The sequence below is a fragment of the Eleutherodactylus coqui genome, chromosome 4, assembly GCF_035609145.1.
Source record: "Eleutherodactylus coqui strain aEleCoq1 chromosome 4, aEleCoq1.hap1, whole genome shotgun sequence".
Classification (NCBI taxonomy): Eukaryota; Metazoa; Chordata; class Amphibia; order Anura; family Eleutherodactylidae; genus Eleutherodactylus; species Eleutherodactylus coqui.
In genome coordinates, this window is record NC_089840.1 from 166,863,971 (window position 1) to 166,985,866 (window position 121,896).

Sequence of the window (121,896 nt, forward strand, 5' to 3'; positions counted from 1 at the left end):
TTGGCGCAAGCCTGCAGCCAAAATAGAATTTTTTCCCTTGTTTTTCAAAAGGACAAGCCACACTGCGTGTATTCAATGAATACTACTACGTTTAATAACTGTGTTGTGGCCCTGCAAATGTGTCAGAGAACTGCAGTGATGCAAAGTTATTCGCTACAGAAGATCAGGGATTTCCCATGCAGCAAAAAAATTGGCGCAAGCCTGCAGCCAAAATAGAATTTTTTCCCTTGTTTTTCAAAAGGACAAGCCACACTGCGTGTATTCAATGAATACTACTACGTTTAATAACTGTGTTGTGGCCCTGCAAATGTGTCAGAGAACTGCAGTGATGCAAAGTTATTCGCTACAGTAGATCAGGGATTTCCCATGCAGGAAAAAAATTGGCGCAAGCCTGCAGCCAAAATAGAATTTTTTCCCTTGTTTTTCAAAAGGACAAGCCACACTGCGTGTATTCAATGAATACTACTACGTTTAATAACTGTGTTGTGGCCCTGCAAATGTGTCAGAGAGCTGCAGTGATGCAAAGTTATTCGCTACAGTAGATCAGGGATTTCCCATGCAGGAAAAAAACTGGCGCAAGCCTGCAGCCAAAATAGAATTTTTTCCCTTGTTTTTCAAAAGGACAAGCCACACTGCGTGTATTCAATGAATACTACTACGTTTAATAACTGTGTTGTGGCCCTGCAAATGTGTCAGAGAACTGCAGTGATGCAAAGTTATTTGCTACAGAAGATCAGGGATTTCCCATGCAGCAAAAAAATTGGCGCAAGCCTGCAGCCAAAATAGAATTTTTTCCCTTGTTTTTCAAAAGGACAAGCCACACTGCGTGTATTCAATGAATACTACTACGTTTAATAACTGTGTTGTGGCCCTGCAAATGTGTCAGAGAACTGCAGTGATGCAAAGTTATTTGCTACAGAAGATCAGGGATTTCCCATGCAGCAAAAAAATTGGCGCAAGCCTGCAGCCAAAATAGAATTTTTTCCCTTGTTTTTCAAAAGGACAAGCCACACTGCGTGTATTCAATGAATACTACTACGTTTAATAACTGTGTTGTGGCCCTGCAAATGTGTCAGAGAACTGCAGTGATGCAAAGTTATTCGCTACAGTAGATCAGGGATTTCCCATGCAGGAAAAAAATTGGCGCAAGCCTGCAGCCAAAATAGAATTTTTTCCCTTGTTTTTCAAAAGGACAAGCCACACTGCGTGTATTCAATGAATACTACTACGTTTAATAACTGTGTTGTGGCCCTGCAAATGTGTCAGAGAACTGCAGTGATGCAAAGTTATTTGCTACAGATGATCAGGGATTTCCCATGCAGGAAAAAAATTGGCGCAAGCCTACAGTAAAACGTAGCTGGCTGCGTCTGATTTTTTTTAACGTTCTGCACGCAGCACACACGTACCCAGAGCCCTGAGGACTGTCAGAGGCAGGCGAAATAGAATTTTTTCCCTTGTTTTTCAAAGGACAAGCCACACTGCGTGTATTCAATGAATAATGTATGTCTTCTGGCCCTGCCTACACAATTCTATCCCTGTAGTATTAATGCCGGGTGCAATGGTCTGCACAGCCGGTTTTGAGAAAAAAAAAAAAATGCAACACTGCTAACAGCAGCCTGGACAGTACTGCACACGGATAGATGTGGCCCTAGAAAGGACCGTTGGGGTTCTTGAAGCCTACACTCACTGCTAACACTCTCCCTGCCTAACCACCACTTCTGTCCCTATTGCAGGGCGCAATGCTCTGCAGATCCAATTTTGAAAAATAAAAAAAAATTACAGTGCTAACACAGTACTGCACACTATTAGATGTGGCCCTGAGAAGGACCGTTGGGGTTCTTGAAGCCTACACTCACTACTAACACTCTCCCTACAGCAGCTCCGGCACCAGCACTTTCCCTCAGCTAACTGAGTCACAAGGCATCTGAGCCGAGCCGCGGGAGGGGCCGATTTTTATACTCGGGTGACATCTGATCGCCCCAGCCACTCACAGCAGGGGGGTGGTATAGGGCTTGAACGTCACAGGGGGAAGTTGTAATGCCTTCCCTGTCTTTCAATTGGCCAGAAAAGCGCGCTAACGTCTCAGAGAGGAAACTGAAAGTAATCGGAACACCGCGTGGTACTCGTTACGAGTAACGAGCATCCCGAACACCCTGATATTCGCACGAATATCAAGCTCGGACGAGTACGTTCGCTCATCTCTACTATCTATCCATTATCTATCTACCTATCTATCCATCTGCTGTCTATTAATATATCTATCTATCTATCCATCTGCTATCTATCTGTTATCTATGTATCTATCCATCCATCTCCTATCTATCTATCTATCTATTCATCTGCTACCTATGTATCTATCCATCCATCTCCTATCTATCATCTATCTATCATCTATCTATCCATCCTTCTGCTATCTATCTATCATCTATCCATCCATCTCCTATCTATCTATCTATCTATCTATCTATCCATCCATTATCTATCTACCTATCTATCCAGCCATCTGCTATTTATGTATCTATTTATCCATCTCCTGTCTAGCTATTTATCTATCTATCTATCTATCCATCCATCCATTTCCTATCTATCCATCCACTATCTATCTACCTATCTATCCAGCCATCTGCTATTTATGTATCTATTTATCCATCTCCTGTCTATCTATGTATCTATCTATCTCCTATCTATCCATCCAATATCTATCTATCTATTTATATGATATCTGTGTATCTATCTATCCATCTTCTGTCTATCTATCTATCCATCCATTTCCTATCTGTCTATCCTTCCATTATCTATCTATCTACTTACCTATCTATCCATCCATCTGCTATCTATCTATGTATCTATTCATCCATCTCCTATCTGTCTATCTATCTATCTATCTATTTATGCATCTGCTATCTATGTATGTATCCATCCATCTCCTATCTATCTATCTATCTATCCATCCATCTGCTATCTATCTATCCACCTATCTATCCATCTGCTATCTATCTATCTGCTATCTATGCATCTATCCATCCATCTCCTATCTATCTATCCATCTCCTATCTATCTATCCATTTCCAATCTATCTATCCATCTATCTATCCATCTGCTATCTATCTATGTATCTATCCATCCATCTCCTATCTATCTTTCTATCAATCTATCTCCTATCTATCCATCCATTATCTATCTATCTGTCCATCTGCTATCTATGTATCTATTCATCCATCTCCTATCTGTCTATCTATCTATCCATCCATCTGCTATCTATCTATCCCCCTATCTATCCATCTACTATCTATCTGCTATCTATGCATCTATCTCCTATCTATCTATCTCCTATCTTTCTATCTATCTATCTATCTATCTATCTATCTATCCATTTCATATCTATCTATCTATCTATCCATTATCTATCTATATATCTATCTATCCATCTGCTGTCTATGTATCTATCCATCCATCAGCTAACTATCTATCTATCTGTAGTTATCTATCTATTCATCCATCTCCTATCTATCTATCCATCTCCTATCTATCCATCTATCTATGTATCTATCCAACCATCTCCTATCTATCTATCTTTCTATGTATTCATCCATCCATCCACCTCCTATGTATATGTCCATCAATTATTTATCTATCTATCCATCTAATATCTATCTACCTACTTATCTATCCAGACATCTGCTATCCATATATCATCGATCAATCCATCTCCTATCTATCTATCTATCCATCCATCCATCTCCTGTCTATCCATCCATTATCTATCTACCTATCGATTCAGCCATCTGCTCTTTATGTGTCTATCCAACTCCTGTCTATCTATGTATCTATCTATCTATCTATTTATCTAAGTCCTATCTATCCATCCATTATCTATCTATCTATCTATTTATCTGATATCTATGTATCTATCCATCCATCTCCTGTCTATCTATCTATCTATCTATCTATCTATCTATCTATCTATCCATCCATTTCCTATCTTTCCATCCTTCCAATATCTATCTACTTATCTATCCATCCATCTGCTATCTATCTATGTATCTATCCATCCATATCCTATGTATCTATCTATTCATATCCTATCAATCCATCTATTATCTATCTATCCATCTGCTATCTATGTATCTATTAATCCATCTCCTATCTATCTATCTATCTATCTATCCATCCATCTCCTATCTATCTATCCATCTATCTATCCATCTGCTATCTATCTATCTGCTATCTATGTATATATCCATCCATCTCCTATCTATCTATCTATCTATCTATCTATCTATCTATCTATCTATCTATCTATCATTTATCTATCTATCCATCTGCTATCTATCTATCATCTATCTATCCATCTCCTATCTATCTATCCATGCCTTTCCTATCTATCCATCCATTATCTATCTACCCTTTTATCCAGCCATCTGCTATCTATGTATCTATTCATCCATCTCCTGTCTATCTATCTATCTATCTATCCATCCATTTCCTATCTATCTATCTATCTATCTATCTATCTATCAATCATCTATCTATCTATCCATCTGCTATCTATCTATCATCTATCTATCCATCTCCTATCTATCTATCTATCTATCTATCTATCTATCTATCCATGCCTTTCCTATCTATCCATCCATTATCTATCTACCCTTTTATCCAGCCATCTGCTATCTATGTATCTATTCATCCATCTCCTGTCTATCTATCTATCTATCTATCTATCTATCTATCTATCTATCTATCTATCTATCTATCCATCCATCTCCTATCTATCTATGTATCTATTTATCCATCTCCTATCTATCTATCTATCTATCTATTCAACTCCTGTCTATCCATCAATTATCTATCTATCTATCCATCTGCTATCTATGTATCTATCCATCCATCTCCTATCTATCTATCTATCTATCTATCTATCTACCTATTCATCTGCTACCTATGTATCTATCCATCCATCTCCTATCTACCTATCCATTATCTATCTACCTATCTATCCATCTGCTATCTATGTATCTATCCATCCATCTCTTGTCTATCTATCTATCCATCCATCTCCTATCTATCAATATATATATTTATCTATCCATCTGCTATCTTTCTATCTGCTATCTATGTATCTATCCATCCATCTCCTATCTATCTATCTATCTATCTAATCATCTGCTACCTATGTATCTATCCATCCATCTCCTATCTATCATCTATCTATCTGCTATCTATCTATCCATCTCCTATATATCCATCCGTTATCTATCTATCTATCCAACCATCTGCTATCTACCTATCTATTCAGCAATCTGCTATTTATGTATCTATTTATCTATCTCCTGTCTATCTATGTATCTATCTATCTCCTATCTATCCATCCATTACCTATCTATCTATCTATCTATCTATCTATTTATCTGATATCTATGTATCTATCCATCCATCTCCTGTCTCTCTATCTATCTATCTATCCATCCATTTCCTTTCTTTCTATCCTTCCAATATCTATCTATCTACTTATCCATCCATCCATCTACTATCTATCTATGTATCTAGCCATCCGTATCCTATCTATCTATCAATCTATCTATCTATCTATCTATCTATCTATCTATCTATCTACCTATTCATCTGCTACCTATGTATCTATCCATCCATCTCCTATCTATCTATCCATTATCTATCTACCTATCTATCCATCTGCTATCTATGTATTGATAAGGGCCAAGAGGGGCTGTAAAGAAATTAATATATGTCGCTAATCAAAAATGAGAATATATGCTTATCAATCCATTTTAGCGAAATGTATGTATTGCAATATATTGTATGTGGAGCAGAAGTCATGAGGGTTTTAAGGAAGTACGTCTGATCTAAGTGGAATCAGGAAGTTAAGAGCAGATGTTGATAAATTTAGCAAAGATGGCCTAACCGCAAAGAAGATTATCAGCAATTTCTTAAAGATGTGTTTGTCTGAGTCATATGAAATCAGCTATTTCTTAATGTCATATACCACGAGTTTTTGATGAATGATTATGTCATACGTTTATTGTCAGATATGTATGGAAATCATGAGGTTATTCCCTGTATTACCAGAGGTCGCGTCCCTGCGTGGGCGATCTTCTATAAAGACTGAGACTATGCCAATAAACACTCAGAGTTCATTACTTCACCATATACCGTGTGTAATGGTCAGTACTTTGACTCTCAAAGGAGCGCTCCTCCTGCTTAGGTCAATTTGGAACCGACAACATAACTGACCAGTCTGTTTGAACAAATTAACCCTCGACAGTTCTTGGCGCCCAACTAAGGGGGCGGGGCTTACCTTTACGGGACATCGCAACCAGTAGACTGAAACAAACTCCTGGCCCGTTGACGTGGATACTGGATTCGGAGACCCCAGACTAAAACACCGGTGTAGAGGTAAGAGCTTATCTTACTATTATACAGTCTGGATTCTTTTGATCTGTGTCTCTAACGGACTAGAGGTATGTTGTTGCCTGTTTCCTATATTTTCTGCCCCGTCCATATTTTAGAGTGAATAAGTTCATTTAACTGTCCTAGACGGAAGAACTCACTCATTGGGACTTAAAGAGTCATGTTGTCTGTATTGGAGATTGAAATAATTGTTATTGTTATAGTCTCATTTCTGGCAGTCATATTCTTACTCTGGATCTGTTATAATATTACTAAAAGTTCCCTAAAAGGCGAAGTCTGGTCTCCCCTGAATCCTAGTGTTTGAAGTTGACCACGTTTTAGTTCTGTAAATCTATTCCGGGACAGGGAACTGTGTGTTCCCAGATAGTCTCAGTGATTATCTTAGTTTACTGTGTGAAATATACATCCTGTATACTTAGTGAAGAATAGTTGGAAGTGGTCAAGATGGGGTCTGAACAATCTAAGATATATCAGACTCCTATTGAGATAATTAAAGATAGAGAAGGGGAGGACATTTGCAGACAAGCCTATAAAGTTTACAAACGTATAGGCCTTAAGAAGGCGGGAACATTCAATTATGAATTTTGGTCACAATATGAGGATAAGCATAGAAAGGAAATAAGAAATAAGGGTTTGGAAAAAGGCATGAAGGCTATTCTGGACTGCTCTAAAACAGCAGAAGACGAACACTGGGACTCCGAGTCCCGAGGCGAGGGCATTTTAGTTTATTGTCCTATGCCCCGGCCACCAATAGACGTTCCCATGGAAACCCCTACGGTTCCATTAGTCTCTCCTGTCGTCCCGGCCGTTCCACCAATGTCTCCAAATAATCCCTTTAATTCTCTGTATCCCAATTTGCCACCCTTGCCTCCTACGTATCCACAGGCTACTGCCCAGATGGATACACCTCCCTACAGCCCTCAATCAGGATCCCCGGGCCCTGAAGTAAATAGAGGTCCGGCTTGGGATTGTCCACGTTGTGGTCAACAGAATGCCTGTTTTAGAGAAATCTGTACAGTATGTGGGACTCCACGTCCCAGGGATCAGTGTAGACAACCGATTCCCTTATTCCCAGTTACAACCTCCACTACCCATTATAGAGAACCAAACAGACCGAGTCCACCATTGGGCACGGTCAGACAAGAGGACACTGACAGACCATCGTCTTCTAATGACAGACCCATGGACGCACATAGACCAACTCCCGGGTCTACAGTCACTACATGGCGACCCTGGAGCACCACAGACCAGATGGCACTGTGTCAGCAACTGCCCGATCCCCAGACAGAGCCAGCAGCTTTCCATAGAAAGTTGGAAGTCATACAGAAAAACTACTCTGCCACTTGGACAGATATGGAATGTCTTATGAATGTAAAATGTCCTCTGGGCCTTTACAATAGTATTGCTCAATTTTGTGGTCTTGAAGATCGCCCAGATGACCCCCAGACATTACTTAGTGGTACTCAATATGTTGACAAGGTTAAAGCCTGGTTTAAGGATAAAGCCCAAGAGAGACGTACAGCCCTAACCCAGTGTAGACAGAACAAGGGCGAGTCTATTGAATGTTACTTTGGCCGTTTAGAGGAAGTTGGCAGAGATCTGGGTTTATATGATTGTCCAAAAGCAATACGTAATGCTGCTTTTTGTGAAGCCTTTATGCAAGGAATAGATAAGCGCCTGTCCGAACGCGTTAAAGCATGTACCCCCGATTGGCGACAGGCCAGACCGCGTGATCTATATAAGAAAGCTGTAGGATTTGTCATGGATACAGAAGACCACACAAAGGGTGTTATGGTTAAACATTACACCATGGAGGGGGACACAGTCCGACTTAACGACCCCAGGCGGGAGACCCGTAAGTGTTATAACTGCGGGAAGACTGGACACTTGGCCCGTAATTGTAGAGCCCCTAAACGCCCTAGACAGAACACGTCAGACGAAAGAGGGCAACAGGGAAGTACGGCCACTACCACATCATCCCGCCCACAGGGAAATAACGGGTATACCAATTACCAATGAAGGTCTGGCACTCCTTCCCCCGTGTCCCTTATAGTTACTGACGCACGTGGGCCACAAATTTTTCAGCCTCTAAAAATCCAGGGGAAGGAGGTGCCCTTTTTAATTGACACAGGGGCTACTAAATCATGTGTCAGTACCTCACAAGTCAATGACCTTAGTATTCCCCTCTCAGACTCCATAGCCATAGCCGTTGGAGTATCCGGTGAACCAACACCCATGCGTGAGACCGAGCCTATAGAAGTCTCCTTTCAAGGGTCACGAGTCCTCACTCGCTTCCTGGTGTCACCCGCTGGGGATTGCATCATGGGAACCGATGTGATGGGACCCCTGGGGTGCTGTATTCAGCTCCATCCTTCCGGTGAGGCTCATGTCAGTACCTCTGCGGCCGACCACCAAGTATTCTGTCTCATGGCAGCAGACTTGGTCACTCCGCCTCCTTCTTGTACTGTATATGTGTTGACCCCAGAAGATACACAGGTTCTCTCAGCAGTGCCAGAGACCCTTTGGGCAAAAGGGAAGACAGACTTGGGCCATCTCCACGTACCCCCAGTCATGGTATATCTCAAAGATGGGGAAAAAGCCCCCATGATTCGCCAGTATCCCCTAGCCATGGCACAGGAAGACGCAATAGCCTCCACTATTACAGAGTTATGTGCCTTGAATGCTTTAAAACCTTGCGTCTCACCCGCTAACACGCCACTCTTCCCAGTTAAAAAGAAAGGGAAGAAAGGTGAACCTGATACCTACCGGATGGTTCACGATCTAAGAGAAATCAATAAGGTGACCATCCTAGAAACACCTCTGGTCCCCAACCCTTACACTCTGTTGTCCACCATACCTTCCGGAACCTGTTGGTACACCTTTGTCGATCTCGCCAATGCATTTATGTCCATCCCGCTCCACCCCGATTGCCAGTACCTGTTTGCCTTCACGTTCCGAGGAAAACAGTACTGCTGGACTGTCCTACCACAAGGGGCACAAAACAGCCCAAATCAATTCACCCGATGTATGAGGCTTGTACTTGATGCATGGATGGTCCCACCAGGTGTGGCCCTGCTTCAGTATGTTGATGATCTCCTACTCTGTGCACCGGACAGACCTACCTGCGTTGCGGCCTCACTCAGCCTCCTTTGTTTTCTTGCAGACAGTGGGTGTAAAGCCAGTAAAGACAAATTACAGTTTTGCAAATCTCATGTTGTGTTTCTTGGTCACTGCCTAGGTCCTGGTACAAAACACCTCACGCCAGAACGTACCAAGGTGGTGGAGGACATGCCACTCCCTACCTCCCATGCTCAGTTGCGGACATTTCTGGGGTTAGTTTCATATTGTCGGCCGTGGATTCGCTCTGCCTCCATGACCATGCAGCCTCTGTACGACTGCCTGAGTTCCAAGCCATTTGCTTTGTCTCCGGAAGCCGAGTCAGCTTTTCACCAGCTGAAAATACAGATTACCAGTGCTCCAGCACTGGGTCTGCCTGACTATGATAAACCCTTCCAGATGTTCGTGACTGAGATGGCGGGACATGCTACTGCCGTCCTCACACAAGAGCATGGTGACAAAAAGCGCCCTGTAGCATACTACAGTGCACATCTTGATGCAGTAGCCAGGGGTTCACCCTCCTGTGTAAGAGCAGTTCTGGCTGTACAAGCACTACTTGAGAAAGCTTCTGAGGTGGTCCTAGACTACCCTCTTGTGGTCCTCACGCCCCATGACGTACATGGAATTCTGACACAGGTGAGCCGTAGACATCTGTCTCTTGCTAGACAGGTCAAAATGGAACTTGCAGTACACTCTTCATCCAATGTCTCATTTCAACGTTGCACAACTTTGAATCCGGCCACCTTACTGCCATTAGGTGACACTGATTCAAAAGGGGGAGTAAGCACAGGGGATCAACTTTTTGTCAATTCCCTAGGCGAAGAGGAAGCTTTTGACACCGAGCACCAGCATGACTGTGCTGCTCTGATGGAGCAGGAGACAGCTGGATTTGCTCATGTCACAGACAAGCCTCTCCTGAACCCCCACCTTGAAATGTTTGTGGATGGATCACGATACCAGAATGAGATGGGCAGATTTGTGACAGGGTTTGCTGTAGTATCAATGAATGAAGTACTGATAGGCCGCGCCATGCCCCCACATATGTCAGCACAGGAAGCGGAGCTGTGCGCTCTGACCGAGGCCTGCAAGTTAGCCCGGGGAGTCACTGCTAATATCTACACGGACTCCAGGTACGCATTTGGCGTTGCGCATGACTATGGGCCGATTTGGCGCGCGCGGAGCTTCCTAACAGCTCAAGGCAGACCGATAAAGAATGGTGAGGCAGTAAGTAGTTTAATGTCAGCTATCATGCTCCCGAAGCAGGTAGCCATAATAAAGGTAAAGGCACACACCCAAGGGGACTCCTTGGAAAGCAGAGGCAACGAGAAGGCAGACGGAGCAGCTAAGGCTGCAGCCCTGCTGGACTGGAGGGCACCCGTGTGCAGAGTTCAGACCAGGTCCTGCCCAGCAGAGGAGGATCCTGATCCCCCTGCCAAGGACCAGACCCTCTCTGTCCCACCACAGAAGGAGGTGGACCTACTCCCCTCAGGGCAAGAGCAGGAGCGCTGGGCAAGCGCAGGGGCAGTAAAAGGAAATGAAGGTTGGATGATGGGTTCCCGTATTTACCTGCGGCTGCCTATCCTAGTATGGCCCTTTTGGCTCATGGAAAGGTGCACGCTTCTCGTAATGCCATGGTAGCCCTGGTGGAGAAAATGTGGTACGCTCCGGGATTTGACAGGATGGCAAAGGCATACGTCAAGGCTTGTGAAATCTGTGCACTACACAACCCCGGTCAAGTAGTAAAGACCCCTCGGAAGTGCACTCCGCGACCTTTGTACCCCTTCCAGAGACTACAGATAGATTACATCCAGCTGCCCAGGTCAGGAAGGTATGAGTATGTCCTGGTATGCATTGACCTCTTTTCTGGGTGGGATGAGGCCTACCCGGTCACGAAGGCCACTGCCCAGGCCACTGCAAAAAAACTTGTGTCAGAGTTAGTGTGCAGATTTGGGGTACCAGAGACCATTGAGAGCGACCGTGGTACTCACTTCACTGGTGAGGTAATGAAGGAAGTCATGTCCGCCTTAGGAGTAGAGCAGGCCTTTCACACCCCCTATCATCCGCAGAGCTCCGGAAAAGTAGAAAGACTCAATGGTACCCTTAAACTTAAGATACAGAAAGCCATGGTTGAAACAGGAAAACCTTGGCCCGAGTGCCTACCTCTGGCCCTCTACTCAGTACGGACCACGCCAAATAGGAAAACAGGACTGTCTCCTTATGAGATTCTCTTTGGCTCCGTGCCTAGGTTAGGACTGTATCACCCCCAAGCTCTATCCCTGGGTCATGATAAAGTTACTTCCTTTGTGCAGGACTTATGCCAAAAGCTAAAAATAACACACGACCTAGTCTTCTCTTCTATTTCAGACCCTGATAGTTTGGAAGGATCCCACTCTCTGAATCCCGGAGATTGGGTGGTGGTAAAGAGACACGTCAGAAAGACTTTGGAACCTCGCTTTGACGAACCATACCAAGTGCTGTTAACCACTCCCACCTCGGTCAAGCTAGAAGGCAAACCCACTTGGATCCATGCCTCACACTGCAAGAAAGTTCCAACGCCTCAGCACCACGAGGGGGGTGGAGAGTAAGCCCAACCCAGGGTGGGGGAGGAGGATGGCAACCTGGACACCAGCATTGATAGTCTGGATAGGTGTATTATTTACCCTTTGTTTTCTTGGACTACTCTCTTTTCGGGACAATTCCTCATCAACTGTCGATGTAAGAAGAAGATGGACTGTTTGGGCGGAAGGACACCCCAACATGTGGGAATACTTTGCAAAGGACGTACTGAACATTTCCCATATGTGCATGCCCAACCTTCGGAGTGGGGAAGATATTTTACGGACTTGCTTACTGTCTATCCCCACCCCAGTAAAGACACTTCGCGATATATATTCAATAGTGCATAATGATAGTGATGTAGAGGAGAGCAATGTTTTCCAGGAGAATACCTTTCTTAATGTATATGAATATTGTTCCATTGTGATGCGGTCAAACATACACTTTATGTTTCACATAAATGATAAGAGATTTGTTTAGATTCATGAAAACAATAATACATTTTAAAAAGTCAGATGTCGGCTGTGATCTTGGGACTTGTTCCGATCGCCATATTTGGGGTCAGGAAGGAATTTTTCCCTTTTTATACAAGGATAATTGGCTTTTTCCTAAAAGGGTTTTCGCCTTCCTCTGGATCAACTCAGCCTCAAAATTCCCCATAATTGTCATTCCTGTGTGTGACTTCCTGATGTCCAAAATGGGGGAATGATAAGGGCCAAGAGGGGCTGTAAAGAAATTAATATATGTCGCTAATCAAAAATGAGAATATATGCTTATCAATCCATTTTAGCAAAATGTATGTATTGCAATATATTGTATGTGTAGCAGAAGTCATGAGGGTTTTAAGGAAGTACATCTGATCTAAGTGGAATCAGGAAGTTAAGAGCAGATGTTGATAAATTTAGCAAAGATGGCCTAACCGCAAAGAAGATTATCAGCAATTTCTTAAAGATGTGTTTGTCTGAGTCATATGAAATCAGCTATTTCTTAATGTCATATACCACGAGTTTTTGATGAATGATTATGTCATAAGTTTATTGTCAGATATGTATGGAAATCATGAGGTTATTCCCTGTTTAGCCACACGTCCCGTCCTGCGAGAGGGGCTGGCTATAAAAGCCAAGAGATACAGACAATAAAATAGAGTTCATCACTTCACCATATACCGTGTGTAATGGTCAGTACTTTGACTCTCAAAGGAGCGCTCCTCCTGCTTAGGTCAATTTGGAACCGACAACATAACTGACCAGTCTGTTTGAACAAATTAACCCTCGACACTATCCATCTGCTATCTATTAATATATCTATTTATCTATCCATCTGCTATCTATCTATCTATCTATCTATCTATCTGCTATCTATGTATCTATCCATCCATCTCCTATCTATCTATCTATCTATATATTCATTTGCTACCTATGTATCTATCCATCCATCTCCTATCTATCATCTTTCTATCATCTATCTATCCATCTCCTATCTATCTATCCATCCCTTTCCTATCTATCCATCCATTATCTATCTACCTATCTATCCAGCCATCTGCTATCTATGTATCTATTCATCCATCTCCTGTCTATTAATCTATCTATCTATCTCCTATCTATCCATAAATTATCTATCTAGCTATCAATCTGCTATCTATGTATCTATCCATCCATCTCCTATCTATCTATCTATCTATCTATCTATCTATCTATCTATCCATCCTTCTGCTATCTATCTATCATCTATCAATCCATCTATCTATCTATCTATCTATCTATCTATCCATCCATTATCTATCTACCTATCTATCCAGCCATCTGCTATTTATGTATCTATTTATCCATCTCCTGTCTAACTATGTATCTATCTATCTATCCATCTATTTCCTATCTATCCATCTACTATCTATCTACCTATCTATTCAGCCTTCTGCTATTTATGTATCTATTTATCCATCTCCTGTCTATCTATGTATCTATCTATCTTCTATCTATCCATCCATTATCTATCTATCTATTTATATGATATCTGTGTATCTATCTATCTATCTATCTATCCATCTCCTGTCTATCTATCTATCCATCCATTTCCTATCTGTCTATCCTTCCATTATCTATCTATCTATCTATCTATCTATCTATCTACTTACCTATCTATCCATCTATCTGCTATCTATCTATGTATCTATCCATCCATCTCCTATCTGTCTATATATCTATCTGTTTATGCATCTGCTATCTATGTATGTATCCATCCATCTCCTATCTATCTATCTATCTATCTATCTATCTATCTATCTATCTATCTATCTATCCATCCATCTGCTATCTATCTATCCACCTATCTATCCATCTGCCATCTATCTATCTGCTATCTATGCATCTATCCATCCATCTCCTATCTATCTATCCATCACCTATCTATCTATCTATCTATCTATCTATCTATCTATCTATCTATCTATCTATCCATTTCCAATCTAGCTATCCATTATCTATCTATCCATCTCCTATCTATCTATGTATCTATCCATCCATCTCCTATCTATCTTTCTATCTATCTCCTATCTATCCATCCATTATCTATCTATCTGTCCATCTGCTATCTATTTATCTATTCATCCATCTCCTATCTATCTATCTATCTATCTATCTATCCATCCATCTGCTATCCATCTATCCCCCTATCTATCCATCTACTATCTATCTATCTGCTATCTATGCATCTATCCATCTATCTCCTATCTATCTATCCATCTCCTATCTATCTATCCATTATCTATCTATATATCTATCTATCCATCTGCTGTCTATGTATCTATCCATCCATCAGCTAACTATCTATCTATCTGTAGTTATCTATCTATTCATCCATCTCCTATCTATCTATCTCCTATCTATCCATCTATCTATGTATCTATCCAACCATCTCCTATCTATCTATCTTTCTATCTATTCATCCTTCCATCCAACTCCTATGTATATATCCATCAATTATTTAATTATCTATCCATCTAATATCTATCTACCTACTTATCTATCCAGACATCTGCTATCTATATATCATCGATCAATCCATCTCCAATCTATCTATCTATCTATCTATCTATCTATCCATCCATCCATCTCCTATCTATCCATGCATTATATATCTACCTATCTATTCAGCCATCTGCTATTTATGTATCTATTTATCCAACTCCTGTCTATCTATGTATGTATCTATCTATCTATTTATCTATCTCCTATCTATCCATCCATTATCTATCTATCTATCTATTTATCTGATATCTATGTATCTATCCATCCATCTCGTGTCTATCTATTTATCTATCTATCTATCTATCCATCCATTTCCTATCTTTCTATCCTTCCAATATCTATATATCTACTTATCTATCCATCCATCTGCTATCTATCTATGTATCTATCCATCCTTATTCTATCTATCTATCTATTCATATCCTATCTATCCATCTATTATCTATCTATCTATCCATCTGCTATCTATGTATCTATTAATCCATCTCCTATCTATCTATCTATCTATCCATCCATCTGCTATCTATCTATCCATCTCCTATCTATCTATCTGCTATCTATGTATCTATCCATCCATCTCCTATCTATCTATCTATCTATCTATCTATCAATCTATCTATCTATCTATCTATCTATCTATCTGCTATCTATCTATCATCTATCTATCCATCTCCTATCTATCTATCCATCCCTTTCCTATCTATCCATCCATTATCTATCTACCTATCTATCCAGCCATCTGCTATCTATGTATCTATTCATCCATCTCCTGTCTATCTATGTATCTATCTATCTCCTATCTATCCATCTATTATCTATCCATCTGCTATCTATGTAGCTATCCATCCATCTCCTGTCTATCTATCTATCTATCTATCTATCTATCCATCCATCTGCTATCCATCTATCCCCCTATCTATCCATCTACTATCTATCTATCTGCTATCTATGCATCTATCCATCTATCTCCTATCTATCTATCCATCTCCTATCTATCTATCCATTATCTATCTATATATCTATCTATCCATCTGCTGTCTATGTATCTATCCATCCATCAGCTAACTATCTATCTATCTGTAGTTATCTATCTATTCATCCATCTCCTATCTATCTATCCATCTCCTATCTATCCATCTATCTATGTATCTATCCAACCATCTCCTATCTATCTATCTTTCTATCTATTCATCCTTCCATCCAACTCCTATGTATATATCCATCAATTATTTAATTATCTATCCATCTAATATCTATCTACCTACTTATCTATCCAGACATCTGCTATCTATATATCATCGATCAATCCATCTCCAATCTATCTATCTATCTATCTATCTATCCATCCATCCATCTCCTATCTATCCATGCATTATATATCTACCTATCTATTCAGCCATCTGCTATTTATGTATCTATTTATCCAACTCCTGTCTATCTATGTATGTATCTATCTATCTATTTATCTATCTCCTATCTATCCATCCATTATCTATCTATCTATCTATTTATCTGATATCTATGTATCTATCCATCCATCTCCTGTCTATCTATTTATCTATCTATCTATCTATCCATCCATTTCCTATCTTTCTATCCTTCCAATATCTATATATCTACTTATCTATCCATCCATCTGCTATCTATCTATGTATCTATCCATCCTTATTCTATCTATCTATCTATTCATATCCTATCTATCCATCTATTATCTATCTATCCATCTGCTATCTATCCATCTCCTATCTATCTATCTATCTATCTATCTATCCATCCATCTGCTATCTATCTATCCATCTCCTATCTATCTATCTGCTATCTATGTATCTATCCATCCATCTCCTATCTATCTATCAATCTATCTATCTATCTATCTATCTATCTATCTATCTATCTATCTATCTATCTATCCATCTGCTATCTATCTATCATCTATCTATCCATCTCCTATCTATCTATCCATCCCTTTCCTATCTATCCATCCATTATCTATCTACCTATCTATCCAGCCATCTGCTAGCTATGTATCTATTCATCCATCTCCTGTCTATCTATGTATCTATCTATCTCCTATCTATCCATCTATTATCTATCCATCTGCTATCTATGTAGCTATCCATCCATCTCCTGTCTATCTATCTATCTATCTATCTATCTATCCATCCATTTCCTATCTATCTATCCTTCCATTATCTATCTATCTACTTATCTATCCATCCATCTGCTATCTATCTATGTATCTATTTATCCATCTCCTATCTATCTATCTATCTATATATCTATCTATCTATCTATCTATTCAACTCCTGTCTATCCATCCATTATCTATCTATCCATCTGCTATCTACGTATCTATCCATCCATCTCCTATCTATCTATCCATTATCTATCTACCTATCTATCCATCTGCTATCTATGTATCTATCCATCCATCTCCTGTCTATCTATCTATCCATCCATCTCCTATCTATCAACATATCTATTTATCTATCCATCTGCTATCTATCTATCTGCTATCTATGTATCTATCCATCCATCTCCTATCTATCTATCTATCTATCTATCTATCTAATCATCTGCTACCTATGTATCTATCCATCCATCTCCTGTCTATCTATCTATCCATCCATCTCCTATCTATCAACATATCTATTTATCTATCCATCTGCTATCTATCTATCTGCTATCTATGTATGTATCTATCCATCCATCTCCTATCTATCTATCTATCTATCTATCTAATCATCTGCTACCTATGTATCTATCCATCTATCTCCTGTCTATCATCTATCCATTTCCAATCTATCTATCTATCCATTATCTATCTATCTATCCATCCATCTGCTATCTATCCATCTGCTATCTATCTGTCTTCTATCTATGTATCCATCCATCTCCTATCTATCTATCTATCTATCTATCATCTATCTATCCATCTGCTATCTATCTATCATCTATCTATCCATCTTCTATCTATCCATCCCCTTCCTATCTATCCATCCATTATCTATCTACCTATCTATCCAGCCATCTGATATTTATGTATCTATTTATCCATCTCCTGTCTATCTATGTATCTATCTATCTTCTATCTCCTATCTATCCATCCATTATCTATCCATCTGCTATCTATGTAGCTATCCATCCATCTCCTATCTATCTATCTATCTATCCATCAATTTCCTATCTATCTATCCTTCCATTATCTATCTATCTACTTATCTATCCATCCATCTGCTATCTATCTATGTATCTATTTATCCATCTCCTATCTATCTATCTATTCAACTCCTGTCTATCCATCCATCCATTATCTATCTATCGATCTATCTATCCATCTGCTATCTATGTATCTATCCATCCATCTCCTATCTATCTATCTATAAATTTCCTATCTATCTATCCATTATCTATCTACCTATCTATCTATCTGCTATCTATTAATATATCTATAAATCTATTCATCTGCTATCTATCTGCTATCTATGTATCTATCCATCCATCTCCTATCTATCTATCTATCTATCTATCTATCTATCTATCTATCTATCTATCTATCTATTCATCTGCTACCAATGTATCTATCCATCCATCTCCTATCTATCATCTATCTATCCATCTCCTATCCATCTATTCATCCCTTTCCTATCTATTCATCCATTATCTATCTACCTATCTATCCAGCCATCTGCTATCTATGTATCTATTCATCCATCTCCTGTCTATTAATCTATCTATCTATCTCCTATCTATCCATAAATTATCTATCTATCTATCCATCTGCTATCTATGTATCTATCCATCCATCTCCTTTCTATCTATCTATCTATCAATCCTTCTGCTATCTATCTATCATGTATCAATCCATCTCCATCTATCTATCTATCCATCTATTTCCTATCTATCCATCCATTATCTATCTATCCAGCCATCTGCTATTTATGTATCTATTCATCCATCTCCTGTCTATCTATGTATCTATCTATCTATCTCCTATCTATCCATCCTCTATCTATCTCCTATCTATCCCTCCATTATCTATCGATCTATCTATCTATCTATTTATCTGATATCTATGTATCTATCCATCCATCTCCTGTCTATCTACTTATCTATCCATCCATCTGATATCTATATATGTATCTATCTATCCATCTCCTATCTATCTATCTATCTATCTATCTATCTATCTATCTATTCATCTCCTATCCATCCATCCATTATCTATCTATCCATCTGCTATCTATGTATCTATTAAACTATCTCTTATCTATCTATCTATCTATCTATCTATCTATCTATCTATCTATCCATCCATCTGCTATCTATCTATCCATCTATCTATCCATCTGCTATCTATTTATCTGCTATCTTTGCATCTATCCATCCATCTCCTATCTATCTATGCATCTCCTATCTATCTATCTATCTATCCATTATCTATCTATATATCTATCTATCCATCTGCTGTCTATGTATCTATCCATCCATCATCTAACTATCTATCAGACTGGTAGTTATCTATCTATTCATCCATCTCCTATCTATCTATCCATCTCCTATCTATCCGTCTGCTATCTATGTATCTATCCATCCATCTCCTATCTATCTATCTATCTATCTATCTATCTATCTATCTATCTATCTATCTATCTATCTATCTATCTTTCTATCTATTCATCCATCCATCCATCACCTATCTATCTATCCATCAATTATTTACCTATCTATCCATCTAATATCTATCTATCTACCTATCTATCCATCCATCTGCTATCTATCTCATCTATCAATCTATCTATCCATCTATCTATCCATCTATCTGCTATCTATGTATCTATCCATCTGCTACCTATCTATCTGCTATCTATATTTCTATCCATCCATCTCCTATCTATCTATCATCTATTTATCTATCTATCCATCTATCTATCCAGCTATCTGCTATCTATGTTTCTATCCTTCTGCTATCTATCTATCTGCTATCTATGTTTCTATCCATCCATCTCCTATCTATCTATCTATCTATCTATCCTTCTATCCATTTCCTATATATCCATCTATTATCTATCTATGTATCTATCTATCCATCCATCTGCTATCTATCTATCTATCTATCTACCATCTACCAATCCATCTCCTATCTATCTATCCATCCCTTTCCTATCTATCCATCCATTATCTATCTACCTATCTATCCAGCCATCTGCTATCTACGTATCTATTCATCCATCTCCTGTATATCTATGTATCTATCTATCTCCTGTTTATCCATCCATTATCTATCCATCTGCTATCTATGTATCTATCCATCCATTTCCTATCTATCCTTCCATTATCTATCTACTTATCTAGCCATCCATCTGCTATCTATCTATGTATCTATAAATCTATCTCCTATCTATCTATCGATTCAACTCCTGTCTATCCATCCATTATCTATCTATCCATCTGCTATCTATGTATCTATCCATCCATCTGCTATCTATCTATCTATCCATTTCCTATCTATCTTTCCATTATCTATCTACCTATCTATCCATCCATCTGCTATCTATGTATCTATCCATCCATTTCCTATCTATCCTTCCATTATCTATCTACTTATCTAGCCATCCATCTGGTATCTATTTATGTATCTATTCATCTATCTCCTATCTATCTGTCTATTCAACTCCGGTCTATCCATCCATCCATTATCTATCTATCTATCTATCTATCTATCTATCCATCTGCTATCTATGTATCTATCCATCCATCTGCTATCTATCTATCCATTTCCTATCTATCTATCCATTATCTATCTACCTATCTATCCATCCATCTGCTATCTATGTATCTATCCATCCATCTCCTGTCTATCTGTCTATCCATCCATCTGCTGTCTATCAATATATCTATCTATCCATCTGCTATCTATCTATCTGCTATATAGGTATCTATCCATCCATCTCCTATCTATCTATCTATCTATCTATCATCTATCTATCTGCTATCTATCTATCTATCTATCTATCCGTCTCCTATATATCCATCTATTATCTATCTATCTATCTATCCAACCATCTGCTATCTATCTATCATCTATCTATCCATCCCCTATCTATCTATCCATCCCTTTCCTATCTATCCATCCGTTATCTATCTATCTATCCAACCATCTGCTATCTATCATCTATCTATCCATCTCCTATCTATCTATCCATCCATTATCTATCTACCTATCTATTCAGCCATCTGCTATTTATGTATCTAATTATCCATCTCCTGTCTATCTATTTATCTATCTATCTATCTATCTATCTCCTATCCATCCATAAATTATCTATCTATCTATCTATCTATCTATCTATCTATCTATCTATCCATCTGCTATCTATGTATCTATACATCCGTCAGCTATCTATCTATCTATCTATCTATCTGCTATCTATGTAGCTATCCATCCATCTCCTATCTATCTATCCATTTCCTATCTATCTATCTATCCATTATCTACCTATATATCCATCCATCTGCTATCTGTGTATCTATCCATCCATCTCCTATCTATCTATCTATCTATCTATCTATCTATCTATCATCTATCTATCTGCTATCTCTGTATCTGTCTATCCATCTGCAATCTATCTATCTATCTGCTATCTATGTATCTATCCATCCATCTCCTATCTGTCTATCTATCTATCCATCTATCTACCTTTCTATCAATCCATCTGCTATCTATGTATCTATTAATCCATCTCCTATCTATGTATCTATCTGTCCATCTGCTATCTATCTTTGTATCTATTAATCCATCTTCCATCTATGTATCTATCTTTCCATCTGCTATCTATCAATCTATCTATCTATCCATCTGTTATCTATCTACTTGCTAGCTGGCTATCTATTCATCCATCTCCTATCTATCTATCCATCTCCTATCTATCTATCTGTCTATCTATCTATCTATCTATCTATCTGCTATCTATGTATCTATCTATCCATCTCCTATCTATCTATCACTCCATTTCCTTTCTATCCATCTATCTATCTGCTATCTATGTATCTATCCTTCCATCATCTATCTATGTATCTATCAATCAATCTTCTATCTATTTATCTAACCACCTATGATTACGCCAAGGGACAGATCATGTATGCAGTACGAGTTAGGTATGGGCACGGGGAGTGTGGGGTGGAGGCCCAGAGGGGGGGGGGGCTAAGGTGAACTTTTGCACCCGGGCCCCTGAGCCTTTAGGTATGCCCCTGGGTACATGAGAAGATAATACCATTGGTGATCAATGAACGGAATCCCCATTGATATGCCTGGGGATAATCCTTCACCGCTCTTTAGCACAGTATCTATGTATCTATCAATCCATCTCCTATCTATCTATCTATCTATCTATCTAGCTATCTATCTATCCATCTCCTTTCTATCTATCCATCCATTATCTATCCCTTTCCTATCTATCTATTCATCCATCTCCTATCTATCTAACTATCCATCTGCTGTCTATGTATCTGTCTATCTGCTATCTATCTATCTATCTATCCATCCATCCATCCATCTCCTATCTATCCATCTGCTATCTATGTATCTGTCCATCTCCTATCTATCTATCTATCTATCTATCTATCTATCTATCTATCTATCTATCCATTATTTATCTATCTATCCTTCTACTCTCTATCTATATATCTATCCATCCATTTCCTATCTATCTATCTATCCATCCATTATCTATCTGTCTACCTATCTATCCATCCATCTCCTATCTAACTATGCATCTATCCATCCATCTCCTATCTATCCATCCATTATTTATCTATCTATTCATCCATCTGCTATCTATCTATCTATCTATCTATCTGCTATCTATGTATCTATCCATCCATCTCCTATCTATCTATCTATCTATCTATCCATCTCCTATTTATTTATCTATCCATTTCCTATCTAACTATCTATTCATGCATCTGCTATGTATGTATCTATCCATCCATCTCCTGTCTATCTATCTGTCCATCTCCTATCTATCAATCCATTGTCTCTCTCTCTCTCTATCTATCTATCTATCTATCTATCCGCTATCTATGTATTTATCCATCCATCTCTTATCTTTCTATCATCTATCTATTTGCTATCTATCTATCTATTTATCTATCCATCTGTTATCTATCTGCTATCTATGTATCTATCTATCTATCCATCTATCCATCCATTATCTATCTACGTATCTATCCATCCATCTGCTATCTATGTATCTATCCATCCATCTCCTGTCTATCTATCATCTATCTATCTGCTATCTATCTATCTGTCTATCCATCTGCTATATACCTATCTATCTGCTATCTGTGTATCTATCTATCCATCTATCCATCCATTATCTATCTACGTATCTATCCATCCATCTGCTATCTATGTATCTCTCCATCCATCTCCTGTCTATCTTTCATCTATCTATCTGTCTATCTATCTGCTATCTACCTATCTATCTGCTATCTGTGTATCTATCCATCAATCTCCTATCTATCTATCTATCTATCTATCTATCTATCTATCTATCTATCCTATCTATCCATCCATTTCCTACCTATCTATCAATCCATCTGCTATCTATGTATCTATGTATCCATCTGCCATCTATCTATGTATCTATCAATCCCTCTTCTATCTATGTATCTATCTATCCATCTGCTATCAATCAATCTATCTATCTAACTATCCATCTGTCTGTTATCTATCTATCTTCTAGCTAGTTAGCTATTCATCCATTTCCTATCTATGTATCTATCTATCCATCTGCTATCTATGTATCTATCCATCGATCTCCTATCTATCTATCCATCTGCTATCTATATATCTATCCATCGATCTCCTATCTATCTATCCATCTGCTATCTATGTATCTATCCATCCATCTCCTATCTATCTATCTATCTATCTATCTATCTATCCATCTCCTATCTATCTATTCCTATCTATCTATCCATCCATCTACTATCTAGGTATCTTTCCATCTATCCCCTGTCTGTCTATCTATCTATCTATCTAACTATCCATCCATTTCCTATCTATCTGTCCATCCATTATCTATCTTTGTACCTATCTATCCATCCATCTGCTATCTATCCATGTATCTATCCGCTAGCTAGCTATCTATTTACCCATCTCCTATCTATCCATCTCTTATCTATGTATCTATCTATCTGCCAAAGTATAAATAACCAGGTTAGCGCTCCTGAACAATGAACACCAGTGGTGCTAGTATTTGCGTGTGTTAGAAGAATAAAAACACACTTACCCGGTGTATGGCAGGGACCTATGCACAGATCTCTGCCACCACCCGATATCCAGGAAAGCCTGTAAATAATTGCTGCTGGTAAATCCCTCAGAATCCCTCAGGGCTAGACTGCGGGAGAGCTCCTGCGGATCCTCCGTCCCCCTGGCCAGGGAGCCGCTAAAGTGTAGTCTTTGTATTTAAAAAATAGGATACCGCGCTCCTAAGGATATACAGGTCCCAAACAGCTGTATATTTACTTCACCTCGTTTATTAGTACTACGCGTTTCGTCCTATAGACTTCCTCAGGTACATAGTCTGACATATAAAACACTCCTATATATACACATGTAATAGTTATTACCTTAGCTGGTCAGCTGGGCTCGTAGATACCGTTCCTCTCCGGCGTCCGGTATACCATTTGGTCAATATCAGAGAGTAAAAAGGAACTGCACGAGAATAATCGATTATAAAGCACAGTCAAAAATCCTTAAAAAACGGTTTCTGGAAAAGGGTTATCCCAAGAAGTTAATAGAGGCAGCTTATGAACAAGCTTTGAGTCAAAAAGAGAAGTCCAATACAAGTCAACCTAACATGAGTCAAGTAAAGGAAAAAGAAATTGAGGTGAAAATAAAAATGGATAAATTTCGCACATCTTTTGTGACTAAATATAGTACACAGGCGAGTAGAATTAATAATATCCTCAAGAAAAATTGGGCCATTTTAAAAGAAGACCCTTTCTTGGAGAGCAACCTTCCTGATAGACCTCCTTGTATATTCAGGAGAAATAAAACTCTAAAAAATCTCATTGCACCATCGTGCCCAAAAAAAGAAAATAGAATATACAAAACAATGGATTCTATTAGAGATCAAGGGGAGAAAGGAGGGATATATAAATGTAGGGGAAAACGTTGTAAGTGTTGCCTTAATATAAATCATGGGGCTAAAATCATTGAATTGACGAATGGCGAAAAAATTAGGATAAAACAAAGAATGTCATGTAACGTCAGGGGAGTCATTTATATGCTAGAATGTCCGTGTAAACTCAGATATGTCGGTAGAACGATCAACACACTGAGAGAGCGTTTGAATCAACATCGCAGTAATATTCACAAGGGTTATACAAAACACAGTATTTCCAGACATTTCTCCATAATTCATGCTAAAGACTCAACAGGATTGCGGGTTACACCCATTGAGTCTATCCAGAACATCTCCACTCACAAACTTAGAGAGAAGGAGATGTTCTGGATATACAGGATAGGAACATTGATCCCTAAAGGACTCAATGAGATTTTAGAAAAATTATAATAAAATAACAATAATAAAAAAACATGCATAAAAAATACAAAAAAACATATAGAAAAAGGTAGAGGAAAAAGTAAAAATTATGAAAAGACAAAATAAAAATATGTATAAAGTAATATATAATACATACACATATAGAGGTTTATATGGATTTCATAATTATAAAGAGAAAATTAATCCATGCATTATGATCCATAATTTATATGCATATTCGGGGAAATGTATGTGTTTGGTTGTATATAAGTATATATATTTTATTTTATTAGATATATATATGATTTTTTTATACTGTATACAAACATAATTTTATATGAGCAAATTTTATATAAGTATATTTTATATGTATATGTCTAAAATTTATAAAGTAGGATGTATGTGTTTTTATGGTAGATACATGTACTGCAATAGCATAATATAAAGCACACCGTGTAGGCTAGAGACACGGTGGTGCATAATGCATAATAGTAACCATGGCAATGTTTATCCATAGAAGCTGCGGTACGATCTGAGCTGTGTATAATGGTAACCATGGTAACGTTTATTCACAGAAGCTGTGGCACGACCCGAGCTTACTCCTCCCCGCATTAGGGGCGGCGCCCAAGGTAGCAACGTCTAGGTCATGTGTGTCTGCGTCATGAGTGATGCAGGATGCAGGGCGGGACGCCGCCGGACGCCGGAGAGGAACGGTATCTACGAGCCCAGCTGACCAGCTAAGGTAATAACTATTACATGTGTATATATAGGAGTGTTTTATATGTCAGACTATGTACCTGAGGAAGTCTATAGGACGAAACGCGTAGTACTAATAAACGAGGTGAAGTAAATATACAGCTGTTTGGGACCTGTATATCCTTAGGAGCGCGGTATCCTATTTTTTAAATACAAAGACTATCTATCTATCTGTGTATTTATCTACCTATCTATCCATCTCCTATCTATCCATCAATTATCTATCTATCTATCCGTCTACTATCTATGTATCTATCTATCCATCTCCTATCTATCTATCTAACTATCCATCCATCCATTTCCTATCTATCTATGCATCCATTATCTATCTTTGTACCTATCTATCCATCCATCTGCTATCTATCTATGTATCAGCTAGCTAGCTATCTATTTACCCATCTCTTATCTATCTATCTATCTGCTATCTATGTATCTATCCATCCATCTCCTATCTATCTATCCATCCATCCATATCCTTTCTATCCAACTATCTATCTGCTATCTATGTATCTATCCATCCATTATCTATCTATCTATCTATCTATCTATCTTCTATCTATGTATCTAGCCATCTATGATTATGCCAAGGGACAGATTATGTATGCAGTACGAGGGGACCCTGAGCTGAACTTTTGCACCCGGGCCCCTGAGCCTTTAGGTACGCCCCTGGGTACATCAGAAGATAATACTATTGGTGATCAATGAACGGAACCCCCATTGATATGCCTGGGGATAATCCTTCACCGCTCTTTAGCACAGAATCCCCAATACAACACTGGATCAAGATCGTGCAGCCTTCAGTCCCTTATTGGTGAAGGTTGAAGCCACCACTTGGTAATGTTCTCTTCTATCACAAAGTAATTTGATGCCTTATTTGAAATTTATTGTTCATGAAAAGCTTTGACGTCTTCATAAGTTTATCTTCATCCTCATGTAGTATAGTACAATAACCAAGTCAGCACTTGTCAGAGAGATAATACAATGGTTGGTGCCACCTCTAAATCCAACGTGTCGTCATATGAGTATATTACCGAATGGTGTCCCAATTCGACTGCAGGCCCTGCAACAAGCTGAAGTTAGCAGAAGTGGGTATTCTAAGGCCTCATGTCCACTAACAAAATTGACTCCGCTGCGGAATCCGCATTCAATTTTGCCCATAGGGAATCATTGGCCATCCGCGGTCAATTAAATTGAATTTTGCACCCGCGGATGGCCTTTTAATAGTTCTGCGTTTTTCACGCGCGGGAGAAAAAATGAGGCATGCTCTATTTTACCGCAGATTCCGTGTGGATCGGCCAAATTGCTATCACATTGCTAGCAATAGGTGCGGATATCCGCATGAAAAAAAATACCATTTAAAGCAAATCCACGCAGAATCTGCTGCGGAAATCCGTAAAAAAAAAGGTATTCTTTAAATTGCTTTTCCTACCTTTGGCTGCGCAGTAAGTATATGACTGCTTTCTGTGATTTTTTTTGTTTGTTTTTATATTTGCCTTTCTGTGAAGTCAGTGTAAGGCCTCCTTCCCACGAACGGATTTCCGCCACGTGATTCGCGGCGAAAATCCGCTGCGTTGCCCGCAGCTATTATGTTTTATTGAATCTAATAGCTCAGGGCACACAGTGCGGAATTCCACCGCGGAATTCCGCACCGTAAAATCTCCCGTCCTCACCCGCGGCATGCTCTATTTGCCGCGGGTGTACGCGCAGACGGCTTCCATTGCAGTCAATGGAAGCCGTCCGTTCACGCTATCTCCCACTGTAGCACAGCGGAAGATAGCGTGAAAACGCTTCCCCGCCTACCGCTGCCGTGTCATGTGACGTGGCCGGCGTGTCATATGACGCGGCGGCGGTGGGCGGGGAAGCGTCATGCGGGACCCAGAACGACGGATCCGCTGGTAAGTATGGGGTCTCTGGGGGGCGCCGTGACGGGCTTCGCCGCGGAATATTCCGCAGCAGAGCCCGTCACGCTCGTGTGCAGCTGGCCTAAAAAAGGATAGTAATTCTGCAGGATGTTCCGCAGTTAAAAACTACACAAAATCTGCACTATATGATGAAATCCGCATCTACACTGCGTCCCTCTGACAATTCTGTCCCATGAGAAAGATCTATTAACCCCTTCAGTGGCGGGTTTCTTACCACCCTGTCGTACCCACCAGGGCAGGTTTTTTAAATGGGTCAATCATTTAATTTCAACTAATTTTGCAGTCGCATTCCAAGAGCCAAAACGTTTTCATTTTTCCATTGACACGGCCATGTGAGGGCTTGTTTTTTACAGGACAAGTTGTACTTTTTGTTGGCATTATTTTTGGGTATATATAATGTATTGTATAACTTTTGCAAAAAAATTTGTGGGGAGAGTGGGGGAAGAAAAAAATTCTGCCATTTGTTTTTTGGATTTCATTCTTACGGTGTTCAGCGTGCAGAATAAATAGTGTGATAACATTATCCTCTGAGTCACACGATTCCAGCGATACCAAGTTTATACAGTTTTTTTATGTTTTGCTATTTTTGTACAATTAAAACATTTTTTCTCTTAAAGGTTTGCTTTTGTGTCGCCACATTCCAAGAGCCGTATTAATTTTATTTTTCCATTGCCAGAGCTCTAGAAGGCCTTGCTGTTTTGCGGGATGAACTCTAGTCTTCATTTATATAATTTTTAGGAACATGTAAAATTTTGATTGCTTTTTATTCCATTTTTTCTAGTGGCAAGATTAACAAAATCTGTAATTCTGGCATTTATTTTTATTTTTCACTGCATTCTCTGAGCAGTATAAATAATATATTAAAGTCATTCTACAGGCTGGTATTATTATGCCTATACCAAATTGTAATAGTTTTTTTCTTTTTCGCGACTTTTTCACAGTTTAAAAAAAAAATAATAAAAGTTTAAATCCCCCTTTTTTTTGCCATATCTATAATAAAAAATCTAAATAATAAAAGAAAAATACATAATTGGTATCGCCGCGTCCGTAAAACTCCGATCTATCAAAGTAGTGAATGTAGTCCGAAAAAAAAATTAAGAACGCCAGAAATGCACTTTTTCAGTCACCCTGTCTCCCAGAAAAAATGCAATAAAGAGCAATCAAAAAGTCGTATGTATTCTGGATTGGTACTAATTGTAAACTATAGGACATCCCACAAAAAATGAGCCCTCGGGGGGGCGGAGCTTGCCGATGAGTGAGTGAGTCGCACGAGTGGCGGGCTCCGGCGGCAAATAAAGAAAAAAAGCTTACCGACAGCACATACTAGCAAAAGGAGAGCCCATGGGACGTAGGAGAGCCCACAGCACCTCGGGCCGCCTGCCCGAGCCGGAGAGAGGAAGACTGGAGCACTTTCTGCGGCCGCAGACAGATGCGGCTGGAAGCCGTGGAAGACCAAAGATGGCGCCGGCAGAGAGAGGAGAGCGGGAGAACGGCAGCGCGCGCTGCGAGGAGATGCCGGGAGTGCAGAGCCCAGAGGAGAAGGGACAAGAGCACAGTCCGTCCCTGCAGATGGCGGCAGCAGAGAGGCAGGGAGAAAGCCGTCCGGGAGTGAAGAGCAGAGGAGCGGCGGTGCACACAGTACAAAAAGACATGAAGACATGTACAGCAGCAGGGGCTCAGAGGAGGAAGTGTCCCAGGAGCCTGCAGCAGCAGAGGCAGAGAACCGTCAGCCCAGGGGTGCCACAGCCAGAAGGGCAAAGGAGCCTGCAAACAACAAAAGGTACTGTGCCAACACACACTCCTCACCACTAAACACAGTAGCCGCAGCAGATGTGGAGCAGGCCCTGGCACCAGAGGGACAGAGAAGGGAATCAGGAGAGCCCATCAGCCCCCCGGGCACCCCACCGACACAGTCTCAGGCAACATTCACAGGCGGCCAGTCGCACACTAGATCCCCAGCCTGGTCAGACAATGGAGAAAAATGGGATTGGAGAGCACATCTATGCTCCCTGCCCACCAAGAGAGATCTAGACAGCTCTCTACACAAGCTAGAACTGTCCCACAAAAAAGATATGTCAGCGTTACAAAAAGATATCGCCAATGTGGGCCAGCGCCTAACAGAGGTGGAAGACGTTCAAGAAAAGCTATTAGACACAGTGGAAGCTCACAGAAAAGTGATCGAAACGCAGTCATCACAAATATCAGATTTGTTTCTCCACCTGGACGATCTGGAGAATCGCCACAGGAGGAATAATCTCCTTATAAGAGGCCTAGAAGAAAGCGTAGACCATAACCAGTTGGGAGCGTGGGCCCAGAAATTTTTCAACAACCTACTACAAAGAGCTTTAGACGAACCAATTGAAATCGATAGAATCCACCGTACGCTGGGCCCAAGGCCTGCAGACCCGGCGAGGCCGCGTGACGTGGTCTGCAGAGTCCACTTCTTTCAAGAAAAAGAACTGATCATGCACAGAGCCAGAGAGGTGGGAAAGCTGTCATACAAGGGATCCCCTATTCTCATCTACTAAGATTTATCGCGACACACGTTACAGCTCAGACGAGCCCTAAAACCACTACTAGCGGCGCTAAAAGAAAAAGAAATTCAGTACCAATGGGGGTATCCCTTTCAACTCCAGGCGCGAAAAGGAAATAGAAGAGCTTCTTTCAGAACACTAGGGGACTTGCCGGGATTCCTGAGTGCCTTCGAACTCCCAATGATAGCACTCCCACACTGGCCACAACGAGAGGGGGCATTAGCACCAGCCATAGGATCCTCATGGACGAGGGTCGAGAGAAGAGCCAAGCGTTGACCCCAAGTCCAACACCTTGTGTTTACATAACGCTGTTGCACTCACGTAATGCGTATATGCCTGTTGCATTTTTCACTTATTTCTTTCCCCAGGTTTAACCGAGGGATGTGTTCTCTGCAGACAAAAGACAAAGTCGGTAAAGTTTAGCTTAATTGATAACCACTGTGTTTCCGCCGGAGCTGCCAGGAGATGTAATCTCGCCTCCGGATCTCCTCACCCCCCAGTAGGGTACGCAGCCAGTACGCTGCATTGAAAATCTTTTCAAAGTAGAATCGTATAATGGTAGGAGGCCTTAAGCCTCATGTTTTTATTCTAGTCTCTCTCTCTCTCTTCTTTCTCTTTCTCCCCCCCCCCCACTTCCTCACCTGCTCTTCCGTTTCCTTGCCCCAGCGGGGCTCGAGAGTTGGGACCCCTTACGCGCACCTGTACTTAAGAGACCATGGTTAAGGTTACTACTTGTACCTACAATGTCAAGGGGATGAACACCCCCGAAAAAAGAAAGCAGGTCCTGTACCACCTTCACAAGAAGGGGATCATGGTGGCCATGCTGCAAGAGACCCACTTCAAAGCAGACAACATACCGCGCCTCTCATCTAGATTCTATACTACATGGGTTCACAGCCCACACCCCACCAAGAAAGCAGGAGGGGTCTCGGTAGCATTGCACAGGTCTTTGCAGCATGTAATCATAGATCGTTTGGTGGATCCTCTCGGTAGATATATTTTTTTAAAGCTGGAAGTTATGGGCTCAATACTGTCATTCGCTAACATCTATTTCCCCAATCAAAACCAGGTCGCCTTCGGGGTGAATATTCTACGTAAGCTGGCTGACTTCGCTGACGGCACAAGTGTGATCCTGGGAGGTGATCTCAATATGGTGATGGACCCGGAAGTGGATTCGTCGGCGGGTAGGTCCCCCATCTCGCACACAGCACGCCGCACATTAAGGAGGGAGCTGGAGAGACTACAGCTAGTAGACATGTGGAGAATCCTGCATCCGGGTGTCAGGGACTATAGTTTTCATTCAGCGGTACACAACAGTTACAGCCGTATAGACCATCTATTTATCTAACATAGGTTATTAGATTGCAACCCTGCCTACTCTATAGGCCCATTTTTGTGGTCTGACCATGCCCCAATATACGGAGAGCTTACTGACATGGGCAGACCCCCCAAAATTAATCAGTGGAGACTAAATGAGAACCTCCTTAATGATACCCTGTGCACCAGCGACATCAAAAAAGCTATCGCGACATTTGAAGAAACACACAGGGAGGACCCAACTAGCCCCCCCCCCATTAAATGGGAGGCTCTCAAGTGCATAGTGAGGGGGATGTGTATCTCCCATGGGGCCCGCCTAAAAAAAGATAGGTCAGCAAAACTAAATAGACTCCTAATTGAGCTACATTCTAAAGAGCAAATAAACAAGGGTCACCCGACAGAAACGACAAAAGCAGAAATCTCTACAATACGCCACCAAATATTGACAATCCTAGACCAGAGGTCATTAGGATATAGGGACAGAATGCGAAAATGTGCATTCGAATACGGCGATAAATGTGGGAGGTGGCTGTCCAGGGCCCTACACCCCAGAACTCCTTTGACTCATATCCCTAAAATCCAGAAACAAAGCGGGGGGATAGCCCACTCGACCTCCGAGATAGTGGAGGTGTTCCACAGCTATTACAAAAAGCTGTACGACATCGAGCCTAGCACGGCTTCAGCACGAGAGGGAGGGAGAGGGGAGATAGAGGAGTACCTCGACAGCAATGCCCCAGGCCCGGTGGACCCAGAGGAGGCAGCCAATATGGAGGAGGATTTCTCAGGCCAGGAACTAACGGAGCTGATCAAGGAACTCAAAGCAGGCAAAAGCCCGGGCCCCAATGGGTTTACCTCTGTTAAGGACCGTTACACATGACCGGTCACATTAACCTTTCAAGCCTTGGGTTCCAAATTAGTTCGTACCTGGATGCATCAGGGAGGCCAAAAACTATATGATGTATAGTAATTAGATCCCACAGATACGTAGATATGAGCCGCGGCAAGTATACAGCCCACTCTGCTTAAGGCGCGTACACTGAATCTTTATTAACTTTTCATAGCGTTTCTCAATACAGGAAAGGAATACGTCATTAGTCACGGCTTTAATCTTATTGGGTTAGAAAAACATCAAGAATCGTGTATTTTTCAACAATCAGCGTAGTGAGAATATCTTGCAGAAAATGTCCTTCAAATGATTATTCCTCCCTTGTGAGTTTAGATGATTGCAGCGTCTTATCAGCACGATTTGCTCTTTTCCCAAAGCTCAGGACGTGGGGGAGTCTCTTCTGATAGCGACTGTACCAGGCAAATGTTCTCGGATGAAAAGAAAAAATCATTAGACATTGCACCGAATGTCATGCAGCTAAAGTTATTTCTGCTTTAATTATTGTTTCACTACACACAAGCTTATTTACATCTTATAATGCTCCATTTTGTATCTAGCGGCCATTTTGAGACAGATTCTTCCATTTTATGGACCTGTACCTTCTCACCTCCAAGTTCTATAAACTCTTTAGCGAGGAATTGGCGCCCTTACTTCTTAAGGCCTTTAACGCAATAAACAGAGGCTGCCCCTTCCCACCCCAGGCGCTTCAAGCACACCTGGTAGTACTGCCCAAGTCGGGGAGGGATCCTACAACTTGTGGAAACTATAGACCCATTTTGCTCTTAAACGTAGATATCAAACTATACGCGAAATTGATTGCGACCCGGCTACAGCCACATATACCAAAATTAATACATAGAGACCAGGTGGGGTTTGTGCCGGGGAGAGAGGGAAGGGACAACATAATAAAATCTATGTCATTGATGTCCTCTGCGCGGAATGCGGGGTCCCCGCTCTGCCTTATGGCAGTAGACGTGGAAAAGGCTTTTAGTGTTCATTTTAGGGTTAGACTAACAGGTTCAGTTCAGGTATTCTTGTCGAGGGTTAATTTGTTCAAACAGACTGGTCAGTTATGTTGTCCGGTTCCAAATTGACCTAAGCAGGAGCGCTCCTTGAGAGTCAAAGTACTGACCATTACACAGTATATGGTGAAACAATGAACTCTGAGTTTATTATTGGCATAGTCTCAGTCTTTATAGAAGATCGCCCACGCAGGGACGCGACCTCTGGTAATACAGGGAATAACCTCGTGATTTCCATACATCTTACAAAAACCTTGTGACTTAATCATTCAATAAACTTTGACATTTAGGCTTGATATATGACTTTTACATCTTATAACTTGACATTTAACTTTAGACAGAGAAAGAGCTAGCAACCTCTTTGCGGTTAGGCCATGTATTGCTAAATTCCCAAGACATCTGCTCTTGTGACTTCCTGATTCCACTTCGGTCAGACGTAGACCTTGTGTAATAGTCATGAGTTCTGTACACACACAAAATATTGCAATATATAGATTGATATATACTCATTTTTGATTAGCTACATATATTAATTCCTTTACAGCCCCTCTTGGCCCTTATCATTCCCCCATTTTGGACATCAGGAAGACACACGCAGGGTCCAGTTCTATTTTGAAAAGTCATAGTCGAGGTAGGTCCTATTGGTTGACTAGCCCATATAAGGCGTCTCTAGTATGATGTTACAATACTAGTAGCGTGCACAGGTACGCACGGCAGGGGATTCCCTAATCTTCACCCACACCAATGTCCCTCCTGGAGTTAGTTCTAGTGGTGAACACGTCCAGGTCGCGTTACCCTGACCCTACACTACCTAGTGACAAGACTGGAAGGAACCGCCGTATGTTCTGCCTTCATCCAGCAGGGGTCGGCCTACACAGGGGCTGTAAAGGCTTTTGCCGTACATTTGCTCACACAAGAGATTATGACTTTGATTATTATATATATACACAACAGCATGACAATTATCTGTAATATACTTTGTAGGATTCCCATGAACCATCCTCCCAGACCAGAAAACCAATTTGCAGGGTTAAGAAAACTAAACCATCCCTGGTCTTGATCCTGTTTTATGCTAGTAGCTATTTTTCCCAAGGTATTGATCTTTTGGTGAATGGATTCTGAGTGATCAGAGAGGTTGAAACAACACATCCCCTCAAATTCCTCACATCCGTGGTTTATTGTGAGCAACAGGTAATCTATGGCGGCTCTATTTTGTAATGCTGCTTTCCTGACTCCTTGTATGTCTAGTAAGAGAAGGTCCAAGGCCTGTGATGTAGCATTCAGGCCCTTTACCATATCGCATGCTAATCCATTGATTACTCTTGCGTTATATTGTGCCAACCCGGGAACACCCACAATACTGACTGCCAGTGCCGTATGTTCTGAGTAGCTAAGTAGAGTGGGTGGTCCTTCACAGTTGCTATCCAGTCCTTCTACCTACCTCTTTTGTCTGTTGGTGAGTTGTGGGCTGCTAGGTTTTTGGTACATTAATATACTTAATCTAGCTAGGGAGCAGGGACCTCCGGTCAGGTTAGCTGGAATATATGTGTAAGTCAGGTTACCGCAGGACAGGACCCAGCCTAATGGTAATTTGACGTGCCTAAAATGGCTGGGGCTTCGGACTGTGTGGTTGCAAAGCATAGGAGTATGTACCTTTATACATTGCTCTCTTCCACATCACTATCGTTATGCACTATTGAATATATATCGCGAAGTGTCTTTATTGGAGTGGGGATAGACAGTAAGCAAGTCCGTAAAATATCTTCCCCACTCCGAAGGTTGGGCATGCACATGTGGGAAATATTCAGTACGTCTTTTGCAAAGTATTCCCACATGTTGGGGTGTCCTTCCGCCCAAACAGTCCATCTTCTTCTTACATCGACAGTTGATGAGGAATTGTCCCGAAAAGAGAGTAGTCCAAGAAAACAAAGGGTAAATAATACACCTATCCAGACTATCAGTGCTGGTGTCCAGGTTGCCATCCCCCTCCCCCACCCTGGGTTGGGCTTATTCTCCACCCCCCTCGTGGTGCTGAGGCGTTGGAACTTTCTTGCAGTGTGAGGCATGGATCCAAGTGGGTTTGCCTTCTAGCTTGACCGAGGTGGGAGTGGTTAACAGCACTTGGTATGGTCCGTCAAAGCGAGGTTCCAAAGTCTTTCTGACGTGTCTCTTTACCACCACCCAATCTCCGGGATTCAGAGAGTGGGATCCTTCCAAACTATCAGGGTCTGAAATAGAAGAGAAAACTAGGTCGTGCGTTATTTTTAGCCTGTGGCATAAGTCCTGCACAAAGGAAGTAACTTTATCATGACCCAGGGATAGAGCTTGTGGGTGATACAGTCCTAACCTGGGCACGGAGCCAAAAAGAATCTCATAAGGAGACAGTCCTGTTTTCCTATTTGGCGTGGTCCGTACTGAATAGAGGGCCAAAGGTAGGCACTCGGGCCAAGGTTTTCCTGTTTCAACCATGGCTTTCTGTATCTTAAGTTTGAGGGTGCCATTGAGTCTTTCTACTTTTCCGGAGCTCTGCAGATGATAGGGGGTGTGAAAGGCCTGCTCTACTCCTAAGGCGGACATGACTTCCTTCATTACCTCACCAGTGAAGTGAGTACCACGGTCGCTCTCAATGGTCTCTGGTACCCCAAATCTGCACACTAACTCTGACACAAGTTTTTTTTGCAGTGGCCTGGGCAGTGGCCTTCGTGACCGGGTAGGCCTCAGCCCACCCAGAAAAGAGGTCAATGCATACCAAGACATACTCATACCTTCCTGATCTGGGCAGCTGGATGTAATCTATCTGTAGTCTCTGGAAGGGGTACAAAGGTCGCGGAGTGCACTTCCGAGGGGTCTTTACTACTTGACCGGGGTTGTGTAGTGCACAGATTTCACAAGCCTTGACGTATGCCTTTGCCATCCTGTCAAATCCCGGAGCGTACCACATTTTCTCCACCAGGGCTACCATGGCATTACGAGAAGCGTGCACCTTTCCATGAGCCAAAAGGGCCATACTAGGATAGGCAGCCGCAGGTAAACACATACGGGAACCCATCATCCAACCTTCATTTCCTTTTACTGCCCCTGCACTTGCCCAGCGCTCCTGCTCTTGCCCTGAGGGGAGTAGGTCCACCTCCTTCTGTGGTGGGACAGAGAGGGTCTGGTCCTTGGCAGGGGGATCAGGATCCTCCTCCGCTGGGCAGGACCTGGTCTGAACTCTGCACACGGGTGCCCTCCAGTCCAGCAGGGCTGCAGCCTTAGCTGCTCCGTCTGCCTTCTCGTTGCCTCTGCTTTCCAAGGAGTCCCCTTGGGTGTGTGCCTTTACCTTTATTATGGCTACCTGCTTCGGGAGCATGATAGCTGACATTAAACTACTTACTGCCTCACCATTCTTTATCGGTCTGCCTTGAGCTGTTAGGAAGCTCCGCGCGCGCCAAATCGGCCCATAGTCATGCGCAACGCCAAACGCGTACCTGGAGTCCGTGTAGATATTAGCAGTGACTCCCCGGGCTAACTTGCAGGCCTCGGTCAGAGCGCACAGCTCCGCTTCCTGTGCTGACATATGTGGGGGCAAGGCGCAGCCTATCAGTACTTCATTCATTGATACTACAGCAAACCCTGTCACAAATCTGCCCATCTCATTCTGGTATCGTGATCCATCCACAAACATTTCAAGGTGGGGGTTCAGGAGAGGCTTATCTGTGACATGAGCAAATCCAGCTGTCTCCTGCTCCATCAGAGCAGCACAGTCATGCTGGTGCTCGGTGTCAAAAGCTTCCTCTTCGCCCAGGGAATTGACAAAAAGTTGATCCCCTGTGCTTACTTCCCCTTTTGAATCAGTGTCACCTAATGGCAGTAAGGTGGCCGGATTCAAAGTTGTGCAACGTTGAAATGAGACATTGGATGAAGAGTGTACTGCAAGTTCCATTTTAACCTGTCTAGCAAGAGACAGATGTTTACGGCTCACCTGTGTCAGAATTCCATGTACGTCATGGGGCGTGAGGACCACAAGAGGGTAGTCTAGGACCACCTCAGAAGCTTTCTCAAGTAGTGCTTGTACAGCCAGAACTGCTCTTACACAGGAGGGTGAACCCCTGGCTACTGCATCAAGATGTGCACTGTAGTATGCTACAGGGCGCTTTTTGTCACCATGCTCTTGTGTGAGGACGGCAGTAGCATGTCCCGCCATCTCAGTCACGAACATTTGGAACGGCTTGTCATAGTCAGGCAGACCCAGTGCTGGAGCACTGGTAATCTGTATTTTCAGCTGATGGAAAGCTGACTCGGCTTCCGGCGACAAAGCAAATGGCTTGGAACTCAGGCAGTCGTACAGAGGCTGCATGGTCATGGAGGCAGAGCGAATCCACGGCCGACAATATGAAACTAACCCCAGAAATGTCCGCAACTGAGCATGGGAGGTAGGGAGTGGCATGTCCTCCACCACCTTGGTACGTTCCGGCGTGAGGTGTTTTGTACCAGGACCTAGGCAGTGACCAAGAAACACAACATGAGATTTGCAAAACTGTAATTTGTCTTCACTGGCTTTACACCCGCTGTCTGCAAGAAAACAAAGGAGGCTGAGTGAGGCCGCAACACAGGTAGGTCTGTCCGGTGCACACAGTAGGAGATCATCAACATACTGAAGCAGGGCCACACCTGGTGGGACCGTCCATGCATCAAGTACAAGCCTCATACATCGGGTGAATTGATTTGGGCTGTTTTGTGCCCCTTGTGGTAGGACAGTCCAGCAGTACTGTTTTCCTCGGAACGTGAAGGCAAACAGATACTGGCAATCGGGGTGGAGCGGGACGGACATAAATGCATTGGCGAGATCGACCAAGGTGTACCAACAGGTTCCGGATGGTATGGTGGACAACAGAGTGTAAGGGTTGGGGACCAAAGGTGTTTCTAGGATGGTCACCTTATTGATTTCTCTTAGATCGTGAACCATCCGGTAGGTATCAGGTTCGCCTTTCTTCCCTTTCTTTTTAACTGGGAAGAGTGGCGTGTTAGCGGGTGAGACGCAAGGTTTTAAAGCATTCAAGGCACATAACTCTGTAATAGTGGAGGCTATTGCGTCTTCCTGTGCCATGGCTAGGGGATACTGGCGGATCATGGGGGCTTTTTCCCCATCTTTGAGATATACCATGACTGGGGGTACGTGGAGATGGCCCAAGTCTGTCTTCCCTTTTGCCCAAAGGGTCTCTGGCACTGCTGAGAGAACCTGTGTATCTTCTGGGGTCAACACATATACAGTACAAGAAGGAGGCGGAGTGACCAAGTCTGCTGCCATGAGACAGAATACTTGGTGGTCGGCCGCAGAGGTACTGACATGAGCCTCACCGGAAGGATGGAGCTGAATACAGCACCCCAGGGGTCCCATCACATCGGTTCCCATGATGCAATCCCCAGCGGGTGACACCAGGAAGCGAGTGAGGACTCGTGACCCTTGAAAAGAGACTTCTATGGGCTCGGTCTCACGCATGGGTGTTGGTTCACCGGACACTCCAACGGCTATGGCTATGGAGTCTGAGAGGGGAATACTAAGGTCATTGACTTGTGAGGTACTGACACATGATTTAGTAGCCCCTGTGTCAATTAAAAAGGGCACCTCCTTCCCCTGGATTTTTAGAGGCTGAAAAATTTGTGGCCCACGTGCGTCAGTAACTATAAGGGACACGGGGGAAGGAGTGCCAGACCTTCATTGGTAATTGGTATACCCGTTATTTCCCTGTGGGCGGGATGATGTGGTATTGGCCGTACTTCCCTGTTGCCCCCTTTCGTCTGACATGTTCTGTCTAGTGCGTTTAGGGGCTCTACAATTACGGGCCAAGTGTCCAGTCTTCCCGCAGTTATAACACTTACGGGTCTCCCGCCTGGGGTCGTTAAGTCGGACTGTGTCCCCCTCCATGGTGTAATGTTTAACCATAACACCCTTTGCGTGGTCTTCTGTGTCCATGACAAATCCTACAGCTTTCTTATATAGATCACGCGGTCTGGCCTGTCGCCAATCGGGGGTACATGCTTTAACGCGTTCAGACAGGCGCTTATCTATTCCTTGCATAAAGGCTTCACAAAAAGCAGCATTACGTATGGCTTTTGGACAATCATATAAACCCAGATCTCTGCCTACTTCCTCTAAACGGCCAAAGTAACATTCAATAGACTCGCCCTTGTTCTGTCTACACTGGGTTAGGGCTGTACGTCTCTCTTGGGCTTTGTCCTTAAACCAGGCTTTAACCTTGTCAACATATTGAGTACCACTAAGTAATGTCTGGGGGTCATCTGGGCGATCTTCAAGACCACAAAATTGAGCAATACTATTGTAAAGGCCCAAAGGACATTTTACATTCATAAGACATTCCATATCTGTCCAAGTGGCAGAGTAGTTTTTCTGTATGACTTCCAACTTTCTATGGAAAGCTGCTGGCTCTGTCTGGGGATCGGGCAGTTGCTGACACAGTGCCATCTGGTCTGTGGCGCTCCAGGGTCGCCATGTAGTGACTGTAGACCCGGGAGTTGGTCTATGTGCGTCCGTAGGTCTGTCATTAGAAGACGATGGTCTGTCAGTGTCCTCTTGTCTGACCGTGCCCAATGGTGGACTCGGTCTGTTTGGTTCTCTATAATGGGTAGTGGAGGTTGTAACTGGGAACAAGGGAATCGGTTGTCTATACTGATCCCTGCGACGTGGAGTCCCACATACTGTACAGAGTTCTTTAAAACAGGCATTCTGTTGACCACAACGTGGACAGTCCCAAGCCGGACCTCTATTTACTTCAGGGCCCGGGGATCCTGATTGAGGGCTGTATGGAGGTGTATCCATCTGGGCAGTAGCCTGTGGATACGTAGGAGGCAGGGGTGGCAAATTGGGATACAGAGAATTAAAGGGATTATTTGGAGACATTGGTGGAGCGGCCGGGACGACAGGAGAGACTAATGGAACCGTAGGGGTTTCCATGGGAACGTCTATTGGTGGCCGGGCCATAGGACAATAAACTAAAATGCCCTTGCCTCGGGACTCGGAGTCCCAGTGTTCGTCTTCTGCTGTTTTAGAGCAGTCCAGAATAGCCTTCATGCCTTTTTCCAAACCCTTATTTCTTATTTCCTTTCTATGCTTATCCTCATATTGTGACCAAAATTCATAATTGAATGTTCCCGCCTTCTTAAGGCCTATACGTTTGTAAACTTTATAGGCTTGTCTGCAAATGTCCTCCCCTTCTCTATCTTTAATTATCTCAATAGGAGTCTGATATATCTTAGATTGTTCAGAACCCATCTTGACCACTTCCAACTATTCTTCACTGAGTATACAGGACGTATATTTCACACAGTAAACTAAGATAATCACTGAGACTATCTGGGAACACACAGTTCCCTGTCCCGGAATAGATTTACAGAACTAAAACGTGGTCAACTTCAAACACTAGGATTCGGGGGAGACCAGACTTCGCCTCTTAGGGAACTTTTAGTAATATTATAACAGATCCAGAGTAAGAATATGACTGCCAGAAATGAGACTATAACAATAACAATTATTTCAATCTCCAATACAGACAACATGACTCTTTAAGTCCCAATGAGTGAGTTCTTCCGTCTAGGACAGTTAAATGAACTTATTCACTCTAAAATATGGACGGGGCAGAAAATATAGGAAACAGGCAACAACCAACCTCTAGTCCGTTAGAGACACACAGATCAAAAGAATCCAGACTGTATAATAGTAAGATAAGCTCTTACCTCTACACCGGTGTTTTCAGTCTGGAGTCTCCGGATCCAATATCCACGTCAACGGGCCAGGAGTTTGTTTCAGTCTACTGGTTGCGATGTCCTGTAAAGGTAAGCCCCGCCCCACGTTGGGCGCCAAGAACTGTCGAGGGTTAATTTGTTCAAACAGACTGGTCAGTTATGTTGTCCGGTTCCAAATTGACCTAAGCAGGAGCGCTCCTTGAGAGTCAAAGTACTGACCATTACACAGTATATGGTGAAACAATGAACTCTGAGTTTATTATTGGCATAGTCTCAGTCTTTATAGAAGATCGCCCACGCAGGGACGCGACCTCTGGTAATACAGGGAATAACCTCGTGATTTCCATACATCTTACAAAAACCTTGTGACTTAATCATTCAATAAACTTTGACATTTAGGCTTGATATATGACTTTTACATCTTATAACTTGACATTTAACTTTAGACAGAGAAAGAGCTAGCAACCTCTTTGCGGTTAGGCCATGTATTGCTAAATTCCCAAGACATCTGCTCTTGTGACTTCCTGATTCCACTTCGGTCAGACGTAGACCTTGTGTAATAGTCATGAGTTCTGTACACACACAAAATATTGCAATATATAGATTGATATATACTCATTTTTGATTAGCTACATATATTAATTCCTTTACAGCCCCTCTTGGCCCTTATCATTCTCTAGGGTAAAAATTTGGACAGCAGGACGCCAGAGATTCAAAAAGACGGATGAGAAAAGTCGATATGGCATGTCATGCTGTGAATAATCTGATGTCCGCTGCAAAGCAACCTGATACATTATTTGTATGTAACAAGTATTGCCCTAATAAAATCTTTTTGAACGAAAAAATGAGCCCTCGCTCAACTATGTCGACGGAAAGATAAAAAAGTTATTGCGCGCAGAAGATGCAGCAGAAAATAATTTAAAAAAATTGAATGTCTTTGAAAAAAAAAACAGTACTACAGCAAAAAAAAACTATACAAGTTTGGTATTGTAGTAATCGCACTGACCCATAGAATAAAGTTATCCTGTCATTTTTGTTGCAGCTTGTGTGCCGTAGAAACCAAACGCACTGAAAGATGGTAGAATGTAATTTTTTTTTCATATTACTCCACTTAAAATTTTGTTAAAGTTTTTCAGAACATTATATGGAACTTTAAATAGCACCATTGAAAAATACAACTCGTCCCGCAAAAAAACAAGCCCTCATGCAGTAATGTCGATGAATAAATAAAGGAGTTATTTTTTAAATGGGGGAGGAAAAAAAGAAAAAAAGGGTCTGCGTCATTAAGGAGTTAAATAATGTACTTCCTTCTCTGGGTCATTACGATGCAGGGATATCACATGTATAATTGTGTATTTAATTTTTTACAAAGTAAAGTAAGAAGGGTGTTTTTTATTTTTTTAATAATTTTTTTCCTTTTTTTAAATTAATTTTTTAAAAATTTTTGTCCATTTAGGGGACTTCCACAGAGACCCATCAGGACGCCCTGACCACATTCCAGGGGTCTGATGGCGACAGCCCTTTACATGCTGCAGTCGCATAGACCGCGGCATGTAAAGGGTTAACACAGCAGAGATCGGAGGTTTTCTCCATTCTCTGCTGTGTAAGAGCTGATGCCAGGGTATCCTCTGAGAGCCAAGCACCAGCTCTCCCTGCCACAGAGGCCATCTGCTGGCTTCTGACAAGCCGATGGTCTCCATAGCAACCTGTAAACAAAGCAGTGCAGGAGTTTGGAAATAGAAGTGGGAGATTGCCGGCAGATCGGTAATATCTTCCTGCTTCTTTTTTCAAAGTCCTGCACTGTTCTCTGTGGGACTGTGCAGGCAGTGCAGACTGCCACAGCTTATGGCATTGTGCTCTGCAGGTCCAATAGTGAAACATAGCCTGGAAATTTTCCTGGCTATATCGCTATGGGCAGTGGAGCTCGTCCTGGTAAATTTCCTGGGGGTGCCACTCAAGGGGTTAAAGGACCTTTAACACGGCACGGAATAGGCCACACAGCGCACCGCAAGTTGCAGTACATTCTGCACCAAAATCCGCAGGCTGCCTGCAGATTTTTATGCAAAATTTAAAATGCCTTAAAACCTGCTGCAGTTTTGCAGTTAGGACTGCAGATTTTGGTGTGGAATTCCATACACTTGTAATTTTGAAAGCTTCATTCTTTGCAGCATTTTTCTGCACCTGCCTAAAAGAGAACTGTATGTTTTAGGAAATATATTTTTTTCATGAAATGAGCCATTTTACACTTCTGTCAGCAGAAATTGCTGATAACAATGGCGATGTAGTGAATCCTCTGTGTAAGCTGTAAGAGAACAAATTCCCAGTTCCGATAAGAATTCTATGGTCGTTGGGGCCCCGAGCGGCTCCGGCTGTACTGCAGAAGCAGAATAATACTCTTTATGTCGCCAACATACTCGGCAACACTTCAGAAATCAGGAGACAGAATAAGATGTTACAGACAATGTTAGACCAAGGAACAGTTGGAGCAGTGAAGAGCTTACTGACTAGTGGAGACCAGTGGGGACACAAGTGCTCGTTCTGCAGCCATCATGTGGATAAATTGGGTACTATACGTATAGCTCGTCACCAGCCAATATCTAGTTAGCATATAAGCATGAACTTTAAACCCACTTCAGATATTGTTGATGACACAGGTTAAACGTGCAAGACCTTAAAGGGGTTGTCCCGCGGCAGCAAGTGGGTCTATACACTTCTGTATGGCCATAATAATGCACTTTGTAATGTACATTGTGCATTAATTATGAGCCATACAGAAGTTATAAAAAGTTTTATACTTACCTGTTCCGTTGCTGGCGTCCTCGTCTCCATGGTGCCGACTAATTTTCGGCCTCCGATGGCCAAATTAGCCGCGCTTGCGCAGTCCGGGTCTTCTGCTGTCTTCAATGGGGCCGCTCGTGCAGAATGCCGGCTCCGTGTAGCTCCGCCCTGTCACGTGCCGATTCCAGCCAATCAGGAGGCTGGAATCGGCAATGGACCGCACAGAAGAGCTGCGGTCCACGGAGGAAGAGGATCCCGGCGGCCATCTTCAGCCGGTAAGTATAGAAGTCACCGGAGCGCGGGGATTAAGGTAAGCGCTGAGCGGTTTTTTTTTTAAGTCCCTGCATCGGGGTTGTCTCGCGCCGAACGGGGGGGGGGTTGAAAAAAAAAAAAACCCGTTTCGGCGCGGGACAACCCCTTTAAGGCTTGGTTCACACGGGACGGATTTGCTGCGGAATTTCCATGCGGATTGTCCGAACGCGGCTCCTAATCCCAGGATTAGCCAGCAAAGTGGATGACACGCTGCGGCCAAGCTGTGCGGAAATGGCCATACGGTGTGGAAATTAAAGACGCAGCATATCAATTCTTTTTTTTTTTCTGCAGCGGCCTCTCTGCTCTCTATGGGGAGAGATGACCGCAGCGGAATTCAGGCGGGGAAGCTGCTCCAAAACTGGTGGCTGCAGTTTTCCAGTAAAATTCTTGCAGATTTTCGGTGCAGCCAATCCGCATAAATTCCGCTGGAAATCCGTCCCGTTTGAACACAGCCTAACACTAAGTTGTTAAATTGCGGTAGAAGCAATGGTCACCCAATCTGCATACGGATATACGCAAACGTCTTGGCCCTCCCTTCCACCGCTCCCTGTTGTCAGTTTGCTGTGCAGTATTTTCACAGTCCCTGTGCATTTAGTGCTAACGGATTAGCGCACAAGAGCCACTTTTAGATAGGTGAGACCCCATATGGTCAATAGGCGACATCAGGGGGTGAGTTCGTATGAAGTGCCAACGCAAAGCAGGAAAACAAAGGTGCAAGAGTGAGCTGCCTGCTGGGGATGCAGGATTCATAGTGCATTAGAAAACTAGGGGGCGCTAGCACCAACACCAATGTAACTGATCACTGCAAATAAACTTTGTTTCATGCACTTATAGCCAATATACTTTTTACTCATTATTTTACATTAAATGTAATACTTTTCACCTCTTTAAGGCCCAAAGCAGGGTGGTCCTTAAGTGGATAACTTCCTGCATACTCTCCTAGTTTATACTCCAAGCCTATAACCTGAGTAATTCAAATAATATATACCCGTATTTAGGGGTGCAAATGTAGCAGTCGCACCAGGGCCCTGCTGCCTGAGGGGGCCTAAATGCTTCTCTGCCACATAAGATAGCACACAGTAGGTGGGGGCCCTGTTACAGATTTTGCACTGGGGGCCCAGAGGCTTCAGGTCACATCTCTGGATACAAATGAACTCTCTGTAGTAATCTAACTTATATTTCTTCTGTGTCACAACTGACACTTGTTGTTATCTTTCTGGCATTCAAGTATTAACAGCAATAAAAAAAAAAACTCTGTTCATGTGCAACTGCACTCCACAGCGGCGATGGTAGTTGCGTATACAGCCGTCTGAAGAAGGCCTAAGGCCTCCTTCACACGGGCGACAAAGTTGCGCGATTTTGTAGCATTGCTACAATGCTAAAAATCGCATGTATGAGAAGCCCATGCTTTCCTATGGGTTCCTTCACACACGCAATATTTTGTAGCATGCTACAAAACAACACAAAAAGCTTACGGGTCCCGCTATATGCCCGAGACTCGTGAGGTTTTGGAGCCCATGTTTCCCTATAGAGCTTTCCTCTCTGTTGCATCGCATTGCACAAAAACGCGGTTTTCTTCACGTTTTACTGTCAAAGCTATAATCTAAGCCCTAACTGCAGAAAAAACAAAATAAATACACATACATCACCTCTCCCGCGCTGTCAGCCCGGCCGCATCTTCTACACGGGTCCCCGGCACTGATCACCATCTTCTCTTCTGGCCGGGGATTCAAAAATCGCCTGCCTCCTGGAAGCGCTGGCTATGATGGGCTGACGCTTAGCCAATTACAGCCAGTGCTCGATGAATGGCTGTGATTGAACCAATCACAGCCATTCATCGAGCGCTGGCTGTGATTGGCTGACAGCAAGGGAGAGGTGATGTATGTGTATTTTTTTTTTCTTCTTCAGCTATGGCTTATTTTCGGGGAAGGGCTTATATTTAAAGCCTCCCCGAAAATCCTTGCATGTCGTGCTACAAAGTCGTGTGACTTTGTAGCACCACATGCAACTTTGTAGCGCTACAAAATTGCGGTATTACCGCGAGAAGATGCAGCGATATTGCACGGACCAGCGATGCGATATCGGTGTGAGTTTCTCGCGGCAATGCCATGTCGCCCATGTGAAGGAGGCCTAAAGGATGTGTTATGTCGATGTCTGCAATGTATGATCCGAATTAGGATGTGCAAAATGTCACGTGTACATGTCCTCCACACATAATGGCTAAGAATGATGATCACTTGATTTTAATGAGACCCCAGCCTGCAGTTACAAGCGCTGGCCACTATACAGAGATCGGAGCAGCGTCTACCACAGCATGCATCTGCCCAGCTGATCGGCAAGCGGCAGACCCCAGCTGATCAACTATTGCTGCTGAGAATCTGCGTCAAATTCCACATTACACCACAACATAGATTTTGATGTGGATCCGCAACAGACCCTACATTTGACAGGATAAAAGCTGGGATCTGCTTCACACTCCACATCAAATCTTGTGAATCTTAATGCAGATTTTGGTGTCGATTTGCACCAAAATTCACAGCGCAAAATATGCTTTAGATGTGGATGCAGACCAGCACTGAAACCTGCAACCTATAAACGTACCATTGCCAACGTGATTTATTTCTAGATAAATAAAAAATGAACCCATCACTACAGTCACCTGTACAATTAGCAGAAAGGGCTAATGCATGGAAGGGGTGAATGTCTGGTGTTTTACACTCGGTGTTCTCCTTATATCTCCTCCAATCTCACACTGGCATGAGAGTGGAGGAGAGAACAGCTGGGTTCATAGAACCATGTGAGTCAGCATGCAGCGTGCAAGAGACTCACTCACCGGCACACAGCAAATACACAATGACATACATACTTACTGCGTGCCGCCAATCCCCATGCACTATCTTGGCGTGTATGTGTGCGTAATACATACTAATGAGGTGACTACCCACTACAGTTTTTTTTCACTGTGAAATTTGCAGCGTTTTTTTTCTTCAGGGGTCTATGGGACTTTTTAATGTTAAAATCACGATCGCACAAAATTTACCGTGAAATCGCGATTTGCGCGATCGCGATTTTAACATTACAAGTCCCATAGACCCCTGCAGCAAAAAAAAAAAACGCTGCGAATTTTGCAGTGAAAAAAAACTGTAGTGGGTAGTCACCCTAAGATAGAGCATGCTGTGATTTTATTTTGCACAAGTAATACATGCGCGAAAAAAATGCTGGTGTAAGTAACCCAATACAAATAAATGGGCTATTGGCACCTTGTGTTGCACGTGGGAAACTGTCATTGCTTATAGCAAACGCAAATACTCCCATGTGAGAGTGGCTAGAGGGAGAGACACTAATGCAGCGCTGACATGCCAGGGAAGTATGCAGTATACAAACTTTCCCAGCCAGCACTGTAATTGGCTGTTGATGATGACATCAGGACCTGAACTAGAGATGAGCGAGGACCAAAATGCTCGGGTGCTCGTGTCAAGCTTTCCGCGATGCTCGAGGGTTCGTTTCGAGTAACGAACCCCATTGAAGTCAATGGGCGACTCGAGCATTTTTGTATATCGCCGATGCTCGCTAAGGTTTTCATTTGTGCAAATCTGCAAAACCTACAAAAGTGATGGAAACGACACAGAAACAAATAGGGCAGGCGAGGAGCAACATGCTGGGCTGCATCTCAGGTTCCCAGGTCCCACTATTAAGCCACAATAGCGGCAAGAGTGGGCCCACCCCCCCCTAACAATTTTTACTTCGGACAAACCCTCATCAGCAAGGCACACCTTATGTTTAATATGTTTTTATTAGGACTTTTGTAGAAATTCTTTTCATAAAAATAACAGTACAGACATAACAAGTAGCTAGTCTCGCAGGACTGCTTCATTAAACTAAGAGCTATAAAACTGTTCGATCATACCAAAGTCTATTGAAACTCACAATTGCTCGGTGCCTAGCTGGCGCCCCATCAGTAGTTATACATTTGACGTGGGTCTTTCCATAACCGGACCCGCGCAATGTGCTTAGCCCTTGTAAACAAAAGAAAAAAAAAACAAAAACAAAAACACCACAGATTTTGAATATTTAAGACCACAAAAAAAAAGAGAAGAAAAAGCACCAAAAAGAAAAAACACGGGAGCGTACAGACCTAGAATACAAGCAGATGGGAAGGGAGATAGTATGGGGGATTATATATATAATGATAAAAATAAAAGGGGGGTGGGGGGAGTTATCAGGGGTAGGTAACCAAACAAGAAGGGGGGTGGCCCTTACGTGGCACGCAGAATATATGTATGGCCGCTCTATTCCAATCAGCTGTCAACCCAGGAACCGTGTTTGCGGCCTGACTTCGTGGGAGCCCTGGGGAGGCTTGTCTCCTCACCACCCTGTGATATTCTGAAACTCTGCTGAGTCGCGAAATTCGTTCCATATTGACCAGGCCCGCCTGCCTGGGCTCGCGACACCAGAGCCCTCATCTCCCAATTCCTCCATGTACATTAGCTGATTCAGCTCTTGTATAAATTCCAGAGTCGAGGGGGTGATGCGGCTTCGCCAGTGGCGTGGAATAACAGCCCTGGCTGCAGTGAGGAAATGACGTAGGAGACCCTTCTTGATCGTAGCAAAGGGACCAGGAATAACAGAGAGCAGCTCCAGTTGTGGGGTGACCTCCACCGTACTGTGGGACGCCCCCTCAAACAGTTCAAAAACGGTCCTCCAGAAGGACTGAATGGGCGAGCACTCCCACCAGATGTGCAGCATGGTTCCACGCGTGAACCCGCATCTCCAGCAAGTGTCTGGCACTGATGGGAATATGCGGTGGAGCAGATCTGGGCATCTATACCACCTGGAGAGGAGCTTGAAGTTTTTCTCTTGCGCCACACAGGCCAGGGGTAGTTTGTGAGCGAACGTGAATGCTCTCTCCCAATCAGAGTCCTGCAGCTCCAGTGACAGGTCCCTCTCCCACCCCTTGGTGTATTGGGGAAGATCCTGGGTGAGCTTCCCTAGTATAATGCCGTGGATCCTTGAGAGAGCACGGGTGGGGGGGTAGTTTGTAGAAACAGTTTTTCAATGGGTTCCATGGGATCCCGGAGGTGACACGACCCCATCCGAGTCCTGCAGAAGGAGGACAACTGGAGGTATTCCAACCATTGTAATTTTGTGTCAGGTCGGGACGCCTGTAGATCATTAAATGATGGGAGGCCCACTGGTCCCATTATCTGACAGCACCGTGTGTCCTCTTCCTCTCTCCAGCAAAGGAAGCTCTGTTTGTCCTGCCCTGGGGGGAATGCGGGATTGTGGAACAGGGGGGTCATTTCTCCTCTACGGATCACATCTCCTCTTGCCGTCAGTCTATCCCATACGTCAAGGCAGTTCATGGTCAGGGGTGTATGAGGAAGAGCCACGGGCCTGTCCTCTGAGGAGATCCATGGCAGCAGGTGTATATGTGGCCATACCATCGCTTTTTCTAGGTCCACCCATTGTTTCGCACCGGCGTAATAATGCCAGTCCAGTAATCTAGTAAGGACCGCGGCTGAGTAATAAATTTTAAGGTCGGGTAAGCCCACTCCCCCCCTCGCCTTTGGGAGCAAGGCACACCTTAGCTAAGCACCACACTACCTCCAACCAAGCACAAGCACTGCCTGCGGGACACACCGCTGCCTCTTCTCCTGGGTTACATGCTGCCCAACCCCCCCCCCCCCCCCCACACACACACACACACACACGACCCTGCATCCGCAGCGCACACAAAAGTGCCCCTGCGCAGCCTTCAGCTGCCCTCATGCCACACACTGGCCTCATAGCCACACCACCCTCATGTCTATTTATAAGTGCGTGTGCCATGACGAGGAACTGGAGGCACACACTGCAGAGGGTTGGCAGGGCCAGGCAGCAACCTTCTTCGAAAGGGGGGGGGGGATAGCCCACAATGCTGTTGAGAATTGATAATAGATTGACGTTCCATCTTCATTCCAATCCTTTGCCACCTCCGTCAGGAGCTGCAAACGTGGGCATAAAGGGGAGTCCACTGCTAGCCCAGCACTTCTACACATCTCCACAATGCAGCAATACTCGGAGTGGGAAGTATGTGTGCGGGCCCTGGGTCAGCCTCTGTCCCAGCAAACACCTTGTGCTGCGAGTGACATAGCAATGGGAACTCCATGTGTCCACACACTACTCATTCTGTTTGGGATTCGGATACCTTATCGACAACGCAAGGGGTAAACCATCTGCACTCTACACCCTACCCAAGTCTTTTAGTGTTTTGGGGACAGACAGGTACAACTCCGCTATGGCAAGTCTGTTTGCACCAGCAGCATAGGCGGCTAGCAGGTACACACAGACGGTACAGAAAGAAATCCCATTGCAGTGCCCCGGATAGATGAGGTTACGTGAGAGGGAATACATGTTCGCTGCGGCAGACACGCCATGCCCTAGACCAGGGGTCCGCAACCACCGGGCCGCGGACCGGGGCTGGCCGATGGGTGTTTAGCACCGGTCCGCGGCACCGCCGGGAACTTTTGCTCTAAACACAAGGCCCACGGGCCGAATCCGGCCCGCTGCCTTGTGTTATGTGGCTCGCGGCGTGCCAACGCCGCTGACCACTGAGGCGATTGCCAGCTGGGGCGCCGCAGCTCTCCACTGGTAATTGTGCTGATCTCGGCGCACACTGACGTGTGCAGCCCGAAATGCTTCCTCCCCGAGTCCCCTGCTCATTAGTTCCGCAGGAGAGGACTCGGGGAGGAAGCGTTCCGGGCTGCACACTGACGTCAGGGCAGAGAGCGACGCTGACAGCAGGGAGGAGGTAAGTATATGGGTTGGGGGCCTGCTTACTTCTGGGGGGGGCTGCCTATTACTGGGGGGTGGCTACTTATTACAGGGGAAGGGGGTGCTTATTACTGGGGGGGGCTGCTTATTACTGGGGGTTCAGGCTGCCTTTTACGTGGGGCTGCCTATTACTGGGGGGGGGGCTGCTTATTACTGGGGAAGGGGGGGGGCTACTTATTAAAGGGGAAGGCGCTGCTTATTACTGGGGGAGCTGGTTATTACTGGGGGGGCGTATTACAGGGGGGGCTGCCTATTACTGGGTGGGGCGCTGCCTATTACTGGGGGGTGCTGTCTTACTGGGGGGGGGACCTGCCTATTACTGGTGGGGGACCTGCCTATTACGGGGGAGGGGGCCTGCTTATTACTGGGGGTGGGGGCTACTAATTACTGAGAGGTGGGGGCTGTCTATTACTGAGGGGTGGGGGCTGTCTATTACTGGGGGGGAGATAAATTATATGCTGCCCTATGTATGTGCTGGGGAGGGGGGGTAGATTATATACTGCCCTATGTGTGTGCTGCCAGGCGGGGGGGGGATATTATACTGCCCTATGTGTGTACTGCCAGGACATTCTAAATGTCATAATTAAATAAGAATGCACTAAACTCCAACCCTCTTCATAGCCGCGCCCCATATAACCAAAGCCCCGCCCATGTCCCGCCCAACCCTGCCGGGCCTTGTAAAAATGGTCTTGCTTGAAGCCGGTCCCTGGTGCCAAAAAGGTTGGGGACCCCTGCCCTAGACATTCTGTTTTTTTGTTGTTTTTTTTAAGTGCCAGGCAGGTACAACTCCGCTATGGCAAGTCTGTGTGCACCCACAGCATGGGTGGCTACCAGGAACACACAGACGGTACAGAAAGAAATCCCATTGCAGTGCCCGGATAGCTGAGGTTACGTGAGAGGGAATACATGTTGGCTGCAGCCCACACGTCATGCCCTAGACATTCAGGGTTATTTTTAAAAGTGCCAGGCAGGTACAACTCCGCTATGGCAAGTCTGTGTGCACCCTGCACATGGGTGGCTAACAGGAACACAGACGGTACAGAAAGAAATCCCATTGCAGTGCTCCGGATAGCTGAGGTTACGTGAGAGGGAATACATGTTGGCTGCGGCCCACACGCCATGCCCTAGTCAGTCTGGGTTTTTTGGGGGGCCAGATAGGTAGAACACCGCGATTAGAAGACTTAGTGCACCCATAGTATACACAGACCCCTGTAATATTCCTGTAGCAAAGGTATAAGCTGACCCCAGTAATAGTTATGTTGCAGAAGCCTAGGGAGACGCCAGTAACATTTGTGTAACAGCAGTATAGGCAGACCCCTGTAACATTTCAGTAGCAGCAGTATATGCAGACCCCTGTAACATTTCAGTAGCAGCAGTACAAGCAGAGCCCAGTATTTGTAACATTTCAGTAGTAACAGTATAGACAGACCCCAGAAACCTTTCTGTTGTAACAGTATAGACAGAGCCGAGAAACATTTCTGTAGTAACAGTATAGGCAGACCCCAGTAATGTTTCTGTAGCAGCCGTATAGGCAGACCCCTGTAACATTTATATAGCAGCAGTATAAGCAGACCCCTGTAACATTTCTGTAGCAGAAGCATCGTCAGACCCCAGTACCATTTTTGTAGCAGAAGTATACGCAGACCCCCTGTAACATTTATGTGGCAGAAGTATAGGTGAACCCCAGTAACATTATTGTAGCAGAAGTATAGGCAGACTCCTGTAACATTTAAGTGGCAGCAGCATAGGCCGACCCCTGTAACATTTATGTGGCAGAAGTATAGGCAGACCCCAGTAACAGTTATCTAGCAGCAGTATAGGCAGACCCCACCACCATTTCTGTTGTTGAAGTATAGGCAGACCCCAGTAACATTTTTGTAGCAGAAGTATACGCAGACCCCTGTATCATTTCAGTAGTAACTAGAGATGAGCGAACGTACTCGTCCGAGCTTGATATTCGTGCGAATATTAGGGTGTTCGGGATGCTCGTTACTCGTAACGAGTACCACGCGGTGTTCCGGTTACTTTCAGTTTCCTCTCTGAGACGTTAGCGCGCTTTTCTGGCCAATTGAAAGACAGGGAAGGCATTACAACTTCCCCCTGTGACGTTCAAGCCCTATACCACCCCCCTGCTGTGAGTGGCTTGGGAGATCTGATGTCACCCGAGTATAAAAGTCGGCCCCTCCCGCGGCTCGCCACAGATGGCGTGTGAGTTAGCTGAGGGAAAGTACTATCGTGCTGGTGCTGCTGTAGGGAGAGCGTTAGGAGTCAGTGTAGGCTTCAAGAACCCCAACGGTCCTTCTCAGGGCCACATCTACCTGTGAGCAGGCTGCTGCTAGCAGTGTTTTTTTTTTTTTTTTTCTCAAAATCGGCAGTGCAGAGCATTGCACCCGGCATTAGGGACAGAAGTGGTGTATAGGCAGGGAGAGTGTTAGGAGTGAGTGTAGCCTTCAAGAACCTCAACGGTCCTTTCTAGGGCCAAATTTAACCGTGTGCAGTACTGTGCTGGCTGCTGTTAGCAGTGTTGCATATTTTTTTTTTTCTAAAAATCGTCTGCGCAGAGCATTGCACCCTCCATTGATACTACAGGGACAGAATTGTGTAGGCAGGGCCACAACACAGTTATTGTTCATTGAATATACGCAGTGGGTCCTTCCCTTTGCTAAAAAGGACAAAAAATTATATTTGGCCAGCCTGTGTCAGTCCTAAGGTCTCCCTGTACGTGTGTGCTGCGTGGAGAACGTACAAAAATCAGACGCAACCAGCTACGGTTTACTGCAGGCTTGCGCCATTGTCTTTCCTGACTGGCAAATACCTGCTCTGCTAGAGTTAATAACTCTGCTACACTAAAGTTGTGTGTCACTTTTTCAGGGCCACACTACAGTTCTAAAAGTTATTGTTCATTGAATATACGCAGTGGGTCCTTCCCTTTGCTAAAAAGGACAAAAAATTATATTTGGCCAGCCTGTGTCAGTCCTAAGGTCTCCGTGTACGTGTGTGCTGCGTGGAGAACGTACAAAAATCAGACGCAACCAGCTACGGTTTACTGCAGGCTTGCGCCATTGTCTTTCCTGACTGGCAAATACCTGCTCTGCTAGAGTTAATAACTCTGCTACACTATAGTTGTGTGACACTTTTTGAGGGCCACACCACAGATATTAAACTTCTTGTTCATTGAATATACGCAGTGGGTGCTTCCCTTTGCAAAAAAGGAAAAGAAATTATATTTGGCCTGCCTGTGTCAGTCCTAAGGTCTCCGTGTACGTGTGTGCTGCGTGGACAACGTACAAAAATCAGACGCAACCAGCTACGGTTTACTGCAGGCTTGCGCCATTGTCTTTCCTGACTGGCAAATACCTGCTCTGCTAGAGTTAATAACTCTGCTACACTAAAGTTGTGTGTCACTTTTTCAGGGCCACACTACAGTTCAAAAAGTTATTGTTCATTGAATATACGCAGTGGGTCCTTCCCTTTGCTAAAAAGGACAAAAAATTATATTTGGCCAGCCTGTGTCAGTCCTAAGGTCTCCGTGTACGTGTGTGCTGCGTGGAGAACGTACAAAAATCAGACGCAACCAGCTACGGTTTACTGCAGGCTTGCGCCATTGTCTTTCCTGACTGGCAAATACCTGCTCTGCTAGAGTTAATAACTCTGCTACACTATAGTTGTGTGACACTTTTTGAGGGCCACACCACAGATATTAAACTTCTTGTTCATTGAATATACGCAGTGGGCGCTTCCCTTTGCAAAAAAGGAAAAGAAATTATATTTGGCCTGCCTGTGTCAGTCCTAAGGTCTCCGTGTACGTGTGTGCTGCGTGGACAATGTACAAAAATCAGACGCAACCAGCTACGGTTGAGTGCAGCCTTGCGCCATTGTCTTTCCTGACTGGCAAATACCTGCTCTGCTAGAGTTAATAACTCTGCTACACTATAGTTGTGTGACACTTTTTGAGGGCCACACCACAGATATTAAACTTCTTGTTCATTGAATATACGCAGTGGGGTCTTCCCTTTGCTAAAAAGGACAAAAAATTATATTTGGCCAGCCTGTGTCAGTCCTAAGGTCTCCGTGTACGTGTGTGCTGCGTGGACAACGTACAAAAATCAGACGCAACCAGCTACGGTTTACTGCAGGCTTGCGCCATTGTCTTTCCTGACTGGCAAATACCTGCTCTGCTAGAGTTAATAACTCTGCTACACTATAGTTGCGTGACACTTTTTGAGAGCCACACCACAGATATTAAACTTCTTGTTCATTGAATATACGCAGTGGGGTCTTCCCTTTGCTAAAAAGGAAAAGAAATTATATTTGGCCTGCAGGCTTGCGCCAATTTATTTCCTGCCTGGGAAATCAAATCACTGGTAATACAGCATGCTGAGGGGTAGGGGTAAGCCTAGAGGACGTGGACGTGGACGTGGCCGAGGACGCGTAGGCCCAAGTGAGGGTGTGGGCACAGGCCGAGCTCCTGATCCAGGTGTGTCGCAGCCGACTGCTGCGCGATTAGGAGAGAGGCACGTTTCTGGCGTCCCCACATTCATCGCCCAATTAATGGGTCCACGCGGGAGACCTTTATTAGAAAATGAGCAGTGTGAGCAGGTCCTGTCCTGGATGGCAGAAAGTGCTTCGAGCAACCTATCGTCCACCCACAGTTCTGCGCCGTCCACTGCTGCAAATCCGAATCCTCTGTCTGCTGCTCCTCCTTCCTCCCAGCCTCCTCACTCCACTACAATGACACCTGCTCAGGAGCGGGAACACTCCCAGGAACTGTTCTCGGGCCCCTGCTCAGATTGGGCAGGAGTGGTTCCTCTCCCACCAGAGGAGTTAATCGTCACTGATGCCCAACCATTCGAAAGTTCCTGGGGTCCGGGGGAAGAGGCTGGGGACTTCCGCCAACTGTCTCAAGAACTTTCTGTGGGTGAGGAGGACGATGACGATGAGACACAGTTGTCTTGCAGTGAGGTAGTAGTAAGGGCAGTAAGTCCAAGGGAGCAGCGCACAGAGGATTCGGAGGAAGAGCAGCAGGACGATGAGGTGACTGACCCCACCTGGTGTGCAACGCCTACTCAGGACAGGTCTTCAGAGGGGGAGGCAAGGGCATCAGCAGGGCAGGTTGCAAGAGGCAGTGCGGTGGCCAGGGGTAGAGGCAGGGCCAGACCGAATAATCCACCAAGTGTTTCCCAAAGCACACCCTCGCGCCATGCCACCCTGCAGAGGCCGAGGTGCTCTAAGGTCTGGCAGTTTTTCACAGAGACGCCTGACGACCGACGAACAGTGGTGTGCAACCTTTGTCGCGCCAAGATCAGCCGGGGAGCCACCACCAACAGCCTCACCACCACCAGCATGCGCAGACATATGATGGCCAAGCACCCCACAAGGTGGGACGAAGGCCGTTCACCGCCTCCGGTTTGCACCGCTGCCTCTCCCCCTGTGCCCCAACCTGCCACTGAGATCCAACCTCCCTCTCAGGACACAGGCACAACCGTCTCATGGCCTGCACCCACACCCTCACCTCCGCTGTCCTCGGCCCCATCCAGCAATGTATCGCACCGCACAGTCCAGCCGTCGCTAGCGCAAGTGTTGGAGCGCAAGCGCAAGTACGCCACCACGCACCCGCACGCTCAATCGTTAACCGTCCACATAGCTAAATTTATCAGCCTTGAGATGCTGCCGTATAGGGTTGTGGAAACGGAGTCCTTCAAAGCTATGATGGCGGCGGCGGCCCCGCGCTACTCAGTTCCCAGTCGCCACTACTTTTCCCGATGTGCCGTCCCAGCCCTGCACGACCACGTCTCTCGCAACATTGTACGCGCCCTCACCAATGCGGTTAGTGGCAAGGTCCACTTAACTACGGACACGTGGACAAGCACAGGCGGGCAGGGCCACTATATCTCCCTGACGGCACATTGGGTGAATTTAGTGGAGGCTGGGACAGAGTCAGAGCCTGGGACCGCTCACGTCCTACCCACCCCCAGAATTGTGGGCCACAGCTCGGTGGTGGTATCTGCGGCGGTGTATGCTTCTTCCACTAAAGTACCCTCCTCCTCCTCCTCCTCAACCTCTGTCTCGCAATCTAGATGTGTCAGCAGCAGCAGGACGTCGCCAGCAGTCGGTGTCGCGCGGCGTGGCAGCACAGCGGTGGGCAAGCGTCAGCAGGCCGTGCTGAAACTACTCAGCTTAGGAGATAGGAGGCACACGGCCCACGAATTGCTGCAGGGTCTGACAGAGCATACGGACCGTTGGCTTACGCCGCTGAGCCTCCAACCGGGCATGGTCGTGTGTGACAACGGCCGTAACCTGGTGGCGGCTCTGCAGCTTGGCAGCCTCACGCACGTGCCATGCCTGGCCCACGTCTTTAATTTGGTGGTTCAGCGCTTTCTGAAAAGCTACCCACGCTTGTCAGACCTGCTCGTAAAGGTGCGCCGGCTCTGCGCACATTTCCGCAAGTCCCACACGGACGCTGCCACCCTGCGCACCCTGCAACATCGCTTTAATCTGCCAGTGCACCGACTGCTGTGCGACGTGCCCACACGGTGGAACTCTACGCTCCACATGTTGGCTAGGCTCTATGAGCAGCGTAGAGCTATAGTGGAATACCAACTCCAACATGGGCGGCGCAGTGGGAGTCAGCCTCCTCAATTCTTTTCAGAAGAGTGGCCCTGGTTGGCAGACATCTGCCAGGTCCTTCGAAACTTTGATCAGTCTACCCAGGTGGTGAGCGGCGATGCTGCAATCATTAGCGTCACCATTCCTCTGCTATGCATCTTGAGAACTTCCCTGCAAAACATAAAGGCAGCCGCTTTGCGCTCGGAAACAGAGCCGGGGGAAGACAGTATGTCGCTGGATAGTCAGAGCACCCTCCTGTCTATATCTCAGCGCGTTCAGGAGGAGGAGGAGGAGGAGGAGGAGGATGAGGAGGAGGGGGAAGAGACAGCTTGGCCCACTGCTGACGGTACCCATGCTGCTTGCCTGTCATCATTTCAGCGTGTATGGCCTGAGGAGGAGGAGGAGGAGGAGGAGGAGGATCCTGAAAGTGATCTTCCTAGTGCGGACAGCCATGTGTTGCGTACAGGTACCCTGGCACACATGGCTGACTTCATGTTAGGATGCCTTTCTCGTGACCCTCGCATTCAACGCATTCTGGCCACTACGGATTACTGGGTGTACACACTGCTCGACCCACGCTATAAGGAGAACCTTCCCAGTCTCATTCCCGAAGAGGAAAGGGGTTCGAGAGTGTTGCTATACCACAGGACCCTGGCGGACAAGCTGATGGTAAAATTCCCATCCGACAGCGCTAGTGGCAGAAGGCGCAGTTCCGAGGGCCAGGTAGCAGGGGAGGTGCGTAGATCGAGCAGCATGTACAGCCCAGACAGTGCAACAGTCTTTAAGGGCCTGGCCAGCTTTATGGCTCCCCAGCAAGACTGTGTCACCGCTCCCCAGTCAAGGCTGAGTCGGCGGGAGCACTGTAAAAGGATGGTGAGGGAGTACGTAGCCGATCGCACGACCATCCTCGGTGACGCCTCTGCCCCCTACAACTACTGGGTGTCGAAGCTGGACACGTGGCCTGAACTAGCGCTGTATGCCCTGGAGGTGCTTGCTTGTCCTGCGGCTAGCGTCTTGTCGGAGAGGGTGTTTAGTGCGGCTGGGGGAATCATCACAGATAAGCGTACCCGCCTGTCAACCGACAGTGCCGACAGGCTAACACTCATCAAGATGAACAAAGCCTGGATTTCCCCAGACTTCTCTTCTCCACCAGCGGACAGCAGCGATACGTAAGCAATACGTATTATGCACCCGCGGATGGAAGCTACGTTCTCTCTCACCATCCAAAACGGGGACATTTCTGCTTCATCAATCTGTGTCTAATATTCCTCCTCCTCCTCCTGCTCCTCCTCCTGAAACCTCAGGTAATCACGCTGAACGGGCAATTTTTCTTAGGGCCACAAGGCTCACTCATCTAATTTTTCAAAACAATTTTTATATGTTTCAATGCTCTTAAAAGCGTTGAAACTTTAACTTGAACCAATTTTTCGTTAAACTGGGCTGCCTCCAGGCCTAGTTACCACTTAAGCCACATTAACCAAAGCGATTAATGGGTTTCACCTGCCATCTTGGTTGGGCATGGCCAATTTTTACTGAGGTACATTAGTACTGTTGGTACACCTATTTTTTGGGGCCCTCACCTACAGTGTAATCATAGCAATTTGTATGTTCTTCACCTGCACTCATGGTACAGAAGTGTGTGTGGATTTGGCCTACACTTTAGCTACATAAATGTAACTTGGGCCTTGGCTATACTGCAGCTACTGAAATGGAACGAAGACTGCGCTCCCACTATACTGCTGCTAGTGATATGTTAGTGGGGCCTGTCTTGAGTGCTACTATTGCTGACATGGAACGAAGACTGCGCTCCCGCTATAATGCTGCTAGTGATATGTTAGTGGGGCCTGTCTTGAGTGCTACTATTGCTGACATGGAACGAAGACTGCGCTCCCGCTATAATGCTGCTAGTGATATGTTAGTGGGGCCTGTCTTGAGTGCTACTATTGCTGACATGGAACGAAGACTGCGCTCCCGCTATAATGCTGCTAGTGATATGTTAGTGGGGCCTGTCCTAATGCTACGGCTGAAATGTTACGAATTCTGGGCTCTGCCTATACCGCTGCTAATGGTATGTCTCTGGGGTGTGGAAACAGAGGCTTCCCAAAGACATGATGGCGGCGAGGCCATTTCCCACCAACGCGGTTACTGTAAAGGTGCATATAACAACGGACACGTGTAGAGGACACGTAGTGCCTCAAAAACATCCCCCTCCTCCTCCAACAGGGAAAACAAACATTCTTGGCAAATGCCTTTGCATTGGTTCGTCTGGTGGCAGTCCAAGAATTTCACCTTTACCGACACTACAAGAGAGACCCCCCACCATCCCCCCGCCACGGCCCACTTAATCCTGGCCACATTCCGAAAACCAACAAAATAAAACCGCGCTACTAGGTCCGCAGTCACCACCACATTACCACCAACGCGGTTACTGTTAAGGTGCATATATCCACGGACACGTGTAGAGGACACGTAGTGCCTCAAAAACATCCCCCTCCTCCTCCAACAGGGAAAACAAACATTCTTGGCAAATGCCTTTGCATTGGTTCGTCTGGTGGCAGTCCAAGAATTTCACCTTTACCGACACTACAAGAGAGACCCCCCACCATCCCCCCGCCACGGCCCACTTAATCCTGGCCACATTCCGAAAACCAACAAAATAAAACCGCGCTACTAGGTCCGCAGTCACCACCACATTACCACCAACGCGGTTACTGTTAAGGTACATATTACCAGTCTGACTGGGGCATGCAGAGACACCTTGACAGAATGAATAGTGTGTGACACATAGGTTCCCCATTGCTATGCCCACGTGTGCAGCTCCTGATGGCGGTGGCACAGGATTCTATTTCTCATTGCTTCTGTACAGCATTGTGGGCTATCGCCCTGCCACTTTTAAAGAGGGTCGCTGCCTAGCCGTGCCAACCTCTGCAGTGTGTGCCTGCGGTTCCTCCTCATGGCAGACGCACTTCTAAATAGACATGAGGGTGGTGAGGCATTACGGCAGCTGAAGGCTGCGCAGGGACACTTTGGTGTGCGCTGTGGGGGGGAGGGGGGGCGGTTGGGCAGCATGTAACCCAGGAGAAGTGGCAGTGGAGTGTCATGCAGGCAGTGATTGTGCTTTGTTGGAGGTAGTGTGGTGCTTAGCTAAGGTATGCATTGCTAATGAGGGCTTTTCAGAAGTAAAAGTTTTTGGGAGGGGGGGGCCCCACTCTTGCCGCTATTGTGGCTTAATAGTGGGACCTGTGAACTTGAGATGCAGCCCAACATGTAGCCCCTCGCCTGCCCTATCCGTTGCTGTGTCGTTCCCATCACTTTCTTGAATTGCCCAGATTTTCACACAAGGAAACCTTAGCGAGCATCGGCGAAATACAAAAATGCTCGGGTCGCCCATTGACTTCAATGGGGTTCGTTACCCGAAACGAACCCTCGAGCATCGCGAAAAGTTCATCCCGAGTAACGAGCACCTGAGCATTTTGGTGCTCGCTCATCTATAGTAGTAACACTATAGACAGATCCCAGTAACATTTCTGTAACAGAAGTATAGGCAGACCCCTGTAACATTCAAGTGGCAGCAGTATAGGCAGACCCCTGTAACATGTAAGTGGCAGCAGTATAGGCAGACCCCTGTAACTTTCTCGTAGCAGAAGTATAGGCAGGCAGGCAGACCCCAGTAAAATTTCTGTAGTAATAGTATAGGTCAACCTCTAAAACATTGGGATACCATGAGCGTAGGCGAAGGCCGGAAAAATTAGTTGGATAAGAGTGTAGGCGTGGGCCCCAAAAATTAGTGTACCAAGAGTATAAGTGTACCTATGAAAAATGTATTAACCGAGAGGGCAGGTGAAACCCATAAACATTTTTTTAAAGATACAGCTCACTGTTGCTTAATTTGTAACAGAGCCTGTAGACAGCCCTGTTGAAAAAATTGGTTCATGTTACAGTCTCAATACTTTTGAAACTTAGAAAAATTGTAAAAACATTGGTAGATGTAGATGAGCCTTTTGGGCCGCAGAAAAATTGGCCGTTCAGCGCGATGACATGTTGTTTCTGGAGGAGGAGTAGCAGGAGGAGGACTAATGTCAGAGACAGATTGACAAAGCTAAATGCCCCATTTTACCGGTGACAGAGAAGAGTGCTTTTATCTGCGGTTACAGGGAAAAGAATCTTTAGGTTCTGTTGCTCTCCGCCGCTGGAGAAGAGAAGTCTGGGGAAATCCAGGCTTTGTTCTTCTTTATGAAAGTAAGCATGTCGGCACTGTCAGTTGAGAGGTGGGTACGCTTGTCCGTAGTGATTCCCCCAGCTGCACTAAACACCGTCTCTGACAAGACGCTAGCGGCAGGGCAAGCCAGCACCTCCAGGGCATACAGCGCAAGTTCGTGCCACGTGTTCGTGCCATTGCTTTGACACCCAATAGTTCTATGGAGCAGAGGCATCAGAGAGGATGGTGGTACGATCGCCTGCGTACTCCCTCACCATCCTTTTACAGTGCTCCCTCCGACTCAGCCTTGACTGGGGAGTGGTGACGAAGTCTTGCTGGGGAGCCATAAAGCTGACAAAGACCTTGGACAGTGTTCTCCTGCCTGCGCTGAACATGCTGCCTGATCTCCACGCCTCCCCTACTACTTGGCCATCGGAACAGCGCCTTCTGCCGCTAGCGCTGTCAGCGCTGGGAAGTTTACCATCAATTTGTCCACCAGGGCCCTGTGGTATTGCTTCACCCTCGAACCCCTTTCCTCTTCGGGAATGAGAGTGGAAAGGTTCTCCTTATATCGGGGGTTGGCTGAATGCTTCAGCTAGGAATAATGGAATAGAACCCCGGTTCTATTTTGTAGGTTTTCGGAACTGGGGCCATGATTAAGAGGGACAGCCAGGGGCATTCGTATTTTGCCGCTAGAGGTGAAATTCTTGGACCGGCGCAAGACGGACCAAAGCGAAAGCATTTGCCAAGAATGTTTTCATTATTGGAGGAGGAGGGGGAGGGTTTAGAGGAGGTGGCATAGACAGCCGCAGATACCAGAACCGAGGAAGGACCCGCAATTCTGGGTGTGGGTAGGACGTGTGCGGTCCCAGGCTCCGACTTGGTCCCAGCCTCCACCAAATTCACCCAATGTGCCATCAGGGAGATATAGTGGCCCTGCCCACCTGTACTTGTCCACGTGTCCGTGGTTAAGCGGACCTTCCCAGTAACCGCGTTGGTAAGGGCACAATTGATGTTGCGGGAGACGTGCTGGTGTAGGGCTGGGACGGCACACCAGGAAAAATAGTGGCGACTGGAGACCGAGTAGCGCGGGACCACCGCCGCCATCATGTTTTTGAAAGCCTCTGTTTCCACAAGCCTGTACGACAGCATCTTCAGGCTGATCAATTTGGCAATGTGCACGTTTAATGCTTGAGCGTGTGGGTGCGTGGCGGCGTATTTGCGCTTGCGCTCCAACCCTTGCACCAGCGACAGCTGGACGCTGCACTGAGAGACATTGGTGGATGGGGCCGATGAAAGAGAAGATGAGGGTGTGGGTGCAGGCCGGGAGGCGCTCCTGCCTGTGTCCTGAGAGGGGGGTTGGATCTGAGTGGCAGGTTGGGGCACAGGGGGAGAGGCAGTGGTGCGACCCGGAGGAGGTGAATGGCCTTCGTCCCACCTTGTGGGGTGCTGGCCATCATATGCCTGCGCATCCTGGTGGTGGTGAGGCTGGTACTGGTGGCTCCCCGGCTGATCTTGGTGCGACACAGGTTGCACACCACTGTTCATCGGTCATCCGCGCTCTCACTGAAAAACATCCCCACCTTTGAAGACCTAGGCCTCTGCAGGGTGGCTTGCCGGGAGGGGGTGCTTTGGGTAACAGTTGGGGGAGTTTTCGCTCTGGCCCTGCCTCTACCCCTGGCCACCCCACTGCCTCTTCCAACCTGTCCTGCTGCTGCACTTGCCTCCCCCTCTGAAGATCGGTCCTCAATTGGCTTAGCGAACCAGGTGGGGTCAGTCACCTCATCGTCCAGCGGCTCTTCCTACGAATCCTCTGTGTGCTCCTCTCTCGGACTTACTGCCCTTACTACTACCTCACAGATAGACAACTGTGTCTCATCTTCATCGACCTCCTCATCCACTGAAAGCTCTTGAGACAGTTGCCGGAAGTCCCCAGCCTCATCACCCGGACCCCAGGAGTATTCCAAAGGTTGGGCATCGGTCACAACAAACTCCTCAGGTGGGAGAGGAACCATTTTTTCCCAATCAAGGCAGGGGCCGGAGAGCAGTTCCTGGGAGTCTGCCTGCTCATCAGAATGTGTCATTTTCATGGAGTGAGGAGGCTGGGAGGAAGGAGGAGCAGCAGCAAGAGGATTCAGAGTTGCAGCAGTGGACGGCGTAGAAGACTGGGTGCACAATACATTGCTGGATGCATTTTCTGCTATCCACGACAGGACCTGCTCACACTGCTCATTTTGTAATAAAGGTCTACCACGTGGACCCATAAATTGTGATATGAAGCTGGGGACCCCAGAAACTTGCCTCTCTCCTAATCCCGCAGCAGCCGGCTGCGATTCACCTGGACCAGGAACTCGGCCTGTGCCCACACCCTCACTTGGACCTCCGCGTCCTCACCCGTGTCCACGGCCACGTCCTCTAGGCCTACCCCTACCCCTCAGCATGGTGTATTTCGAATACAGCAGACACAGAGCGTTGTAAAAAATTAGGCAATTATTTGCCTGCACTTGGAGGCTGACAGCGGTTATGTTACGCACATTGTAGGCCAAAAAAATTATACGCTAGGCTGCAGAAAGGCCTAGCTGGCTAATAGTGAGCCACTACAACTCCTAGCAGCCACGCAGTAAACTGCACACGCGCACAGGTAGCCCTAAGCAGGAGCAGACAGGGGGCGGAAGGCAGCACTGCGGAAGTATAGTGGCCTGCCATCGGGAATCACGATCAGCAGCGCGATGAAGCCGCCCAAGAAGCTGCTGCAGGAATGCACATGTGAAGGTACAGAAGGCGGCCAATAAAGAGCAGCAGCTGGGAGGCGGCATGGCAGCAGATTGTATCACCAAACCGGGAGAGCAGGCAAAAGGTGACAAGTAATGTTTGTAGACTGACAGAAGTCAGGACGGCATCAGTCAGGAGCTTCTCTCACTGCCGTGAGCCGGCACGGGAAGCAGCAGCTGAAAAATTCATTTTAGTGGGCTGCCAGGACCTGCTGGGGAGAAAACTCTGCAGCCTATCACGTTCAGGGGGCGTGACCCTGCTGTCACTCTTGACTCCACCAGGACTTCCTGGTGGCGTCAAGATACAATAATACCAGTAACAGACACGTTTTAGGGATTTTACCCATGTAGTGGTTACAGTTTTAATGTTTTTTTCTTCAGCTACCAAAATTATTCTTGCGTTTTTACTTTCATCACGTAAAGGGCTATTTTATTACATGTTTTTTCACTGACTTTTTCTTCTGTTTATTTAGTTTTGTTAAGGGAAGAAAAAATTATTTTTTTTTATTTAGATTTATTTATAAATTATATTTACGCTAAAATAAAGTATGGGAATTGATTTCTTATTTTGTTTCAGACGTTTTAATATATAATTACTATAGTTGTGGATTACAGGGCGACAGTTTTGGTTGGTGTCGGCGGTGGGTAGTTTTTTTATTGTGTATATATTTTAATTTTATTTACTTATTTTTGTAACAATTTTTTTTTACATCTATGTCCCTCATAACGTCATATAAGACCTCTGGGGGTCATTCACATGGTATTTCTTTTTTTTTAAATTTCACACTTTTCTACTGTAGCTGGTGCCTCCATAGGAGAAGCATCCATAGAAGCCCTGGTTACAGGGGAAAACATCCCCCAGTAGTAACAGTAGCCATTAATATAGATGATTAGGGGCAGCTAGGACCCTGCAGCTCTGCTGTAACAGGGGGGTCCTCACGGTCACGTGATCGCCTGGTCGCATAGTGGAAGAAACACAGCCACTTTCACTACTTAGTACATAGCGCTTATTGAGCACTATGTACCCAGGAAAGGAGAAGGCAGAAGCAATTAAAAAACTGAGGACCTGCTCCTGCTTGATTGCAGGCACAGAAGCTTTAATCCCACTCCATACTTCTGTTATCAGACATAATTAAAGCCCAAGATCAAGCGCCAAATATTTACTGTGTTTGGTCTTTAAGAGGTTAAAAGTAATAGAGACCCTGGTGGGCGGCACTATAGCATGATTTTTCAGTACCATACCTTCTTTTTAGGTTAGTAAAGATATTTGCACTCTTGCTAGCTATCATAATAACAGAACTTGTCTTAGTGCAGTGACTATTTCAGGAGAACATTTTCTTGGTCCTTTAAGAGTTTACCTAACCTTTTATGTTTCAAAAGTATTTATTCAAAGTAGTTTCAAACTCTTGGCAACATTCTTGTCGCATAGACCCCGCGCAGGGGGAGAAAAGTTATACATAACAACAGGAATTCTAGGTGTAGTTAGAATAGATTGATTCCTACCTAACCTATTAAAATCGTCAGGATAGGCCATCATTTTTCGATCGGTGGGAGTCCACCACTTAGGATCCCCCGCTGGTCAGCTGATCGATGGGGTGCTGCATCCCTGCAAGCCTCCAAAATGTAGCAACCATTCTGAGTACTACAGGCTTGTCCCAGTCACTTCAGTAATACCGTGTTGTGCGGTTCAAGCACGTTGGAGCTGAGATACAAACATTGAAGAGGCTATGGTGCTGACTGGAGCACCACAGCCACGTAATACAGTTGATGGGCAAGGGGTCTGAGCAACAGACTCCCACCAACCAGATATTGATGGCCTATCCCGGGTCTAGGCCATAAGTTGTAATAGAAGTTAGAAGAGTTTGCCTTCAGACAATGTTTTTCTGCATGTTGTACTGGGGCATGTTTGATTAATAAGGGGAGGTGGTCCTCAGTAAGGGCAGTACACTTTACATCGTGAATGAATAAAAAGAAAAACGGAGTGCCCCTTTAATGATTAATTTAACCGCGTATCCGCTGTGTACTATTCTATGCTATGTCTGCGATTTATCATGTTTAGAAGTACTGTACCTGTAAAGTAATGATGTGCATCATTTACAAATCTGTGAATATGAGCAGATCCCATGTTGCGAGCTAGCAATGATGGCATTAGAAGAGCCTTGTCAAAATGTGCCATGCTTGTGCTGGTGCCCGAGGTATGGAGGGAGTTAAAGTGATGGATCTTTTTCCACCCACTTTTCCTGTAAGGTTAAATGCCGGCCTTTGAATTCCATGCACACCCTGTGTGTACAGAAGGGGGCGGCGGGGAGTCTCTTTGGAGTCCTGCCAGGAGAACTGGGTCTGTAGTGTAAAGAATATCCTGGCCAGTTTTCCACTTTTGTAGTAATATCCTACTTTCAGAGCTCTTGTAGTCTTCAGAGCTGAGAGACACGGGACATCTTAAGCACCCTGGAGAGGAAAGACTTGTGTTTTTTCAAGTGGATGAAATTGGATCCATCATCAACATCATGGTCACCATCCTTCCTGTGGCATTCTTGATGCTAGTTCTGCTGAATGGAAGTTTGACAGGTAGTATTATACTTGCATGTATTTTGTAACGTGACTGCACTGCGTCTGCATAGAATTAGTCCTAGTAATGAGACATTCTATCACGTCTCCAGTACTTCAGCTAGAGGCAGAATTTACATGTCTGGTTGTAGGCTGGTGAAAAGGTTGATCTGGCATGGGACAATATATATAAAATTACTAGAATTGGGGTGATATTACTATTTTCACTGAGAATGTCTCAATTGGCAATCATATGAATCAAAAATGTGCATTATATTTGAGGAATTTGAGAGCACCAACTACCAGTATCTCCACAACTCTTTTATGCTATATGTTGCAACATGTTTTATGCAAAAGGTTTTCATAGCAAACGAACACAAGAAATGTCCCCAGCAGCTTCTGTGTAGCATGAACTATTCTACAAACCCATATATATCTAGCTATAAGGAAACTAGCAAGATTGCAAATACTAGTCTGTATTGTGTTACCATTAGGGCTGTAAAATATAAAACATTTATGGTAAATAACTTATTTAGACTACAGCAGCTTCTTTATTTTACTGACACTCATTCATATAGCACTGACATATTTCACCGCTTCACACTCCGAATATGATTGTTCACAATGTAAGTAAAAACATGTGTCCATGCTACAGGCATAGAGGTACTTAACACACACATTATATAAAACACTTAATACACATTTTAAGTGTAACCCCACCCCATTCCAAAGGTTGAATGCAGAGGCATTACTTGAAATCCTTGGCCCGAATGCAAAATCTATAAGGAGCCCCCAAATATGACATGCCATTACTGACATTGCTCTCCTCATATGGGACAGAGCGACATTTTAGATGCAAGCACAACACTTTGTACCACCTATCATTACATGCCTGAGTGCAGTTAAAGGGAACACGTCACATGAAAATGCAGCACATTCTATCATGTTATGGAGCAATAGGAGCTGAGCAGATCGATAAACTGAATCTTTGTACATAACACTATACAACTTGTCACCTATTGATTAAAATTCCTGCTCATTCTGCATTTAAGTTCAGTGGGCAGAGCGACCCAATGATTGGCATCCTTCTATGTATAAGTGTACATTCAGATATTTCTGTCAAATCACTGATAAGACCACCGACTGGACTCCTGAGCCTAGAAAGAACAGTTATTTTACCCCTAGCAGTTTAGGACAAACCCCATTCCTTCTGCAGGAAAAGGACATTACAGTGTAGGACACATAGAGCTCAGTCTGCTTTAAACAGCTGCAGCTCCAGTTCTGTCAGATGTTTTTGGTGACATTTTAAAGCCAAGATCCTTCATAGCCCTTATAGAACCGAAGTTACAGCCGTTTGAAGTGGAGGTGGGAATACTAAATTTACAGCTGTCATTTTTTAGTGTGCAGAGGAAAGAGGGAAGGGAGACCAGTAGCAGCAGAGAAGATCTGTGATTCTCCTGTATATCTCCCTGTTCCAGGGAAGAGTGACATGAATTTTTGTTCATGTTATCACTAGAGATGAGTGAGCGTACTCGTCCGAGCTTGATGCTCGTTCGAGTATTAGGGTACTCGAGATGCTCGTTACTTGAGACGAGCACTACACGGTGTTCGAGTCACTTCCATTTTCTTCCCAGAAAATTTTGCGCCGTTTTCTGGCCAATAGAAACACAGGGAAGGCATTACAACTTCCTCCTGTGAAGTTCCAGCCCTATCCCACCCCCCTGCAGTGAGTGGCTGGGGAGATCAGGTGACACCCGAGTATCTAAACTGGGGCCGGCCGCGGCTCGCCACAGATGCACGCTGAGAGACATTAGGGAAAGTGCCGTCCTGCTGTAGCTGCTATAGGGAGAGTGTTAGGCTGTTATCTTCATCTTTAAGAACCCCAACGGTCCTTCTTAGGGCCACATCTGACCGTGTGCAGTACTGTTGAGGTTGCTTTTAGCAGTTTTGCAAATTTTTTTTTTGTATATCGGGTGTGCAGACCATAGCGTCCTCAGTCTGCAGTCATTTTACTGAGTATAGGGGCAGTACTGGTGAGGCAGGGACAGTGGTACAGGGAAAGAGATATACTGGCTATATAGGCAGTGGGCTTTTTCAAAAAAATTGGAAAAAAAAATCTTTGGGCTGCCTGTGACCGTGTTCAGTTTACTGTGTGTCTGCTGGGGGTAGTAGTCGCTCATTAATACCCAGCTAGGTGTTACTGCAGCCTTGCGCATAATTTTTTCTGGCTGCACTGTGCTTTCAATAACCACAGTCATCCTCCAACAGGGAAATCCATATACAGGCTATATAGGCAGTGGGCTTTTTCCCCAAAATTGGAAAAAAATACTATATTTGGGCTGCCTGTGACCGTCTTCAGTTTACTGCGTGTCTGTTGGGGGTACTAGTAGTCGCTCATTAATACCCAGCCTTGCGCATAATTTTTTCTGGCTGCACTGTGCTTTCAATAACCACAGTCATCCTCCAACAGGGAAATCCATATACAGGCTATATAGACAGTGGGCTTTTTCCCCAAAATTGGAAAAAAATACTATATTTGGGCTGCCTGTGACTGTCTTCAGTTTACTGTGTGTCTGCTGGGGGTAGTAGTCGCTCATTATTACCCAGCTAAGCGTTACAGCAGGCTTACGCATAATTGTTTCCTGGCTCTGCTGTGTCCATTACATGATCGCCGTCATCCCGCCAGAGGGAAAGAGTATACATATATACGCTGCATATGGTGTCTGTCTGGTTTTTCACCTCACCATTTAAAAAAATTGAAGCAAAATACTTAAGGCCTACCACTGGCCTTTGGCCACTTGACTGGTTCTGCCCTGTGAATTCCAGTAGCTCAGTCATACGCACCTAGGTCTGACTACAGGCTTGCACATAATTGTTTCCTGGCTCTGCTGTGTCCGTTACATGATCGCCGTCATCCCGCCAGAGGGAAAGAGTATACATATATACATTGCATACGATGTCTGTCTGGTTTTTCACCTCACCATTTTAAAAATTGAAGCAAAATACTTAAGGCCTTCCACTGGCCTTTGGCCACTTGACTGGTTCGGCCCTGTGAATTCCAGTAGCTCAGTCATACGCACCTAGGTCTGACTACAGGCTTGCGCATAATTGTTTCCTGGCTCTGCTGTGTCCGTTACATGATCGCCGTCATCCCGCCAGAGGGAAAGAGTATACATATATACGCTGCATACGGTGTCTGTCTGGTTTTTCACCTCACCATTTTAAAAAATTGAAGCAAAATACTTGAGGCCTACCACTGGCCTTTGGCCACTTGACTGGTTCTGCCCTGTGAATTCCAGTAGCTCAGTCATACGCACCTAGGTCTCACTACAGGCTTGCGCATAATTGTTTCCTGGCTCTGCTGTGCGTTCCGTAAGCGAAGTCAGCCTCCAACCACAGGCCAATAAGCGGCACATTTAATTACAGCGTTCTGTTTCTGCTCTACTCGTAATACACCATGCTGAGAGGTAAAGCTAGGCCTAGAGGACGTGGACGCGGGCGAGGACGCGGAGGCCAAAGTCAGGGTGTGGGCACAGGCCGAGCTCCTGGTCCAGGTGTATCGCAGCCGACTGCTGCGGGATTAGGAGAAAAGCAAGTTTCTGGGGTCCCCAAATTCATCTCACAATTAATGGGTCCACGCGGTAGACCTTTATTAGAAACTGAGCAGTGTGAGCAGGTCCTGTCGTGGATGGCAGAAAGTGGATCCAGCAAACTATCCACCGTCACCACCCAGTCTTCTACGCCGTCCACTGCTGCAGCCCTGAATCCTCTCGCTGCTGCTCCTCCCTTCTCCCAGCCTCCTCCCTCCCAGCAAATGACACATTCAGAAGAGCAGGCAGGCTCCCAGTAACTGTTCTCGGGTCACGGCTTTCAGTGCGAAAAAATGGTTCCTCTATCACCTGAGGAGTTTCTCATGACCGATGCCCAACCTTTGGAAAGTTCCCGGGGTCCGGGTGAGGAGACTGGGGACTTCCGGCAACTGTCTCAAGAGCTTTCAGTGGGTGAGGAGGACGATGACGATGAGACACAGTTGTCTATCAGTGAGGTAGTAGTAAGGGCAGTAAGTCCGAGGGAGGAGCGCACAGAGGATTCGGAGGAAGAGCAGCTGGACGATGAGGTGACTGACCCCACCTGGTTTGCTAAGCCTACTGAGGACAGGTCTTCAGAGGGGGAGGCAATTGCAGCAGCAGGGCAGGTTGGAAGAGGCAGTGCGGTGGCCAGGGGTAGAGGCAGGGCCAGACTGAATAATCCACCAACTGTTTCCCAAAGCGCCCCCTCGGGCCATGCCACCCTGCAGAGGCTGAGGTGCACAAAGTTCTGGCAGTTTTTCACTGAGAGTGCAGACGACCGACGAACTGTGGTGTGCAAGGTTTGTCGCGCCATGATCAGCCGGGGAGCCGCCACCACCAGCCTCATCACCACCAGCATGCGCAGGCATATGATGGCCAAGCACCCCACAAGGTGGGACGAAGGCCGTTCACCGCCTCCGGTTTGCACCACTGCCTCTCCCCCTGTGCCCCAACCTGCCACTGAGATCCAACCCCCCTCTCAGGACACAGGCACGACCGTCTCCCGGCCTGCACCCACACCCTCACCTCCGCTGTCCTCGGCCCCATCCAGCAATGTCTCTCAGCGCAGCGTCCAGCCGTCGCTAGCGCAACTGTTTGAGTGCAAGCGCAAGTACGACGCCACGCACCCACACGCTCAAGCGTTAAAAGTGCACATAGCCAAATTGATCAGCCTGGAGATGCTGCCGTATAGGCTTGTGGAAACGGAGGTTTTCAAAATCATGATGGCGGCGGCAGCCCCGCGCTACTCGGTTCCCAGTCGCCACTACTTTTCCCGATGTGCCATCCCAGCCCTGCACGTCCACGTCTCCCGCAACATTGTACGCGCCCTCACCAACGCGGTTACTGGTAAGGTCCACTTAACAACGGACACGTGGACAAGCACAGGCGGGCAGGGCCACTATATCTCCATGACGGCACATTGGGTGAATTTAGTGGAGGCTGGGACCAAGTCAGAGCCTGGGACCATTCACGTCCTACCCACCCCCAGAATTGCGGGCCCCAGCTCGGTGCTGGTATCTGCGGCGGTGTATGCTTCCTCCACTAAACCACACTCCTCCTCCTACGCAACCTCTATCTCGCAATCAAGAGGTGTCAGCAGCACGTCGCCAGCAGTCGGTGTCACGCGGCCTGGCAGCACAGTGGTGGGCAAGCGTCAGCAGGCCGTGCTGAAACTACTCAGCTTAGGAGAGAAGAGGCACACGGCCCACGAACTGTTGCATGGTCTGACAGAGCAGACCGACCGCTAGCTTTCGCCACTGAGCCTCCAACCGGGCATGGTCGTGTGTAACAACGACCGTAACCTGGTGGCGGCTCTGCAGCTCGGCAGCCTCACGCACGTGCCATGCCTGGCCCACGTCTTTAGTTTGGTGGTTCAGCGGTTTCTGAAAAGCTACCCAAGCTTGTCAGACCTGCTCGGTAAGGTGCGCCGGGTCAGCGCACATTTCCGCAAGTCCAACACGGACGCTGCCACCCTGCGGACCCTGCAATATCGGTTTAATCTGCCAGTGCACCGACTGCTGTGCGACGTGCCCACACTGTGGAACTCTACGCTCCACATGTTGGCCAGGCTCTATGAGCAGCGTAGAGCTATAGTGTAATACCAACTCCAACATGGGCGGCCCAGTGGGAGTCAGCCTCCTCAATTCTTTACAGAAGAGTGGGCCTGGTTTGCAGCCATCTGCCAGGTCCTTGGAAACTTTGAGGAGTCTACCCAGATGGTGAGCGGCGATGCTGCAATCATTAGCGTCACCATTCCTCTGCTTTGCCTCTTGAGAAGTTCCCTGCAAAGCATAAAGGCAGACGCTTTGCGCTCGGAAACGGAGGCGGGGGAAGACAGTATGTCGCTGGATAGTCAGAGCACCCTCATGTCTATATCTCAGCGCGTTGAGGAGGAGGAGGTGGAGGAGCCTGAGGAGGAGCAGGGGGAAGAGACAGCCGGGCCCACTGCTGAGGGTACCCATGCTGCTTGCCTGTCATCCTTTCAGCGTGTATGGCCTGAGGAGGAGGATCCTGAAAGTGATCTTCCTAGTGAGGACAGCCATGTGTTGCGTACAGGTACCCTGGCACACATGGCTGACTTCATGTTAGGATGCCTTTCTCGTGACCCTCGCGTTACACGCATTCTGGCCACTACGGATTACTGGGTGTACACACTGCTCGACCCACGGTATAAGGAGAACCTTTCCACTCTCATACCCGAAGAGGAAAGGGGTTCGAGAGTGATGCTATACCACAGGACCCTGGTGGACAAACTGATGGTAAAATTCCCATCCGACAGCGCTAGTGGCAGAAGGCGCAGTTCCGAGGGCCAGGTAGCAGGGGAGGCGTGGAGATCAGGCAGCATGTACAGCGCAGGCAGGGGAACACTCTCCAAGGCCTTTGCCAGCTTTATGGCTCCCCAGCAAGACTGTGTTACCGCTCCCCAGTCAAGGCTGAGTCGGCGGGAGCACTGTAAAAGGATGGTGAGGGAGTACGTAGCCAATCGCACGACCGTCTTCCGTGACGCCTCTGCTCCGTACAACTACTGGGTGTCGAAGCTGGACATGTGGCCTGAACTTGCGCTGTATGCCCTGGAGGTGCTTACTTGTCCTGCGGCTAGCGTCTTGTCAGAGAGGGTGTTTAGTGCGGCTGGGGGAATCATCACGGATAAGCGTACCCGCCTGTCAACTGACAGTGCCGACAGGCTTACACTCATAAAGATGAACAAAGCCTGGATTTCCCCAGACTTCTCTTCTCCACCAGCGGACAGCAGCGGTACCTAAACAATACGTAGGCTGCACCCGCGGATGGAAGCATCGTTCTCTATCACCATAAAAAACGGGGACCTTTTAGCTTCATCAATCTGTGTATTATATTCATCCTCCTCCTCCTGCTCCTCCTCCTGAAACCTCACGTAATCACGCCGAGCGAGCAGTTTTTCTTAGGCCCACAAGGCTCAGTCATATTACTTTTGTAAACAATGTTTATACGTTTCAATTCTCATTAAAGCGTTGAAACTTGCACCTGAACCAATTTTTATTTTAACTGGGCTGCCTCCAGGCCTGGTTACAAATTAAGCCACAGTAACCAAAGCGATTAATGGGTTTCACCCGCCCTCTTGGTTGGGCATGGGCAATTTTTCTGAGGTACATTAGTACTGTTGGTACACCAATTTTTTGTGGGCCCCCGCCTACAGTGTAATCCTAGTAATTTTTATGGGCTTCACCTGCACTCATGGTACAGCAAGGTGTGTGGGGTTGGCCTACACTTTTGCTACATAAATGTAACTGGGGCCTTGTCTATACTGCAACTACTGAAATGTGAAAGAGACTGTTATCTCCCTAAACTGCTGCAATGGGAATGTTACTGCGGCCTGTCTTGACTGCTACTACTACTGAAATGGAACTAATACTGTGCTCCCCCTATACTGCTGCTTTGAAATTGTTACTGGGGCCTGTCTTAACTGCTACTATTACTGAAATGGAACTAAGACTGTGCTCCCCCTATACTGCTGCTAGTGATATGTTACTGGGGCCTGTCTAGACTGCTACTACTACTGAAATGGAACTAATACTGTGGTCCCCCTATACTGCTGCTTTGGAATTGTTACTGGGGCCTGTCTAGACTGCTACTATTACTGAAATGGAACTAATACTGTGCTCCCCCTATACTGCTGCTAGTGATATGTTACTGGGGCCTGTCTAGACTGCAACTACTACTGAAATGGAACTAATACTGTGCTCCCCCTATACTGCTGCTAGTGATATGTTACTGGGGCCTGTCCAGACTGCTACTACTACTGAAATGGAACTAATACTGTGCTCCCCCTATACTGCTGCTAGTGATATGTTACTGGGGCCTGTCTAGACTGCTACTACTACTGAAATGGAACTAATACTGTGCTCCCCCTATACTGCTGCTTTGGAATTGCTACTGGGACCTGTCTTGACTGCTACTATTACTGAAATGGGTGGTTGGGCAGCATGTTACCCAGGAGAAGTGGCAGCGGAGTGTCATGCAGGCAGTGATTGTGCTTTGTTGGAGGTAGTGTGGTGCTTAGCTAAGGTATGCCTTGCTAATGAGGGTTTTTCAGAAGTAAAAATTGTTGGGGGGGGCACTCTTGCCGCTATTGTGGCTTAATAGTGGGACCTGGGAACTTGAGATGCAGCCCAACATGTAGCCCCTCGCCTGCCCTATCCGTTTCTGTGTCGTTCCCATCACTTTCTTGAATTTCCCAGATTTTCACAAATGAAAACCTTAGCGGAGCATAGGTCCCATACAAAAATGCTCGGGTCGCCCATTGACTTCAACTTCGACTCGAGTAACGAGCACCCGAGCATTTTGGTGCTCGCTCATCATTAGTTATCACCCACCCATCAATCAGAAAGCCTGTTTGCTTTCTGATTGTTGCAAATGGGGCTTTTAACTGAAGAGGATGGAAATGATGAGAACTTGTTCATCTAATCATTCCTCCACACCATTTAACCACGCAGATGCTACAGTCATTGTTACATTATCAAGCATGGAAAATTCAATTTAAAAAAATCCAAAAAAGCCATTTTCTGATCACCTTGCTTTCCCTAAACAGAAATAAGAAAATCTTTTTAAAAATCATACACATTTAAAAATGGTACCATTGAAAACTACAAGTTGTCCCACATAAGAGGCCTGATACAGCTCTGTCAACTGAAAAATAAAAATGCTCTGGTTCTGGAATGTGGCACCACACAAAGTTATTTTGTATAAAAAATAGTGTTTATATTGTGCAAAAGTGGTAAAACATAATAAAACCCCTATAAATTTGGTATTGTCATATTCGTAATGACTCATAGAATAATGTTAACATAATATTTATTACACTATAAAAATAAATATATAAAAAAATTACTAAAAAGTTTTTTTGCCAATGTTCCTGCCATATATCATACCATATATCTACCTGAAATTGGTTCCTATAAAAACTAGACGTGGTCTAGCAAAATACAAGATGTCATAAAAAATTATGTTAATGGAAAAATAAAAAAGTCATGACCACTGTCTTATATAGTTATGTCACTAAGGGGTTAAAAATGCACTCAAGGGCTCATATCCACGACCATGTTTTCACCACATATCATGCATGCATTGAACGCACACATGATACGCGATCAATGGAGGCAATGAAAGTCAATGGACTTCCTTTGTTCCATGTACACCGGCGTGTGAACACTACTAATCCATATGCAAGAAAAATAAATCGCAGCATGCTCTATTTCTCTGCATATCATACCCAGCCCCAAGTTTGAACAGTGGGGAAAAATCACACTGCGCTTGTTCATATGCTGTTATTCTCGGGCATGCACAGTGCCACACACGGTCTCTGCCGGCTCGCTGCCAGCGAAGACCTGCATTTTACACATTTGGCCATGAGCCCTAAGACAACTGAGTTTAAATACATTTACATGAAACATCAATTCAAAATCTACAACAAAAAAAGTAATATTTTCGTGAGGGTTTTTCCAATTTTAATGTGACTGTTGGGGGTTAAATGAATAAAATACAATTTATACTAAATCTTTCTCCCATCACTCTACAACCTGCCGAGGTCCTCCTGCTTTACACCATATATTCAATGTGACAGGTTCACTCTCAGCCCAATATTTTAAGTCCTGCAGGCTAAAACATTGCCCAAATGTCATGTTGTTTGTGTGTATATATATATATATATATATATATATATATATATATATATATATATATATATATATATACATATACATATATGGTATAAGTATTCTTTCTCTGTGAACTATTTGTGCTCCAACTGCACTGTTAGACGATGTTCACACACAGCATGCTGCGCTATCTCTTCTGGGAAAATGCCAGAGAACATAGGAGGAGCTCAACAGACCCCATTATAGTCAGTGGGGTCCGTCCAGCGCGGTAAGATTACGTCACAGAGCAGATCCGTTTGTGCTGGAATTCTGTTTTTCTATTGCCATACGATTACTTACACAAAGTGAGAGCGATATCAGGCCGAGAAAGTCTTCCCTTTATCATGCTTGCCAACATGAATTTTCACAGCAATGCAAGGCGTTTTGGGGCAAAAACGCCTCCCATCACTAAAGTAAAGTAGCGAGCCTCCACAAATATTGTACGAATATGAACCCCATTCTTTTGAATGAAGTCATACACATAAAAATCACAGCATGTCCTTTCTTTTCGCGTTCATCGGAACACGTTCCCCATTGTTTTAAAGGGAACAGTAAAACACATCGCACGGAGTGCAATGCAAGGTCTCCCATTGCCTAATGGCAGAGGAAAATGATAATGTAAGGAATACGAGAGGAGAAACATCTGTTCTGCTGCATGTAATGCTCTCATGTCTGCAGCAGCATTAAGGACAGGGAGCAGCCACAGCAACACATGCTAAGAGGTCCTTATGATGTGTGGTATGTAAGTCCTTAATAGTTTAGCACTTAAAGTTTTGGGATTTCAGATCACATAATTGGTGTGGCGAACGCGCCAGAACACCCCTGTGTGCAGATATCTCAGTCTTAACTACAGCTACGGTACATGACAGTGCAACTAGGATTCATGTAGAAAAAGGAGTAAGGGGTTAAACATAAGGAGATTTTTCATGGCCTCACAATTCTGGACCATCATGCCTTGCACCACAAACACAAATTTATTTTTTGTGATTGAATGTTAAATCCTAAATTGACCAAATTATTTATGGTTTCAGGGTCCACAAGAATTTTTGTCATTGTTTTTGCCTGTTTATGGGTCACATGGGAGCCGTATATAGTTTATAGTTGCACATGGGAGCATATACATGGAACAGCAGATTTTTAATCGCTTCATTTTTTAATCCAAATGCTTTGGGGGAATTAAACATGGTTGGAAAAGTCTTGTGTGACTTCAGATATATCAGCAGCTGACAATGAGTAAGCATATGTATTTCGCCTCCCAGGGGCAGCCAACTCCAACAGCTGGAATAGTTTTTGGAATAGCTTTCTTCTGTGTTTTATAATGCTCTTGGATGTGGATTAAGTTCCAGAAGGATTTGCAAAAGGAGAAGTCATAATTCCTCATGACTTTACTGTAGCATACAATCTGCCATGAGTTTAAAGGGGTTATTACATCAAAGGAATTGTCCCGCCCCCCCCCCCCCCCCAATCATAAATTAATGGATAACTAACTAGGTGATTGGTGGGGGTCTGACCACTGAGATCTCCACCAATCACTAGAACTGTGCATTGCTGCTCCTTTCAATCCAGTGGGACTACCAGGAACAGCCAAGTGCTTAAACTTGACTATCTCTGGCAGCCCTATTGAAATGAATTGAGTTGTAGTGTGTCTCTTAGACTGCGACTCCATTCATTCAGGGAACTTCAGCACCCCACTTTTTATGATCTGTGGGAGTCCAAGTAGTTGGACCCTCACAGATCAGCTATTAATCCTATCCTATCCTATGCAAAAGAAATAACCTCTTGTGATGGGACAACCCCTTTAAAAATTTACCACCAAACCAGGGTCGGCTGTATGTTAGATGGTGCCCTATGCAAAACTTTTTATTAGTGCGCCCCCCCTTCCTTCCCCATAATAATGAAAAACACTGGGTAAAACTTCCACAGACTAGTTAAAAAAATTTTATTACATGTTTTAGGCCAGGAGACAGTCATGTGAAACTGGCCATGTGGAGTTTATTTTAATTTTGATCACTTGACATTGTAGCCAGCTTTTTCATTCATGCCTTCTAAGAACCATAACTTTGTTTTTACTTTATTTTTGTTTTGTCATATGAGAGCATATTTTTTGTCAGACAAATTCTATATTTTTATGTATTAACTAGAGATGAGCGAGCACCAAAATGCTCGGGTGCTCGTTACTCGGGACGAAATTATCGCGATGCTCGAGGGTTCGTTTCGAGTAACGAACCCCATTGAAGTCCATGGGCGACCCGAGCATTTTTGTATATCGCCGATGCTCGCTAAGGTTTTCATTTGTGAAAATCTGCGCAATTCAAGAAAGTGATGGGAACGACACAGAAACGGATAGGGCAGGCAAGGGCCACATGTTGGGCTGCATCTCCAGTTCCCAGGTCCCACTATTAAGCCACAATAGCGGCAAGAGTGGGGCCCCCACCCTCCCAACAACTTTTACTTCTGAAAAGCCCTCATTAGCAATGCATACCTTAGCTAAGCACCACACTACCTCCAACAAAGCACAATCACTGCCTGCATGACACTCCGCTGCCACTTCTCCTGGGTTACATGCTGCCCAAACCCCCCCCCCCCCCCACGACCCAGTGTCCACAGCGCACACCAAACTGTCCCTGCCCAGCCTTCAGCTGCCCTCATACCACGCCACCCTCATGTCTATTTATAAGTGCGTCTGCCATGAGGAAAAGCAGGCACACACTGCAGAGGGTTGGCATGGCTAGGCAGCGACCCTCTTTAAAAGGGGCGGGGTGATAGTCCACAATGCTGTACAGAAGCAATGAGAAATCCAATGCTGTGCCACCTCCATCTGGAGCTGCACACATGGGCATACCAATGGGGAACCTATGTGCCACACACTATTCATTCTGTCAAGGTGTCTGCATGCCCCAGTCAGACCGTGGTTTTTTATAAATAGTCACAGGCAGGTACAACTCCACAATGAGAATTCTGTGTGCACCCACAGCATGGGTGGCTCCCTGGAACCCACCGGCGGTACATAAATGTATCCCATTGCAGTGCCCAACACTGCTGATGTAACGTCAGCTGTAATGCAGGTGGGCTAAAAATTCATTTGATTACACTGTAGGCGAGGGCCCCAAAAATTGGTGTACCAACAGTACTAATGTACCTGAGAAAAATTGCCCATGCCCAACCAAGAGGGCAGGTGAAACCCATTAATCGCTTTGGTTAATGTGGCTTAATTGGTAACTAGGCCTGGAGGCAGCCCAGTTAAAATAAAAATTGGTTGAGGTGAAAGTTTCAACGCTTTAATGAGCATTGAAACGTATAAAAATTGTTTACAAAAATTATATGACTGAGCCTTGTGGGCCTAAGAAAAATTGCCCGTTCGACGTGATTATGTCAGGTTTCAGGAGGAGGAGGAGGAATATTATACACAGATTGATGAAGCAAAAATGTCCCCGTTTTTAATGGGGATAGAGAACGATGCTTCCATCCGCGGGTGCAGCCTACGTATTGCTTAGGTATCGCTGCTGTCTGCTGGTGGAGAAGAGAAGTCTGGGGAAATCCAGGCTTTGTTCATCTTGATGAGTGTAAGCCTGTCGGCACTGTCGGTTGACAGGCGGGTACGCTTACCTGTGATGATTCCCCCAGCCGCACTAAACACCCTCTCTGACAATACGCTAGCCGCAGGACAAGCAAGCACCTCCAGGGCATACAGTGCGAGTTCAGGCCACGTGTCCAGCTTCGACACCCAGTAGTTGTAGGGGGCAGAGGCGTCACGGAGGACGGTCGTGCGATCGGCTACGTACTCCCTCACCATCCTTTTACAGTGCTCCCGCCGACTCAGCCTTGACTGGGGAGCGGTGACACAGTCTTGCTGGGGAGCCATAAAGCTGTCAAGGGGCTTAGAGAGTGTTCCCCTGCCTGTGCTGTACATGCTGCCTGATCTCCGCGCCTCCCCTGCTACCTGGCCCTCGGAACTGCGCCTTCGGCCACTAGCGCTGTCGGATGGGAAGTTTACCATCAGTTTGTCCGCCAAGGTCCTGTGGTATAGCATCACTCTCGAACCCCTTTCCTCTTCGGGTATGAGAGTGGAAAGGTTCTCCTTATACCGTGGGTCGAGCAGTGTGTACACCCAGTAATCCGTAGTGGCCAGAATGCGTGTAACGCGAGGGTCACGAGAAAGGCATCCTAACATGAAGTCAGCCATGTGTGCCAGGGTACCTGTACGCAACACATGGCTGTCCTCACTAGGAAGATCACTTTCAGGATCCTCCTCCTCCTCCTCCTCCTCCTCCTCAGGCCATACACGCTGAAAGGATGACAGGCAAGCAGCATGTGTACCCTCAGCAGTGGGCCAAGCTGTCTCTTCCCCCTCCTCCCCATCCTCCTCATGCTCCTCCTCCTCCTCAACGCGCTGAGATATAGACAGGAGGGTGCTCTGACTATCCAGCAACATACTGTCTTCCCCCGCCTCCGTTTCCGAGCGCAAAGCGTCTGCCTTTATGCATTGCAGGGAACTTCTCAAGAGGCATAGCAGAGGAATGGTGATGCTAATGATTGCAGCATCGCCGCTCACCATCTGGGTAGACTCCTCAAAGTTTCCAAGGACTTGGCAGATGTCTGCCAACCAGGCCCACTCTTCTGTAAAGTATTGAGGAGGCTGACTCCCACTGCGCCGCCCATGTTGGAGTTGGTATTGCACTATAGCTCTACGCTGCTCATAGAGCCTGGCCAACATGTGAGCGTAGAGTTCCACCGTGTGGGCACGTCACACAGCAGTCGGTGCACTGGCAGATTAAACCGATGTTGCAGGGTGCGCAGGGTGGCAGCGTCCGTGTGGGAGTTGCGGAAATGTGCGCAGAGCCGGCGCACCTTTCCGAGCAGGTCTGACAAGCATGGGTAGCTTTTCAGAAAGCGCTGAACCACCAAATTAAAGACGTGGGCCAGGCATGGCACGTGCGTGAGGCTGCCAAGCTGCAGAGCCGCCACCAGGTTATGGCCATTGTCACACACGACCATGCCCAGTTGGAGGCTCAGCGGCGCAAGCCAGCGGTCGGTCTGCTCTGTCAGACCCTCCAGCAGTTCGTGGGCCGTGTGCCTCTTCTCTCCTAAGCTGAGTAGTTTCAGCACGGCCTGCTGACGCTTGCCCACCGCTGTGCTGCCACGACGCGCGACACCGACTGCTGGCGACGTGCTGCTGCTGCTGACACATCTTGATTGCGAGACAGAGGTTGCATTGGAGGAGGAGGAGGAGGGTGGTTTAGTGGAGGAAGCATACACCGCCGCAGATACCAGCACCGAGCTGGGGCCCGCAATTCTGGGGGTGGGTAGGACGTGAGCGGTCCCAGGCTCTGACTCTGTCCCAGCCTCCACTAAATTCACCCAATGTGCCGTCAGGGAGATATAGTGGCCCTGCCCGCCTGTGCTTGTCCACGTGCCCGTTGTTAAGTGGACCTTGCCAGTAACCGCGTTGGTGAGGACGTGTACAATGTTGCGGGAGACGTGGTCGTGCAGGGCTGGGACAGCACATCGGGAAAAGTAGTGGCGACTGGGAACTGAGTAGCGCGGGGCCGCCGCCGCCATCATACTTTTGAAAGACTCCGTTTCCACAACCCTATACGGCAACATCTCCAGGCTGATAAATTTGGCTATGTGCACGTTTAACGCTTGAGCGTGCGGGTGCGTGGCGGCGTACTTGCGCTTGCACTCAAACACTTGCGCTAGCGACGGCTGGACGGTGCGCTGACAGACATTGGTGGATGGGGCCGAGGACAGCGGAGGTGAGGGTGTGGGTGCAGGCCAGGAGACGGTAGTGCCTGTGCCCTGAGAGGGGGGTTGGATCTCAGTGGCAGGTTGGGGCACAGGGGGAGAGGCAGCGGTGCAAACCGGAGGCGGTGAACGGCCTTCGTCCCACCTTGTGGGGTGCTTGGCCATCATATGTCTGCGCATGCTGGTGGTGGTGAGGCTGGTGGTGGTGGCTCCCCGGCTGATCTTGGCGCGACAAAGGTTGCACACCACAGTTCGTCGGTCGTCTGCACTCTCAGTGAAAAACTGCCAGACATTTAAGCACCTCGGCCTCTGCAGGGTGGCATGGCGCGAGGGGGTGCTTTGGGAAACAGTTGGTGGATTATTCGGTCTGGACACCGCACTGCCTCTTGCAACCTGTCCTGCTGCTGTCCTTGCCTCCCCCTCTGAAGACCTGTCCTCAGTAGGCGTAGCAAACCAGGTGGGGTCAGTCACCTCATTGTCCTGCTGCTCTTCCTCCGAATCCTCTGTGCGCTCCTCCCTCGGACTTACTGCCCTTACTACTACCTCACTGATAGACAACTGTGTCTCAACGTCATCGTCCTCCTCACCCACTGAAAGGTCTTGAGACAGTTGCCGGAAGTCCCCAGCCTCATCCCCCGGACCCCGTGAACTTTCCAATGGTTGGGCATCAGTCACGATAAACTCCTCCGGTGGGAGAGGAACCACTGCTGCCCAATCTGAGCAGGGGCCCGAGAACAGTTCCTGGGAGTCTGCCCACTCCCCAGAATGTGTCATTGTAATGGAGTGAGGAGGCTGGGAGGAAGGAGGAGCAGCAGCCAGAGGATTCTGAGTTGCAGCAGTGGACGGCGCAGAACTGTGGGTGGACGAGAGATTGCTGGATGCACTTTCTGCCATCCACGACAGGACCTGCTCACACTGCTCATTTTCTAATAAAGGTCTACCGCGTGGACCCATTAATTGTGCGATGAATGTGGGGATGCCAGAAACGTGCCTCTCTCCTAATCCCGCAGCAGTTGGCTGCGATACACCTGGATCAGGAGCTCGGCCTGTGCCCACACCCTGACTTGAGCCTCCGCGTCCTCGGCCGCGTCCACGTCCTCTAGGCCTACCCCTACCCCTCAGCATGCTGTATTACCAGTAATGCAGAAACAGAACGCTGTAATTAAATGTGCCGCTTATTGGCCTGTGGTTGGAGGCTGAGTTCGCTTACGGAACACCAGGAAATAATTTTGCGCAAGCCTGCTGTAACACTTAGATGGCTGCGTATGAATTTGGAGAACTACTACACCCAGCAGAGACCCAGAACACTGAGGACAGTCACAGGCAGCCCAAATAGATTTTTTTCCCCAAATGTTTTTGCAAAGGCCCACTGCCTATATTCAATCAATATGTCTTCTGTCCCTGCCTCACCGCTACTGGCCCTGGAGTATGTCAAAGAACTGCAGAGTGTTGCACTGTGGACTGCAATACAGCGGTGATTTAACAGCCCAGACAGAGCCAGGAAATAATTTTGTGCAAGCCTGCTGTAACACTTAGCTGGCTGCGTATGAATTTGGAGAACTACTACACCCAGCAGAGACCCAGAACACTGAGGACATTCACAGGCACCCCAAATAGATTTTTTTCCCCAAATGTTTTTGCAAAGGCCCACTGCCTATATTCAATCAATATGTCTTCTGTCCCTGCCTCACCGCTACTGGCCCTGGAGTATGTCAAAGAACTGCAGAGTGTTGCACTGTGGACTGCAATACAGCGGTGATTTAACAGCCCAGACAGAGCCAGAAAATAATTTTGCGCAAGCCTGCTGTAACACTTAGCTGGCTGCGTATGAATTTGGAGAACTACTACACCCAGCAGAGACCCAGAACACTGAGAACAGTCACAGGCAGCCCAAATAGATTTTTTTCCCCAAATGTTTTTGCAAAGGCCCACTGCCTATATTCAATCAATATGTCTTCTGTCCCTGCCTCACCGCTACTGGCCCTGGAGTATGTCAAAGAACTGCAGAGTGCTGCACTGTGGACTGCAATACAGCGGTGATTTAACAGCCCAGACAGAGCCAGGAAATAATTTTGTGCAAGCCTGCTGTAACACTTAGCTGGCTGCGTATGAATTTGGAGAACTACTACACCCAGCAGAGACCCAGAACACTGAGGACAGTCACAGGCAGCCCAAATAGATTTTTTTCCCCAAATGTTTTTGCAAAGGCCCACTGCCTATATTCAATCAATATGTCTTCTGTCCCTGCCTCACCACCACTTCTGGCACTGGAGTATTACTGCAGGGCGCAATGCTCTGCACGGCCGATATACCAAAAAAAAAAAATGTGCAACACTGCAAAAAGCAGCCTCCACAGTACTGCACATGGTTAGATGTGGCCCTAAGAAGGACCGTTGGGGTTCTTGAAGCCTAAAATACTCCTAACACTCTCCCTATAGCAGCTCCACCAAGATAGCACTTTCCCTCCTCTATGTCAGAACGCATCTGTGGCGAGCCGCGGGAGGGGCCGATTTTTATACTCGGGTGACACCTGATCTCGCCAGCCACTCACTGCAGGGGGGTGGTATAGGGCTTGAACGTCGCAGGGGGAAGTTGTAGTGGCTTCCTTGTCTTTCTATTGGCCAGAAAAGCGCGCTAACGCCTCAGAGATGAAAGTGAAAGTAACCCGAACATCGCGTGGTACTCGTCACGAGTAACGAGCATCTCGAACACGCTAATACTCGAACGAGTATCAAGCTCGGACGAGTACGTTCGCTCATCTCTAGTATTAACTTTTTTTTTGTCTTTCAAATATATTTTTTTATAGTAAAATAGTTGTATGCTTATTTCCTGTGGGACGGAGCTTTTTAGTGGGATTTTGAGAAACATATAAAGAATTGGATAACTTTTAGCATTTTCTTTAGACATGAACAATATAGATCTCTCCCCCACATCATGTAAATGCATACTATTTTCTCTCTCCGACCAATATGTTTCCCCCTACATCATATATTTTTGATCACAGTTTGTCTTCTCGTCCCAGTAATTTCTTTCTCCTTCACATTATATAATATCTCTATCAGTTCCCCCCAGTATATAAAGTGTATATCAAACCCCCCAGTGTGCATCTCTCCCCGAGTATACATTCTTCCTACCAGTATTATTTGTCTCCTCAATATTTCTCCCACAATATGTCACCATTCCCCGTATATCTCTCTCCCTCCAGTGTGTATATGTATATAATGAAACCCCACTTCTGCCCATAGGGGGCAGCTCTGACCCTTCAGTTGGCGCTCTCGACACACAGCAGGGCTCAGTGATCGGCTGTTCTTTATTCATATGTACACTGTACAAAATCAACTGTATTTAAATTGACACGATTGCCAAAAAAATTAAAATCGTAATTTTTTCCTTCTACCTTGCTTGGATTAATTCAAATACTGTGGAGTCAAAATACGCAGTACACCCCTAGTTGAATTCGACAAGGGGTCTAGTTTTCAAAATGGAGTCATTTGTGGGGGTTCTCTATCGTTTTGGCCGCTCAAGGCTGCTTCTTTTGGTTTGGGCCCCGTTGTGCATACACACATTATATTAGGGCCACAATGGGTATGTTTCTGTAGACAAACAGGGGTATCCATTTTGGGGTGTAAATCCTCATTTTCATGTGCACTATAGAAAAAAAGCCTGCCTTTAAAATGACGTATTTGCAAAAATATGAAATTTTATTTTTTTCCCCTCTAAACTGCATTAATTCCTGAAAATAAAACTGTGGGTTGAAATACTCATGACCCCCCTTAGTGAATACATTAACCCCTTCACGACCAAGGACGTACCAGTATGTCCTGTGGCCGCGGGGTATGTTGGAAAAGAGGTTACGATGCAAAAGTATTGGCGCCCTGTGTCAATTACCAAATCTGATTCTCTAACTTCCCAATGTCTTACAAACATGAAACTTGGGATGATTATTCTTTAGGTCCTAAATAGGAAAAATAAAGGGGTCACAACTCTAAAATTCAATGCTATTATTAGATGTACCAAATCTAATTCTCTAACTTCCCGATGTCCAGCAAACATGACATTTGGTACAAGCCTTCTTTAGGTGCTAAATAGGAAAAGTAAAGGGGTCACAACTTGATTATTCAATGTTAAGTGCAAAAGTATTGCCACTCCAATGTAATGGAACTTCCTGGTGTCGCACAAACATGAAATTTGGCACGACTAGTCCTTAGGTCCTAAACAGAAAAAGTAAAGGAGTCACAACTCGTGGGAGATTTTTTCTGGGCCCTAATCCCAATGGCAAGTATACAAAAATATGCCAGTTACATCTTCTCAGTCAGCCTTATTGATAAATAGGGACATCAGGGCGTCTCAGTACAGGAAACAATCCCTAAATGTTGTCCTGGTAATTCCCTATCCATTCCATTGTGTTTCTCTTCTGACGCACTCCAGTTGGCCTCAGTGGAGAACTGAGAAGTCTTTAGGCTCTTGTCATTTCTACTAGAAAACAATGAAGAGGATAACAGAGGCCTAAGGACAGGCCATCAATCTTAGTGTCCCAGAAAACCTCTTTGAAAATCTGAAGTCGATACCTCAGCAGTATAAGAAATAGCAATGAATCACAGCACAGGTTTCAGTATACCTCAGCAGTATAAGAAATAGCAACCAATCACAGCACAGCTTTCATGGTACCTCAGCAGTATAAGAAATAGCAACCAATCACATTGCAGCTTTCATGTTACCTCAGCAGTATAATATATAACAACCAATCACAGCACAGCTTTCATGTTACCTCAGCAGTATAATATATAGCAACCAATCACAGCACAGCTTTCATGTAACCTCAGTAGTATAAGGAATAGCAACCAATCACGGTACAGCTTTCATGTTACCTCAGCAGTATAAGGAATAGCAACCAATCACAGCACAGCTTTCATGGTACCTCAGCAGTATAAGAAATAGCAACCAATCACATTGCAGCTTTCATGTTACCTCAGCAGTATAATATATAGCAACCAATCACAGCACAGCTTTCATGTTACCTCAGCAGTATAAGAAATATCAACCAATCACAGTGCAGCTTTCATGTTACCTCAGCAGTATAAGGAATAGCAACCAATCACAGTACAGCTTTCATGCTACCTCAGCAGTATAAGGAATAGCAACCAATCACAGAGCAGTTTTTATGTGACCTGAGCGATATAAGAAATAGCAACGAATCACAGCGCAGCTTTAAATGTTACCTCAGCAGTATAAGAAATAGCAACCAATCACAGCACAGTTTTCATGTGACCTGAGCGATATAAGGAATAGCAACGAATCACAGCGCAGCGTTTATGCTACTTAAGCGGTTAAAGAAATAGCAACCAATCACAGCACAGCTTTCAAGTTACCTCAGTGGTATAAGAAATAACAACCAATCACAGCACAGCTTTCATGTTACTTCAGCAGTTTAAGGAATAGCAACCAATAACAGTGCAGCTTTCATGTTACCTCAGCAGTATAAGAAATAGCAACCAATCACAGCGCAGCTTCCCTATTACCTCAGCGGTATAAAAAATAGCAACCAATCACAGTGCAGCTTTCATGTTACCTCAGCAGTATAAGAAATAGCAACCAATCGCAGCGCAGCGTTTATGCTACTTCAGCGGTTAAAGAAATAACAACCAATCACAGCACAGCTTTCAAGTTACCTCAGCGGTATAATATATAACAACCAATCACAGCACAGCTTTCATGTTACCTCAGCAGTATAAGAAATAGCAACCAATCACAGCACAGCTTTCATGTAACCTCAGCAGTATCATATATAGCAACCAATCACAGCACAGCTTTCATGTTACCTCAGCAGTATAATATATAGCAACCAATAACAGCACAGCTTTCAAGTTACCTCAGCAGTATAATATATAACAACCAATCACAGCACAGCTTTCATGTTACCTCAGCAGTATAAGGAATAGCAACCAATCACAGAGCAGTTTTTATGTGACCTGAGCGATATAAAAAATAGCAACGAATCACAGCGCAGCTTTAAATGTTACCTCAGCAGTATAAGAAATAGCAACCAATCACAGCGCAGTTTTCATGTGACCTGAGCGATATAAGGAATAGCAACGAATCACAGCGCAGCGTTTATGCTACTTAAGCGGTTAAAGAAATAGCAACCAATCACAGCACAGCTTTCAAGTTACCTCAGTGGTATAAGAAATAACAACCAATCACAGCACATCTTTCATGTTACTTCAGCAGTTTAAGGAATAGCAACCAATAACAGTGCAGCTTTCATGTTACCTCAGCAGTATAAGAAATAGCAACCAATCACAGCGCAGCTTCCCTATTACCTCAGCGGTATAAAAAATAGCAACCAATCACAGTGCAGCTTTCATGTTACCTCAGCAGTATAAGAAATAGCAACCAATCGCAGCGCAGCGTTTATGCTACTTCAGCGGTTAAAGAAATAACAACCAATCACAGCACAGCTTTCAAGTTACCTCAGCGGTATAATATATAACAACCAATCACAGCACAGCTTTCATGTTACCTCAGCAGTATAAGAAATAGCAACCAATCACAGCACAGCTTTCATGTAACCTCAGCAGAATCATATATAGCAATCATTCACAGCACAGCTTTCATGTTACCTCAGCATTCTCAATATCCAGCAATTGCATTTGATCAAACTCACTGTGAATGTCATTGCATTTGTTTGCCCCACAGAGAATATTAGATCTGTGCTTGTGGTGGAGGGGGAATCTCAGCTCAGAATGTGAAAGCATTACTTTACTGCCTGAACTGTAATCCTATGAAACCAAGCTTGGTCGTGGCTGTGGTAGATGTGAGGAGAGTAGGGATGAGCGAGCATACTCGTCCGAGCTTGATGCTCGTTCGAGTATTAGGCTGTTCGAGATGCTCGTTACTCGAGACGAGCACCACGCAATGTTCGAGTTACTTTCACTTTCATCTCTGAGAAATTTGCGCGCTTTTCTGGCCAATAGAAAGACATGGAAGGCATTACAGCTTCATCCTGGGATGTTCCAGCCCTATACCACCCCCCTGCAGTGAGTGGCTGGGGAGATCAGATGACACCCGAGTATTTAAATCTTCCGCGCCCGCGGCTCGCCACAGATGCATGCTGACATAGATCAGGGACAGTGCTGCTGATGCTGCTGCTGTTATAGGGAGAGGGTTAGGTGTTATTTTAGTCTTCAAGAACCCCAACGGTCCTTCTTAGGGCCACATCTGACCGTGTGCAGTACTGTTGAGGCTGCTTTTAGCAGTGTTGCACAATTATTTTTTTTTTGTATATCGGGCGTGCAGACCATAGCGTCCTCAGTCTGCAGTCATTTTACTCAGTATAGGGGCAGTACTGGTGAGGCAGGGACAGTGGGAAAGGTGAAAGAGATATACTGGCTATATAGGCAGTGGGCTTTTTCCCAAAAACTTCCAAAGAATACAATATTAGGCCTGCCTGTCACTGCCTTCAGTTTACTGCGTCTCTGCTGGGGGTAGTAATTGTTGAATTAATACCCAGCCGTGCGCATAATTGTTGCCTGCCTCTGCAGTGCGTTACGTACGCGAAGTCAGCCTCCAACAGGGAAATCGAAATACAGTGTATATCACAGGCAGTGGGCTTTTTCCCAAAAAGTTCCAAAAAATACAATATTAGGCCTGCCTGTCACTGCCTTCAGTTTACTGCGTGTCTGCTGGGGGTAGTAGTTGTTGAATTAATACCCAGCCATGTGCATAATTGTTGCCTGCCTCTGCAGTGCGTTACGTACGCGAAGTCAGCCTCCAACAGGGCAATCGAAATACAGTGCATATAACAGGCAGTGGGCTTTTTAAAAAAAATACAATATTAAGCCTGCCTGTCACTGCCTTCAGTTTACTGCGTCTCTGCTGAGGGTAGTAGTTGTTGAATTAATACCCAGCCTTGCGCATAATTGTTGCCTGCCTCTGCAGTGCGTTACGTACGCGAAGTCAGCCTCCAAGAGGGCAATCGAAATACAGTGCATATCACAGGCAGCGTGGTTGTTCCCACAAAGTTTAAAAATATACAAAATTTGGCCTGCCTGTCAGTGCCTTCCGTTTACAGTGTCTCTGCTGGGGGTAGTAGTTGGTGAATTAATACCCAGCCTTGCGCATAATTGTTGCCTGCCTCTGCAGTGCGTTACGTACGCGAAGTCAGCCTCCAACAGGGCAATCGAAATACAGTGCATATCACAGGCAGTGGGCTTTTTCCCAAAAAGTTGAAAAAAATACAATAATAGGCCTGCCTGTCACTGCCTTCAGTTTACTGCGTCTCTGCTGGGGGTAGTAGTTGTTAAATTAATACCCAGCCTTGCGCATAATTGTTGCCTGCTCTGCAGTGCGTTACATACGCGAAGTCAGCCTCCAACAGGGCAATCGAAATACAGTGCATATCACAGGCAGTGGGCTTTTTCCCAAAAAGTTCAAAAAAATACAATATTAGGCCTGCCTGTCACTGCCTTCAGTTTACTGCGTCTCTGCTGGGGGTAGTAGTTGTTGAATTAATACCCAGCCTTGCGCATAATTGTTGCCTGCCTCTGCAGTGCGTTACGTACGCGAAGTCAGCCTCCAAGAGGGCAATCGAAATACAGTGCATATCACAGGCAGTGGGCTTTTTCCCACAAAGTTTAAAAATATACAAAATTTGGCCTGCCTGTCAGTGCCTTCCGTTTACAGCGTCTCTGCTGGGGGTAGTAGTTGGTGAATTAATACCCAGCCTTGCGCATAATTGTTGCCTGCCTCTGCAGTGCGTTACGTAAGCGAAGTCAGCCTCCAACCACAGGCCAATAAGCGGCACATTTAATTACAGCGTTCTGTTTCTGCTAATCTCGTAATACACAATGCTGAGGGATAGGGGTAGGCCTAGAGGACGTGGACGGGGCGAGGACGCGGAGGCCCAAGTCAGGGTGTGGGCACAGGCCGAGCTCCTGGTCCAGGTGTATCGCAGCCGACTGCTGCGGGATTAGGAGAGAGGCAAGTTTCAGGGGTCCCCAGATTCATCTCACAATTAATGGGTCCACGCGGTAGACCTTTATTAGAAAATGAGCAGTGTGAGAAGGTCCTGTCGTGGATGGCAGAAAGTGCATCCAGCAATCTATCGACCACCCAGTCTTCTACGCCGTCCACAGCTGCAACTCTGAATCCTCTGGCTGCTGCTCCTCCTTCCTCCCAGCCTCCTCACTCCATGAAAATGACACATTCTGAGGAGCAGGCAGACTCCCAGGAACTGTTCTCGGGCCCCTGCCCAGATTGGGCAGCAATGGTTCCTCTCCCACCAGAGGAGTTTATCATGACGATGCCCAACCTTTGGAAAGTTCCCGGGGTCCGGGGGATGAGGCTGGGGACTTCCGGCAACTGTCTCAAGAGCTTTCAGTGGGTGAGGAGGACGATGACGATGAGACACAGTTGTCTATCAGTGAGGTAGTAGTAAGGGCAGTAAGTCCGAGGCAGGAGCGCACAGAGGATTCAGAGGAAGAGCAGCTGGACGATGAGGTGACTGACCCCACCTGGTTTGCTAAGCCTACTGAGAACAGGTCTTCAGAGGGGGAGGCAAGCGCACCAGCAGGGCAGGTTGGAAGAGGCAGTGCAGTGGCCAGGGGTAGAGGCAGGTCCAGACCGAATAATCCACCAATTGTTTCCCAAAGCGCCCCCTCGCGCCATGCCACCCTGCAGAGGCCGAGGTGCTCAAAGGTGTGGCAGTTCTTCACTGAGAGTGCAGACGACCGACGAACTGTGGTGTGCAAGGCTTGTCGCGCCAAGATCAGCCGGGGAGCCACCACCAGCATGTGCAGGCATATGATGGCCAAGCACCCCACAAGGTGGGACGAAGGCCGTTCACCGCCTCCGGTTTGCACCACTGCCTCTCCCCCTGTGCCCCAACCTGCCACTGAGATCCAACCCCCCTCTCAGGACACAGGCACGACCATCTCCCGGCCTGCACCCTCACGCTCACCTCCGCTGTCCTCGGCCCCATCCAGCCGTCGCTAGCGCAACTGTTTGAACGCAAGCGCATGTACGCCGCCATGCACCCGCACGCTCAAGCGTTAAACGTGCACATAGCCAAATTGATCAGCCTGGAGATCCTGAAAGTGATCTTCCTAGTGAGGACAGCCATGTGTTGCGTACAGTTACCCTGGCACACATGGCGGACTTCATGTTAGAATGCCTTTCTCGTGACCCTCGCGTTACACGCATTCTGGCCACTACAGATTACTGGGTGTACACACGACCCACGGTATAAGGAGAACCTTTCCACTCTCATACCCGAAGAGGAAAGGGGTTCGAGAGTGATGCTATACCACAGGACCCTGGCGGACAAACTGATGGTAAAATTCCCATCCGACAGCGCTAGTGGCAGAAGGCGCAGTTCCGAGGGCCAGGTAGCAGGGGAGGCGCGGAGATCAGGCAGCATGTACAGCGCAGGCAGGGGAACACTCTCCAAGGCCTTTGCCAGCTTTATAGCTCCCCAGCAAGACTGTGTCACCGCTCCCTAGTCAAGGCTGAGTTGGCGGGAGCACTGTTAAAAGGATGGTGAGGGAGTACGTAACTGATCGCACGACCGTCCTCCGTGACGCCTCTGCTCCCTACAACTACTGGGTGTCGAAGCTGGACACGTGGCCTGAACTCGCGCTGTATGCCCTGGAGGTGCTTGCTTGTCCTGCGGCTAGCGTCTTGTCAGAGAGGGTGTTTAGTGCGGCTGGGGGAATCATCACGGATAAGTGTACCCGCCTGTCAACTGACAGTGCCGACAGGCTTACACTCATAAAGATGAACAAAGCCTGGATTTCCCCAGACTTCTCTTCTCCACCAGCGGACAGCAGCGGTACCTAAACAATACGTAGGCTGCACCCGCGGATGGAAGCATCGTTCTCTATCACCATAAAAAACGGGGACCTTTTAGCTTCATCAATCTGTGTATTATATTCATCCTCCTCCTCCTGCTCCTCCTCCTGAAACCTCACGTAATTACGCCGAACGGGCAATTTTTCTTAGGCCCACAAGGCTCAGTCATATGACTTTTGTAAACAATGTTTCTACGTTTCAATTCTCATTAAAGCGTTGAAACTTGCACCTGAACCAATTTTTATTTTAACTGGGCTGCCTCCAGGCCTCGTTACAAATGAAGCCACATTAACCAAAGCGATTAATGGGTTTCACCTGCCCTCTTGGTTGAGCATGGGCAATTTTTATGAGGTACATTAATACTGTTGGCACACCAATTTTTTGGGGCCCTCGCCTACAGTCTAATCCTAGTAATTTTTATGGGCTTCGCCTGCACTCATGCTACAGTAAGGTGTGTGGGGTTGGCCCACACTTTTGCTACATAAATGTAACTGGGGTCTTGTCTATACTGCAACTACTGAAATGTGAAAGAGACTGTTATCTCCCTAAACTGCTGCAACGGGAATGTTACTGTGGCCTGTCTTGACTGCTACTACTACTGAAATGGAACTAATACTGTGCTCCCCCTATACTGCTGCTTCGGAATTGTTTCTGGGGCCTGTCTTGACTGCTACTACTACTGAAATGGAACTAATACTGTGCTCCCCCCATACTGCTGCTTCGGAATTGTTACTGGGGCCTGTCTTGACTGCTACTATTACTGAAATGGAACTAAGACTGTGCTCCGCCTATACTGCTGCTTCGGAATTGTTACTGGGGCCTGTCTGGACTGCTACTACTACTGAAATGGAACTAATACTGTGCTCCCCCTATAATGCTGCTAGTGATATGTTACTGGGGCCTGTTCCTAATGCTACCGCTGAAATATTACTAATTCTGTGCTCTGCCTATACCGCTGCTAGTGCTATGTCACTGGGGTGTGGAAACGGAGGCTTCCCAAAGACATGATGGTGGCGAGGCCATTTCCCACCAATGCGGTTACTGTTAAGGTGCATATAAGCACGGACACGTGGGGAGGACACGTAGTGCCTCAAAAACATCCCCCTCCTCCAACAATGAAAACATTCTTGCCAAATACCTTTGCATTGGTCCGTCTGGTGGCAGTCCAAGAATTTACCCTTTACCGACACAACAAGAGAGCTCCCCCTGGCCCACTTAACCCTGGCCACCTTCCGAAAACCAACTAAATAAAACCGCGCTACTAGGTCCGCAGTCGCCACCACATTACCACCAACGCGGTTACTGTTAAGGTACATATTACCACTCTGACTGAGGCATGCACTGTGGGCCGAAGCACACCTGTATTGTATGTGACGTTAGCTCTGCTGAGCAGGGCACTGCAATGGGATACATTTATGTACCGCCGATGGGTTCCAGGGAGCCACCCATGCTGTGGGTCCACAGGGACTTCAGATTAGGGATTTGTACCTGCCAGTGTCTATGTATTAAAAACCCCGGTCAGACTGGGGCATGCAGTGTGGGTCAAAGACCACCTGCATTTAATCGGATGTTACCTCAGCTGTGCTGGTCAGTGCAATGGGATATATTTATGTACCGCCGGTGGCTTCCTGGCACCCACCTATGCTGTCGGTCCACACGGAGTTGTAACTGCATGTGTCTACTTATAAAGAACCCCAGTCTGACTGGGGCATGCAGTGTGGGCCGAAGCCCACCTGCATTAAACCTGACGTTACCTCAGCTGTGCTGGGCACTGCAATGGGATTTATATATGTACCGCCAGTGGGGTCCAGGGAGCCACCCATGCTGTTGGTCCACACGGACTTCACAATAGGGAGTTGTACCTGCCTGTGTCTACTTATAAAAAACCCCAGTCTGACTGGGGCATGCAGTGTGGGCCGAAGCCCAGCTGCATTACAGCTGACGTTAGCTTTGCTGTCCAGGGCACTGCAATGGGATATATTTATGTACCGTCGGTGGCTTCCTGGGTCCCACCTATGCTGTCGGTCCACACGGAGTTGTAACTGCATGTGTCTACTTATAAAGAACCCCAGTCTGACTGGGGCATGCAGTGTGGGCCGAAGCCCACCTACATTAAACCTTAAGTTACCTCAGCTGTGCTGGGCACTGCAATAGGATTTGTTTATGTACCGCCGGTGGGTTCCAGGGAGCCACCCATGCTGTCGGTGCACACGGAATTCCCATTGCAGAGTTGTACCTGCCTGTGACTATTTATAAAAACCCCGGTCTGACTGGGGCATGCAGTGTGGGCCGAAGCCCACCTGTATTTAATCTGACGTTAGCTCTACTATCCGGGGCACTGCATTGGGACAAACTACAGGAGCAATACAGCGCTAATGAGACGTGCACAGCTACGCTAGCATTTGAGTCCGCTGTAGGCCCGCGATTGCTGATGGTTTGTGCAGAGGCCTATGTCCTGGGTGCAGTGAAAGTCCGCTTCCTGCCTAGGATTGCTGAAGCTGGGGGCCGAGGCCTATGTCGTGGCCGCGGTGCAAGTCTGCCATGTTTGGCCGGTCAGATCAATTTTTGGTTCATGTCTTGGGTTTCCTAGGACCCACCTATGCTGTTGGTGCAAACTTAGCTCCCATCGCAGTGTTTGACCTGTCTGGCACAAAGACACTGACTGACTTGGGTAGGGGGCAGAGCGCAGACGGCTTTCTTCTTGCAGTGTGGATTGAGCTATGAGACACCTTGACAGAATGAATAGTGTGTGGCACATGGGTTCCCCATTGCTATGCCCACGTGTGCAGCTCCTGATGGAGGTGGCACAGGATTGGATTTCTCATTGCTTCTGTACAGCATTGTGGACTATCGCCCCGCCCCTTTTAAAGAGGGTCGCTGCCTGGCCCTGCCAACCCTCTGCAGTGTGTGCCTGCGGTTCCTCCTCATGGCAGACGCACTTATAAATAGACATGAGGGTGGTGTGGCTATGAGGCCAGCGTGTGGCATGAGGGCAGCTGAAGGCTACGCAGGGACACTTTGGTGTGCGCTGTCGACACTGGGTTGTGCGGGAGGGGGGCGGGGTTGGGCAGCATGTAACCCAGGAGAAGTGGCAGCGGAGTGTCATGCAGGCAGTGATTGTGCTTTGTTGGAGGTAGTGTGGTGCTTAGCTAAGGTATGCCTTGCTAATGAGGGTTTTTCAGAAGTAAAAATTGTTGGGAAGGGGGGGCACTCTTGCCGCTATTGTGGCTGAATAGTGGGACCTGGGAACTTGAGATGCAGCCCAACATGTAGCCCCTCGCCTGCCCTATCCGTTTCTGTGTCGTTCCCATCACTTTCTTGAATTTCCCAGATTTTCTCAAATGAAAACCTTAGCGAGCATCGGCGATATACAAAAATGCTCGTGTCGCCCTTTGACTTCAATGGGGTTCGTTACTCGAAACGAACCCTTGAGCATCGCGAAAAGTTTGACTCGAGTAACGAGCACCCGAGCATTTTGGTGCTCGCTCATCTCTAGAGGAGAGGTTAGACAACTTCCACGGGACCCCCTATAGACGGTTACTGGTGATAATGTAGATGGCTGATCCACACGTTATCAGAAGTGGTCAAGAAGAATTTATTCTGCTTTATGACAAATTGTTTTATACCAACTGGTTTTTGCCTTCCTATAAAAGGTTAAACTGGATGGACTATTTTACAACCCGCTATTAATCTACTGCATCATGGTTGGAGGTTGGTACAACATTGTATTTATATAGATATTTATCCTAATATTCTTTTCCTTAAGCCTCCAGCCCTGCAAGTGCCATCCACCGGGAGAGAGGAGAGTGGTGTAATGAACACCAGAGGGTCCACAAACGTTTGGATGCTATCGAGGAGGTAATGTCTCTTGTCTTCTCTGTGTGCCTATAAGGGGCCTTTCTAACAAACATTACTGTATAAAGGATATTTTTATTGTTATTGTCTGACCTATACTGAGACTACTTGCACAGTGCATTAATGTGGTCTACTTGGCATCAACCGTTCATCTACTGGGCGCCCATATGATCATTGCCCACAACCCCATTACAGAACATTAGAATTTACAATTCATTAGGCCAAGTTTACACTTAGTGACTATGGTGCACATAGCGTCAAAGACATCAGAGTGGCCCATGCCTAGGCATAGACACATTTATCTTCCTTATTCCACCTCATACAATAAGGATACGTTCGCACATTGCAGATGCTGTGAATTTGTTGTGAAATTTCCACAGCAAAACTGCACGAGAGTTACAGTACATTACAGCAGAAAATCCGTTTTTGTTTCCCCCTGCATGTGAACAGGATGTGTGTTAACTAGAGATGAGCGAACGTGCTCGTCCGAGCTTGATACTCGTTCGAGTATTAGCGTGTTCGAGATGCTCGTTACTCGTAACGAGTACCACACGATGTTCGGGTTACTTTCACTTTCCTCTCTGAGACGTTAGCGCGCTTTTCTGGCCAATTGAAAGACAGGGAAGGCATTACAACTTCCCCCTGCGACGTTCAAGCCCTATACCACCCCCCTGCAGTGAGTGGCTGGGGAGATCAGGTGTCACCCGAGTATAAAAATCGGCCCCTCCCGCGGCTCGCCTCAGATGCCTTGTGAGATAGCTGAGGGACAGTGGTATCGTGTTGGAGCTGCTGTAGGGAGAGTGTTAGGAGTTAGTGTAGGCTTCAAGAACCCCAACGGTCCTTCTTAGGGCCACATCTAACAGTGTGCAGTAGTGTGGAGGCTGCTTTTAGCAGTGTTGCACATTTTTTTTTTTTTGGTATATCGGCCGTGCAGAGCATTGCGCCCTGCAGTAATAGTCCAGGGACAGAAGTGTGGAGGCAGGGAGAGCGTTAGGAGTTAGTGTAGGCTTCAAGAACCCCAACGGTCCTTCTTAGGGCCACATCTAACGGTGTGCAGTAGTGTGGAGGCTGCTTTTAGCAGTGTTGCACTTTTTTTTTTTTTTTGGTATATTGGCCGTGCAGAGCATTGCGCCCTGCAGTAATAGTCCAGGGAGAGAATTGTGTAGGCAGGGCCAGAAGACATATATTATAGATTGAATATACGCAGTGGTCCTTTGGAAAAAAATATAGGAAAAAAATCTATTTGGCCTGCCTGTCACTCTGCTCAGTGTTCTGGGTCTGTGTCTGCTGGGGGTAGTAGTTCTCCAAATAAATACGCAGCCAGCTAAGTGTTACAGCAGGCTTGCGCCAAATTATTTCCTGGCTCTGAAATCACCGGTCTGTTGTAGTTAATAACAGTGCAACACTGCAGTTCCGTCACACAGTCTAGGGAGAGAATTGTGTAGGCAGGGCCAGAAGACATATATTATAGATTGAATATACGCAGTGGTCCTTTAGAAAAAAATCTTGAAAAAAAATCTATTTGGCCTGCCTGTCACTCTGCTCAGTGTTCTGGGTCTGTGTCTGCTGGGGGTAGTAGTTCTCCAAATAAATACGCAGCCAGCTAAGTGTTACAGCAGGCTTGCACCAAATTATTTCCTGGCTCTGAAATCACCGGTCTGTTGCAGTTAATAACAGTGCAACACTGCAGTTCCGTCACACAGTCCAGGGCCAGAAGACATATATTATAGATTGAATATACGCAGTGGTCCTTTGGAAAAAAATATAGGAAAAAAATCTATTTGGCCTGCCTGTCACTCTGCTCAGTGTTCTGAGTCTGTGTCTGCTGGGTGTAGTAGTTCTACAGATAAATACGCAGCCAGCTAAGTGTTACAGCAGGCTTGCACCAAATTATTTCCTGGCTCTGAAATCACCGGTCTGTTGCAGTTAATAACAGTGCAACACTGCAGTTCCGTCACACAGTCCAGGGCCAGAAGACATATATTATAGATTGAATATACGCAGTGGTCCTTTGAAAAAAAAATATAGGAAAAAAATCTATTTGGCCTGCCTGTCACTCTGCTCAGTGTTCTGGGTCTGTGTCTGCTGGGTGTAGTAGTTCTACAGATAAATACGCAGCCAGCTAAGTGTTACAGCAGGCTTGCGCCAAATTATTTCCTGGCTCTGAAATCACCGGTCTGTTGCAGTTAATAACAGTGCAACACTGCAGTTCCATCACACAGTCCAGGGCCAGAAGACATATATTATAGATTGAATATACGCAGTGGTCCTTTGGAAAAAAATATAGGAAAAAAATCTATTTGGCCTGCCTGTCACTCTGCTCAGTGTTCTGTGTCTGTGTCTGCTCGGTGTAGTAGTTCTACAGATAAATACGCAGCCAGCTAAGTGTTACAGCAGGCTTGCGCCAAATTATTTCCTGGCTCTGAAATCACCGGTCTGTTGCAGTTAATAACAGTGCAACACTGCAGTTCCGTCACACAGTCCAGGGCCAGAAGACATATATTATAGATTGAATATACGCAGTGGTCCTTTGGAAAAAAGATATAGGAAAAAAATCTATTTGGCCTGCCTGTCACTCTGCTCAGTGTTCTGGGTCTGTGTCTGCTGGGTGTAGTAGTTCTACAGATAAATACGCAGCCAGCTAAGTGTTACAGTAGGCTTGCGGCAAATTATTTCCTGGCGTTCCGTAAGCGAACTCAGCCTCCAACCACAGGCCAATAAGCGGCACATTTAATTACAGTGTTGTGTTTCTGCATTCCTGGTAATACAGCATGCTGAGGGGTAGGGGTAGGCCTAGAGGACGTGGGCACGGCCGAGGACGCGGAGGCCCTAGTCCGGGTGTGGGCACAGGCCGAGCTCCTGATCCAGGTGTATCGCAGCCGACTGCTGCGGGATTAGGAGAGAGGCACGTTTCTGGCATCCCCACATTCATAGCACATTTAATGGGTCCACGTGGTAGACCTTTATTAGAAAATGAGCAGTGTGAGCAGGTCCTGTCGTGGATGGCAGAAAGTGCTTCCAGCAACCTATCGTCCACCCAGAGTTCTGCGCCGTCCACTGCTGCAACTCAGAATCCTCTGGCTGCTGCTCCTCCTTCCTCCCAGCCTCCTTACTCCATGAAAATGACACATTCTGAGGAGCGGGCAGACTCCCAGGAACTGTTCTCGAGCCCCTGCTCAGATTGGGCAGCAGTGGTTCCTCTCCCACCAGAGGAGTTTATCGTGACTGATGCCCAACCATTGCAAAGTTCCCGGGGTCCGGGGTATGAGGCTGGGGACTTCCGGCAACTGTCTCAAGACCTTTCAGTGGGTGAGGAGGCCGATGACGATGAGACACAGTTGTCTATCAGTGAGGTAGTAGTAAGGGCATTAAGTCCGAGGGAGGAGCGCACCGAGGATTCTGAGGAAGAGCAGCAGGACAATGAGGTGACTGACCCCACCTGGTTTGCTACGCCTACTGAGGACAGGTCTTCAGAGGGGGAGGCAAGGGCAGCAGCAGGGCAGGTTGGAAGAGGCAGTGCGGTGGCCAGGGATAGAGGCAGGTCCAGACCGAATAATCCACCAACTGTTTCCCAAAGCGCCCCCTCGCGCCATGCCACCCTGCAGAGGCCGAGGTGCTCAAAGGTCTGGCAGTTTTTCACTGAGAGTGCAGACGACCGACGAACAGTGGAGTGCAACCTTTGTCGCGCCAAGATCAGCCGGGGAGCCACCACCACCAGCCTCACCACCACCAGTATGCGCAGACATATGATGGCCAAGCACCCCACAAGGTGGGATGAAGGCCATTCACCGCCGCCTCTCCCCCTGTGCCCCAACCTGCCACTGAGATCTAACCCCGCTCTGAGGACACAGGCACTACCGTCTCCTGGCCTGCACCCACACCCTCACCTCCGCTGTCCTCGGCCCCATCCAGCAATGTCTGTCAGCGCAGCGTCCAGCCATCGCTAGCGCAAGTGTTGGAGCACAAGCGCAAGTACGACGCCACGCACCCGCACGCTCAAGCGTTAAACGTGCACGTAGCCAAATTTATCAGCCTGGAGATGCTGCCGTATAGGGTTGTGGAAACGGAGTCCTTCAAAAGTATGATGGCGGCGGCGGCCCCGCGCTACTCAGTTCCCAGTCGCCACTACTTTTCCCGATGTGCCGTCCCAGCCCTGCACAACCACGTCTCCCGCAACATTGTACGCGCCCTCACCAACGCGGTTACTGGTAAGGTCCACTTAACAACGGACACGTGGACAAGCACAGGTGGGCAGGGCCACTATATCTCCCTGACGGCACATTGGGTGAATTTAGTGGAGGCTGGGACAGAGTCAGAGCCTGGGACCGCTCACGTCCTACCCACCCCCAGAATTGCGGGCCCCAGCTCGGTGGTGGTATCTGCAGCGGTGTATGCTTCCTCCACTAAAGCATCTTCCTCCTCCTCCTCCTCCAACGCAACCTCTGTCTCGCAATCAAGATGTGTCAGCAGCAGCAGCACGTCGCCAGCAGTCGGTGTCGCGCGTCGTGGCAGCACAGCGGTGGGCAAGCGTCAGCAGGCCGTGCTGAAACTACTCAGCTTAGGAGATAAGAGGCACACGGCCCACGAACTGCTGCAGGGTCTGACAGAGCAGACCGACCGCTGGCTTGCGCCGCTGAGCCTCCAACCGGGCATGGTCGTGTGTGACAACGGCCGTAACCTGGTGGCGGCTCGGCAGCTCGGCAGCCTCACGCACGTGCCATGCCTGGCCCACGTCTTTAATTTGGTGGTTCAGCGCTTTCTGAAAAGCTACCCACGCTTGTCAGACCTGCTCGTAAAGGTGCGCCGGCTCTGCGCACATTTCCGCAACTCCAAGACGGACGCTGCCACCCTGCGGACCCTGCAACATCGGTTTAATCTGCCAGTGCACCGACTGCTGTGCGACGTGCCCACACGGTGGAACTCTACGCTCCACATGTTGGCCAGGCTCTATGAGCAGCGTAGAGCTATAGTGAAATACCAACTCCAACATGGGCGGCGCAGTGGGAGTCAGCCTCCTCAATTATTTTCAGAAGAGTGGGCCTGGTTGGCAGACATCTGCCAGGTCCTTCGAAACTTTGAGGAGTCTACCCAGGTGGTGAGCGGCGATGCTGCAATCATTAGCGTCACCATTCCTCTGCTATGCCTCTTGAGAAGTTCCCTGCAAAGCATAAAGGCAGACGCTTTGCACTCGGAAACAGAGCCGGGGGAAGACAGTATGTCGCTGGATAGTCAGAGCACCCTCCTGTCTATATCTCAGCGCGGTGAGGAGGAGGAGGAGGAGGAGGAGGAAGATGAGGAGGAGGGGGAAGACACAGCTTGGCCCACTGGTGAGGGTACACATGCTGCTGGCCTGTCATCCTTTCAGCGTGTATGGCCTGAGGAGGAGGAGGAGGAGGAGGAGGAGGAGGATCCTGAAAGTGATCTTCCTAGTGAGGACAGCCATGTGTTACAGGTACCCAGGCACACATGGCTGACTTCATGTTAGGATGCCTTTCTCGTGACCCTCGTGTTACACGCATTCTGGCCACTACGGATTACTGGGTGTACACACTGCTCGACCCACGGTATAAGGAGAAACTTTCCACTCTCATACCCGAAGAGGAAAGGGGTTCGAGAGTGTTGCTATACCACAGGACCCTGGCGGACAAACTGATGGTAAAATTCCCATACGACAGCGCTAGTGGCCGAAGGCGCAGTTCCGAGGGCCAGGTAGCAGGGGAGGCGCGGAGATCAGGCTGCATGTACAGCACAGGCAGGCCAACACTCTTTAAGGCCCTTGACAGCTTTATGGCTCCCCAGCAAGACTGTGTCACCGCTCCCCAGTCACGGCTCAGTCGGCGGGAGCACTGTAAAAGGATGGTGAGGGAGTACGTAGCCGATCGCACGACCGTCCTCCGTGACGCCTCTGCCCCCTACAACTACTGGGTGTCGAAGCTGGACACGTGGCCTGAACTCGCGCTGTATGCCCTGGAGGTGCTTGCTTGTCCTGCGGCTAGCGCCTTGTCAGAGAGGGTGTTTAGTGCGGCTGGGGGAATCATCACAGATAAGCGTACGCGCCTGTCAACCGACAGTGCCGAGAGGCTAACACTCATCAAGATGAACAAAGCCTGGATTTCCCCAGACTTCCCTTCTCCACCAGCGGACAGCTGCGATACCTAAGCAATAGGTAGGCTGCACCCGCGGATGGAAGCATCGTTCTGTATCCCCATCAAAAACAGGGACCTTTTCGCTTCATCAATCTGTGTATAATATTCCTCCTCCTCCTCTTGCTCCTCCTCCTGAAACCTCACATAATCACGCCGAACGGGCAATTTTTCTTAGGCCCACAAGGCTCAGTCATATAATTTTTCTAAACAATTTTTATACGTTTCAATGCTCATTAAAGCGTTGAAACTTTCACCTCCACCAATTTTTATTTTAACTGGGCTGCCTCCTGGCCTCGTTACCAATTAAGCCACATTAACCAAAGCGATTAATGGGTTTCACCTGCCCTCTTGGTTGGCCATGGCCAATTTTTGTGATGTACATTAGTACTGTTGATACAGCAATTTTTGTGGGCCCTCGCCTACAGTGTAATCAAATGAATTTTTAGCCCACCTGCATTACAGCTGACGTTACATCCGCTGTGTTGGCCAATGCAATGGGATATTTTTAAGTACCGCCGGTGGGTTCCAGGGAGCCACCCATGCTGTGGGTCCACAGGGAGTTGTAAATGCATCTGTTTCCACTTCTAAAGAACCCCAGTCTGACTGGGGCATGCAGTGTGGGCCGAAGCCCACCTGCATTAAACATGACATTACTACCTCAGCTGTGTTGGGCACTGCAATGGGATATTTTTATGTACCGCCGGTGGGTTCCAGGGAGCCACCCATGCTGTGGGTGCACACGGAATTCCCATTGCGGAGTTGTACCTGCCTGTGACTATATATTAAAAAACCGCGGTCTGACTGGGGCGTGCAGACACCTTGACAGAATGAATAGTGTGTGGCACATAGGTTCCCCATTGCTATGCCCACGGGTGCAGCTCCAGATGGATGTGGCACAGCATTAGATTTCTCATTGCTTCTGTACAGCATTGTGGGCTATCGCCCCGCCCCTTTTAAAGAGGGTCGCTGCCTAGCCGTGCTAAACCTCTGCAGTGTGTGCCTGCTTTTCCTGTGGCAGACGCACTTATAAATAGACATGAGGGTGGCGTGGCATGAGGGCAGCTGAAGGCTGGGCAGGGACAGTTTGGTGTGCGCTGTGGACACTGGGTCGTGAGGGGGGGGGGGGGGGGATTTGGCAGCATGTAACCCAGGAGAAGTGGCAGCGGAGTGTCATGCAGGCAGTGATTGTGCTTTGTTGGAGGTAGTGTGGTGATTAGCTAAGGTATGCATTGCTAATGAGGGCTTTTCAGATGTTAAAGTTGTTGGGGGGGGGGGGGGGCACTCTTGCCGCTATTGTGGCTTAATAGTGGGACCTGGGAACTTGAGATTCAGCCCAACATGTAGCCCCTCGCCTGCCCTATCCGTTTCTGTGTCGTTCCCATCACTTTCTTGAATTGCCCCGATTTTCACAAATGAAAACCTTAGCGAGCATCGGCGATATACAAAAATGCTCGAGTCGCCCATTGACTTCAATGGGGTCGTTACTCGAAACGAACCCTCGAGCATCGCGAAAAATTCGTCTCGAGTAACGAGCACCCGAGCATTTTGGTGCTCGCTCATCTCTAGTGTTAACCCATTCACTTTAATCTATATATATAAAATTGAATGTATGCGTGTATGTCTGTCTGTCTGTCTGTCTGTGTGTTTGTCCTTTATGCGCTACTACACCATTCATCCGATCGCCATGAAACTTTGGGAAGTTGTTGAGTACACTCCTGGGAAGATTATAGGCATAGTACAACTATCCTACGATAAATGGCGCGCGTGCCTGCGTGCGTCGTCGACAGTTACGTCCCCCCCCCCACGTAGATCGTTTGATTTCCATCACTGCCACTAATTCTCTCACTTCCCAATGTCGTAGAAACATGAAATTTGGCACGAGCATTGATTATGTCATACATAGGAAAAGCTAATGGGTCCCAACTCGATTATTCAATTGTAAGCGCCAAAGAATTAGCGTCCAAATTTTACGTACGGAATCTAATTTTCTCGCTTCCCAATGTCATAGAAACGTGAAATTTAGCACGGGCATTGAATATGTCATGAATAGGAAACGCTAATCGGTCCCAACTCGATTATTCAATTCTATGCGCCAAAGAATGTGTCCAAATTTTACGTACGGAATCGAATTCTCTCGCTTCCCAATGTAATAGAAACGTGAAATTTGGCAGGAGCATTGATTATGTCATAAGTAGGAAAAGCTAATAGGTCCCAACTCGATTATTCAATTCTATGCGCAAAAGAATTAGCGTCCAAATTTTACGTACGGAATGTAATTTTCTCACATAGAAACTTGAAATTTGGCACGAGCATTATGTCATAAATAGGAAACGCTAATAAGTCCCAACCCCATTATTCAATTCTATGCGCCAAAGAATTAGCGTCCAAATTTTACGTACGGAATGTAATTTTCTCACATAGAAACTTGAAATTTGGCACGAGCATTGAATATGTCACAAATTGGAAACGCTAATGGGTCCCAACTCGATTATTCAATTCTATGCGCCAAAGAATTAGCGTCCAAATTTTACGTACGGAATCGAATTTTCTCGCTTCCCAATGTAATAGAAACGTGAAATTTGGCACAGGCATTGAATATGTCATAAATAGGAAACGCTAATCGGTCCCAACTCGATTATTCAATTCAATGCGCAAAAGAATTAGCGTCCAAATTTTACGTACGGAATGTAATTTTCTCACATAGAAACTTGAAATTTGGCACGAGCATTGAATATGTCACAAATAGGAAACGCTAATGGGTCCCAACTCGATTATTCAATTCTATGCGCCAAAGAAATAGCGTCCAAATTTTACGTACGGAAACTAATTTTCTCGCTTCCCAATGTCATAGAAACTCGAAATTTGGCACGAGCATTGAATATGTCATAAATAGGAAAAGCTAATCGGTCCCAACTCGATTATTCAATTCTATGCGCAAAAGAATTAGCGTCCAAATTTTACGTACGGAATCGAATTCTCTCGCTTCCCAATGTAATAGAAACTCGAAATTTGACACGAGCATTGATTATGTCATACATAGGAAAAGTTAATGGGTCCCAACTCGATTATTCAATTTTAAGCGCAAAACAATTGGCGTCCGAATTTTACGTACGGAATCGAATTTTCTCGCTTCCCGATGTAATAGAAACTTGAAATTTGGCACGAGCATTGATTATGTCATAAATGGGAAAAGTTAATGGGAAGTTGTTGAGTACATTCCTGGGAAGATTACTGGCATAGCACATCTATCCTACGATCAACGGGATGAGTGTTCAACTACAAAATGATGCATCCGCCGAACGTATCACAAGACAATTCCTGGATATTGAGAATGCTGAGGTAAAATAAAAGCTGTGCTGTGATTGGTTGCTATTAGAGATGAGCGAACGTGCTCGGCCCCGCCCCTTTTTCGCCCGAATACCACGATTTTCGAGTACTTCCGTACTCGGGTGAAAAAATTCGGGGGGCGCCGTGGCGGCGCGGGGGGTTGCGGCGGGGAGTGGGGGGGAGAGGGAGAGAGAGAGGGCTCCCCCCTGTTCCCCGCTGCTACCCCCCGCACCGCCGCGCCTCTCCCCGCCCCCCGGCGCCCCCCGAATCTTTACGCGCGAGTACTGAAGTACTCGAAAATGGCGGTACTCGGGTGCGTAAGTACTCATTACGAGTACGTTCGCTCATCTCTAGTTGCTATATATTATACCGCTGAGGTAAAATGAATGCTGCGCTATGATTCGTTGCTATTTATTATATTGCTGAGGCAGAATAAAAGTTGCGCTGTGATTGGTTGTTATTTCTCTTACTGCTGACGTAACATGAAAGCTGCGCTGTGATTGGTTGTTATATATTATACCGCTGACGTAACATGAAAGCTGCACTGTGATTGGTTGTTATATTTTATACTGCTGAGGTAACATATAAGCTGTCCTGTGATTGGGTGTTATATATTATAAAGCTGAGGTAACATGAAAGCTGCGCTGTGATTGGTTGTTATATATTATACCACTGAGGTAACCTAAAACAGCTGCGCTGTGATTGGTTGTTATCTAGATATATAAAAACGAATGTATGTCTGTCTGTCTTCGCAGCAACGCGCGACAGGTAAGCTAGTCTAGATATATAAAATTGAATGTATGTCTGCGTGTCTGTCTGTCTGTTTGTTTGTCCTTTATGCGCTACTACACCATTCATCCGATCGCCATGAAACTTTGGGAAGTTGTTGAGTACACTCCTGGGAAGATTATAGGCATAGTACATTTATGCTATGATAAATGGCGCACGAGCGAGCGTCGTCGACAGTTACGCCCCCCCCCCCACGTAGATCGTTCGATTTCCATCATTGCCACTAGTTCTCTCACTTCCCGATGTCGTAGAAACATGAAATTTCGCACGAGCATTGATTATGTCAAAAATAGGAAAAGTTAATGGGTCCCAACTCAATTATTCAATTCTAAGCGCCAAACAATTAGCGTCCAAATTTTACGTACGGAATCGAATTCTCTCGCTTCCCAATGTCATAGAAATGTGAAATTTGGCACGGGCATTGAATATGTCATAAATAGGAAACGCTAATCGGTCCCAACTCAATTATTCAATTCTATGCGCAAAAGAATTAGCGTCCAAATTTTACGTACGGAATCTAATTCTCTCACTTCCCGATGTAATTTGGCACGAGCATTGATTATGTCATAAATAGGAAAAGTTAAAGGGTCCCAACTCGATTATTCAATTCTAAGCTCAAAAAAATTAGCGTCCAAATTTTATGTACAAAATCTGATTCTCTCACTTCCCAATATAATAGAAACATGAAATTTGGCACGAGCATTCATTATGTCATAAATAGGAAAAGCTAATGGGTCCCAACTCGATTATTCAATTCTAAGCACCAAACAATTAGCGTCCAAATTTTACGTACGGAATCTAATTTTTTCACTTCCCAATGTCATAGAAACTTGAAATTTGGCACGAGCATTGATTATGTCATAAATAGGAAACGTTAATGGGTCCCAACTCGATTATTCAATTCTAAGCGCAAAAGAATTAGCGTCCAAATTTTACGTATGGAATCTAATTCTCTCACTTCCCGATGTTATTTGTCACGGGCATTGATTATGTCATAAATAGGAAAAGCTAGTGGGTCCCAACTCGATTATTCAATTCTAAGCGCTAAACAATTAGCATCCAAATTTTACGTATGGAACCTAATTCTTTTACTACCTGATGTCATCTATATTATATATATATATATATATATATATATATATATATATATATATATGAATGACTGTCGGTCTGTTTGTTTTTTATGCATTACTACTAGAGATGAGCGGACGTACTCGGATAAGCACTACTCGTCCGAGTAATGTGCTTTATCCGAGTATCGCTGTACTCGTCTTGAAAGATTCTTGTAGCGCCGCAGAGCAGGGAGCTGCAGGGGAGAGCCGGGAGGAACAGAGGGGAGATCTTTCTCTCCTCTCCCGCCCACTCTCCCCTGCTCCCCGCCGCAACTCACCTGTCAGCAGCAGCGCTCCCCGAATCTTTCAAGACGAGCACAGCGATACTCAGATAAAGCACATTACTCGGACGAGTAGTGCTTATCCGAGTACGTTCGCTCATCTCTAATTACTACACCATTCATCCAATCACCATGAAACTTTGGGAAGTTGTTGAGTACACTCCTGGGAAGATTACTGGCATAGTACATCTATCCTACGATAGCTGGCGCGCGTGCGAGCATCGTCGACAGTTATGCCCCCCAGACAAAGATGGTTTGATTTCCATCTCAAGCACGAAAGCAAAAGGCATTACGAGCAACGGGTTGCGTGTTCAACTACAAAATGATGCATCCGCCGAACGTTTCGCAAGACAATTGCTGGATATTGAGAATCCTGAGGTAAAATGAAAGCTGTGCTGTGATTGGTTGCTATATATTATACTGCTGAGGTAACATTAAAGCTGCGCTGTGATTGGTTGTTATATATTATACCGCTGAGGTAACTTGAAAGCTGCGCTGTGATTGGTTATCTTGATATATAAAAACGAATGTATGTATGTATGTCTGTCTTCGCAGCAACGCGCGACGGGTAAGCTAGTCTATATATATATAAATTGAATGTATGTCTGTCTGTCTGTCTGTTTGTCCTTTATGCGCTACTACACCATTCATCCGATCGCCATGAAACTTTGGGAAGTTGTTGAGTACATTCCTGGGAACATTATAGGCATAGTACATTTATGCTATGATAAATGGCGCACGTGCGAGCGGCATCGACAGTTATGCCCCCCCCCCCTCCACATAGATCATTAGATTTCCATCATTGCCACTAATTCTCTCACTTCCCGATGTCGTAGAAACATGAAATTTGGCACAGGCATTGATTATGTCATAAATAGGAAAAGCTAATAGGTCCCAACTCGATTATTCAATTCTAAGCGCCAAAGAATTAGTGTCCAAATTTTACGTACGGAATCTAATTTTCTCACTTCCCAATGTCATAGAAACTTGAAATTTGGCACGAGCGTTGATTATGTCAAAAATAGAAAAAGTTAATGGGTCCCACATCGATTATTCAATTCTAAGCGCAAAAGAATTAGCGTCCAAATTGTACGTACGGAATCTAATTCTCTCACTTCCTGATGTCATCTATATATATAAAAAGGAATGTATGTCGGTCTGTCTGTCCTTTTTGCGCTACTACACCATTCATCTAATCGCCATGAAACTTTGGGAAGTTGTTAAATACACTCCTGGGAAGATTACTGGCACAGTACATCTATCCTACGATAGGTGGCGCGCGTGCGAGCATCGTCGACAGTTATGCCCCCCAGACAAAGAACGTTTGATTTCCATCTCAAGCACAAAAGCAAAAGGCATTACGAGCAACGGGATGCGTGTTCAACTACAAAATGATGCATCCGCCGAACGTTTCGCAAGACAATTGCTGGAAATTGAGAATGCTGAGGTAAAATGAAAGCTGTGCTGTGATTGGTTGCAATTTCTTATACTGCTGAGGTAAAATGAAAGCTGTGCTGTTATTGGTTGCTATTTCTTATACTGCTGAGGTAACATGAAAGCTGTGCTGTGATTGGTTGCTATATATTGTACTGCTGAGGTAACATGAAAGCTGTGCTGTGATTGGTTGCTATATATTATACTGCTGAGGCAACATGAAACCTGTGCTATGATTGGTTGCTATATATTATACCGCTGAGGTAACATGAAACCTGTGCTGTGATTGGTTGCTATTAGAGATGAGCGAGCGTACTCGGCCACGCCCCTTTTTCGCCCGAGCGCCGCGATTTTCGAGTACTTCCGTACTCGGGCGAAAAGATTCGTGGGGCGCCGTGGGTGAGTGGGGGGTTGCAGCGGGGAGTGGGGGGGGGGAGAGGGAGAGAGAGAGGGCTCCCCCGTTACCCGCTGCTACCCCCCGCTCCGCCACGCCTCCCCCCGAATCTTTTCACCTGAGTACGGAAGTACTCGAAAATCGCGGTGCTCGATCGAGTAATTACTCGAAACGAGTACATTCGCGTATCTCTAGTTGCTATATATTATATCGCTGAGGTAACTTGAAAGCTGCGCTGTGATTGGTTATCTAGATATATAAAAACGAATGTATGTATGTATGTCTGTCTTCGCAGCAACGCGCGACGGGTAAGCTAGTAGTAAATATTTCTGTTGCAGTTTTTCTGCTACAGAAAAACCACAGTGTTTCTGCACCATATGAATGCGCCCTTAAACTGGCTTTAATAATTTTAATGCATTTCACATCCTGAAGAGTGTGTAGCGGTAGATGGGCACACTGAACTACCTCTGGCGGTGGCACTGAAGTCAATGGAGTGGATAGGTGCTTCCTCCACTACCCATACTTCAATATGTGCAGAGGCTGCAAGCTTGGGACTGATAGGCATCCAACTGCTGGGACCCCCACTGATCAGCAAGTTGTCCTCAATCCTGTGGTTAGGGGATTCATGCTGTGCTGGGAATACCCTTGTAGCAAAAAACTTTTTTTCTAGACATGTTTCAAAACTATAAAAATAATTGTAAAAATTTCCAATTTAGGGAAATGATCTGAGCTGCTGAACATTCCTTAAAAATAATCACTATGAGGCTGCATCCACATGCGCGACAGCAATATCGCTGCTATGTACACGCGATTTTGTAGCGATGCAATTAACAAGGAGGCTCCTTAGAGAAACATGGGCTACAAAACATAGCAAATCGCGGCTGTATGGCCTCATTTACATGGGCGACAAAGACGCGCGATTTTGTTGCATTGCTACAATGTGAAGCCCATGCTTTCCTATGGAGCCTTCCTCTCTGTTGCATCGCATGAAAACGCGATTTTCGTGCGGTGCGATGCCACTTTGACAGTAGGAAATCCTACTGTCAAAGCTATAGCCTAAGCCCTAACTGCAGAAAAAAATTAAAAAATTTGTCAGCCCAGCCGCGTCGTCTTCTTCTTCGCTTCTATCCGGGAAGACACCACCCAGTTGTCCATTTATTCAGATTCAGCCCCATAGACTTTAAATGGAGCTGCACAGCCTTAACCCCTTGAGTGGCACGCCCGGAAATTTTCCGGGACGCATATTAGCAGTTTACGCTTAGGTTAAGCAGCCGCTGCTGATTAGAGCCACCTGATTGGCTCTTCAGCACCACGTGACTACACAGCGTGCATGCGCATTGCCTTCAGCAGCCGTGCACTACACACTACACTTAAGCAGCACGGGGTTAGGGTTTAGGGTTAGGGTTGAGGTAAGGTTTAGGTAATCCTAACCGTAAACCTAACCCTAAACCTAACCCTGTGCTGCTTAAGTGTAGTGTGTAGTGCACGGCTGCTGAAGGCAATGCGCGTGCACGCTGTGTAGTCACGTGGTGCCGAAGGGCCAATTAGGTGGCTCTAATCAGCAGCGCTGCTTAACCTAAGCGTAAACTGCTAATATGCTTCCGGGACGAGCTCCACTTCTCATAGCGACCGGGCTATGTCTCACTATGGGAGCTGCAGAGCACAATGCCACAAGCTGTAGCAGTGTGCCCTGCCTGCACAGACCCACAGGGAACAAAGCAAGGGTTTTGAAAAACCAGCAGAAGATATTGCCGATATGCCGGCAATCTCCTGCTTTGTTTACAGGTTGCCATAGAGACCATCGGCTTGTCAGAAGCAAGCCGATGGTCTCTGTGGCAGGGAGAGCTTGGTGCTTGGCTGTGAGAGGACAGCTAGGTACCTGCTCTTACAGCAGAGATCAGAGAAAACCTCCGATCTCTGCTGTGTTAACCCTTTACATGCTGCAGTCTATGTGACTGCAGCATGTAAAGGGCTGTCACCATCGGACCCCCGTAATGTGATCAGGGGGTCCTGATGGGTCCCTGTGGAAGTCCCCTAAAGGGACCAAAAAAATAAAAAATAAAAAAGTTTAAAAAATTATAAAAAAAATAATAAAAACACTTGTCTCCCTTTACTTTGTAAAAAATCAAAAATACAATCACACATGTGGTATCCATGCGTCGTAATGACCCAGAGAAGGACAATACATTATTTAACCCCTTAATGACATGGCCCCTTTTTTTCTTTTTTCCCCATTTCTTTTTTTCCTCCCCCCTGTTTAAAAAAATCACAACTTGTCCCGCAAAAAACAAGCCCTTATATGGCCATGTTAATGGAAAAATGAAAAAGTTATGGCTCTTGAGACGCAACTGCAAAATTAGTTGAAATTCAATGATTAGACCATTTTAAAAAACCTGCCCTGGTGGGCACGACAGGGTGGTAGGAAACCCGCCACTCAAGGGGTTAATGAGTTAAAAGGGTTTTCCAAGGAAATACTTTAGCTGCGGTTTGGTGCTCAGGACCTCAGCTGATCAGGTTTTCACTGTCAGCGCCTCTACACATGGTTACGGAGTGGAAGCTGCTGCGCTGCCTCCTGTGTAGTGACTGGCGCTTGTAACTGTCGTCCAGTTCTGTCTGGAACGAGAAGCAGAAAATATAATAGAAACTCAGTGCTCCCATTGATTTCCATCTGAGTGTAGCCAGCACTTTCACTTCCTCCTCTGTACACTGATGTCAACCAGCCAGACAATCAGCTGGTGGTTGGGGCCCTAAGCATTGATCACTATTAATCAACTACTGATGACCTATCCAGAGGAATACCCCTTTAACCTTTCTGTAAAACCCAATTAAGGGATCACTATGTAGAAGTTACCTGTGAATACTTTAATCCTGATATATGGTTGCATTGTATAGAGCTTCATTTAACAGGCTAAGAAGTAACTCATAACCATGTCTGCTTTACAGAAAGTGCAAACAACAGTGGAGCACCTCTATTCTGAAGTCAATTCTCTGCTGAGCGCAATTTCTGGATCTTCATGGGCTCTGTCAGTGACACCCAGCGGCCCCCTCCTGGATATATTCGAAGACGGTTAGTAAACCTATTAGAAGTATTTGCAGTTTACCAAAAAGACAACAAATTGGGGTGAGAAAGTATAATTCTTAGAACAACCCCTCATGGACTTTATGTTGTCCTCACTGGGAAAAAAAAGTTGCATCGCACTCGCATGCACATCACAGAACATGTGAGTGTCAAGTGATTTCTTTCCCCCAAGGTCCCATAGAAAACAATAGACAATTACGCCCATGGGAACGCCCAAAAGTAGAACATGCTGTTATTTCTTTTTCTTTCCTCTAAGCATTGATGCGAGATAGAAAATCGCTTATGTGAATAAATCCATTCAAAAGAATAGATTTCATATTCGAGCACATTTGTGCACAGCGCACAAGTTTCGCGTTCTTGTGAATAAGCCCTCATTGTGTAATGTGCAGTGGTTTTTATAGCAGGTTTCTGCAGCTCCCAGCAATAGAGTGCAGATTATTCATGAGCTGCTAGTGGCCACGGCCATCAGCCCTGACTGACCTCTAGCTACTACACTTCATACCATGAAAACTAGTGGGATGGGCTAGCCTAGTAGGTCCTCATGAATAAACAGGACTCATCTATTGCTCAGAGGTGCCAAAATATGGAAAAACAAGTTGTAAAGGTGCTTTTAGACAGAGCTATAATTTATTTGCCAGAGCGAACAAGCAAATGATGACACAGTTTCCTTTTTTGCTCAGGAGATCAGTTTAAACGCCAAGATAAAACATTTATATTACCAACGAATGAGAATGACTGAACGATCGCTGTTTAAACCGAACGAATAGAGAATGAGCCAGCGCTGATTTTAATGCTTGCATGAAATGAACGATAAGCGAAAACACTATTATTCTGCCGTGGGCCGTATTTACACTGAATGATTATTGTTCAAATTCGAATGATCCAGCTATTTTTTTTTTTTTTTTTAAACAACAATTGTTCCATGCAATATTTCCAATTTTGTGTGCAGTAGTATTGATAAACTTCCCCCAGCATTGCAGCCTCCACTTAGATTTTGTCTTCTTGGATTAACAGCCATAACATTTCCACATAATACACCCTAGTGTATTTTGTGGCAAAGACAAAAACTTCCACCATAGTTTTAGGTTTACACCCCAAGAAGTATTTTATTTTTGTAGTTTTTCCCATTGCTCTTATTTTATTTCCATCCACTGTCTGAAAGAAAACAGATACAAAATAGGAATTTAAAAGTTTGGCCTTCTCAACATCAATTCTTAACCAATTCACCATTTTCATCTTGTAAGCATCCAATAGCATCTTTGGCATTAAATTCTTCTAGTAAATGCCTGCAATGGCGTCCTTTCTGTTGTTCTCTCCTTGTATTCTTACCCAAACAGTTTCTACAGAACTCCCATGCTCTGAAGCTTGAATCTCTGTGGAGATGAATGTTTTCCTAACATACAATGCAACACCTCCTCCCCTTTTTTTTGGTCTGTTTCTTACAAATAAGTTGTATCCTTCAAGCCTTGTGTTCCAATCATGTGCATCATTTCACCAAGTTTCTGTGATGCCTATGCCATCATATTTCTCTTCCTGTGTTAGGAGCGCCAATCGACCTTGTTTTTTCCCCATGCTCTGTGCATTTGTGTAAAAACATTTTAGTTTGGGATCTGTGTCTCTTGCTCCTCTACTTTCCTTCTGAAGCAATCTTCTCGCTTACAGTGATTCTTTGCTCTTCCCAGAATGCACAGGGAATATGCAAATGATTTTCTTGCAGCTCCAATGGTCTGGAATTTAAGATCTCCATCCACTTCTACTGGGGCAGGGGGCACGAACCCACCTCATGATCAATATATTCTTTTAGTAGAGACTTGTTAAACAGACTAGAGAAGGCTGGAAGCTCCAACCTAAAAGAAATCGCATTGATCTTCATGATGATTTTGAACAATTTGATAAATCGCGGGCCTAGTTTGAAGAACTGTTGTTTAAGTTTATTATTCTTGGTAGACAGCCAGACTGTCTCCCATCAAAAAATCATCACCCACTGAACACCTGATATCATCTACCTACTTGTAACTACTTATGGTACTCTTGAGATTTCTCTGGACATTTTCCCAAATCATCTCAATGTTACAGGAAAACTCCCCTTCCGCTGGTACCGCCGAACATGCATTAGTAAATAAACCGAAACAAGGGTGAAATCCATAGTTTAAAAAAAAATGGCGAACTGCCTGTAAATTCCAAAGACCTATGGTTCAGTGCGAATTCAGCCAAATGGCAAAACTTTCCGACCAGTCCTCCAAGTATTTCTCTAAATTTTGATTACACCTTTCTATTTGGCTGTTAATCTGAGGATGATACGCGGAGGAGGGGGAGTGTTGAATTCCCAAGCGAGTACACAAACAGCCAGAATTTGGAAATAAACTTTACTTCCCGTTTGGAGATCATGTTAACCGGTAAAACAAGCAATCTTACCACATTAGAAATAAATACATTTGCCAATGTCTTAGCATTTGGGAGACGAGATAGAGCCACAAAAAGGCACATCTCACTAAAGTGATCGACCACAACCCAGATGGTTGCATTCCCCTTAGAAAGTGGCAAAGCCGTAATACAATCCATGGACAAAGGAGTCCAAGGTTTTTCGGAGACAGGCAGGGGCAACAACCTTCCTGCAGGAACAGTCTGAGTTGTTTTGCTTCTCACACATAACTCATATGCAGAAACAAGACTAAAATCATCCCTATTTAACCCCGGCCACCAAAAGGTTCTCTTTATCAGTTTTCTAGTATTATTTATTCTGGGAAGACTTGCCAAAACCGAAGTGTGTGTCTCAGACAGAACTCACAAATGTACTGGCACAAAAAGCAAAGGAGAATGAGAAGAATGAATATGCTCCTTTTTTAGGCTGTCCTGTATATAAGCCCTTAGGGACTGTGTTTCAGGAACTGTTAGCCTACAGCCTAGGACAAGCTCAATGGAACGATTTCCTTTTCGGTGGGATGGTAACCGGTCTGCTCACTCTTCAGAAAAAAAGTCTGCAAATTCCTGTATGAAATCAGGTAATTCACCCAACAAGAACACTTCTGCAGATGTACAATCTCAAGTACAAAAAGGATTCCATGTGATTATATCCCCCTATTTCCAATCCACCACCGGGTTGTGCAACTGCAACCAAGGCAAGCCTAGCACCACTTGTGCTAGGATAGACTCCATGACATACAGTCACAGTGAAAGACTAATTTTAAGACGGATATCCGGGACAACATACTCTAATTGTTTCTGAGATAAGGGGGTTGGCATCAGTAGCTGACACTGGAATAGGGTACTCCAGTGCTCTTTCCTTTAAACCCATGTGTTTTCCCGCTTCACGATGGATTAAGTTGACCCCAGTTCCACAATCCAAGAACACAGTCACAAAAAAATTCCCAACAGAAGAACAGATCTCGGCGGGAAGATCCAACCTGGAGGAAGGCATCCGAGCGATCTGTAGGCCTCCAGGGAAACTTCCCTCTAACCTCCAGACCACCCAGTATCTCAGATCCACGACATGGACAAGTCTGGACGAAGTGCCCTGCTCAGCCGCACAGAAAATAAGGTCTCCCAAATTGGATCCTGCCTACTCTTCCAGACCCCTAACTGCATGGGTTCTTCCACATTTGCTGATTCCACAGAGAACCCAGTTGTTTGTTCCTCATGTCCATTTCTCACATACTGCTCAATGCAGATGGCCAATGCCATGGCATCATCCAAACCACGAGGCGCTGGATGTGAATCACTGGTTATGTAAAGCTGGATCATCCCACTGTGTCCAAAGAAATAGATAAAGGGGGATAAAGAAAAGGCCCAAGCCTGCGGGTCTCTCTGTGATTTAGAAATCACGATCCCCACTCTCTGTGCCCCATTTCTTCAGGTGATGAGAGCTAATCTAAAATTCACTCTGCAGAATTCCATAAAAAGTAGTAAACCTATATCTATTACTTGAAAACTGGTCTGGCAAGTCTAGTCAATCTAAAATACAGTCTGCAGGATTCCCTAAAAAGTAGTAAACCCATGTCTATTAACTGAAAACTGGACTGGCAAGTCCCCTCTAAGGGGAACTAGAAGGTGACATCACCTGTCTACTAGTGGAGGACCCACCCACACTCGTGTTTGTGCCACTCGCTAACCCTAACAAATAAAGGAAAAACCACCATAAGAGGAAACCAAAATCTCAAAGAATAAATCTCAGTAATAAATTTCAGAATTTATTTTAATAGCTGCTGGAAGAACCACGGGAACCGGATCCAGAGAGGTCCTCACTCCGCAGCAAGAGACTGCACAGAACCCAGGCCAGAAGGGAACTAAAAACCTTCCCTTATTGCCCCAGGTGTACACCAATAGCTGGCACACCCATCAGAGTCAAAGAAGACTAAATGTACACTCAAGCTCAAACTGGCACAATAGCTGGTCTATAAGGCTGTATCGGCATGGGCGACAGCAATATCGCTGCTATGTGCATGTGATTTTGTGGCATCTGTGATGCTTTTTTCTTGTTAAAAATGTAGCATCGCGTCGCTGCTACATGCGATTTTCTCACATGACATAATCGTGCGCTTTTGTAGCAAGAAAGTTAATAGGGCTTACTAATGTTAAAATCGCATCGCTAAGCATGAAAGTCACAAGTTCGTGCTAATGCGATGTGATAAGCAAGGAGGCTCCATAGGGAAACATGGGCTACAAAACATAGCAAATCACAGCTGTATCGAGCATGCCGTGATTTTGTAGTCTCGTAATGTAGCAGGCTACAAAACATCGCTCATGTGGATGAACCCATTGGAAAGCATGGGCACTATATAAATGCACTTTGCAGCACTGTCACATCGCTACAAAGTCGCCCGTGCAGCTACAACCTAAGGGTCAGAAGATCTGTGTGTTGCCCAGCAATTGCCACAAACTGTAAATATCACTGATAACAGAATAAATATAAAAACCAACAACTCAGTAGCACCAGCCCAACTCTGGAGGGGTACAGCTTATAGTGGTCCAATGATTCCATCACTGGATTTATGGTGTTCTCTCAGTTAAGGCTTAATCACACGCGCGATATTCTCTTGCGAGTTTTGTGGGATGTAATGCGCACATAACTCGCATGAATATGAAACCAGAGGGCAGAGGAATCAATATCTGCAGTATCTGGAGAACAGAGAACTTTGGAAATAAACGTTTTTCGGGTGAATGCATTGTTTTGCGATTTCAAACATATTGAAATAGGATTCCTGAGATGGGAGTACCCCTTTATGAGTTGAACTCTCCCTGTGCTTTGCAAAGAAATTGCAGACAACATAGCCACTTTATTTCAAGCATTGCAGGGGCTCCAGCCATCAGACTCTCAACCACCAGTAAGTTATATTATCGTTCAGAAACCACGTTAAAACAAAAAACCTCCCTGTTAAAACTAATAGCAGAATGTAGTTTACAATGTGTTCTTTATAGTCAAATGCATAACCTCCCTCATTCCAGAAGTTAAGCGGATGACTGATCTTTGTGTTCAGGGTCTCTCTTTGAATGATTCATAGTTTCTGCATTGAAGAACATAAAGTACAACTTTTAAGCACAGTCATGTGAGCTCCCCCTGGAGTATATCATGGACATGTTACAGCTCAAGGGCACTAGAATTCATGGAGTCTTCAACCGTGAAGACCTCTCTAGTCGACTCTTACAACTCATTTTAGCAGTGGATTTATAAGTAACTAGCAGACGTCCCGTATGTCTGAACCACCATAATGGATTTTAGTTCTTAAAGGGGTGGTCTCGCGAAAGCAAGTGGGTCTATACACTTCTGTATGGCCATATTAATGCACTTTGTAATATACATCGTGCATTAAATATGAGCCATACAGAAGTTATTCACTTACCTGCTCCGTTGCTAGCGTCCCCGTTGCCATGGTTCCGTCTAACTTCGGTGTCTTCTTGCTTTTTTAGACGCGCTTGCGCAGATGCATCTTCTCCCTTCGGCTGGTCTTGGAAGCATCGGCGTTTTGGCTCCGCCCCTTTTCCGCGTCATCGCGTAGCTCCGCCCCCGTCATGTGCCGATTCCAGCCAATCAGGAGGCTGGAACCGGCACACGTCATGGGGCGGAGCTACGCGATGATGCGTACAAGGGGGCGGAGCCAAAATGCCGATACTGCCGAGCGGAGCCGAAGGGAGAAGAAGGGAGAAGACGGATCTGCGCAAGCGCGTCTAAAAAGGCAAGAAGACACCGAAATTAGACGGAACCATGGCGACGGGGACGTTAGCAACGGAGCAGGTAAGTGAATAACTTCTGTATGGCTCATATTTAATGCACGATGTATATTACAAAGTGCATTAATATGGCCATACAGAAGTGTATAGACCCACTTGCTTTCGCGAGACCACCCCTTTAAGCCAACAGTCATCAATAGCGCTCCCTAGAAAAATCACTTGTGAAATCTAAGTAGTAAATCTCTAGTATGGTTAGATTGTAAAGCATTGGTTTCTCCATGGAAAAACTAATTTATTTTTATATTTTTTGCAGATACTAGGTGAAGATATTGCACGCACTCATGCAGGATATTCCGAATACATTATATATTTTTCCATTGTGTATTTTGTGACATATAAAAGGTACATTTTACTATACCAGGAGCTTGTGATGTATTGCTGTGAAGAACTGTTCAATGTTGATGTATAGGACATAAAACATATAAACTTAGCATGAAAAGTGTTTCATCCTTTAAAATGAAATGTGAAGATTACCTGTGCAGAAAACTTGGCTTGGCAAACATCAAGGAATTTGTCAAGTGAGTCATTGTGGTAGGCTATGCAATCATGTGGTAACTGTGGGGATACCATCAAAGAAGCCTCCATCAATTATAGGAACGAAGAAGCCCAAGCCTGTCTGGTATTTTCTCTACACAATACTGCTACCTGTCCAAGTGGTGCACTGCAGGTAAAACATTAGAAGGGGTCGCAGTGCCCTGTCGAAGCTTCACCAATCAGCAATCATCTGCTATTACTGGAATATTTAAATAACAGAAGATTTGAGGGGACATAATCTGACTGGTGTTTTACACGCCATTCTTAGATAAGTGTCAGCGTTACATGTGCCAAATTTTAATAAGTACAAGCTTACCGTGTTTCCCCGAAAATAAGGCCCTGTCTTATATTATTTTTCGCCCCAAAATAGGCACTAGGTCTTATTTTCAGGGGGTGTCTTATTATACTTACCTAGCAGGGGCAGGTCCTGGTCTCTCTTGCTGCTCTCCAGACCTCCGACCTACTTCTTCCAGTCCTCAGCCGCCCACAGAAGATCACTTCC

At 45.7% G+C, this 121,896-nt stretch overlaps 1 protein-coding gene across 1 annotated transcript; it reads left to right on the forward strand.

The window, feature by feature from the left end:
- Positions 1–67,656: 67,656 nt before the first annotated feature.
- On the forward strand, positions 67,657–121,299 carry PLAC9 (placenta associated 9). The gene is made up of 4 exons (XM_066598717.1): positions 67,657–67,904; positions 97,985–98,076; positions 114,500–114,623; positions 121,114–121,299. Exons 1-4 carry the CDS (start codon positions 67,844–67,846, stop codon positions 121,122–121,124), a joined length of 288 nt encoding a protein of 95 aa, XP_066454814.1. The 5' UTR covers positions 67,657–67,843; the 3' UTR covers positions 121,125–121,299.
- The last annotated feature ends 597 nt before the right edge of the window (positions 121,300–121,896 follow it).

What these genes read in the sequence shown, in the direction of transcription:
- PLAC9 (XM_066598717.1), top strand. Translation starts at nt 67,844, where the DNA reads ATGGTCACCATCCTTCCTGTGGCATTCTTGATGCTAGTTCTGCTGAAT. An exon ending in GCTGAATGGAAGTTTGACAG is followed by an intron (nt 67,905 to 97,984) that starts GTAGTATTATAC and finishes CTTTTCCTTAAG; the next exon opens with CCTCCAGCCCTGCAAGTGCC. An exon ending in GTTTGGATGCTATCGAGGAG is followed by an intron (nt 98,077 to 114,499) that starts GTAATGTCTCTT and finishes TCTGCTTTACAG; the next exon opens with AAAGTGCAAACAACAGTGGA.